Genomic DNA, 144,179 nt, shown 5'->3' on the forward strand with positions numbered 1-144,179 from the left:
TAGATAAAAAATAATAATAATAATTTGAATGTCACACCAGCAAGATCTGAAATAATAATTTATCAAATGTTAAAGTCTCTTTAAGTTAAGCTAACAGTTCGTCCACAGCTAGCTAGCTAGCTAGCGAGCCCCAATTTACAGTTGACAGTTTTTCTAATGTTTGAATAACACAGTAGATAGTTTTAAAGTACTTACCGCTACTCTGAATGTATTTTCAACATCCCCAGAGACTCTTCTAACCGTCTGGATAATACACATATAGTCCGCCACATGACAAAAAAGATTTTTAACTGTTTTCCCAAGTTGCGATTCTGTTTTCTGTCCAGGTAGCTAGCGGGCCGCCATCTTTGTTTTGATTCCTTAACAGAGGAGCCACCTGGGAATCCGATAAAAGTCTTCAATAAAAATAATAAATGTAAAGAAAACAAACGGGCTAGGTAATTTGATAACGATAGCAGATGCCTCTTCACATTATTGCAATTAACAAGGCTATGGATGTATTGATAAGCCTTAAATGCATCAATGTTAAAATTGTCTTGCTTACAATGTAGGTGAGGCATCTTCCACAGTTAAGTATAGTATAGCCGATAAAAAGCATAACTGATAAAATGGGAATTGATCCCTATTATCCCTAAAATATTTGTCGAATAAATAATGACAGAGAGAGAGAGAGAGAGAGAGAGAGAGAGTACAGTGTATTATTACTATCTTTGTACAGTGTATATTCAGCCCATAGTCTAATTATGATGCTATCTTTAGTCTATATTCTAGTTTTTATTTATTTATTCATTTTACATTTCATTTAGTCTATCTAGTTATTGATGTATAGCATCTATGCATAAGGATATGTTTTGTCAGCACACAGAAATGAAAAGTTTCCAAAACACAAATTTAATGATCAAATAAATACATTTAATCCCAAAGTTTGATAAATCATACATGAACATAATCAAAGTGAGTGATATACAGTACAGTCAGGTCACTAAAAACCTCTACATTTTTATTTAAAAAATAAGCAACCATTACAGTACATGGGGATAATTACTACTTGGATAAAGTCAGAGTTTGGAGGAGATATTGAAAACTTTTGGACATGCAGCCTCAAAGTAAAAATACCAGAGATTCAGTTCAGTTTTAGCATACTGTACATGCACATACAAATACAGAGACTGTGTCTCTGTACAACACACTCACTTAATACTCCTCCACTCGCATATTGCAGAGAACAAATACACTTCATTTTGCATCTTCTTGTGATTTGTCTCATCAAAGCAGTAGAATTGGATAAAGATATTAGCTGCATATCAGTTCTCATAATGTAGTTTAGTAGATTTTTAAGAGAAAAAGGTAACGGCCTTGAGCTGAATTATCATTGTTGGGTCAGAAGCCTCTATTGCTTTTAAGCCTGTTTGTGTATGAAAAATATGCATACTAAACATTTAAATCAAATAAAAACGTGATAGACACAAAACAACCTTCTTTTTTTTATTGATCCTGATAAGGATTCTTGATCTTCATGTGTATGTATACACTTCTTATTTCTACCAAGTCCATGCATAATAGGTTTCCAGTTTCAGTTTACAAATTGTCCACTGGGTGGCAGCACTTCATCTGTGATGGCTAATAAGTCCTGCCATCCACCCTCTGAGCTCCCAGGGAGACAGTTAGGGAAAACACTGCATGGCATTGCAGCCACACTGATGAAGGTCACACCTCCACTTTGTCAAGTAGTGTTGTTGAAACATGGATTTGAATCTGATATTTTTTTTCTTGCATTTGTCCTATTAACAGTTAAAATGGTGAAAAGCTGAGTTCATCTGCTGTCAGCACAAAATGTTGTGATTGAATCTCTCATAAATGGTCCTCCTGAGGAATACTTTTTCAATTATCATATTTTCATCTCATGCATGCTGCCACTCCCCTGGTACCTTGGGATCACTGTAATCGTTCAACCTGTTTTACTCTTGAACCAGTAGCACCAGATTCACTGACTGAGGCTAAAAACTACTATCAGCTCCTATATGCATGGAGGTGAGTGTACAGTCCTTGATCCTTCTACTTCCAGAGTAGAAGGAGTCTCGGGATCCACATGGAGAATAACACCACCAGAAGACTGAAGTTTTATTCTGTGTGTTTTCATCTGCTTAAAGTACAGAATGTCTGAATGTTACCATGTAAGACATGAGTGCTGTCAAGTTAAGTTAATATTATGGTAAACAGTTGCTCCTATGGACTGTATGTACCCTGAAATCTGACTACGCTGCAACTTCACTTCTGCAGTTTTTTCTCAGAAAAACACTGAGTCAAAGTAAAATACCTCAAAGGTCATTATTCACCAAGGCAACCAAATCTATTGTTGCTTCACAAATCATGCATGTAGGAAAGAACTGAGCAGCAAATTCCTGTTACTTGTTACATCAGGCGATATGTGAGGGTTTCCTCATTAAATAATCACTGAAAGTTGCTGCATATTTCTTGCTGTTTGTTTCACACTTGACAAATACTGTAATCCAAATAAACCTGTTGATCATACGCTCTCGAGGACACGTTCACCACTTCAGGTGCTCGTCATTCAGTCGTTACATTTAAGTATTGCTGTCGCACTTACAGTGTAAGAGGAAATTCAACGGTATTTTATCAATGAATAAACACTTTTTTGATTGTGAGAGTTTCCTTTCATACCAGATGATCGAAAAAAAAAAAAAATCTCTCACAGATAATTTGTGTAAATTCACAGGAATGACTATTGACTTCGAGGGAATGAGAATTAAAAAATGAGGCTTGCATGTCTGAGACGACATTAAAGCACATGAAATGGACGCGGACAGTGAGTTATGAAAAAGATTTCTGAAAAACAGAAAGTCACCCTGCTATTATGATGAATGGACTGCATTTATTTAGTGCCTTACAGTGGCTGATATTAACCTACACACACCCATTCATACATCAATAGCAGAGAAGCTGCCATGCACGGCCGTGACCTGCTCACCAGGAGCAGTTTGGGGTTCAGCGTCTTGCTCAAGGACACTTCGACACGATATCAGGAGAAAACCGGGAATCAACAGTGATAACAAGTCGCCTGGCTATACCTCCTGAGCTCCTGTCGTCCCCCACACACAAGCAGCAGACTAATTCAAGTGAGACGCACAGTATGACTGCTGATTGAGCTCAGTAAAAAATGTGTATTATATTGGAAGACAACTTTTTTTCATGCATTTTTTTCCAGGCATTGTGGGTATTCACTAACTGCAGAGAACATTCATCATGATGTAAGCTGACACATTGCTTCAGGGTGGACATGTTCTTAAAGAGCCTTTCGTAGCTACATTACTACAGTACTTTGAATAATACTAAAGGACAGTATGTACATTTTAAAAAGGACATGTTACAAATGCAGCTACTTTTTTATTATGTTCTATGCAGCAAGCATTATGCTTTCAGATAGACTGATGTGCCCTTGAAACACAAATATAAGTTGTTTTTGTTCCGCCTCACAGCGATAACACAAATCTTTGCAACAGCTGTTTGTTTTTATCCCGAGTTCTTTGCAGTCTATGGGACAGCAGGGCCTGAAGATGTAGTCCTGGTCATTTAAGACCCTGATCTCCTTAAGGTCAACCCCACATGGAAATGGGAGGGTGCGTAATGAGATGCAGCAAACACAGCAGCATGGAGATATTGCGCCTCTGTTGACAGTAGAGGACACAGTGGGTGATATGGGCGTTTTGAGCCCTAGTTAGGTTTTGTTTTCTGGCTGTTCTGATACTCTGTACACCTCTGCACACCAACCCAGTCTACGTAGCTGTCTGTTGACTTAACCCCATACAGTTAATGGGGAGGACTGCTTATGAAAGTGGCTGAGGAGGGCAGGAGAGGTGTAGCAGAGCGATTGGGCTGGTTTCAGACTGTGTTCTTCCTTCATTATACCTTGGTTCATTCCCCTTTAAGATAGCCGTTAGAATCATTTCCCATCCCTCTACTCCTCTCTCTCCTCCTCCCACCCCCCAATGTTCCTCCTGCCCCTCCTCCGCCCCCAGCATCCAACCGATGTTTTGACCAACCATCCTCAGGCCCCTCATGGAAGCGCAGCCGCAGCGTTTTGCGGATGACCAGGCGCTCTACGATGAAGGAGGCGCAGAACCAGGGCACAGCGTACTCAGCCGTAATCAATCCCATGAAGTTGTAGCGGAATTCGGAGTAGTCCCAGGGGCAGGCGTTGAACTGTCGCAGCAGTAGCCCCGTGCCGAACTCCCACAGGTACGTCCATAAAGTGTATATGATGCAGCGCAGCAGCACGGGGCAGCAGCCTCGCAGCTTCAGGTACATCTGCTCCACAATGAGGATGCAGGTGCCGTAGATGAAGAGCGCCCACACGCTGGTCACGCCTGGGAATTTCCAGTTGCAGTTCACCACAAACTCCCAGGCGGCGGTGAACATGACCTCACAGAAGTAGCCATGGATTGCGTAGAGGTACCAGCGTGACAGCGCCGTCAGAGGCACAGGAGCCTCTGGGGTTTCCAAGGTCACCATCTTTCCTCCTCTCTCTTTCACTCAAATGTTCTGTCTCTGCTAATGGGATGCAGGTCTAAGGGGAAGAAAGACAAAGAAAGGTGTAAGAAAGTGACATAAAGGCAACACACTATAATGTATCAACTCCATGTTTATGCTTTGACATTTTTCTGCTAGAGCCATTTAATCTATTTACAAAGTAGGGTTCAAAATTTCTGCACAAGGGATTCACTGGAAACTATGCATGCATGTAATCCAGCATAATTTTATCTCATTGATAACAGCCTCAACATTAACTGTTTACTCTCTACACATCATGTCAGAGCTGTCATCAAAAACGCATCTACAAAACAAGACAGTCATTTTTCCATCAGATCAGTTTTAAATATTGCACAGAATAATGGATTTAAAAAGGCAGCTACAGTGAGCGGTTGACAGGCCTCACACCTCCAACTTTTCACAAGGAAACCAGCTCCTTTTACTGTGCGCTGCTGTTGTATAGAAGACTGATTGTGCTGTGCACAGCATGAAATCGTCAGGGTTACTCATGACTGAATGGAAAAAAAAACTGATTACTGAATGATTCTTTATTAAAAACATTTTTTGTCTGTTTGGCTGCACTGTAACAAGAGGTACTGTACCAGTCAGGGACATGTGGCATTAAACCGCACTTGCTGTTATCTCCAGTAACCACTGTGTTGCCAAATCTTAAAAGATTACAACTTTAATTGCAAATGGTGCCAAGCCGAAGTTCAATTAAGGACAAGGCAACGAAACACTCGATTTACATCATGAAGATTAAATTAGAGACTGCAGGGCTACGCAGCACTTAAACTCTCCGGCCTTCCCTCAGTTGATGCTATTTACTGACTGACTGAGGGGGCTTCTTATGTAAGATATAGCTTTATCATCTGACTGCCTACATCATGTGCTCTTTTTCCAAATCCCGCAGCTTGACGCACACAGTCTTTGTATCAGGTGTCAGGAGGCCCACGCAGGGTTGGATCCTTCCTCTACTCTATTTATCACAGCGCATGTCCAATAAAAAACACTGAAGGCAAACAGCATCATACCGAGGAGTTCAACGACCACATAGCTGAGAAGACCACTGAGTGTATATCATCTACTATTCAATGCCTCCAGAGGAAACTGTGTCATAACAGCAACCATTACACAATGGATCATAACCGCTGTGTAAAATACAAGCTCAGAGAGGTTAGGAGCACAAAAGCTTGTCTGAAGAACAAAAGCCAATTTTTTTTTGGCTCTTTTTTTGTCTTCAAAGGCTGGCTGAGGCCCAGAGTGGGCCCATGGGGATTAGCACATTTCCAAACAAGGAATAAGGGTTTCATGTGAGGAACTGGGCCACAGCGATGGGCCAACTGACCTCCCTAAACCCTTATACCATCTTTTTACTGCCCGCCTGGGAAACTCTCCCTTTCTCTTCTCATTTATCCAAGCAAACCTGGGTAAAACAGTATTTTGCAAAAGATTGTAAACTTGTTGGTTTACGTTGTTCAAGAGAATTAGATGCTATAAATGAGTTTTATTATATCAGATCATCTAAGTTGCCCAACTTTAAGGGAATGGGACAAAATTTTGGGAAATACGCTGAGTTAAGACAGACAGGCACTATAAGGACTGATCACAATTTCAGCCCTGAACTCGTGGCTACTGACTATGCTTACACTCAGTGTGAGCACCAATGGCGATGATGGTCAACTGATTTTTACTGTGCGAGCATAAAAAAAAAAAAAAAAATGAAGTGTACAGCATGAGTTAATATAACATACAAAATAGATAAAAATGCATCTCTACGAAGCTTTAGATGGGAAGACTGATGCCTCTCAGATGTATCCGGTAATATTGGTAAGGTTAGCTCGGCATTCAGGACTGGTAAGAGGGGGAAATTCATCTTCAAGAGCCTCTAAAGTTCACTAACTCACAAGCTATATGTTTCATTTGTTTAATTCATACAAAAACTGGGGGAAAGATATATAACATATATACATCCTGTACACCTGAAATGTTTAATTTTTCCATTTTTTGTACAGATTAAACAAAGGAGATGCAATGTGTTCATCTGTGAGCTTTCAAGGTACTGATAGGTGGAGTTTAATATTATTTGTTCTGTGTCAAAGCACTGCTGTCAGCAATCCAAGCTCCCTCACTCTGTTTGCCACCTTGTGTTTTTTTTTTGTTTCCTCTCATCTCATCTCTCACCCGAGGATCACATGCCTTCACCCCCCCCCATCACACACTTTTCTCTCCCTCTTTCACAATTCAGTTCCCCCTGCTCTCTTTCCACTCACGTCTCTTTCTCCACCGCCTGCACAGACACCATTTGTTCAGCACTCACATGCCCACTAAGCCGCTAATGATGAAAAATTTGGAATGCAATATTCAGCCGTGTAACACTCAATCTCCTGCCAAACGGCCTATATATATACTCATAAAGGTGGGAGAAGAGTTAAGAATACTGGCAAGGTACAGACTCATTCACTGTACTGAAAACTCTACATTTCATCAAATCTTAACGTGTTTTGTATATTTAAAAATATGCCTGGATGATAGTTCTTTCTTCTTTGATGTACAAACATAGTGAATAGATTTCAGGAGAGGTAAAACCAGGTCAACTTGAACTTTTAGATACTTTAGAAATAATTTCACGCCGCAAGTTTTGACAAAGTGTGGGAGATTTCTTTATCTCCTACACACCTGTATTATTTATTTTTTGGTTTGTAAAGGTTTCAAATATCGATCAATAAGTGTCTCATGTCCTCAGTGCCTCTTGTTTGTACTGTATATCAATGATATCAGGATTTTCGTCACGACTTCTTAAGCAGTTTGGCAGCATCTCTTGTTCTTTACAATGCTATTTATGAACACACAGTTCACCGGAAATCTCAGATTGTTTATTGTGCAAAGGCTGGTTTGTTTATACTATGAAACAGGAAGAGATATTTGTACCGCACTTATTGTTCTGATAAAGTGAAAACTGGGAACCTGAAACCAAAGATCCAACATCCTCTGCTAGAGAAATGAATGAAAATGCGATCTTATAGCACAAAAACAATGAATGAAACTAGGTTGAAACAGAACCTATTAAAAATTTCAATCTCAATCTCATTTATGAAAATTATACACTGTAATGTGTTCATCTGTGAACACTGTTACCAGAATTGATGTTACCATGATATATTGATGTTAAAACAGATGCAATCTGATTTTGTGTTTTGACATGTTACTTATTCTTGCTTAAACTCGATTTTAGACAGTCTGGTGTTTATGTTACTCAGTTTTACAGGTGGAATTTACTTCAAAGTAAAACTTTACATCATCTTTTGAAATGTTAAATCCCCTAGCATTGTTGGTCTGTTTAAGTTTACAGTTAATTTTAAGAGATACGGGTTATAGTTGCTACTTGGCTGGCCAAGCTGCTAATTGCTAGTGACAGTCACAATAGTTGCTAAGGCAAGCACAGCTATGCTTGTAACATCACAATGGTTGCTAAATAACTTGCAAAACTGCTAACTAATTGTGACATCAGGCCTCTAATTATCTAGCATAATGTAGCTGCTAAGTGGACAGTGAAAAGCCAGTAATAGTCACAAAAAAAGTTAAGCAGCAGTTAGCTATGTCTATGGTTGCTAAATGGCTAGCATAGTTGCTAACTCTGGTGTGATGCTCACAAGGAGTTAGGGGGCCAGGGTAGATGATAACTGTTTGTGACAGAATGGTTAAGTACCTAGAATAGCCGCTAACTTAGCAACACTGACAAGCTACTCACAGTCGGCAGTGACAGTTAACAACTATGGCTATGGTTTCTATGTGGCTAGCATAGATGCTAACTGCTAGTGAATGTGACAAAATAGTGACAGTAACAAGCATTTTCCTTTGAATAATGCCAATGAGAATGGCTGTGTGGAAATTTTGCAACCTGTTTGTTGACATGTGTGTAGTTTGTTTCACCGAGGTGATACAAAAACAAAGTGCTTTTCTGTAAAATATGATGTGAACTCAGAATCTGTTTTAGCCCTGGTTGGACTATAAAAGTCATTAAGTTGAGCGTTAACATTGAACTCTTCAGATAAGTTATTACCGAACTTGTCTGATGCTTACCAGCTTTTTAAGTATTCTGGGGCATTTTTGCCTTTTTATCAACTGTAGGAAACTGACATGAAATTAGATGAGACAGATTGGGGACGGCATATAACAAAGGTCCCTGGCTGGACTAACTGCGGCTGCTGTGATTACATGGTCAGCGTCTTAAAACCCTCAGCTTCTAGGACACCCCCGCTTGCCCTTTCTGTGTGTATTTTGGCATATCTATTGACTTGTTGCCTCAGCATGACACAGTTCACACACTGGGTGCTATTTGATTCCACTGCTGTTGTTGTTGTTGCAGCTGTTGTAGGATATCGCCCACCAACCCACCACCCCACTGTCTCTCTCATCGGCCCAACGTATTGATCGGCAAGGTTCCTGCCAGCGCTTGCTGCGGCAACCCGCTTCGCCATTGCACTCTATTGAACCCCACTACGGGACATCACAGTGTGATGATGATCAGAATGGCAGATGTGATAGAGCTGCCTGCTTTGTAGACCTCATGATGACCAGTGGGAGACACAACACAGGTGGGGTGCTGTCTGAACTGAAAAGGGAGGGGAGTGTAACCACGCAGTGCCAGGGGTTTGTCTGAGGACACAGAGGGAAGACACCAACTGAGTGTATGTACGCTTTCAAATGAAACAAAAAGGGAAGAACAAGATAGCGAAAGGGAGTGTGTGAGAATAAGCTTTCAACTGAAAGTTCAGGCTGTTCAAGGCTGACAGGTCTGTCAGTAAGACACTCCTCTGACAGCAGGTAAACAATGAAACAATGACAAGCATGAAGAAAACACACTGATATGGGAGTCAGACAAGGTTGAATGAAAAAAAAAAACAACACATGCAAAAACAAGAGGACGCCGTGACTGTGCCGACAGCATGCTGACAGCTGTGAACTCTGACACCGAAATTTAATCAGAAACCTAACACATTGCTGACCTTGCATCACAATATAATCCCCGTTCATGTACTGTAGCTCTCTGGCTTTGGCTGTGGCACAGATCCCAGGCCTATGCAGACTTAGGGAAGGTCACTTTGGGAGGCTGCAGTGTAGCGTATAGAAACCAGCAGTATCCAATGCTGTTAAGGGCCAGTGACCAAGGTGACCTAGCCACCGCTTCATCGCCGTTGATGGAAACAGCAGAGACACATGCCCTTGTAGTTGCATCATGAAAATACAGTACATTTAAAGCTATCAAGCTATCAAACAAAAATGCTAAACAATTTTTAAGATGACCATTTTCTGCTTTTCTCTGTCCTATAATATTATAAACGGGCACTTAATATGACAGAACTAACAATATGAAGACATCACCATCAATTATTTGAAAAAAGAATCTACAGATTACCAATAATTGGAACAATATAGCGGCTTTGCAGTTAAAGCTGCAACGGTTAGTCAATTAATTGATTAGTTGATCAAAAGAAAGTTACTGACAATTTTGATAATAAGTCAATCGTTTCAGTCAGTTTAACTGCCAGATTGATCGATAATGAAAATAATTGTGAGTTGCAACCCTACTTGTAGTTCTACTAACCTGAAAGCTGACTGCTGCCCATACAGTAAGACAGGTCTACGGCTTCTTAAGTCACCACTAATTTATCCTGATCAAATTCGCTTCTTCCTGTGCGTGATGAGCAAGTGATTGAGTGAGTGAGTGACGAGAGGTGAGTGTCAAGTGAGGAGGAGAGTAAGAAAGATGGACAGGACGAGGGTTGGGGGGGGGTGTGGGAGAAACTTCTGAGGCAGCACAAAATAAACTGATCCCAATCAATTGCAAAGGCAGGTCAATTAGCCCTGAAACAGCAAGCTGGCTCTCTAAAGAGCATCACGCGTCTCCCTTGTCCACCCAGAGCAAGTCTTAGGTAAATAGGGGTTGTAATACTCTTAAAGGCTACGGTATGCTTGGAATTTAGTACATAGTGTCATCTAGAGCTGAAAAGATTAAATCGAGGAGAAAAAATAATCTACTATTGAATGCAACTATTTCGATAACCAATTTTCAAGTAAAACTAGTAATAAAAAGGCCAGACATTCTCTGATTGCAGCTTCTCAAATGAGGATTTACTGCTTTTCTATGTCTTATTTTGTAGTAAACTGCATCTCTTTGAGTATTGGATTGTTGTTGGAAAAAACACAAGACATCTGAAGGGGTTTCCTTCAGTTCTGAAGTTGTGAGGGGCATTTATTCACAGTTTCTTTTTGATCTTTCATAGATTAAACGATTAACAATGTCTAAGGACAAAAATGTTCAGAGCTGTTCTCAGCCGCCGCATCTGAAGGTGGGGGGAAAAAGCCAGACATCACAGAGAAGGGTAAGCCACGATAAATATTTACATATGGTGATAACGACGCACTTTTTCCAGACAGTCTCTCCTCCCAGGTGTCCATGGTGTTTGGTGAAGGACACACAGAAAGTGACAGAAGTAGATGTGTAAAGAATGAAAACAGAGAGCTAGACAGAGAAGTTCAGATTCTGCCCACTCTCTCACTTCTGCACAACTGGCCAATCACTGTGTGAAGTGCTTGGCGGACTGTCAGTTTTGGACCAACACGCGAACCAACATGCACTTTCTCCCCTTCAACATCACCCTCCCTCCTTAATCCAGAGATTCCTCCAAAGACATACTATGTATCTGAGTATCACAAACAAGTTTGGCTTCTGATAGAGCTGGAGAGACTAAAAGCCTAGACGCAGCACAGCCAATAGAGGCTCATATAACTTCATAGAAGGCATCCTTTCTATATCTGCAAGGTGAAAGCCTGAACATTACAGGCAGAGTGGTGGGGGGAGGAGGGCTCTCTGTAAACAGAGTGCTGGGAGCTGCACTCTGAGGGGTTCGTATCCAAAAGACTCTGTTGACTGGGAAGAAATAAAATCTGAGGTTCATAACTTTTTGTCTCTAAGATAGTATAGAAGGTGCGACTGTAAAAGTTTTTTATATTACCTGATAACCTCTCAAAAGAGCTGTCACGTCACTTTTTAGTGACGCACCATCCAATACTGGATCACCATCGGGATACTAACTAGACAGTTTGTTCACTCACTGAAGAAAATTGAAAAAATAATTTAATTTAATGTTGATACACTGATTCAAAGATTCAAGATCTCCTGAGATTTAGTTATAATATCATGATATATGTTAAATTTTGTCTTTACCAGGTCTTTAAAGCTGTGATGAAATATTTTCGCCTTATCAAAATTTTCTTGCTTGCGTATTGAGTAAATATCACAATATTTGACCTAAATGTTGCCCAGTGCTAATTATCATGTGGTTATTTTATCTATAAATGTTTTTTTAATTGGATTTTTAGAAAATGTTCTATACTGAGATATACTGTATCGCTATTGTGATATACAGTTAAATAAACCACGATAGAAGATTTTATCCATAGGTTTTATAAACCTTTTAGAACCACACAATTAATATGACATTACATTACACAGCCTAAAAACACTGTTTTGAGTTTCAGGTTATATTTTGTCATTTAAACTATAAAAATATTGTTGAATTTAAATATCGTTTCTCTCTGCACCGAGGTATAAAAACCGACTGATGATTGAAACTGATGATTGATCAGTTCCACACAGGGCACAGTACACAAAGAAAAAAAGTGTTTGGCATTGGATTGGTATCCTGACTATACTGGAAAAGGAGGAAAAAGTGTGATTGGTGCATCTCGAAAACTCTTTTGTAACTCTGCTGATGGCGGCCATCAAATGTTGGAGCAATACATCTCTTGGTCACCTCAACCGTCACATAAAGCATACTGATGTTATGTGTGGAGTCTGTTCAGTCTTCAGTATGCTTGGACTGGGAGCACACCAGAGTTTCAATCTACTCTGACTTCTAATCTATTCTTTTGAGTTATCCAAGAGGCTTAAGTCTGAATCCCCCAATAAATATCCCTAAAATTACCTTGAAACACACTGACCTTTACGGTTCAAAATTCCCTTAAAGTATCTTCTCTGCTCCCTCTCATTCCCCTCACCCATTCTCCCCCACATACTCGTTACAACATGTGAGCTCTTTGCAGTTTAATGACAGACCGTAAGACATGGGAGCTAAGCCCTCTGTCCTGAATAGCATGTGGGTCATGCCCGGTAGATTAGAAATCTTGGAGCAGCTACAGAGAAAGCAGGAGATTTACTGGTCATCATGGTGCTGTGGAGAGTAATGCCTCTAATGGAGGGATGCATGCGCATGTTAATCTGTGCAGACAAAGAAGCTTTATAATCAATCGTTGAAAATGCATAATTGATGCTGGCTGCGGTGCAAAGTTTTATGGCCAAAGTTTTTTGAAAAACAAAAAGGTTTGGAGCTAAACTGGCACCTGCTTTCAACAAATAGTTATCATGCTATTTAGTGTTTCTGTTTGTGCGTAAAATGAGTTCATGTGGGTTTTTGTTAATATCTAAAAAGGTGCACTTAGGGGCCTAAATCACATAAACACACACACAAACATAAAACTCACTTATACACACTTGGTTAAACTAATAGCCTGACTGATACTGGATTTTTGTAGCCATATATTGTTTAAATTTTGATAGTAAAGAAACTTGACCACAATACACTCTGAGTAGGATGATTTAATGGCATCACTGTCTCCAAATTACTTCAAACTTATTTGCATTTCTGTAAATTCATGGTAATTATCAGCCAACACATATGCCAATACAGAGGTACTGTATCTGTGATAAGGTAATATTGTCTGACCTCCCATTTTTTTCCCCTGTGATTTGAAGCAATTAAGCTGTGTCTTGTGTAGCTTGTAGGCTAGTTTTCCCAATATGTTGTGCATCTTGAATGTATCTGTCTGTACATGTGTGTTCTTATTCTTTTAATTGTGGAGCATTTTGTACATGTGCAGGAACAGTGCTATAGTACAGAAATAAAGTTTTGTCATAATTGTTACTAGGATCAATATCTTCGACCAAGGACCCTCTTCACTTACTCCACAATAAATTGGAAATGCCTTAACTCCAAGTGAATATAAATCACAACCGTCTTTTTGTTGATCACTGGCACAAAATCCAAATCAAATCTACTTTAATTCAGTGTTTTAGGAGTAAAACTTGAGGACTTGAAAAGAGGGTGAATGCTTTTTACAGGCACTGTGCTGTGTGTGTGTGTTGTGTTATAATATAAGCTAAAGAACTTGCATAAATGCATCATGAAAGACATGAAAGGCCCATTTGTACACAATACTACAATGATTTGTCCAAGCAGCTGAGGTGGGCTGAAATGCTATTTTAACCAAAGTCTCTGTCATGCCTCATTTTGGGATTCCTTGCTGTGAAGGCTGCTGCATGGATTATAAATAGGTCCAAACTGTCAATACAGTCAGTGTAAGGCTGAGGGGGGATATAGGCTATGGAGGCAGCAGCAGGGATTATCTCACCCCAAATGATAGTGAACTGCAGGCCTTATATGGAATAAATCAATGAGGGATTTTAGAAATCCAAACCCCCTGTCCCCGTATTATTCAATTTTTCTGCAAAAGAAAGCATCAATAAACGTGAACATGTTGAAAAAGTGACATAAAAACAGCAATGAATTGATTTGATACTTTCTATGCGATGTAATTACGCTAGATGGCCAAAGTCATCTTATTTTGTCCCTGGAAACTACGGGCCAGTGCGCAGGCTCGGCTGCTGGGACTCTGATGCAGCATCACGCCTCCTTCCCGCTGAGCAGTGCGGTACGTTTATCCTCTACAAATACAATTAAAAAAAAAAAAAAATTGACGTAGTGGACTTGAAAACCACTTCAAACCTCTCATAAAGCATCAATGAAACCCACTGGACTGAATGAGATACACAGGCTACTGCAACTGTCCTCATCAAGGATTACATCGCAAGTTATCCATATTTTAACAGGTGTAACAGCCCAACTGTGTACAAGAACATGCCGAATGAAGAGGAATTCACCCTGATTTTAAACAACATGTCCAGCTGTTTTCTTTGCATAAGTTACTGTGCATTAAATATGGAACATGGTTAAATAAAACACGCTTGCACAGCTGCCAACTTGCGAGCAAACACTCATTAAGGATAACCGAACGCAATTCCCTATCAAAAGCCGGGTAAATGAAGAAAACCTACAAAATCGAAGCACTCAAAGGCTTCACGGACACATAACATTGGTATCATGAACAGACATGCTTCCTTTAAGCCTAACATGTTGAATACATGTCGCGGAGCGTCGGCTCTTGCAGACGGACATGAATCATCCTCAGTGCAGTTTTTCTTTCTTTACCTTCAGACAGGGCTCTGGGGTGTCGCTCTCAGCACACAGGCCAGCCGATCAAACTCAACACCGGGTCAAATTATCCAGGATGTGTCGGTGTCCGTCAGCTGCTCGTGTGTTGTCCCCGGCTTCTCCTCCACGGTGTCTCTGCCCTCGGATTGAAATTGACCATTTTACTTCACTGCAGCAGCAGCAGCAGCAGCAGCAGCACATGCTCAGACAGACTCGGCAGGTCTTGCATTTTTGGTTAACCATTTCTTCACCGCAGCTCAGAGTCCAGACCTCTAGGCTGATAGTGACTGAGGGGGGAGTCTCCTCAGTCAGCCTGTGTGGATCCGCAGGATGTAAACAGCATTAGTTACATACTGTTAAGTTTAGTACAGTAACATGAAAATTATGAGTACACCTGACACAGAAATAACTATATCGCATGACTATACATGATATTTGTCTGACAGGAAAATTGTCAGTTCAACATAACTTTTTTGTGCTAGCACGTGCTAGGCTAAGCTACTAGATGCAGTTTCTGCTCTGCATCACACAGATAGCAGTTCTTATTCAGTGTCTGTGTAACCTCACCACTCACCAGTGGCATCGTTTTTTGAGATTTTAATATCACACCATCTTTTTTTTTGTCAAATACAAATCTTTTCGCTACAAGCACATTTTTTAACATGCACAAAACTTGAATTTCTCCTGCAGATTTATTTTCCAGGAATGATTGATTTACAACTTCAAACTTGAGAATTGTCTTTAAACATCACTTTACAAGCTCAAAATCATTAGGACCATAATTTAAGCCTATATGGGACTATGTTTTATAGAATACACATTTACACACGGGTTGTCAATCTGTTCACACAAATAATATTGAGACAAATCTTACAAACTAAACTCAAAACAAGACTTACCTCCAGTGTCGGGCAGTTGATGTCTTCCTGCAAAGAGTTTGTTTGGAGACCGGCGTGATGAAGACGCCGATCTCAAACTACAAACTAAAGGAGGATTCGGTTCACTGTGGCCATCGTGTCTTTTATCATCCGTATTTAAAGAGGAAGAAAAAGGCGGGTTTCTCAGCCTGAACTGTCTAATCCCAGTATCTGGTCCGTCTGTAAACAGGTACTTGTGCTCCGCTCCTGTTTTTCCTTGCACTCCCCGTTTCCTGTTTACCTGACTTCCGAACGCGTCCTAGGTATGAACGTTTCTTTGTTCCCCAGTTTATTTCTCTTTTGCTGTTGCTATTCATATTATGCTAGCCACATTATGCTAGCAAAGACTCGGCCGAGGCCTGACTGGTGGCCCGAGTCGAACAACCCACAACCAAGCCTGAAGTACACCACACGTGCCAGACTCGGCCCAAAGTCAGTTCATGTAAACCTAACGTTAATACACTCTTCCTTATAGAAAACAGTGAACTATCATGCTTAAACTTTTACTTTTACTAAAAGTAGATAACAAACCCTTCAATATAAAAAAAAAATCGGTTGGGAAATATAAACATTATAGAGCATTTTATCCAGAAAAACTGCGCCCACTAGCTCTTGTTTACAGGGCATACTTGCCCGGTCCAATATGGCGGCGACGTTGACGTACGATCCAGCGGCCAATGCGGCGTCTACGTGCTCACTTCCGGTTCTAGCGGTGGGCCAGAACGGCTGTTAGCTTAAGGCCGTGAAGCTAGCATGACTCTGTACAAAAGTAGCAAAACGTTGTTTAAAATTTAGTCTTATTACTCTTATTCTGTTTGAAAAACTAAAGTGATATATTCCTCAGGAAATATATTCTGAACATGATGTTTGAACGTCTGATATGAAGGTGGTTTAACTTGTAATTCTTTTTCCAAACCCCGAGGTGCATAGTAACAATAGTTTTACCAAGATCTGAGCAGCCGCTTCTGACAATGAAGATTATCCATTTGGAGGATGTGGGCCGATTTAGTCTGATTGTTAGAAACCATTTGAAACCACAGTGTTTCTTTTTCCATTTTATATTTTTGCCAAAATGTTTTGTCACAGTTTGTGTTATAAAAGGTGTCAGTTTTGTCCACTCCCAAAACATTTTTAAAGCCCTGTGATCAGTCAATTTTCCAGACTTTCCAGAGAAGTGTAGAAACTTTACTGACATGTAGCATCGATTATCTGAATATTTTTTGGTTTACATTTCATTTTAGACGAGGCTGGTGCTTTTTCCAAATGAGGTGTATATATTACAACTTGAAAGTCCTCAGTTTATTGGCTATTGTGACAATGAATATACTTAAGATTAGCCTTTGTAATGCAACTTTTTTTATGCCAAATAATAATGTCTATTTTTCATAATAGGTGCCGCTCCTCTGATGTAGGCTACATCCTGGTAGCTGGAGAAGTACCCCCCCTGCACATACTTGGGAAACCTTAACCGAAGGGTAAGACAAATAGTTCACTGTCCAAGGACCATCAGCTGTGCACATTTTTTTTTTTTTTTCAAAATAAAGGAAGTCATAATATTAAAGCTTGGTAACAGAGCTGTAATGGTTTCAGTGCAGTTAGAGATACTTCACTGGTGCATGGCTGCTTCATGGTGGATTTCCGGTAACAATAGCACTGCCTGTTCTAATAAAGTGTGGAGGAGTAAAAGGCATATTGTGTAAAATCATTAAATTGGATGATATATGATAATGTAACAGTGGATGTAACTCAGATAGACTCTAATAACTGCATCCATTCTTTCTAGTTTTAAATGGTCTCCTAAAGGGAAATGTCCACAAGACATGAATGGTTAATCAGTGATTTGAAGAGCATTGTAATACTGTTATCTGTCTGCTCAGGCCATATCACAAACAAGATATGATTTCAATTGGACATTAATGTCAGATACTAAAATACCACACAGACGCCACTTTCCACAAGGCCTCGTAAAGACGAGAAGGGTGCTCACTCAAAATCATAAAGTTGGTCATCAGCATCAACCTCGTCTCACAGATGAGTGGACTGGAACGGACCATTCCTCTATGATAGGTAGGAGTTGAACTTGCAGATACGATAAATATTGAGTTTCTCCAATGCACAAATAACCTCAGACAGAAGTGAAGAGCACAATGACCCCAAAGCTCCCTGTAAGATAACACTGGAGTGGCTTCAAGGAGAGATCAAACTGTAATTCAAGCCTCGACTAGAACCCTATTGAAAATCTAAACAGACATGCAGGACGCAGTTGATTCTTTGCATCACTCATGATAATGGTTCATCTTTATGAGTGTGTTAGATGAACGTGTATCTTCCAATACGTGTATCTTCATTAATGTAATTTATCAGTGTGACTGCTGTAGCAATTAACATGTTTGTTCCTCTCTATTATTCCTATACCTATTATACATTAAATATGTGCATATACTATGTATTACATTTTCATTATTAAAATGTATCTTTTTATCTGTGCTGTAATTTCTTTGTTATTTTACTATTGTGTATTCACTGTAGTACTTTACTATATAGGGTATTATATACGATTTTGTCTCACCGTTTCACTTGGAAATAAGCTTGGGAACATGAGGAAACGGCACTACTGTTTCAATTGAATTTAAGTTTTTTTGCACAAATATTATACTAATGCACATAAACATTTATGCACTTATTGCACAGTGTATAATGTTCTAATCTCAATTTATTTTAGTCTGTCTTCTTCTTATTGTATCTGTATATAGCTTCATAAGATGTATTGGGCCTGTTTTGTGTGCCATACTCTTAAGAAGAATAAAATACTACTTTACTCTTTACTTTGCAACTTGCTGACTGCTGCAGGGAATCTGGTGTTCATACCCGTTGTGACAATGATAGAGAACTACATACATATACTCAGAATTCCACTCTAAATGTCCTATAGAGATGAAAATGTAACCTTGAATTTGTTTAATTAGATAATTAAAACAATGTATGACTTACAAAATGTCACTCTGGCCCTCAGCCTCCACCAAAGCACCATCATGACAGTTGAAGTTGGCTGATCTCACACCAACATAAATTTCTGCATTTACAAGACAGGCGAATGGTATTAGGCTGATGTAGGAAACTAACTCTGGCTGACCCAGATGTTAGAACAGCTGCCTCTTGACCAAAGGCCAACATCCTGCTTCATGAAGAACACCACTGCAGCTAGTGTCTAAAGTTTTTAAATTTATTAAAACAAAGTTTTCTTGAGTAAATTAATTTGTTTTTTCTACTTTTTAGATGTAATTGTTTTGTTTTTTGTATCTTACCCTTTTTTTTTTTTGATTCTCTGTACCATAATAGCCTGATCATATTGAATTTATTGTGCTGAATTGATTCAACCTTATTTTCTCATGTAAAACATTTTGTAACTGTTTTGTAAAATATTTTATAGATCATTATTATTATAACTTCTATTTCCAAGGTTAACAACAAACTCGTCATCTACATCATCTAAATCTACAATATCTGAATAGATGAATAAAACAAAAATAACTGTCGGCAGCAGATGTGTTGGATATTCGTATATTTTCTCATAAAAACTGATGGATCCACTGTGACCGATGTTTTTATCAGTCATGCAACTGAAGAGTTGTGTGCCAGAGACAAAGCTACTCGTGAACATAAAATAAAGAGAAACACATTGACAAAATGACTGGACATGAAAGCAGAGTACATTCCTGCTTTTCAGCTGTTTGTAGACTTTTGCTTACAAAACATGTTTCCGTTTGTGCATTAAATCTTTTCTAATATTGATTTTTTTAGGCACAAAGTATATAAATCAATAAGGAATGAAAGTCTTAAGTCGTTTTGCATATACCCTGTTTGCATACCTGTGTGAGTCAGAAAAACTTGTAAATACCAGTTTGAAAAACAACACTGAGTGCAAGTTTTGACTCCGCTGATCTCCATGCACAGACACCAAAAGAAGAGGGAAAATCAATTGTCTTTTTTAATTACATTATCGAAGCATAGATGCATTACTTGTGAAAAAGGTAGAAAAAACAGCAAGTCTTTCTCAATAAGTTAAACCTCTCTGGCCAAAGAGCAGGGCCGGCTCACAAAACAGAAGATTTCCCGTAAAGCATTCAAATTCATTGAAACAAAAGACAAGGAGTTAACTCGTGTCGCTGAAATAAAAGTGCGTCTCCTTGTTGAATTTAACTTGTTAAAAAAAAACAAAAACAAAAAAAAAAACACAGAAGATGCAAGTGGCTTATGTTACAGTCCTTCCACCCTTTTCCACAGGGTTTTGCAAGCATTTTTTATGAAACTTCACAAGTTCCATCGTTTGATCGACAAACAATAAGCTGAGTTATAGTTGGTAAAAAAAAAATTATAATAACAATAACAATAATTACAATGACAGTAATAACAAGAAATGTAAGTAATAAACACAGTCCTGTACAGTCAGTCTTCTGATTGACCACAGCCAAACTGATCGATAATCGATTGGTCTTCAGCAGTCTGACAGACCCCGTACTGACTGATGAAAGGTGGCCAATTTTGTCGTCTCCTTTCAGCTTCTACCTCCCTCAGCTGCCCACGGCTATGGTTTATTGGAAAACGCCTTTTCCATTTCATCCCCCTCTGCTGTGAAAAAGACACAAAGGACAGTGATTATGAACACGTCAAGCTCCTGTTAACCTTAATAATATACACAGTTATATCCAATTCACCATCACATCATTACATGTCTTGTTTTTGTTTGACCAAAACTCAAAAATATTCACTTTAATTTGAGGTAAGACAAAAGATTTTCTGATAGTAATAGAGCTGAAATGATTAGACTGTTGATCAATCAACAGAAAATGAATCAGCATTAATTATTTCCTGATCTTCTAATGTGATTATTTGCTGTTTTCTCTGTTTTACATCATTGTACATTAAATTTTATTTTTAGGTTTTGGACAATTGGTCAAACAAAACAAGCAATTAGTAAATAACAGTAGGTCAATAAATAATAAAAACAAACATGTCTTACTTTGTAAAATATACTTAAATTTGTGAAAAAAGTGACATAAAACCATCAGAAGGAAATCAGTTTCATATTTATCAAACATTTTAGAAACCTTAGAGCACAGCTGACAGTTCGGCAGTCACGGTCAGGAGTGTGAAACAACATCAACCTTGCATGAAAAACGAAAACAACAACTGCTGCCAAGTAAACACGTCTTACAAACATCATCTTCATACAGCTCAGCAGTGGTATAAGTCTCACCTCACTGGGGTTTGCAGTAGAGGTGGCTCCCACAGAGCGTTCAGTCCAGTTCATGTACCTCGTCCTGCAGGGAGGCCGAGGGCCGGGCCGCCTCGCTCATCCGTTTGGCCATGATGTCCCACTGTGGAGCCAGGGCTTTGGATTTAGAGCCTACAGAGGAGGAAGAGCACAAGATATGTTGATTTGGAAAACACACACAGCCTCAGTCCACCGCTACTGCCAAATACTGTATATTAAGGTTAAAATCTTCTGCCCTCTAGTGGCTCTATTAAATACTTTTATAGCACTAATAGATCTGCCTTGTTCTACACATCTTCTCAAACTCTCCCTTAGCACAGGTGCCATCAGGTTTCATGTTTCTGAGCACATTTAAATTGACAGCACCACTTCTTTTTTCCTTTTTTTTTTTTATGAACAGAAATAAGTACAACTTTAAGTGACGTAAAATCTGTCTAGTAACTTTCAACCTATTCCCACACTCCCCTCAATGGCATGTTATCAACAGTTAAAGCAGTGAATACACTCTCCTCTTCTGCTTTCTATAGAAACAAACAGCAGCCTGTATTTGTCAAACATCACTTTACAATAAAATATTCAGCAAACAATCATTAGAATTATTCATCATCAGGTTGTTGACAATCAGACTCAGACTGAGTCAGAATTCTAACGATTCAGCGATCGGCCACAAAGCTTGTTTGACAACAACGAATGTACTTAAAGCAACATTTCTCTGTTGTGTAAACTACGGCTTTGCCACAACGAGTTCGAGGCGTCATATAAAGATTCATGAATAGCTGACAAGCGTCCAAACCAAGAGAAAACAGATGATCTACATTTGAAAAATTACAGCGAAACAGTGATTGAACGCTCCACAGCCACACTGAAGCCAAATCCTCCATATAAAGGTAAAGTTCAACATTTAAAAAAATGACGAAATACTTAGAAACACAAAATTCACCTGAAAACCAAAAAACTTTGTTTTTATATTTCTGTGTTGAACAGATTAAAACAGACATGATGCAACGTGTTAATTAGTAAACTTTAGAGTCACTAGCAGGTCCTTTTAACAGTTTCCCTCTGTTCCCAGTTTATTCCCAGTCTGGGCAAAGCTAATTGCCTCTAGCTCCACACTTGCAATACAAGAGAGTGTTATCAGTCTTTACGTCACTCTCACAGAAAGTGCGTAAGCTTCCAGAGTTCATATAAAAAGATCAATCAAACCCTAAATGAATAAGAAAAGGAAAAAGGAGACCAACACTGATAAAGAGGAATGCACTCTTATACTTAACCAACATAAAATAAATCCGCAACTATTTTGATAATTGTAAATTTTCAAGTAAAAACGGCAAAAGCATTTGATGTTCCAGGCTCTGAAATGGGAGAGCTGCCTTGTAAACCGAATATTTTTGGATTTTGGACTGTTGCTTGGACAAATCACGACTTTTGATAACATCATCTTGAGCTCTGGAACATTTCTCAATTGCACTCTCAGGCATTTTTCTGCATTTTCTGATGTTTCATGACCAAACAATTAGTCAATTAATTGAGAAAATACTAACTAAATAATCGTCAGTTGCAGCCCTGCGCAGCTTGTTGAAACGACAATGTAACATCTCCTGATTTAACAACTAAAACAAAAGAAATATTGCAAGATTGTTATGATTAACAGTTTAAGAATAATAAATATATAAAACACGCTTGCAGCAACCTCTTCATTCTCTGTCACATTACCATAATATGAATGACTGTGTCGATAAGTTTGTGTTAAAATAAAAAATTAAAACTAATCCCTAATCCTGGAGCCTGGCTCATTTCCAACCCAAATCTCCTCCCGGTGCGTTATCCAAGCCTGGGCCTGAGGTGGGCTCACAGACCAGTGGAGATGCTCTCCCTCAGGATACACTTACTGAGCCCTCCTCCTCCTCCTCCTCTTCCTCCTCTTCACTGTTACCATGACAACATAGACTGTAGCCTCCAGCTAAAGCAGCAAGGCCGATCCCCTCTCTCCCTCTCTGTCTTTCTCTGGCATACTCTCACTGTCTTGATCTCTCAGTCTGTCTCTTCCCCTCTCGTTTCACAGGGGAGAGGGAAAGTGGGACATAACCCAAAAAACAAAATAAGAGCCCCACACAAACTCTGAACCCTTCGGCAGTGGGTCTTAACTGGTGGTGTAGCCACGGAGCTCAGATGTGCGTTTACACTCTCCTTAAATATTCAAATTACCCATGTTTAGCAGAGATAAAAGCTTTAACATGTACGTGTAATGAAATACATTTTAGTTTGTGTAACAGCCACATTTGCACATAAACCAACGCAAAAAAAAAACAAAAAAAAAACGGAGGTGGTGTGAATTCAAGTTATTTCCTTCATATAATTTCACATCTCACTGAAAGTCTCATGTTAATTAGAACGTTTGATTAGGTGATCATGATTATCACATTTGAGGAGAAAAAAAACCTGGAAAATGATCTTGTGTCATCCTCATTTTCAACTACGGCACAAATTTAATCAAGTTTAATGTTTTAGAGTGTGCTGGTATTTGCAATGATATACAAGGTGATACCGGCTAAAAAGCTCCAATATCATAATGCAAATAATATGGTGTTTTAGAGGGGTAGTCTAGAAATGTAGCACTGCTCTTTAATACAGTTTAGAGACTCCGGGCGGGTTCAATAATGGGTCAAAACCCTGGTTCCTACATTTCCAATAATGCAGCTGCACTGCACACCTTTGAGAAAATATCCTCCTTACGACAAAACCACAACAGCATCCTCAGTTTACTTTGGAAAGCTTCCTCCAGAGCCACAGGGAACATCGTTCAACTGTTTTCACAGACTGAGTATTTCTTCTCATGAAGACGACATTGAACAAACACACAAACACTGTCCTGTATGTCTGCTGCTGTCTGCTTAAGCTCACTCACCATCCAGTCCATTGTGCTGTTCATAGGTGCGTTTGCCCAGGATGGTGGGTGAGCCATTGTTGAGGATGGGAGAGGCTTTTATGGGCGTCAGGCTGCCTGTAGAGATGGACGCTCCACGAATTGGTGGGTCGGGCTTGGCTGGACAGGGATGTGCTTCTGAAACATGAAGGGAGAGATGGGGAGAGAAGACAAGAGGCAGAAACAGACTGTTAAGAAGAGAGGACAACAATTCACAAACAAGTGACACATTATTTTCAACTGCTGACCTGAAACATGAGGTCAGACTCATGTTGTTATTGTACTGAGGCCTGATTCAGCAAATTTATATCATGCAAAGCTTTGATTTATGACATGAAATGATTTCCTCTGATGCCACTTCTGACTTGTTTTACTAATTAAAACAATTGCTCCATTTGCAACCGTGTATGAGCGTCCGAGAGTCCTGCAGGATCCACAAATTTATCTGCAATTCACAAGTGACAGACATTTATAAAATGTGATGCTTCAGCATTTGTGATCTTCGTCAGCAGTGCTTGCAAATCACTTTTTTAAAGCAGGCCTCAAGTCCAAGGGAGTAATATTAAGACTGAGATGTCAAACATAAATCAAAGTGATGATTCCAAAATGAACAAAAGATTTTTTACACTTGCGTACATGTTTCTGAAGGTGCTAAACATAGCTTTACTTCTTTTAAGGGAAAAACATGATCTTTTTTTTCTGAAAACTAATGTGTTCATTTTAGGATCTAAGTGTCACAATATAAAACTGACTGAGAACAGAAACTCAAATGAGAGCTCAGTTCCAGATGCAGCGGGTGAGCGGCTTCTTCTCACCTAAATACCGAACCACAGACTCCAGAGGTTTACGTTCCACAGGTTTCATAGGCAAAGGCTTTTTCGGCCTATCTGGCAACCGCAAGGCACCTGTAGAAATTCATTGCAAGAATATTGTCAATAAAAGCTTAATGGATGACACAGTGAAGCTGCAAGGAAAAAGGAAAAACCTGTGCTCTTTAATAAAACATCTGTCATGTCATAAAAACAGGCATTGCTTCCCTTTCATACAACTTAAACACAGAAGTCAAACAGACGCAGAACGATCAACGTGTGTGATATTAACATAAAGAGTTTTAAGGGGGATTGGCTCCTCACATTCTGCCTTGATGGCTGCTGTGTTGACAGGGAGGTAGGGGTGCCTGGCCAGATATCGCGGCCTGATGATGTCCATGCAGAGGCGGCGAGTGATCCGTGTCAGGCCGTTGGTCTGCAGGTAAAACGCCTGTCGCGTCTTCACTGCAAACTTGGGGCTGCCGCTGTGTCGAAGGGGCAGGCCGTGGGGGCTCTGGTGGTACGAGCAGAACAACAACATCTGTGTTAGACCCCATGATGTTGGTGTCTATTAACAGCTGACACTTGATCTAATGAAATTATCACCTGACCGATGGCAAAGAAAACATCTGGACTAAATCGTTACCTGAAACTTAGTGATTAATCACTGTAATTTACTGATGCTGATTGGCAAAATGGAGCTGATTGGAACGCTTCCCAAAATGTAAATGTACCATTTATTTAACACACTGGTTGTCTGCATTGGCCGGGGTCAATCATTTAATAGCTAATAATTTACTTGAGTTCACTGCGGAACAATATATAGGTATATGTGGCACTAAATTTGATTTACTGATACAACACACAGATATACACACACGTTCACAGTATTTGGACAAATACATTTACTTGAGGAGACAGTTTGACAAAGTCGTAAAATTGAGATAGAGTCAAGATCAATTAGAAAGTACATTTTTGAAACAGTTACAGTCAGGGAATATGGTGTGGTTTCAGTGTTACCCTCCATCAAATATTGTATTTCTGACAGATTGAGCGTTTGTCTAAGGAATATTTGAATTATCCTTTTTAAAAGGTGTCTAAATCCGTGATGTACTTTTTTTTTTTTTTAAATTTAGCACAAAAGTTACAAATTGTCAGATTGTTTCAAAGGATGCTAAAATGAATATGTGCCAGCTAACCACCTGTATGTTAAATGTATATTAGAGCTGAAACAATTATTGAATTAATTGACACCTGCTTTGATGATCAGACCTAGTAAAACCAAAAAACTGAAAATCTTTGGGTTTTCAACAGTTTCAGGAAGTCGTCTCGGGCTCTGAGAAAGTCTATTGGGTATTTTGCTATTTTGATACATGTATGATAAGAGTGAGTAGAAGGGGATAGGATGAACTGTTCCTTTAAGGGCAGGATAAGGCTTTAAGGAAAACAGTGAGGCTGTTGTTTGTGATTTGCAGAATAAGTCAATGTCCTGTGACGTATTCGCAATGGTGTGTGTTTCTGTGTGTTAGTGTGTACCATGTTGTTGCGGTTGGGTCCAGGCCTCTCTCCATCCAGTCTCGTGGGCATCTTCAGCCCCCCGTACTTCTTCCAGTATGTCCAGCATGAGGCGCACAGGCGACACTGCATGTTGGGAGGTCCCCACGAGTACCACTGGTAGGAGCTGCTGGCTACACCCACACAGAGACACACGATCGCACAGAAAGTGAGTGCCGAGCACCAGAGAGCAGCACAACACTCATACGTTACAGAACGTGCACACCATGATTCATAATCCACATATAATCATGAATCCGTTCTCATGTGCATGCAGGCGAGAGCAAAACCTTTAATCATTCATCACTGAATTAACTACAACCACTAAAATAACTTGAACAATCCGCTGCTGCAGGGCACATAACGCTATTCTCTCTCCTCTCCATTTTGTAAGTCCAATAAGCTCAAATGTGAGCCACATGCAGACCGCAGAGTTGATTTGAGCTCTTTAAATAAGTTAGTGGTCTATTGCTGAGATTTGTTGATGAAAACACAGATTTTTAAGATTTACTGAGGAACAGAAGTTGGATGTACAGTTCAGTAAAATGCAAAATACAAAAGGCTTCTGTAATAATCTATACTTAATCACAAATACACACAGCACTGAAGCACTAAGCCTGTTTTATTCTTATTTGCACAATTAATGATGTAAACGAGCTTTTAACAACAGCAGATCATCACATTAGTAGCTGAGCGGTCAAGGAAGGTTTAGAGTTGTTTCAGCCCTTCATATGAACTAAACTGGCGATTTTCTCATGCAAATACTACGCATTTCCAAAAATGGTTTCCAGAGTGGATAAATATGGCTTAGTGGCTTTGTGTTTTAGTGTGTACATGGGAAACTGAACTATTGCCAAAGTATGAAATAAGCCTGCCCAGTCACAGTTGGGGACTGTGTGTAAATTTAAGAGCACAACCCCTTGTTGACTATCAATACAGCCGATCCCTCAGCACCCTCCTGTCTTTAACCTGTCGTTAACATTTATGCTATGTTTTGTCAAATGTATTTGAGACAAAGGGAATTTCAGAGGCAGAATGACTGCAAGTCAAACAGGAGGATGCGGAGAGAAGTGAGGTCGTCTGGGGTGTTGCAAATTGATGTTAAGACGGGTCTGCATAAGGTGAAAATGTTTCAACTTCATCCAATAATTCACATTTATGCTGGGACTTTATCAATCTGCTTCATATACATGAAGAGACGAGAGGAAAAGGGAGAGAAAGAATGGAGGGAAATAATAGAATAATACAGTTGATAGAGTAAACCGGCTGGTTGGCACAAATAAACTCAAACAGTTCAGTGGTAAAATGTGACAAGGCGAAAAGTCACTTTTTTCTTTTCTTCCTTAAGATTATTTTTTGTGCATGTTGCTTTTATTGAACAGTTGACCATCTGGAGAGGCATTAGACATGATAGAAAGATCCTCTGGCTGGGAGTTGAACCGTGGACAATGTAGTTATGTGGTATGTGATGCCCCCAAAGTCCCTGTGTTTTCTGTCTGAACACACCTTCAGATCTTAGATTGTGTCTCAGAGTCAAGAGCAGGCTTGGGAAATGATACACTGATCTATGAAGTGACCGAAAGACGCTTTTAAAAGTATAACTTTTTAAGAGTCTGTTTTTCATTCAAGTCAAAAACGAGTTAAACATGAAACACCCCTCTTGAAAGCCAAAGCAATTTATAAATTCATCACGTACAATTTAGCAAGACTTGCTGGAGTCTTCTTAAATCAGGCCAATACTAGATGATTCCTTGCTTCAAGAAGCAAAGAAACAGCAGCTGTTGTTGTTACATGATAGCTGTATTACACGTATGAATGACTTACTGTAGCAGCTTTCACAGGCTCTGCCCAGCCCGGGGGTCTGCGCCGAGCCTGGAGGTCCTGGGACCCCTGCACCCGCTGCTCCATTCATCAGAGCTGGCTTTACATTGTTGCTCAGCTGGTTGGGGTTTGGCTTGTTACTGTTGGGGCAGAGAAACAGAGACCGGGTCAGACCAGCTGAAGATAAGACAGGCCTACTCAGTGTACAGTCACTAAGAGAATAGATAACATTCATCCGGCACAGACGCTGATACTGTACTGAGAGCTGTCATGAATACTTATAGAGAGAAAGAAGGGTCTGTGCTCTGACAACAGTAGCACATGTCCAACTTTGAAACACCAGAGATGTTGCTAAGAAGGTCAGAACTACTCTAAACTTTTCTTTACATCTCCATGTAGTCAGATGAAAGAGTGCTGCACAAATGACCTCTGACGAATATGATTAAACCCAATATTCCACACAGAAACTTGCATCAAAGTACTCACTAGTTAGGGATGTAGACCTGCTTCAACTTGCTTTCTGCCTCAGCTGCTTTTAATCGTTTCTGGAGCGGAGACATTAGAGGTAGAGGAGCAAGGAGAAAGGAAAAGTTATCAACCTTGAGTTTAAGACACCACTAAACTACTTCATTTGAAAAAGGAGCAAGGAACAAGACTGATATATTGATAGTTGACTCATTTCTAAAGAAGAATAAATAGGTTTATTATTCTTTTGTTTACGTTTTTTTATTTCAAAATAGCCATATTCTTTGAAAATGAATGTAGATGCATGCTTTAAGGTATATGTAAAGTGGTAATCAATCAATGAAGATCAAAACTATTTTTATATAATATCATTTCATAATATTTTTTTTTACTCAGAATGTACCGTAAATCACATCAGGCTTTCATAAATTAGTTATTGGGCTGGAAATTAATTAATTAATTAATTAATTAAAAGGAAATTAATATCATCATGAAAAAATATAACCAGTTATAAATTACTCCAAGAAAGTTTTTCTAAAATTCCTCATGTATAATTTTTTACCTGCTGTACATATCTGTCTGTGGTCTTCCACATGTAGTAATACTCAATAATACTTGTCAGGGACTTCCAGGGCAACTACAGAAGGAGAGAAAAGGATAAAATAATGAATATTTCAGTCTAATGGTTATCAAAGTGGTGGCAGCAGACGTCACTGACAGGTGGCTGGCAAAACAAAACAAAAAAAAAATCTGGATGAAGGAAGTGAGCATGAAATATTTTGTCAAGAGCTGTAGCAGTAACACTTTAAAACCTCCATTTCATAACCAAATGTTTTGTGAACTTAGCAGAATTTCGCACAAATGTATTTATCTCACTACCCATCTGTGACTAAAATACACCAAGAGAACGTATTTAGTTCAAAATTATTACAAAGAAACATGGACATTAACAGACAATTAAACAAATGAATATGTCAATGAATAATAATAAAAAATAATGACAATAAAATAAAATAATCATCGAGATCACACAGAAAGGCTCTCCCACAATCCCAGAACGCAATAAGCATTATCTGCACAAGACTAACAAGAAATAAAATAAATTAGTACCGCCAGACTAAATAACATGAAGTTAACAGCACTGAGTCGACCTATAAACTAAAGATGAAGGTAAATACAGTAAAAAACAAGAACAAGTATATTTGAGGTAAATAAGCAAAGAGGTCTTCAGGAGAAGTAATAGATGTGAGTGAGTTAGGCAAATTGTTCCAGTCTGTTGGTGCTTTAGACGTCTCTAGAAATTATAGGCACAAAAAAGATTCTTTGTATAAATGACAAAAACAACAAACTGGCCACAGATTCTGTTTGAGCTACACTGAAGTTGCTCTGTAAACTTCCCTCTAAGAAGTTTGAAAGGAAAACGAGCTGTCAAGTAGTGGCCCCACCCATAATGGTGGTGTAGTCCCTGTTGTTTGAGGGAAGGCCTGGGTGGAAACGAGAGTGAGCAGCACCGACGGCAGCCAGCCACCAGGTGGTGGAGTGATGCACACAGTGAGAGCCGACCACAATGTGGAGTAGAAAGGTCCACAGACGGCAGCACCATTCTTCTCAAGCTCAAAGCACAGAGGACGGCGAGGAGCTACAGCACAAACGGCAGCTTTCTCCTGGTTTTTAACTGACACTTACTTTTCTCAAAATTAATTCTTTGGTATGCTTTTAGGGGTGAATGGTCATTGTTCTGAGCTTTAGCATTTTCACTCTTTAGTACGAGCTGGCTGCCGCATTAGCTTCCAAGACTACTATTGTGCTTGTGCTTATAAAAGCTAAATCAGCTAAACGGCTAAATAAGCATAAATGTCTTCTGCAGAAGTTCAGCTCTCTTTCTGTGGTATGGACTCGTAAGCAGCACTTATGGATGCACTGAATACTTACTGTACACATCTCTAAATTAGATTTGGGCATCCAACATACAAGCAGGCTGGCTGATGAGCAGCGTACCACGTGCTCAGTATGTCTTCCATGCACATCTACGCTATAATATTCCATTAAGCAGAAATGCCTTTGAAAAAGTGTTTAGAAAGACCCCCACCACACACATATATGCAACAGCATATATAAATCATTTCATTTTATTAAATTAAAATGTTTGTTGTAGTCACAAATGGACATAATATAAAATATAAAAATCTGCAATGAGAGGCTAATGTTCCCCCGTGTCTAATCTTTATGCTAAGCTAACTGTCCCCTGGCAAACAGACAGAAAGAGTGGCATCAACCTTCTCATCTAACTCACAACAAATAAACCAAATAAGCATATTTCCCAATAAATACGTTTTTTTGTTTTCGTTTGTTTTTTTACAGGTTTGTTACTCACAAAATCCTGCTGGATATCGGTGAAATCTTTGCCGTATTTCTCTAGCGCCTCCTCGAACAAGTTGGCCTCCGAGGCGCTCCACTCCTCCATTTCATCCCTGCAGAGGACGGGCCCGCCCTGAGGCACCAGTGCTGCGATGGCTCGAGTCATGTCATAGCCCGTGGCGTGGAGGGTGTCCATGGCGTGAAACTGAACACAAAATAGGAATATGTGATGTTGTCGTGTTGTTTGGAACATTTATGCAATGAAATTCTACAATATTCTGCTGACTTCTTGGCATGACATATTTATATTTACTCAATCCATGGTGTTTATGTGCAGCCCCTTGTGCAAGGCTTTGGGCTCTGTGTGTGTGTGTGTGTGTGTGTGTGTGTGTGTGTGTGTGTGTGTGTGTGTGTGTGTGTGTAGCTTGAAGGCCTCTCATCTATGTTTTTTACATGAGGATAAGATCTAGGGCAGAATAAAGCAGCACCAGGCTTCTGGGGCCAAGTGCTTGTTAGGGATAACCAGACACAGGCCTCAACAATCACTAACAGACACACAAACACACACATATACACACAAACACACATGTACACACCAGGCATTTTCTTTGATTAACAGCCCTGTTTTTCTCCTACACTTTTCACCTATAGTGTGATGCTGATTTTCCCAAAGGCCACTTTCATGTGTGTGAACGTATGTGTATATCTCACCAAGGTGATGTCTCGGGAGGCTGCAGCAGCACTCATGTGAAGGCTGGGCTGCCGGACAGAACTACTGCAGTCCAAGGCTCTGGCAAATGTACCTACTGACCTATGGGACACGAACATGACGTAAAAGACGAAGAGATAGGAAACAAACTTTGGGTTTTACTTTCACCATCGTTTGACGTAGTTCCATCTGGTCTTTTTCTGAACTATTTATGCTCAAAAATGTTGAAAGACAAATTGGCAAAAGTTCCAAATCTGGTGCATCATGATAAAATATTCGGTAATGTTGCCCTGTCATGATACACCTCTAACCAAATCCATTTTTCTTTTGTTGCATTATTTGTATGTTTTTGCTCTTCTGTGTTGACTTACCGAGCTACTACTAAGAACTGGTCAATCTGTTTCTCCGTCAGTGAGCTGTTGGGGTCCCAGACCTTCTCCTCTAGTTTCTCCAACTCTCTGCCATCGTCCTCACCTACATGGACACAGAAGACACACAGGTACAGACAGTTCGTTTTCTTAAGTCCAAATCTGGTTCCCAATAACACACATAAGTATAACCAGAGTTTGTAAAAATCCACAATCAAATTTCCTTTTTTTCCTTTTTTAAAATGACTCCCTTGTCTAAAGTGTTAATGAATCCCAGAGCTGTAGAGGTGCGGCCTGCCTGCCTGCAGCCAACCAGCCAACCTGCCTGAGCTTCTAACACATGTAAAAGAATTTCATTAACATGGGTTTAATTAGAGAGCTTAGCTACCCACAGTGTCCTAATTGGAATTTCAGAGGTTTTCCCACCTGCTAAGAATAAAAATCTGGCAAAACACTGAACGATAAATCTGGCAGAAGAGTAGTCACGTTTGCACTGAGTACTGGCACAAAATATCACCACAAAATGTTTGGGAAATATGGTTCATTGTGCTCAAATTAAAATAATTATGGATTTTTAATATTTTAGATACATTTCAAAGTCAAAAACTACTTTTGAAAAGTATAATGTTAAAGCTGCCATTAATTAAGTTTGAAGGACAAGTTTCATATTTGTCTTATTGTTGACAAATCCCATTAAAAACAATTGATCCCATAACAAGTTTTGTCTGTGAAGTCAAAGTCTGATACATCTTAATCCTCTGGGCGACAGACCTCCACTAATGTCCAAAAACCATTAAAAACAAGTCAGTGAGCCACATGGTTGCACTGGGTGACATGTTCCTACATTACGATCCACCTGGGCATAACAGTTTATTTTGACTCCGACATGCACGGTCCCGCTGCCCTGAATACTAACTACAGCAACATATGCATAATAGCACAACTGAAAATAGTTTCCAACAAATACACTATTTACTCCCGTATGAGACATTTGCTAAAAACTACAGGGCCCAGCTGTTTTAGGAAAATATTTAGTCTTTTTTAAAAAGTGAAACTATCTATCTGTGACCCAATTTTAAAGGTTTCTGTCTTCACTAGGAAAGGGCTCGGTGCTGAGCGCCATGGACAGAGCAGGGGAGTCTGAAAGTATTGAGAGATGAACTATCACATTGTTGGATTTGGTCTTTTTTTTTAATTGAATTTGCTGAAAATGAGGAAGAATAATGCCAGCTTTATCCTTCAAAATAAAGGCCACATTTCTAATCATCTTTGTATGTGAAACACAGTAGGAGTAGTTGCATCTTCACACTTTGGAAAGAAACTAAACAACTGTCATGTGTTAAGCTCCAGATATTCATACACATGGCACACATGCTTACAATATTTTTGTACAGGTGACATTATATTCAGTTGCTCAAATTACTGCCTGTGTATGACTTTACACTCACGCTGAGATTTAAGAAACGGGAAGCTTCCTTGTCATGCCATGCTGTGAACATGTCCGTCACCAATAAAGCAGTTGTGAAGTAACTTTAAAACCATCTTCTTGTCAGGTAACATGCATCCCATCCTTTACAAACTCTCTGGGTGAGATCATCACTTGTGCACAACATAGACAGTAATTTGTTATTCTAAATGCTTTGATTATGTATAATCATGCTGCCACACTGCGATTGCCATGGAAACTTGGGTTAGTTGCTTTTTCTTTTTTTTTTTTTCTACCAACTTTACTTTAAAAAACAGAAGTAACCGCTGGCTTGGGGCAGAAAAAGCCTGCTCAAAGTTCACAAAGTCTTTCGGTAGAATTGAGCAGTTACAAAACCATGAGAAGTTGAGTAGTTTATTATGGCTCAGTCTGCCCCATTAATGCTGAAAAACTTCTTTAAAAAGAAAAAAAAAAATCTCAGTACACAGCAGGGTAAGAAGTCCCCTGAAGGAAAACGTTAATGTGCTGCTCTTAGAATAAACTTCTCTTGACAACTGTGTCAATTAAAACAAGATTTAAATGCGATGTACCTTCGTTCAGGAGGTCGGTGATGTCCGCCTGGTACTTGTTCCCAACGCGGATCTCCCCCTTATCAGCCAGCAGGGTTTTTTGCTGGGGGTCATACACCAGCGAGTAGAAGAAGGCATCCTGGGAAATACAGATGGCAGGAAGGCGTGAGGATGCAATGAAAGGAACAGGAAGTGAGACGGGCAAACGGAGAGGCGAAAGAGGAGTGTATCTGTCTCTGCATGTGTGTGTGTGTGTGTGTGTGTGGGTCTATTTCACCTCTGCTAGTCTCTCGTCTCCTCATTACTGTATGTGAAAAGAACATTCTGGGTCAACACGCTGAATAATTCATCTGGAAACAAGAATCTCTAAGTCGTAAGTCTCTTACACATTGTCTTTGATACGTACTGAAGTCTAACACACCTAATCGCAGTTTAGGAGACAACATCATGCTGGACATCGAGAGCTCGCATACATACCTCTCTGTCCAGGTAGGACTTCAGAGCTTCTGTCTCGTTCAGCAGTGTCACACAGCACTTCCCCCTGGAGTCCAGCAAACAAATAAATAAAAAAAAAGAGGAAAGGGCAAAGAGTGAAGTGGCAAGAAAGGACAGAGAGGACAAATGATTGATAAGCAGAAGATAAGGAAGAAAAGACAAGTGGGAGAGGCATAGGGGAGGCGAATATTTAACGTGAAACGCAGAATCAAGTCCACGGGATAACTGGTTACATAAGCGCAAGATGAAAGCTGCCAGCCTTGACCAAACTCCCCTCTGCAACAGAAACTGTCTAAGAGGATACTTTGATGTGAATGCATCTCAAAATCTGCAACGATGATATTGATTTAGTCCCAGTTGGCACAGCCTGTTATTTGACAAATCATGGTCCAGCACTCCTCTCCGTCCTTTAACTGAATTAAAATTATTTACCAGCTAATTACTTGTATCTCCCTAGTACAAAGCAAATACAAGTTGGCAGTGTGAGAAACACCTCGTGTAACCTCACAGCACACTGTCGTCAAGTTAGAAAACTTCATCCAGCTTGAATGTGCACTAAACAAACGGTTCATCAGAGTATTTTTATTGGAGCAGATGTCGGTTTCCTCTTCCTGCGACTCTTCAGAAATGTCAAGTAATAATGTGGTAATGATTAGGTGGGTTTGCCTGGAGCTTACTGATGAGCAAAGGTTGTTCTATATGTAGAAACAGATTTCTGTTGACATTCAGTGCTCAAAGTGCACACCGAATATAGGCGGATTATTGTGCGTCTGAGTTTATTAGAACCAATTGAAAGCTGATGACGATGGCTGCTTCAAACCCTCTTTCAACCATCGTAAATAATCACATTGTCATCATTCACTACAGTCAGTAGGCTAGTTTTTAAAGCCCCAAGATAAAAACACTCAGAACAGCATGAAACCATACTACATAACTGGAGCAGCCCCGGTTTAAAATCCAGTCACCTTTGTTACACGTCATATCCCCCCCTCACCCCTTTTTTCCAGTTTGCCCCAATTCTCTCTGAAGAGAATGCCATTAAGTAAAGGCAAAACAACTTTCTAAAAATTATTCATTTATAATCATATATATAAACAAGTGGATTTTTTTTTTTAATTATTTAAAAATGTATTTATTATTTAAAAAATTATCTATTCATAACCTGAGAAATAGTCAAAATAGTCCAGTGAGTACAAAATCCTTGGTGGAAAGACATGCGCAAAAAAAGAAAAGCTGAAATAAAAAGAACTAAAAACTACAACACATCATTTGGTGGCATGATACCAGTGAGGTGTACGGCAGCGTACCTGATGTGTGTGGCGGGTAAAGACTCCAGTTGGCGGGACAAGAAGAGCTCTCTGTGTCTGAGCTGGTGTTTCTGTTTCTCGGGGAGGTCGGCCATCTCTGGATTCTCCATCTCCTCCTCCAGCTCCCCTGGGTGGAGGAAACAGGGGGGCAAAGGTCAAACGTACGCACATCAGATGAGGCAGAACAATGGCATCCACAGGGAAAACTAGCAAATGCATTAGCTGCAGCCACACACACACACATAACCACACACACACACACACACACACACACACACACACACACATAACCACACATACACACACATAACCACACACACACACACACACACACACACACACACACACACACACAACCACTCTCAGGTGCACAACAAGCAGACATAAAGCATAAGGATGGACACTTGATGAGCCAGAACAATGAGGTCCCCAGGGAGAAGGAGACTTGTGTATAACACACAGGTATTTTACATAAAATCTCACTGATTATTCTACCCTTCCAATTCTGTGTTTCAACCCTTATAAGTATCATGGTGGTTCACTCTTTGTCCCCTCTGGATTCTCCATCATTTCAATGCTCTCCACAAGTGTTTAAGACATCATTATTATTACGATTTGAGTAACATCCTGTATTTTAAGCAAAAAACCAGAATGGGATGTAAGAAGACACCAATATAGTTTAGAGCTAAAGCGACTGGTCGTGTAGTCAAGTAATAAATTAATTTCAGTCCGTCCCCGAATGTCTTTGGATGTTGGATTGTTGGTTGGACAAAAAAAAAAAAAAAAGAAAAGACATTTGAGGTTGTTAACTTTGGCTGTAGGAAACTGTAATACGTATTTTTCATTATTTTTGGACATTTTATGGACAAAAACAACTAAGTGGTTAATGAAGAAAAAATATTTGCAGATTAATCTATAATGAAAATAATCTTTAGCTGCAGCTGGGACACAGATTCTTCAATAATTTTCTTTCTTTTAATCCAACGTCAAACCTTGAGGGCACCTGGTGCCTTGGAATAAAAAGGAAAATCTTGGAGAATCCCTGTACCACACACACACACACACAACGTCCAGAAAAGGCAAGAATCAAAAGCACTGGGTGAAAAACAGTCGAAGAATGAATGGACAGAGCAACTGTTGAAGGGCTATCAGCTCATTTGAGTAGGTCATGTGCCTGAGTCATTCTATAAGAATAGATTTAGCTGCTGCTGGTAGGCAACATCTCCACTCCACATACTCTTCCTCATCTGTGGATAAGGACAGAAACAGAGGTGGGAAATATAGGAGGAGAGGAGGTGAGACGGACAGGAAAACAGATAAACAGAGAGACAGATAAAATAGGCAAGAAGAGCACAGAGAGTGGAAAGTGTGACAAAAGTGATAAAGAGCAAGGGAGCATGAGATGAAGACAGAGAGACGTAAAGACAGCGAGGAGGAGAGAGGGAGAGGAGAAAGGGGAGCAATAGAGAAATCAGCAGGGAGAGCAGGAGAAAGAGAGACAAGTATGAGCAGAGAGAGAGAAAGAGAGAGAGAAAGTGGTAGAGAGAGTGAAGAGGAACATGAGAAAACAGAAGTTAAACGGGCAGAGAGAGAGAGAGAGAGAGAGAGAGAGAGAGAGAGAGAGAGAGCAGTCAGTACGTGCTCCAATTCATTTGGAGTTTCATTAGAGGAAGCGAGACAGAAAGAGGGAGACGGGGAGCAGAACAAAAGCAATCAAGGGATTTTCAGGAGAAGAGATGTGTGGCCAAAATCAATAAGTACTCCTTCACTCCCTCACTCTGCCCAGCACTCAGCACCCAGCAGACACACTATCAGTGCCCAGGCAGCACGCACACACATGCACATGCACGCACACATGCACGCACACGCACAGCATGGGCCTCATTCCATCTTCTGCCATGTAAAACCAACAAAATATAGACCGAAATTATTAATAAAAGAAAAACAAGATTAAAGGGAATAAAAAAACATGGTGGAAAGTTGTAGGAGGGTAAGTGAGGAGACAAAATGTGTGTGAAGATCAAGTGTGTGTGTGTGTGTGTTAGAGAGGTATCAAATATACCATGCATGTGTAACATATCTAAAACATGTGTTTTGTAGGTGCCTCATTCTTACATCATGTGAACTTACATATGTTTTACATTTACTTTACATTTTAAGGCGTTTACTGACGTTCCAGTCGTTATCCAGCCAGGCAGCTCATAATGAGCTCAAAACTGGTAGTGCTGGTAGTGTTTCCCCATCAAGGCGCTGCATTAGCATAAAAATGTATAACGAAGCAATACTGAATCAAATTGAAATTGCACAACGAGAGAATTAATTATTGGCAAAAACCTGTTGGTGCCGTACACAGGACTCACTGTAGAACAAAACTTCATCTAAACCAAGATGTGTATGCTTTATTTTTCTGGGGGGTTTTTCCACAGCAGCTTGGTTGAAATGATAAAAGACAGACAATGAACTTCAAGAAAAATGAACGACAGCAACATTTAAGTTATGCAGGAGAGGAATTACCTCAGAAGAACTGCTTTAGAAGAACATCTTGACACAGGTTCTTTACGTACCGCAACAAAGAAAAGATACTGAGATCGACCCTTTTCAGAGTTAAAGTCAACTTGTAAGTGCTCTCTGCTGGACAAACTGTCCTGGTGACACTGTTTCTAAATTACCTCAAATCAGATTAATCGATACATCATTCTGGTCGATTTATCTGCATAGCTCTAGTAACAACACAGAAGCTGAGGCCATTCAAGCAAACTGGATAGTCACTTATACAACTGTAGGGTGAACAAACCTCATTCAGGGTTTCCTCCAGGAAACTGGTTTTGCAGAAAGTGCAAGTGCTGCCCACTTTTTCTCACACGTCAGCACCTGATCGGGCCTGATTAGACTGTTTGTTTCTACATGTCACTGCTTTTACAAATTCAGAAGGTTTTTTTACCCCCTGACATTGCACCATGCTGCTCTGATTAATCAGTCAATGTACAATGTCTCCTTGGGTTGCAACTAATCAACTCTTATTTTCCTTATTGATTAATCTGCCAATTATCTCAATTAATCAAGATCAGTTTAGTCTTTTGATGCGTTTAGTCTTTCATTCACTCTATGAAATGTCAACAAGTAGTTAAAAACACCCACTGAAACTTCTCACAGCTCAAGGCGATTGATTTGTCCGTCTATTAGTCCAAGACTCAAAGATATTCCATGAACCATCATATCTCAAAGAAAAGCAGCAGCACTCTCACATTCATGAAGCAACAGCCAGCAAATGTTTGACATTTTTGCTTGAAAATTGGCTGAAATAATAAATCCATGATCAACATAACTGCCCGTGAATTTTCTTTCCATTCACTAATGCAGCGCTAATGTGATCAATCAGTCACTTATCTGCTGAGCTGAATCGGACAGATACCGACACGTCTCATCTCATTATTTACATAGTTACGATACTTTACATGAAAGGAGAGATGAAATGCCCCCCCCCCCATGAAAAGAAAACAGTCAATAGTAAAGATTTGACAGGAAATGACAACAAAGACCAGATGAAAGCTCAAACAACTGGCTCCCTAATTAAATATGTGGCCTTTGGTGTGTGATGTAGCCCCTCTGCTCATTGTACCTAAAGCCTAATATTAGATTTCATAAAAATGTAATATGGTGCACTTTTCTTTTTTTTTTCAGGCAATGCAGAGTGCCTCCACTTTATAACACTGCAGGAAACCTGGTCATCAGAGCAACAGTCCGAGCAAAAATATACATACGAGCCCCTGAATGACCATATGAGTGAGGTGTTCTTGCATAAAACAAGACAAATGGAAGCTTAAGAGATGAAGGGATATTATTTTAACTTCCAGAAAAGACCTCATTAGAGAGCAAGGTGATGAAAAATATAAGATAGGAGACGTGATTCAAGTGCAGCAGTTGCTCTCTCTCCAAGAAAGTTTTTAGCCACCAAAAAAAAAAAAAAATAACATAACAAGGTACATGTTCCTTTAAATACTGTTATTTCTGTCAACTCTACATATATGACAGCTATTGCATGTGTATTCATCCTGGCAACACACACATGCGCAGACGCACACACACACACACGCTTAAGCAGGATTATGTAGTGGTCCATCAGCAAGCTGGCTCTTCCAACCGGCCCCTGGCTGTGTGTCCTTGAGTAGCAAGTCAACTCCCCAACCTCAGTCCTTCTCCTTTCCTCCTCCGAGCCAATCTCCTGGCAGTGCACCCACACCATACTCTCGACAAATTGCCTCTCCATCTCACCTGTCCCTGCCAATTATCAATTATTGATGAATGGGTCGCCTTACTGGGCTGAAAGACAGCGAGGGGAGGGAAAGCAGTGGAGAGAGCGGGCCTGAGGGCGACGAGAGGAAGTGAGGAGAACGCAGCAGACCGTTATTGCCATAACAAACTGACTACACCTCTATGATACAGTGTGTGTGTTTATGTGGTGGTGGAGGGGCAGGAGACAGAAGCAGACAGCTACAGACATGTAGCTTCTTCTTAAAAATCCATGGTCAAAACTGTTTTTACTCACTAAAGAGGGGAGATCAATCATTATAAAATCAATACTTTGATGTGAGTTTGGTAATATTATAGCATAATTTAAACAGTCTTAACCTGGTCTTAAAGACTGCATTACAGTGAAGTCATGCGCAATTTTCTGAGCTCATCTAACGGTCGTGTCCATTAGTAATGTTTTTTTCTTCTCAGTGACTAAATTATTCACCCCTATAAAAAATAAATGAATGGAATTACCCATAGTAATACCCAAAACATCACCACATAACCAATGTTGAGATAACAGTTTTGTCAATACTGCCGAGCTCCAGCTCCCATATTAAATAAGGTGATTGTGTCTTCAGGTCTGCAGGCTAGACTACATGTTTGCCCAGTCAAGGACAAGTTTGAAAAAAACAAAACACAAAAACTATTTCAATTTTAATGTCATTCCACCTCACACAAGTGCATCATGGACGTTCTTCTTCATTCTCAGCACATTCCAAACAAGAGTAAGAACAAGGCCAGCATAGTCAGTAGAAAACAACAACAGTTCGTCAGGACAATGTAGTGCTGTGGTGCTGATCATTTTTCGTGTCTGTTCAAATGGGACAATGGGACTTCAGGTCTAGTATACATTCACTGAAGATTTGCATCAGGGATTTGTCCTGGAGCTGGAACTGCAGAGCTACCCAGTGTGTCGTTCAGTTATCGAACTGGTGATATAAAGGTTAACCTTAAGATAAAACCTTGTAAGGGAAGTGTAAGCTTCAAAGCCTCTGCAGTATATTAGTAGCTGCACAATCAGAGGCATAATAAGAAAAAACATCAAGTATTTCTGCATTAACAGGAGCACATTGTTTGGGATAATGTGGTTTGATTGATCTTTTTTGGCTCTTTAAGTTAATATAAATTAGCAGTAAAATGCCTTCCCAGTCACAAAATAAATCATTGTCAAAAACAGATTCAAGCACTGATTAAAAATGTGGACTGAAGCTGTGGCTAATTATGCATACCCTTCACTTGATACAAAAATTATAAACTTTATGAACAATTTACACGTCTTTATTTGAGTTACATGTACTGTTTGAATTAGTTGTATAGTGTTCTCAGGGAATGCGCTTTCCTCTACACGGATGGATTATTACACTCACATATACAGTGCTGTGCAAACATTTAGGCACTTTACATGTTTAGATTCTTATTCATCATCAGTACCATCAGGAAGGCATCTGATTGGTCCAAAATTAATTCTGCAGGATGAGAACGAGTCCAAACATACAACCAGACCCATGAAGAACTATCTCCACCTGCAACAAATGGTCTGACCCCCACAGAGCCTTAATCTCAACATCATGGAGTCAGTCTGGGATCACATGAAGAGACAGAAAACAACGAGTCAACCTGAATCCACAAAGGAAGACGCTTGGAACGATCTACCTGCTGAGTCTCGTGAAAAACTGTGTACAGGTGTACTGAGGAGAACTTGTGCTTTATTTAAGGCAAATAGTGGTTACAATAACTTTTGTTTTAGTGTTTTTTTTTTGTTTTTTTTTTTACTGCACTCTGTATGAAGTTAATTGATATATAAAATCTATTCATGGCTTTATTTCTGAAAGATTTCTCACTTTACGGTTTGTCTAAAACCTTTGCACAGTGCAGTATGTCAGTTTAAATGCACTTACAAGAGTACTTCAGCGATTGAGTACTGCACTTACATAAGACTGAGGGACTCACAAATTTTTTTTTTATTTTTTTTTTTTAAATGATCCAAGTCATATGAGTCAAGCTGCAAAATGATGAGTCCTATACATCCTATGATGCAATTCAGTTCTGTCTTTTCATCAGATGCCCCCAGTCTGGCTAAAGCCCAAGTCTTTCAAACTCCAAACTTTTACTTTGTAACGTAGCCTTCATTAAAAATTTGTGGTCTACAGTCTCAAGCTGAGATAACTCTGTTGACATGACAAGAGATATTTTTTTTTCACACATAAAAAAAGACTTCCCATTAAGAAACTGGAGCCTTTCTTATAATGTAAACAAGAAACCAAATATCTCTAATGTGGGGTCTTTTATTATGTTTACACCTAACCTGGTTTCTAAAGGAGTTGATGTGGCTCACAAAGACCCTGGATATTACATTACACAGCCACTAAGGAGCAAGAGATATCATTCAAAATTGGGAATATGTAAAATAAAAAAACTAAAAAGCTTGTACAGTGCTACATTATAAGTGCTTAGATATGCCATTTCATTGAGGTATTTAACATATGCTGGCCTGTGTTGAAAGATGTGTTAGAAATCTGCTTAGCATAGAACTGCATGTAAACAACGAGTGTTAGAGTACAGAATAAGAGTCACTGATTTCTCCCACTAACCTGTCTTCTGAAGTACATGTAATCATAGTTCAAACCATAAGAAACGCAGCTAGTCATTAAAAGCAACAGCGGTTTAGTTTACAAGCAGAAAGGTAAAAACTGCCAAAACTGCTTAATTGCTGAACACACTGTATGTACACACAGGGGTACATTTTAGCATAATTTTCTGCAGCACACAAAGGTATTTTTTGGAATAACTTCCCCTTCCTCCCTCACAAATATAGCATACTTGATTCAATTTTCCGAAAGCTAAAAAGTAATCAGTTAGCTGCTTAACATTTATTTACTGCAACATGAAATCTCCATGTGCTCCACGACAGACACAACAACAACACGAGGCGACATGAAGCCACATGCTGTGAGGATGCTGTTGTTACACTGCAGCTTATAAGGCAGTAGTTCATAAAGCTCTGCAGACTGGGATGTAAATTAGAACTGTATTCTCTCACTGTAGGACCTAGTCCCATTACTAAATAATATCATGACTCCCGTCAAATAGAGAGAGGTTGTGTAGCTCAAGTGGTAAAACAAGGCACCACTACTGGCAGGGTGAGGGGTTGTTTCCATGTTGGGACTCCTGTGCTGCGAATGAATTCACTTATAGAACGATAATCTGGGGAAAAAAAGGGATGTGACAGAGGTTTATGACCCACTTTGGCTGCAATAAACTAGTACTTGACCCCCAATCAGCTGGACTTCAGTTCAACTGGGTCCACTTCTGTGCATCAGTTCACTGACAACCATTGTTGTCTATTGTTTCTGGAGAGCTAGGAGCCGCACTTCAAAAATAGAAAAAGGTTTGAGTCATGGCAAATTCAAACGTCTGAAGGGAGGGGTCAGGGAGGTAAAATGCCAAGTTCACCACAGCAGCTGACCACTCAGAAGGCTGCTACGCTCACAGGGGAGGGGCTAATGCTGAAGTTGGAGGCCCCATTGAGGGAGTGCTCAGATTCTCTGCAAGCAAAATATTTGATCAATGACTCACAGCAGACACACATAAAGACACACAGGCTCATACTCACTCACACACACGACTGCCATTCTCCACTGATCCATAACGAAACTGAATTAAATGTACCCCTCCAGCAATTCCTGTGACAGGACCCAGAGCTAAGAACTCAAGTCCATCATGCATATAGGAACACATCTACACACACACACACACACACACACACACACACACACACACACACACACACAGAAAGGCACATACAGTGAGGCTGCAGCTACAGAAACGTAGACAGGATACAGCCCACACCCATGCGGTGTGCAGCCATTCCTGCCATGCATTTTTTACATATTGCAAATGTCTGGAAGCCCCTTACCAAACTGCAGCTGGCAGAGCAGAGCCAAAAACTAAGAAGCCTGCATAGGAACAGCCGATACAAACATTAGTCCAGGTTCAGAAACAATGCCCTGCTACATCTACCACTTTGCCAGTACTTTTATGACGCTGCTCCGTTTGTTGTATCTGCTTTTGTCTGACCAAAAATGCAACAAAAAGATTTGGTTTTGCTTGGTTACAACTGAAATATTCATGTTTAATTGGCGATTACCATGCAACAAGAAGAAGGAAGAAGGACACACACCAAAACAAAAACATTCAAGAGTGTTTTCTCTCTTAATTTGGGTAGATGATTGGACCTTTAAAAAAGTCATAATGCTTCATCATTCTTTTAGCAGACACACCAAAGGAGTACATCTTCAGCAGAATAACCAAAAATCATGTAAGAAAAAAAAAGAAAAAGTCCTGTGCAGATGAAACAGCATGTGTATGAACGCACACAAACACTGTTCAAAAATAATCACAGACTTTCTTAAAGGGACACACACACACACCGGGGAACTGATGCTGTGTGGTCCAACAGAACAAACAATCCCCTCCTGCCACGGATACCCCCCCCAGCCCACCTCTGCGGACTCTGCAGTTAAAAGTCACACTCACACACACGCACGTACACACACATACGCACACGCACACACACTTTCACACCCAAAGAGCCAACATTTAGCCTGCCACACCCAGTCAAAGTTTAGTGGCTGCGTTTGCTAGCCTGGACTATACGATGGCAGCGTTTGTACTTTTAGTATGACAACACTGCTGGTATGACTGCTGGAGTGAGCTACATCAGAGCGTGTTAAAATGAACCACTTTTTTTTGTTGTTGTTTTTTTTTTTTTTTTTTTTTTTTTTTTTTACACTGATTTGATTAATTTTATTAAGCCAATCCGTGTTTATTTGCTTTTAAGTTTGTCTGTATGGTTCAAGTTAATTTCAAGTTCAAGTATCAAGTACTGGGTCTACTCCTGACAGCACGTGCTCAGGTAGGAGAGCGTGATTACATACAATTTCAGTAAGTGCCCTTTAAGCCTACATAACCATAAAGTGTGCCTGCCACTGCTGTTGACATTACTCATGCTGCACCACAAAGAGACATACAGGTCATCTGAGACCAGATGTGGAACATACACAGTCCACTCGGCCGTGTCACTGTGTACTCAAATTAGTGTGTTTTTACACAAAGGCCTTGGCCTTTTTTCCCTTGCATGTGTGGTCTTTTGACACTTTTTAAAACCAACAATCTGACAATCACGCCCACTATACACAGTGACTGGCCAGGTGTGCAGTAAAAAGGTAATGCAGGGTTTAAATTGCTCTCAAGTTCTCTTTTTTTCATTTACTACACAGCTACTTATGCCACTTTTTGTGTGTACAGTTCAGTGCAACACCATAAATGCCTTTCAGGAGAGACTGTTTGAAAGTGAGCTCCATTATTCGCAATTGTACTATTCACTGCGTCTTGCCCTTCTCCATGATGGCACTTATCTTCAAACCACCTCAAAATGTGGCCATTCAGAACAGCTGTAAAACACTTTTGGCTTCAGACGTGGTCAAAAGACACTTCATTCAAACTACTTGTGTGAATGAATATGATACAGATGTAAATAATAATAATGTAAATATAAATACTGCAGCCTTCAGACTCCAAAAATATCTTTACAATGTATACAACACAATATCTAAACAAACCTATACAATCCTTTAGTCTTGAACAGACTCGTGTTTTGCAGATTTTTCCACTTGCTTTAAGGGAAGTGATCTGAAAACGTTCTGTGCCCACCACCAGAGTTTTTCCCGGCACAAAATGAGGCAGTCATATTCTATTCTTCGGCTGAATCCTGAGGGTTTTCCAAAAGGATAATTATAATAAACTATAACAATTTGCAATATGTCACCTTGTACATTTTTCACATTGTCGTGACCTTTTAAAGAGTAGATTGAATGATTAACTGAAAAAAAGAAACTTCAATAGATTAATTAACAACGAAAATCTTCTTTTTGCTGCCTTTGTGTCACATTTACACATTCACTGATAGTGTTTGTAATTTTTTTTATATATGTACCAGAAAAACATTTTTCATTGATATTTGACTGAAATTTTTTGTTAACTATCTTTTGTTTACGCTTTTGTCCATCTTCCAAATTTTTCATTATTTTACAGTCTGGAAAGACAAACAATGCCCCAGTGTCCACAACAAAGGACTTAGTTTTTTCTGCTGTGGCCTTTATCTTAAAATATCTTTGGTTAAAATGAATAAACGCGACATTAAAACGTCAGCTTTGTATTATTTCCCTCCTAATGACTTGCCACCTGAAGACCCTCACCTTGACTTCTCGTCCTGTCCTGCACTCTGATCCTCTCCATCACCCGTTGTGCTCGACTTTTAGACCCGACAAATGTACCGCATCTCGTCGGACACATGGATTATTACTTATTGACAGTCTGTTATAATCAGGTCTGCACTGTTCCACCTGACCTTGTGATTCTCCTCCTCACAAAATTGCCTTAAAGTACTCGCTGATTGGGACGTAACATCAATTTAGGAAACCTTTTTAAGAAACTGGACGTGCTTGGATACAAAAATAATATTCTCTGTTTGAGCAACCATGAAATATCAGGGGACCATAGCCTGACACACTCCTGCTGTGGGAAATAAACACACTCTGCGGAGGAAATTCCTTAAGGAAAGTTGTGGCTCTTTTCTTCTATGGTAGTTTTGGCAGAGCGTTTCTCTGTGCACTGTGCCGATTATGATACAGCGCCACCGCATCTGCGTAATGCTGCAACTACAGTTACAAAAGACAGGAAGCCACTGAGAACAACGCTTGTTAGAAAATAATCCGTCAGAATCTTATCGAGACATAACATTTTCAGGCAGGCACTTCCTACTTCTCTATGGAGGAAAAACCCTGAACACAGGTAAGAGGTCGTTGAACACATTTAAATACACCCGTTAGTCATTATTGTTAGTCCTACATGTTCACACAAGAGTCTGCGAAGAGTGGAAATCATGAAGCATTATAAAATACTCAGGACAGGATTCACTCAAGGGTGGTTATCTTTTCTCTCCTCTTCCTTTTTTGTGTTTGAAGATAATAATTAAAAAAAAAAACAAATTAAATGTGACTGGTAAGGATGACTAAATTAATCTGCCAGCATGTGTGTAGTGGGTGGTGGTATTTTCCCACTAAGATTATACTAAGGATGGAGCAGAGTGTAGACAACCAATAGTTAAACCACACAAACGAATTCCGCCTACAGTCAGGTCTTAAATCCTCAACTGAAGCACATTCATTTCAGAATCTTTATCAACATCTAGTGAACGTGTGTTTAGCAGACAAGATTTACAATCTTTTCATTTGAACAAAAATTCAGATGAGAAGAATAAAGAAGCCAGGGACAAAGACATTCTTAAAATGGTCAAAGAGGCAACTTCTTGTCATGTTCAATAAAAAGTACATTTCCTACAGAGAGAATAAATCACAACATCCCTCTCTGCTTCTTTAGTCTTTGAATTCAGGCACTCTGGAGCAGTGGCCTGAAGGCATCATTTCCAACTGACCACTGGGGAGGCGACCCGGACAGACAAGAATGGCTCTGGCCTTTAAGTGACACACTTTGTTTACCAGCAAATCAGTCTTCTTCCATCCTCTTTCTTTTACTACTAACCACCTTCAACTGACCATCTCAGTCCCTCCCGGCCTCTGTCTTTCGCTTTCTTTCTTTCCAATCACCATTATTTTTAACCATTGTTTCACTGCCTTTCTCCCTGAAAAACATCCTGGTACCCGGGACATTAAAAGGCCACACAATGCTGCTTGAGCCCATTCAAAGTCTGCCAGCTGTTCCAGATACTACAGGGCTTGCTCCAAGCTCTTGAGAACAGCACCACATTCAAGTAAACGCTACACACCCACACTTAAACAGGAAGAGCACACGTGCATAGACACATGCAGGTGGCGTCATATAGATACATCCAGCAGATCGAATGCTGTCTGAAATCAGACCCACCAGAGGAGGGGCTGCAGTCTGGACTGTTTCTCTCAGCTCAGTAACAGCTCACGAACTCAATTCAATTTTGTATCGCCCCTTGATAAAATCTTGTGCGCAAACAAGCCTCACAATCAAACCTCATAACAAATAGAGTTGTATTTTCCAGTTCAGGGGAATCTTCTTCGATTGGATGTGAAGGCACTACAACTTTGCAGTGGAAAATAACTGCAGAGTGTTGCCAAAAAGAACAGTTTTTTGGCGTGTTTTTTCATGCCTCATGTTTGCTGGGTGGGTTATGGTCGGTCACTCACTTGCATGTTTGTCTGCCAGGGCGATGAGTGTGCTGGAGATGTCCCTACGTCGGTAAAAACACACCACTTTGGCCTCCACGTTCCCATTGGCTGTCTGCAAACCAGAGACAATCGGCGTTACCACGGCAACAAGTGGTGCCGCACACAGAGCACCCACACACGCACGCACGCATGCGCATACACACACACACACGCGCATACACACACACACACACACACACACACACACACACACACACACACACACACACACACACACACACACACACACACACACACACACACACACAGCTGAGGCTAGTTTTTTAAGTTTGGCTGAAAACGCAGTGTGAGACTACAGCAGTTCAACAAAATCACATAAAGTGTTGCAGTTATCAGGACAGGAAAGGCGTGTTTTGGGTTGTCTATGCAATCCTAACATTCGTTTCTTCCCATTAACACTACATTGGTATGTTGTTGCAACACTGTTTATAAATTAGGAGCTGCATGACAATGTTTTATCAAATACCACCTGAAAAAGGAAAAACGACCACTCTGGGTAAAATAACTTGAAGTTCGAAAGCAATAAGGCTCATTTAGAAATTGATTTTTAGCTTTTACTTCTTTTTAACCCCATACACATAAAGGAAAATGGAATAACAGAGTATAAATTACAATATTGATAAACTCTGATTCTTTAAAGTGTTAAATATCATTGACAATCACATTTGTAGCATATTACAGGCCGAGCATATTGGATTAGGGACTCTGTCATGAATCCTTCCAGTGAGGTATAATGCGAGAGGAAGATGGATGTAGAGATGATGGAGAAAAAGCAAACACAGTGGACACATCCTATTTCTTTACATTCTGTATACATTTATTTCAGGCTTGCTACTGCGCCAATTATCAAATAATTGAAATCCAATTTTCCAGTTTCATATATGACGAAAAAGAAAAAGAAAGAAAAAAAAGGTAGTTTGCTCATTTATGATTGTTTTAGAGCAAACTATATCACTCTTCTTTATAAATGAAGAATGTTTTTAATGAAATGTGGAGGACTTCCACTGTGTTGTCCTGTGTTCCCAATTTTTGTTTACATTTTGTTTTTTAGTGGCACGACACTCATTTTCGGACAAGTACAGATGCAACCGCAGCTAAAATTAAGTAAAATTCTCTTAAGCATTTCCTTGTGCGTACAAGTTTAACCTGTAAACCCTACTTGCTCTACAGGTTAAGCGAAGCAGAACATAACACAGAATAATAAGAAAGGAAGTGACAAGGGTAAACAGACTTACAGTCAGCACTATGACATAAATATGGGACATGTATATCTGCACTACCAGGTTTCTGCTGCGTCTTCATCGTTAAATTTAAGAACTATTCATTACCAGATTGAATATCAATGGAAACTAATAGGGATGATAAGGCTTAAAATTAACACCGACATTTATATCACATTTTTGCCAGTATGTCCCAGAAGTGTGTAACAGTAATACCTAATAATATCATTAATTAAACACGACCTAGACCTGAATAATCAGCAGAAAATGGATGGATTGATAGATGGATGAACCAATTAAAAATAACTATTTAAAGGTCCACATATGAATTTTACATAAGGTCAGAGTTCTGGAATAATAGTACTGGAGCTTTTCCAGTTTTCACATAAGTTTGTGTGTGTGTGTGTGTGTGTGTGTGTGTGTGTGTGTGTGTGTGTGTGTGTGTGTGTGTGTGTGTGTGTGTGACCCGATTAGTCAACATTAGCAACACTCGCAACCCAATATGACTGAGTTTACTCACACTCATTTTTGACCGTTTTCAGATGGTCTTACTTTTAGACTAGTCACATATTCTAAATTTAAATTTGTTTAATCAACAGGGAAATTGGTCATTAGGAACATCCCTAGTCAGAAAATCAACATGTTGGTAGGCGTCGCAGCTGCTGTGATACCATCATAAGATGGTCTGCTTTTTACAACCTCCCTCAGCCTGAAGATACTCCGACTACCGCTGCTGATTCTGATTGCATTTTAATAAGTTAATGTCACACCATTTCCACGATTCCTTCACATTTCAGTGAAAACACATGGCAAATCTGACAAACTAAGGCAGAATTAAGATTGATTCCCTTTGGCATTACAAGTTCAGCGATATTTATATGTTCATCCAAGTTAAAACTGTTACCTAAACAGAACAGAGGATAATAAGAGAGAAACTGGAAAGGACAAAAAAAAAAAAAAAAAAAACATGCAGGCAGGAGGATGACATGAGTATGATGTAAGAAAAACAAAGAAAAGGTAAAGGCATATGTGGTATGATCACAGGGATATATCAAGGTGTAGTGCACTGTAAGCATGTGGCAGTTAAGCAGTAAGGTTGATGAATTTTCGATGAGCAACACTTATATCCGAGTCACTGTTATATAATTTAGACTACTTAGCATTACATACACAGGCTATTACGCACAGTCAATTCAGCCAAAGTTTTAATTTTCTGTCTCTCAATAGTTTTGAGCAGCTGCTGGTTGTCAAGATTTCTCCCCACACTGTTCTATATTTTCTAGACATGTATCTGAAACCTTATGGAAGAGAAACTCAAAGATCCCTGAGGAGCAGAGAGACTGACAGTGACAGGCAGAATAGAGGGCTCACTCTGAGCTTTGTGTCAATCACATTAAACAGCCTCCATATTATCCGGCACAGGCCTGGGACAGACGACAGACATCAGGCACCTGTAACTAGTCTACAGGGACAGGACTCTTTTTCTGCTTCTTTGACTGAACAATGTAGGTGATGGCAGGCTGGGATTTAGCCAATCACCCTCCACTGCAACATTATCATCATACTTTTGACATGATAATACAATACTGTATTTACTGCTTTAAGAGCAATCAACATATATTATTTGAGCCAGACATTTAACATATTTAAAATGGGATATTTTCATTATCCTTTATGTATTTTTCCATTATAAAATACTGGTTTTATAATGACTTTAACTCATAAAAAAAAGTAGAAGAATTTTCTGTCTTACACAAATAATAATCTTGATGTATATGTTCCTCACAAAATATTTCTTAAAGACAAATGTGACACTTTCAATTTGTTTTGTCAAATTGTTTTGTTTTGTTTCTTTGGCAGTCAGACAAACTGTCTAAAACCTATTGATGTCCCATTTACTGTCATATACGACAAAGAGCAGCTAGAACACAGAAGGTATGGTATTTTTGCTTGAAAAATGTCTAACAATTAATCGATTATCAAAACAGTTGCAGGCTAAGTTCATTACATCTCTAATTGTTTCCTGGTGACATCTTCAAATGTCTGTTTTGTCCGACTAATAGTCCAAATCAAATTTACAATGATCTAAAACAGAGGAAAACTACAAATCCTCACAAAAGTTGGACACAGTTTTGGCAATAATGACACATAAAGGCAAATTTATAGTTTCCAAAACTGCAACTAATGAGTTTCATTAGTTCAATTTATTATTTTGTCCATAAAATGTCAGAAAATACTAAGAAATCCCTGTTATAATTTCCAACAGCCCAAACTGATGTCAAATGTTTTGGCCAACAGTCTAAAACCCAAAGATATTCACTTTACTGTTTGGTGTTTTTGTTGAGAAATTATTTAAATGATTAAATGGAAAGAGACATGAAATCTGATGTGCAGCGGTCATGATCTGTGCTGCATTCAAGGGTACAAATTCAACCACACACTCACCTTGTTCAACTCCTCTATCCTCCTGATCAGCAGTGGGTTACTGGACGAGTTCTCAAAATAAACATAATCTGCAGAGGAACAGCAAGGAGGAGGAGGAGGAAGAGAAGGAGCGAGGGGAGAATGGAAAGAGAAAGGAAAATAAATGTCAGTCAAGCATTGCAAGGTCATCCAAATATTCAGGTTGATTTCCAGTTGGACCACGCTATGACAACTTAATTAGTCAACAGGAAAAGTGCAATACAGACATACACAAAATGTTGAATTAACTCAATTAGACACAGGAGATCCAGCCGTAGTTGGGAGGTCTCTCTCTCTCTCTCTCATCTCAACACCCAACCACCACACACCACAACACACACACACACCACACACACACACCACACACACACACACACACCACACACACACACCACACACACACACACACACACACAGGCTCTCCAGTCCTTCCTTCAGACTGCAGCCTTGTATTTCCTCAGCCCTCATGCTTTCTTTGTCTTATTTTATTTCTGTGCTTGCCCCCCACCCCCACCCCCACCCCCCACACACACACACATGTGTTTATTGCATGCACGGAGTGTTTGAATTTCTGTGGGTGTGTATGAGAGACTGCACATGCTTTAACACGCATGTGTGGCTTTACTATGCGTGTGCGTGTTTGTGTGTGTGTGTGTGTCCTGGCACTGCTCCAGGCCCATTGGAGGCTTAGCTCTCACCAGGATATCCCCACAGGCCCCAGTCTTGGTAGGGTGCCTGGTCTTAGCCCTGCATGTGTCTTGGCTGAGTGCTGTCAGATTATACCCCACACTTGGTAGGCTGCCTGGAGCCGGAGCTATCCTCCCTTCACCGCGAACCCCCCCCAATCCCCCACACTCCCCCAGGCCCCCATCTTCTTGACCGACTAAGCCAGAGATCGGCCGAAATTCCACCAGCATAACCATGATACACACTGACTCATGTTTATTTCCTGAACCTCCTGTGTCCAGCACTAACTGGTTTAGGCACGTACCCATCATGTTAGCACACCCAGGATCAGCACGGACATCCGAATCTATACTGCATTTCTATCACTGCCGGTTAAAGGAAAAATCCACCTACAAACACTTTGTTAAACATTGCTAAAACATCTATCAGACACGTATCTTGTATTTTCAATCCTCACAATGGAGACATTGGACCCAGAGAACAGTTAGCACAATCCTTGAAAACTGACCGTAACTCTTCATTGATTATTAAAGTAATGATTATTTACTGTTGATCAACAAATCAATTTATCGACAAATCATTTCATCTTTAGTCTCAATTTCGGTCTCAAGACATTTCTACCTCAGACTCACGAGTCAAATAATAACAAATTCAGTCTCTCTGGGACAGAAGAGGCAGAAACACTAATCTCTCCACCCGCAGTGATCTCAAACAGATCATAATGCAAAGCAGCCACAAGATTTGGTGGTGAGTAAGGGGCACACCTTTGACTTCTACTGAAAAACAGGTTCACACCCCTTCTCTAGAGCTTTCTAAAGGACACTGCACAAGTAAATATCAAGATTCAGGATTTCTGCAGTGTTCACCAAGTTAAATTTAAGACCTTCTGAACACTAGATAGACTGACATTTAAAACCTGTTTCACGTTTAAACCAGTGGGGACAGTGAGATTTACAGTATCAAATTTTTGTCAGTACTTCTCAGGTGTATATGACCATAATTCTTAGTAATATGATTAATTCATTAATTAACATAACCTGGAACCAGATAAGTGGCACAAAATTATATATATAATTTTTTTTTTGTTTTTGCTAAAATAACACTTGCCAATTATAAGTTGATGATCTCCTTAGTTAATGTGACAAGCAGCAATAATAACATTAATAATAATAATAATAACTTATATAATAATAACAACAATAACGACAAAACACATTATAACTCCTCTAACTCCCACAGGCAGAATCCAGATTACTTATTTTAATCTCCCGACAGCCACTAAACAGACATAGAAAAAGTTATAACTAATGTGACTGTCTACAGCAGGCAAGAAAAACTATTCAAGGCCTTTGTAAATAAAATTCAATACTTTCTAATATCTTCTAAGGCCCTAAATTCAGTGCTTTTTAAGATTTTAAAGACCTGAACATGTCCCACTGGTAGAATTAGCTAAGTAAGCAGTGGCACAGGATAAAGTAAATTCAATGAATATATTCCTAAATATTTTGTATGCAGTGAATGATCTGTGTATAAAGATGCAAGAACTTCACACCTCCTCTTGTGGGTTAACCAAAGCAGCAGCAGCAGCAGTTCAGAAAGCATGTACAGTGTAATTTGTATGACAGCTTCTTCTGGCAACCGCAGTAACACATTCTCTACTCTACATCGCTACGAGATGAGGAGAGATCGTCACATCGTGCCTATCCGCTCGTCACCCCGTAACAGCTTGTTACTAGACTCCACTGCAACTGTGACATCTTCGTCCTTCTGCTGAATATCAAATAGGCCAACTTGAAATTGAGCCGCGCTGAGACAGAAAATGAAGATAAGACATCTGACTTGCTCGTTTTCTAACACGCAAGGGAGGAGGCAGCAGCCTGGGGGTCAGGGGTCAGAGGAACAGGCTTGTGACTAGTTGTGATCACCAGACTGGCTGTGTGTGGACTGAAGTGTGGTATGGGAAAGTGAATTAGACCCTATCATTTTATTAAGGATGGTTGAGGCATCCTCAAGCAACAAACTTGATTAGAGCTAAACAATTAGTCGATCAATCAATTACTCAATCATGAGATAATTAATCTGCAAATTTTTCTCCTTGTTTTTCCTAAAACAGACACAATGCAAGGATGTCATTGGACAGCTAATAAGCACAAATGATCCAACAAATCAATAAATTGTTTTTAAGCAATAACATCAAACTATTGATGCTTTTCAACATGAGGATCTGCTGTTTTTCTTCATCGGAAATGCAAAGTACATTGAGTATCTTTGGGTTTGGGATTGTTGTCTTACAGAAAAAGCAATTTGAAAAAGTCACCTGGGCTTTCATCCTTTGGAAATAATCACCTAAGAAGTTTCCTGAAAAGGGCCATATAGTTTGATACTAATTATACGTAAAATGAAGGAGTGATCAGTTGGTAAAGTTGGTTCCAATTATATTTCTACATCCTAAGATAGCACAACTTTAAGACTTTGGTTCAGAGGACAGAATGTGACAGCAGGTGAACTGCACATGCAAAATATGAAGTATGTCCTCAAACAAACCAAAAATGTGGCATAAATGAAGATTAAAGTTTGCAATAATAAATGAATGAATAATGAGTAAGGTTTTGGGGCAATTCCTTAATGGAAATTCACCTGGAAGTCAATAATAAACTCAGCAATTATTTGAAGTAACTAAAATCACCTAAATAAAATAGTCCTGCATGGTTCTTTCAAGTAAAGTAAATAGGAAATAACAGGCTTGTAAAATAGAGCATTGCCAACATTTCTTTGAATGTAAGTAATAATTGAGGCCACAACATGCCTGTGACGAGTTCCCAGAGGTCAAGTTGTCTTCAAGTTGTTCGTTTTGTCTGGCCAAATGTCCAAAATCCAAATAAATTCAAGATACATTGATATAAAAACAATGAATGGCAAATTGTTATATTTGAGAAGCTGGAACCAGTGCAATATCCGCAAGAGAAATGACTCAAATGATTACTCGATTATAAAAATAGTTTGGGTTAATTCAACATTAACGGGACCGCATGTTCTGAACCTAGGATGGCTGCTAAAAGAAAAAAACATTCCCTGGAGACGTAAAGGTAAATAAAGCTGTCAACATTCAGAAGAACCCTGATCAAAAAGCTCAAAAACAGGGACAGGTCTCATGACAAACCACGGAGAGACATGTTGACGCTGAACTGCGGCCTTCAACGGTTGCCAGTTCTGAGGGACCCATTAATCGGGAGCCAAAATGCGTCATGACTGTTTCAAACCGAAGCTGAACCACATGTCGAACATTCAGTTTTGGTGTGGTGTCGGGTGTGAATTGCCGCCGCTCATTAGGACACTTTTTTTGGGCGCTGGTGACGACACGTCTCCCAGTGCATTTAGAATCACTGTGAAGGTGGGATATTGGGCACAGATCACCGTCTTCCTTTTTCCTGGCATCGGGAACTGAAATTACCAAGAATGGAATCACTTTAACGTTCAACCCGTGTCCCCTCCGGCAAGAAAAAGCGGGAGGAAAACGGTTAAGTGACAGTCAAGAATGGGATGTTTGAGTGTTGGAGTTTCCACCATGTGAGGAGCCGAAGCCTGGTAGAGAGCGAGCTGGAGAGGAACTCAAAATGAGAGCAACAGAGAGAGAGGAGAGGGCCTGTAGGCACTGAGCAGCGTCACTCAGTCTCTCCATTTCCCATCAGCCCTCCCGCCGCCTCAACCCGCGTATAACCCCCCCTCCCACCCACCCACCCACCCTCATGCTCTCCATCCCCCGCTCTCCCAGCGTCAACCAATCACATGGCTCCGGCGCCTATGATGTCACAGTGCAGTCGAATTTAGTGCGAGCCAATCAAGGCATGTTACTGAGCCCCAAAAGAGAGAGTCTGCTGGGCTGATTCAAACCAGGCCAGAGAGAGACAGACAGTCAGGGAGACGCAGTGATGAGAGAGGGAAAACATGAGTTAACTGATGGAGTCTGGGTATGGACAGAGAGAGGGAGACTGGAGGGTATCAGACACACACATAAGTGCACAGCCTAATAGAGATGGAAATGGGCGAATGAATAAGACACTTAAAATAAAGGCAAAAATCTGAAATGAATTAAAAAAAAAAAAAAGGTATAATAATCAGCATCGAAGTGTGGACTAATTGGTAAATCAGACCAACCAGAAAATTAATCTGCAACTATTTTGATAATTGATTAGTCATTTTAAAAGCACGAGTTCCAAACGTGTGCCGGTTAAAGCTTCTCAAATGTGACAATTCGCTGCTTTTCTTTGTCATGGATGATTGTGAACAGAGTATTTTTGAGTTTTGGAGAAATTATAGCAGCCACTTTTCACCATTTTCTAACATTTTACGGACAAAATCAAGAAGATAATCAGGGGTTGTCATAGACATACCCTCCTCATGGATACCCATCTTAACCACTCAGCTTGTCAGCAAAACAGGCCTGGTTCATACGTTGGTTAGTTTGTCATGATGTTATCTGTGTTGACGTCTCAATTTAGGGTAATCTGAGTTGTCAATAGTTCATAAAAATGTTTAAAAATTATCAACATAACACAGACTAAACCTGACAAAAAACCAGACCAGTGTTTTGCCACAGTCTTTATATTCAGCACAGAAAACAATACGTGTCACCTGCGCCTACCTGAAAAACTGCAAAGGCTGTGAAAAACACACATCTTTGTATGTCTCAGCACAGAAAAAGTATTGTCACTGTCAAAACTTGCAAGTTGTCTAAAGATGAATTTAAAATCTGGACTGAACAATTCACTGCCTGACAGATGTTGGTTTAACACGTTAAACATCCTCATACTGATCTTTACATTAATCTACTGCACCTTGGTACAGCAGTTCCTAAACTAGCGGTCAGGACCGGATTGTTTATTTTTTTTTCTTACTTTTCTCAAAGCTATCTCTCCATGACTCTCAAAAACTATTCAAATAAAAAAAGAATTTGAGAGGGGAACATCACTTTTTGGATGTCAAACTGTTCACAGCTCACAGACATTTGCAACCTGTGATGAAGGGTTTAGAGCAGGCACTGTCAAACTAAAAACTCTGAGAACTTGCGTAATAGTGTACTATATCTTACACAGAAAATTTGTTAGTACCTGATAATGAAAATAATCGGTATTTGCAGCCCTGCAGTATATCCTCTGCTACAGCATTCTGTCACACTATCTACCAACATTTTCTTATCACCTGATAGAGAATCAACAGTTTCTGCTGCTGGCTTCAGTAAAGCAGTTTTCTGCCCTCGCTGCCATGCAATATACAGTGTGCCAGCAGCGAAGCCTAATGGGAGTACACCTAGTGCCAAAGACGTGTAGCATCACTAGCAGAATCAACCTAAGAATGGGTCATGGTTTGGAGCCATATAGCTGGCAATATAATACCTGAATTTTGTTACTAGTACAGAAACATTTTCAGGATGCCTCATTTTGGTGAGAAAAGCACTTTTTGTAACAAAAACCTCAACAAATTAAGCACAAACCTCCAGTATTTAAAGATATCTTTAAACAAACAATCAAAATACAGGAAGTTAAACCAAAATAAAATACCGTATTACGCTACAGAATTTAAATTCCAATTAGAATTTTCAATTTTATGCACCTGATAATATTCAATACACGGACACAGTTAATTTGGGATTCAAAAACCACTAAAGCTCCTTACGCACCCGTAGTAGGTACAGAGGTGGTGTCTATAAACAGTACATTATATATGACAGTAATGAAAAGGACTGGGCTCGAGGAACGAGAGGGACAGAGAGGCAGGATACAGAGAACGTGAACATCCGCCCACGCTTGTCCACGTGCACATACCCCCTCAACAGCCATCCAATGCTTACTCATAGACACACACACGCACACACACTGAGAGGTGTGTCTGTCATCCTGAGCAGCAAGCATGGAATAGATTATGGCTCAGATGGAGGTTTTCTATAGTAAAAGGCAGGTAATTTAATCTTCTGAATCAATCTGCACCTCTTTTTCACACTTTAATATAACTTACTTTCCCTGATCGAACCTGGACACAGCTGCTCACATCTGTAGAGTGAGACTTAACCATTTATCTATCCATCCATCCTACAAATTCCTGTTGTTACCCCTGCATGATGAAAGTGAGCATGTACTTTTCAGACACTTACTGCTCTGCAACTCTCTTCTCTCTTCTGACCTGAGAGATAATCCACATTCAACACTAGAATGTAAAACATTAATTAATGTGAGCGTTTGCTCTGTTTAATATTATGTTTAATGATGTTTAAGCAGAGAGGGATTTGATCTAATAAAAAGTATTAGCATTTTAACTCCCATCACGCATCTATCCTGCAACTTTCGCTGCAGCAATTACTGCAGCTTGTTCTTGTTTAAATGTGATTAATCAGCAAACATGTGCAGGTTTTATTCAAAACTATTTTAGGGTAGTTTAGATGACCACATCTTGAATTTAATTAACTGTGGTCCCACAAAGATGCTACAAGGCAGCTAGCCCATAGCAAATCCTGTTTAATTTGATGGATGTATGTGCACTGTGCAGTTTGGCCTCTAAACAAATATGATGATAGGGACACTCTGTTGAAATAATCTAATAGCTGTCGTGTATCTGTTCAACTGACCATCCTGTATTTGGCAGGATGGCAGCGAAACAAGCCTCAGATCCTCACTCTGCGAGTACACCCACCAGATCTGCGAGAGAGGCAACTGCCAGCGTGGGCAATTAACACCAGCCACCAGCCAAGCAATGTGTGGGCACTGTCAAAGTTTGTAAGTTAGTCAGTTTGTAGAGTAGTAAACACAACAACACCTTTAGGCAGGTTCTGAATCATAACTGGCAGCATGGGGAAAATCCTCACCAGTCACCAGCCAAAAGAAATGCAGGTCCTGACACCAAAGTTTGTCACTTTTTAAGTTAGTAAACACTACAGCACATTTAGTACATTCTGCACAAGAGTTTTCACACTCCAACAGCCTCAGTGCAAGTATTAATTTAAAGGACAGGTGCATACATTTTCAGGCAAGTCTTAAAACATGCTTGCCGTAGTCATTGTTCCGATCTATACTAGTTATCAGGGATGTCACGATACCAGAAATTTGGTAGTCAGTACCATTACCAATGAAATTCCACCATTCTCAATACCACAGCAAAAAACAGAAAACAGAGGGTGCTGCACAGTCTGCTACCACATGCACATGCGCACACATTCATACAGTCAGTGTGCAAGCAGCAGTTTAAATTGACTAACAAGGTGACAGACTGGTGGTGTGAAAACAGTCAGTGTTAAATTCTGACTGACTGAACGGTAATGAGCCTTTGAGGACGTTGTGTGTGGAGCATTGCTGCAATAGATGTCAGCTGTGGCAATTCGCAAACAATAATGGTAACATTTCAGGACGTGAACATTCGTTTACTGTGCCTGCCTTCTTCTTCTTCTTCTTCTTCTTTTCAGGGTTTGCCAGTATAAAAAGGGCTTTAATATACATGGTCCCGGTCAGTCCTGGAAGATCACATCTCCAGTACCTACAACATCTATGTTACTTTAGAAAAACAAGTATTGTTGACTTGGTACCAAAGCATTGGTTCTCATGACATACCTACTGGGTATTGAGATATCCTTTCCTGATGTGCTTTCAATGTCAGTGATGGGGAAGAAAATCCACAGTCCTTGTTCTGTGCAAAACTACATTAGAAAGTTTGAAGCTCAAGCTAAAAGCAGGCTTTAACAGTCTTTCAAAAGTAGATCTTCCACAGTTACAGTCTTTTTAATAAAAAAAATCCCTCCACTGTCCTCCACTGCAGCTCAATTGCTCAGCAAAGAAGCGCTGTTTGGGAAACACAAAGGGAATTTTCTACTAAAAACCTTTTACTGTGGAAGATATCCATTTGATCTGTCGAACTAAGGGCATTCCTTTGAATGGGGGCAGGCCACTGGTGCAGCTGAGGTGCCAATACAGGGGGCTCTGACAAAAAATAAATAAAAAAAAAAGCAGGGTCATCCAGCAAAAAAGTTGAACCTAGCTTAACTCTTGCTGCAACGCAAGGTAACATAACGTCATCCAGCGAGGCGTTGCGTTGGCCAAACATATACACACGTGAATGCTTTATTTTTCTCAATTTACCCAGTGATCATCCTCACGAAAGTTATCATGCCGTCGTGATAACTTTCCAGTTTGTAAAATCCTGTCTTACAGTACCATAAACTTCTGTGCAGTGTTTTGGCATCTGAGATGCCTTAGAATTCACATTATCTGGTACTCTGGACTTCTATGAATCACTGGTACGTGAAGCAACACACCCCCACCTACGCAGCACCCTGAACACAGGACTGACTTCAGTCTGAATGCCTGCTAAAGCCTCATAATGGCTTCAGAAAAACTTAGGAATACATTTTTGCACAAACAATGACCATGGATTTTGTCCTTAGATCACTTACATTGGAAGTGCATTAGGATGGGATCTTTTAATGACTAGTGTGAACAGGAGGAATGACTGCAGCATGCAAAAACCCGTTTCAATATTCATATGGGCACAAGACTGTAGTTTGAAGACAGACTTGAAACATTGTGAACCTATCCTTTAAAGTGTTCAATTCCCAGATCTCAAGAAAACTATTTATTTTCTCATTGTCTCATGAGAGACTCATTTTTGTCAGAGCAATAAATCTGCAGCAGGTCTTAGTGACTCTCTGCAGGTTTAGACTTTTAAACTTCTGTGGCCTGTTCACATAAGACTCTGGGCTAGATTCTCTTCCCTTCCCTCCCCAAGATGATAAGACATATGTTTTAGCCTATACTTAGTCACAAACACTTTCCTGTGAATGGGGTAAAGTACGAGGAAGAAGCACTGCGGGCAACGGAAGAGTGGCTTGTGGCCTGCACGGTAAAAACAAAGACATCAAGGCCTACAAAGCCGGCTTTTGTCCAGGGTTCATTCACAAGGGAAGTCATTGCTTTTCTAAGATGATCCTGCATTGTCTTGCAAAGTAGTGGCCATCTTTCCAAGGGTTGGTGTTAGGAGAAGATTCAGTCAATTATGGTGCCTACTTTAGGCCTACATTGTGCTTGTTTTCAATCTAAATTATTTTTCTGACTGTGGAAAAACAGTTCAACAGTATGTTTATTCAGTAGTATGATTTTTATCTGTTTTCATATTGGTTTATGTTATTACATGTTATTCACTTATTCTTATTGTTCTGAAAGCATACAAGTTTTCTAGAGACAAGACAAACGAGTTAAGTTGGTTGGTATCTCAGTTTAAGAGTCTAACAGACTGAAGAGACATACCAAATTCAGCAACATTTGGCTGGTGAAGTGTTAACTTTCAGCCCTGCTCTGGACATAATCCTGTGCTCACTCAGGTAGGCCTTGTTTCATTTGACCAAATAAGAGGGCAGTGACGTTCACTACAGGCTATTTTTGATGCAGGTACCGAGCCAAGGAGAGTGGCAGCATTCCTATTACGCTAGACAATTGTCAGTCATGGCATGCAAATATATCCTCAACATGTAATCAATCACTTTCACTTTCCCTCCCTGTCTACTTGACACACATATGCTTGGATAGAGTAAAACAGAAGTAAAAATTAGGCTACCCGACCATTACAGGGAGAACAACAGACTACAATCATGTAAAAAGAAAGATTAATGAAAAACTCTGGTTGATGGAAAACCAGACTGACCAGCTCACACAGGAAAAGGAAATCGTCCTATCCAAGCTACACCTGTCATCAACAGTATACCTGTCAGGGAGCACCAAACATGGCGTTTTTCTGACACTTTTTGACAGTGAAATTTGTAGTGACCATTTTAGCAGTAACCTCACACTGAGTAAAAATTTTCCAGTACTGATATTTTTCTGCACTGGGCATCCAAGTCTTTTTTTTTCATATCCAGTGATCCAGGGAAACAAGCCCCCCCCCCCATTAAAAAAAAGTAGCAACTACTTTAATTAAGCTATGTTGTACAGTAAATTTCATATGACTATTTAACACAGTACCTATAGGATGTAAATCAGAGCAATATAAGCAGAAAATGAGTGGGAGGGGAACGGGAATCTTAATTAGGTATTAACTGGAGTTGCCTGCACAAAAAACGACACCAAAAAAATATTGGTTAAAGATGTAAAAAAAATAATAATTTTTTTTTAAACATCTTTAAGCATTTTTTTGTTGCTTAAATGCTTATTGCTATATTTCTCATCTCAGCTCTCGTAAGTAGGAAGTATCCTTTAACTTTTTTTTTTTTTTTTATCCCTGGACTTACTCTGCGAAAGCATCCACTCCTTGCTGCTTCCCTGTAAGTCTTAAGGGGTTTCTGCAGGTTAAGTGAAATACTAATAACGTTACTTACTATTATGAAAGACACGACCGGGCCGTAGTTGAATGGTACGCAAAACTTTTTAGTATTTGTCCGCCGTGTTACCTTAAATATACCTAAACACAATGCACGCTACTTTAGATGCATCTTTACATTGAAATAGTTGTTTGGGTTTATGCTAAGTTACAAAAAAACACAAAAGAAACGTGCAAAACCGGGGGCAGTTCGGTAAGCGAACCACTACTCTTCATCACCATCCTCCTCTTCACTCAGTCACCATCATCATCTGTGAAGCACAAGGCTGTTTAGCTTTAGGGAAATAAAAGAAGGGAAGGAAAAGACGGACCACGCTCTGTAAATACATAAAAGACCCGCGGCGAATCATGGCGAGTCCGCCATAAAAAAAAAATACGGGAAGCTCCTAAAATGTTGTCCCCGCCGCCACCTTACCTCCAACCCGGTACATGTTCGCTGCCATGACTGCCCCCGGTCCCTGGCTTCCTCTCCAGGTAGAGGGGAGGCTCTCTTCTCTCTCTCGCTGCCGGAGCTGTGTTAGCACTGCCGCCGCTGTGTGTTGGAAAATGGTGGATTGATCAATACGAAACAGACCAGCCGAGAGACCTTAAAGAGACAGTACACTTTATGTCTACACTCGAAATTTGGCGGCAGTATCTAAAAACTAAAGTCGTGTAACAAATTACTACTTGAATTATGCTAATGTCGTGACCGTTAACTACTAACAACCGTTTCTAAAATCTAACGACGCCATTATTCTTCTTCTAACGGCTAAACCAACGGTTATATCATCGATTTTCTCAGTGAACATTACCTGATCAGTTGGTTAGTTAGTTGTTTTTCTTTCTCTAGTTTAGATGATAAATGAAGAAAAAATAGTTTCTTGAAAGTATGCATGGTCCTACTTAAACTGACCTGGTGTAGCTCAGAAACCAATGGTGGAATATATACATATCATATAATTATAATTGATTAATTGCAAATTTGTTTGCAATTTCCATCTTGTAGGCTTGTTGTTGAGGGACTTTATTTTAAAATCTAGTTTTAAGACCTTAACTATTATGGTTTATATTGAGGTCACGTGTTGTTTTGTTTATGATGCTCTAATTTCTTCAGTGTGTCAAGGAATTATGAACTCATACCAAAGAAGTACAGCTTGTTAAATTAGGCTAATAAATATTTTTAATAATTGATTGATTGTTTAGACTATACAATGTTTAAAAATAGTGGTAAAGGTCCTTAATTTGTCTGACCAACAATGAAAGATCAATCAGTTATCAAAATTGTTGACAATTTTCTGTTGATCGACTTAACAATTAATCAACTAATCATTTCAGCTCTAGAGTACAGGTTGGTTAGGTGCCTGGGGAAATATCAATAGGGGCCCCCTAGGTGTTGTCAGCTATGTAGCCTAGATTTATTCAGGTTGGAGTTATGCTTGGATTCATGGGAGCTCACCAGTAAGAATGATAAAGCTGTAACTTGTCCTGCAACAAAACTATCAGTCTCTAAAGTCCTGAAATATATATATATATATTTAACCTTGTTGCACAACATAATAATTTGTCTACATAAAATATGAACTTGCGCACATGACAATGAAAAAAATTCTTTCAAGCCCTTGGCAGCTCCAAGGGGCTTTTATTTTTTTGCAACGATGAGTACCTTTACTTTAGAAATTGCATAGAAATTACATCTTGCTGATAATATCTCTACTTTTACTCAAGTAAAATTTTGAATGTATCACTTGTACTTATATTTTAATAGTATTTTTTTTACATTGTGGCATTGCTAGTTTTACTTCAGTAAAGGATGTTAGTACTTCTCCCAGTACTGTCAGAAACTAAAAGCTACAGTAATAGTCACCATTAAAGTCTCATGACCCTCGTTTGAAAAATAAAAATACAGTGATATTTTCAGGTGAAACCCCAGTTGTGCACCTTTTAAGAGTCAGCTAATGAAACATTTAGAGTAAGGATGTTTGAAACTGGTGTTTTCAACGAGCAGAATCTATTTGGGCCTGTCTTAACCACTGAATCTCCCACAATGACAGAGACATATCCTTTTAAAACAACTTACCTGGAACTTGATGCATCAGAAAACTTAGCGTTCCTGTTCCATCTCTAAAGCCAATGCTGTGATCCTAAATCCCTTGGCTCACTGGTGTTAGTTGAGGTCTGTGGATTAGATCTATGGGCAGGGCCCCATGGGGGTTTGTTCCAAAACGGAATAGGCTCATTTAAATTGAATTAATGTGTGCAAGAACGGTGACAGTAATAACCAGATAGATGTAAAAGATAATGTCATGTTAATTGTTAGGGTGTTTATCTAGTATGTTGTTGGTACTGAAATTATGTATCCTGGTTTATCTAGGCTACTTCATTCAGGGATGCGCACATAGGAATGCAGATTAATTAATTAATTAATTAATTAATCCATCAGACTTGGTCTCAGTATACAACATTGGATGCACCAACATTATCTTGACCGTGTGCAATGAGGGCAGACCCAGTGACTGATGGTATGATATTACAGGATTCACAGGGGTCTGGTAACATGACAGGAAAGGTTTAGGACAATCAAGCTTATTACAACATTACAGCAACCCACTTAGTTCATTGTAGGAACCTGCTTGCATGTGGGCAAATAGAAAGTGGGCAGAATATTGTAGTAAACAAACAAGATATTTTGTACTGCAACAAAGACCAGCAGCAGAATTTTCTTCTATAACACCTACCACGCATACAGCTATTCTCCCTGAATTATATTTCCAGTATATCAAAATGAAAACACAATGGCTTCTAAAAATAAAAAAACAAACATAAAAGTACAGCTTTTGATATGAGTAAAAAGAGTGTTAAGCAGAAGGTGTCTTCTGTATAACAAGAGAGGGCAGGAATAGTATAGCCTGCCAGTGATAGTTGATTAGCTCAGTTTTCACTGTGGAAACAGGAGTACTGTAGAGCCTCGATGCAGAAGGAATGCTGTGGTGAAGGCTATATCTGATCTATACCATATGGAAGCCTCAATTACTGTGGCCTAACACAGGGGACTACAGTCTGCAGTCACATGACCGTTATAAGCCAATCGTGTGTACTTACAATATGCACTCCTGCTCAAGTGTGCAGTCTCAATGTTGGAACTGTGCTGCATAGGAGGGACACTGTATTGTGTCTCAGGGCTCTTTTATGGAAAAGAACGAGACACAGATAGTGTGCGTGTGTTTGTATGAGGGTGTGCACAACCATTTATGTCATTTAGACTAAAATATAGTGGATTTGAGAATGTTTTTCAATGGTAATGTGCAACGTGGGAGCAAAACTAAGAAGTGTTTTGACGTGGGCTATAATTTTGTGTTAAAGAAACAAAAAGCATTATTACCCAATGGATATTCTTTCATTCTGTATATTTATTGCCCAATATACAGCATGCTGCTATGTGCAACATAAAGTGCATTTCTGTATAAAATACAGTCATTACCCAACTGAAAAGTGCTGCCTTTTCTTGAGAACATTGCTCACAGTAGTGCACTTTATTTCAAATGCCTACTTTGCTAATCAGCTTTCCCTTCCCTGCAATACTATAGAATAAAAATGTACAGTCTATTACAGAAAATCCCAGCACAATTTGTGTGTTATATATCATACAACAGTCGACACAAGTGAGCTGTCTTTTAAGCCGTTGTAATGTTACCCAATAAGCTGGGAGGAAAACTGTGCCAATACATAATGTGGTCTTAATTAAAGGAAAATAGGTGGTCAACAATGTAGCCTTGTATTTGGGAACTGTGACTACTTTCATTAGAACTGTTTGTTTACTTGGCTGCTTGGTGCTGTGCAGATGTTCTTTTTGAATCCACTTGCTCCTCTGCCAGATGTTGCTGCAGTCAGGAAGACAGGCAGGCGAGCATGCAGGCAGAGCTCCACACAGCACAGCACAGTGCAGGTGTTCTCCCCGATGAATCTCAGTCTGCGGAGATGGATCGGCCGAAGACACAGTGTCTGCAGAAACTCCCCAAAGTTAGAGTGGCTGCAGTCCTGGAGGATGACCTCTGACGGCCTCTCTCTCTGTCTCCTGCTTTCTCCTCCTCCCTTATCCGCTTTCTTTCCTCCACTCCTCCATGTAGCAGCTAAATGCACAGGAGAGACAAAGACACAGAGGAAATCAATTAGCCCCGTTTCCTGGCACAAACCATTCCATATCTTTGATTGTGGTTCCTCATTTGTTCTCTCACTGGGGGTTGAGCTTGGATCTAGAGACACTATGGGAGGTATAGCAATAAAGAGTCTACTGTTACAGCACTATCTCCTCTGCACCTAACAGTCAAACACTGCATGGGTGTATTTCTGTATCAACAGTGGAAAAACACACAGGTTTTACCCAATTATCTTTATTAAAAAAAAAAAAAAACTACCTGAGTGTTCTCAGATGTTGGAACACTGAAAGTGGTCAGCCAGGTTCAGTCTTTGTCTGGTAACAACAAGCCATGCACCTCTTGCTTTGACTCATGCTGTAGGTACAAAGTATGGTAAGTATTACTGAGCTCCAGTTTATCAACAGCGATCCAAAGTGACCCCAGAGGTTTTGTGAATGCATACACAAAACCGCTTGGAAAATATCCAAGAATGCTATCACACAAGTATAATTTTTGATTGTCTGACAAGTCCTGAACGTGACAGTTCTCTGTTGCAGACTTCCATAGTGACTTGCCATTTTGTCACTGCTCTGAAAGCTTTGACACTAGGCAGCACTGACTCTTTTAATTGGGAATCTCTGCTGTAGGGGATCTGTCAGGCAGATTTCACAGCTAAAAATATCAGTAACTGAAGATATTTACTCCCTCCCAGGGAATCTTGCCGAGGACATACAGCTTGTAATTATGTCCATCTAACGACAGGGGGAGCTATTGTACTTCTTTTGACAAAATGAGCAGTTGTTTCAAAGGGACAGATGCTTTGAGACCATGCAAAGTTGGATATAGTCTTATCTTAATCTTTATCTTATGTGAAATGCACATTTAAGCTCCAAAATCACTGACGAAACATCAGGATAGCCTAATGCCAACTGAAAACATGGTCATGGTCTAAGACGCAGTTACCTCAGTCCACCAGAGGGGGTCATCACTCACACAGCCTTTTCTTTTGTCCTCAGTTGCTCCCTGAAAAGCATCATGCAGAGGGAGAGGAAAGAAAGGCCAGCGATGCAGCCATCCCTAACAGAGGAAATGACACTTCAGTGACTACCATCAGGGCATCATGTAGACCTCAAGCATAACATAAATCAAACTTTGTCATTAGGTCCTCGTTATTGTCTCTCTGGTGGCGTGTTAGAAGGCTGCTTTACCGTGTGCTTTGCTTCTGTCTGTCATCTGTTACTGCAGACATGGGTCAGATGGAAACACTCAGCTTTACTTTGAAAGCCTCACAAGAAATCTTGGCCCTAATCCAAAACGGATTAACCATATTGCACTTGTGGGTTATTGATACTGTGACCTTCACAGAATGAAAGAGGAATGACTGTGCTACTGAGAAGAAAGACTGTGCCAGATATGGATGCAGACAGAAGGATATGTGGCACTGGAAAAGACGCCTTTGGAAGGTCCCAGGCCCCACCTTGCAAGGGAATCCTGCGGCTGAGTGTTCACCCTCTTCCATAGGATCATGTGCCAAAATGCCAGGCACTGCCAGACGGGTGGTTTTTTTTTTTGTCAAACAGCTGGTGATCCTCCAAATGTGTCTCCATCTTCAGACACTGGCAGTTGGTGAGAGGATGGTGTCGCGTGGGGAAAACCCACAACCGTCCAACATAAAAAAAAAGAAAAAAGGAATCACTGGAATGGCAAATGGCTTCTAGAAGTCACGTATTGAATTTCAATCTCTATCCAGAAAGAATGCTTGTCATTTTATAGGTCGACACCATCAAGCCAGAGCTGCACCACTCCTACTTCATGTCAATTTGAACATTACTGGATAGATGTGCCCAGCATGGATAATTGCTTGGTCATTTGTTTGTAGGCTGTTAACCAGAGGGGCTGTTTACTATTAGTGTTGTTGCGTCTTTTGACACACAATAAGTAGATTATTATATCCAATAAGTACTGATGCTTAGATTTATGGTTAGTCAATTCAATAAAATAAAGTTTAAAGGCATCTCTGTCTCCAGGATACAAAAATATATCTACTGATCTCCACAATTTTGCTTCAAGTTGCAACAATAAGCAGCTATCAGTCATTTTTGTAAGAAACTATGCCAAATTTCTTTGGTTCCAGCTTCCTCTGTTTGAATTTTTGTTGGTTTCATTATTTTCCGACAATTATTAACTAAATATCTTGACTGAGTTTTGGAAAAAAAAAAAAAAAATATCTGAAGACATTACCTCTGACTCTGGGAAACTTCAGAGAACATTTGTATTATTTCCTAACATCTTAAGAAACGGTTAATGAAGAAAATAATCGGCAGCTTTATCTATAATAAAAATAATGGTCAGTTCCTACTTTTATTTATTGCTATTGGAATCGATTCTATGATAACTCTCAGACAGTGTGTTATTCTGCTTGTCTATTGTTTTTGTGTGTAGGCCAGACTTCCAGGGGATAAGGTGGCTGGAAATTTGGTGCTTTGAAATTTTATGTAAATATAAAAAAAACCCCATAAAAACACTTGAATATGAAGATTGTTTCTACTTTGTCTGGCTAGCCTGATACTATTAGTCCCTTCCCTGGTATTTCTTCCTTGGACCCCATGATGGCATCAGAGGTCATTACAGCAAGATTTATGTCATACCTGGAAAGCCTCTTCAGGGGGATCAATAACCCTATAATGTATTAGTACTTTATGAGGTGAGTGCATATGGCGGGGAGATTGACACATCGTGTACTCCCACCTTTGATTGACGTGGAAATCTATTACACACATTGGATATGCTTACCATTCATTACACAACGGTGCCTTTTGCTTCACACTGAGTGATATCAATGAGAAGAGAGAGGCGTCGCCCGCTTCTTTCATCCTGCAGAGAACACGGTGAGGGAAAGAATGGAGGCTTGTCTCTTAAAGACCCTTACAAACACCTGAAACAGGATGGGACCTGGTAGAGCCTGCTTTGTTTTCCACCGCAGCACCACCCATGATGAGAGGGGTCTAATTATACACCACAAGAGCTCGACTCAGAGTACGCAGCAGGTTTCTTTACATCAAGTGGAACAAAATGTTTTATAGTCAGTTTGACTTGGACCAAAGCTGCGTAGGGCAGTTACATCTAAAATGTCCCTGGCTGTGTGGACCAAACAGACAGGCTTTGTTTAATGCTGAGGTAAAGAAAAATTTTACAGTGCTGAGCTTTTTATTATGAACTTTGGGCTCGAGAGAGGCCAAGCAGGCAAGACCCTGTCACAGAGGGCGATATTGTTTGTGGACAGACTTGCACTGAAGCGCCTGACAGATAAAAGACGTGAAGTTCTTCAGGGGCTTTCCAGCAAGTATCATTTCAAATATTTCTGACCTCAAGTTTTCATAATAACTTGGAAGAGCTAATGTTGAGGAAAAAAATACCATGAAATAGTTGTTATTGCCAAGAATATAAAACTTATTCTCTGAAACTACCAGTATGCTGGAAGCTGGTGCCAAAACAATTATTTTCATGAGTAAGTGTTGTTATTTTGCCAAATGCTGTACTGTACTGCTTAATGTGCATCTCTGGTAGAAACTAGAACTACCAACAAGCCAACACGCCAACAAGCCAAGTTCCAGGAAATATGGTCACAATCTCCCGTGAGTTACACCATGAGTGTTTTTGCAGGACATTATGACGTCACAGTGAAGATGACCTTTGACCATTTGGATATAAAATGTCATCACTCCATTTTATCCTTATTGACATTTGAGTTAAACTGTGTCATAATTAGTACATGAATTTGTGAGTTATGGCCAAAAACTTGTTTTGTGAGGTCACTGTGACATTGACCTTTGACCATCAAATTCTAATCAGTTCATCATTGAGTCCAAATGAATGTTTGTGCCAAATTTGAAGAAGTTCCCTGAAGGTTTTACTTAGATATCGTGTTCACAAGAATGAGACAGAAGGACGGACAACCTGAAAACATAATGCTTTCAGCCCTGGCTGTAGCCGGCGGGGAGGCATAAGAAGAAAACAGAAACGAAAGTGGTCTAATTCTCGACAGGAAACTGAATACAATTCCTCCACTATTAGTGTGGAACTCTTACACTGACTGATAGCTGACCAGTTGTCTGTGGCTGTATTGAATGACTCGGTTGCTGATTAATGGTTGATGAATGAAGCTCACACAGCACAATCACCACTGATATATCCGCTGAGTAAGATGGAGTCTTTAGAACGTATTGATTCTTAATCAGTTACACTTAACAGGCTGCTGCAGAAACACAAACATCTAAATTAGTCAGACAAACTGGATCTTCAGTGTGATTTCACAAAGGTCAGGAATGTAGAAAACCAAAATCTACTGCTATCTTGAATATAGGTTTAAATGGCAGCAGTGGTTCAGTTATCTTCAAGTAGGTATTTCATCAGTTAATATTCGTCCTAATATAATATTTTAATTAAAAGCTAATGCAAACATGAGGACAGAAGGTTCTTTGTATTTAAAGTTTAACTCCTATGTGCACCAATAGAGAGATCCCCTCGGAAATGACAGGGAGCTGTGTGAGAGGGAGGATCAGAGGACATGTAGATAGCGAGATCAAAACCTCCAAGAAACTCATGCCAGCTGCCTCTACCACACCCTCCCTCCACAGGGACCCTCGCTGGGATTCATCATGGGTGCCGCGCCTCTATTACACCCCCTTAGGAACAGCAGAGCACATGTGCCCCATCTCTTCATGCTGTAAACAAACAGAGGGTAGAAAATTAAATGAAATGACAGATTTATTGAATATATGCAGTACGCATCAGCTAAAAATAGGCTATTTAGATTAGACAAGGGAGCAGTGAAAGTGCATGCAGTGGAACCAGTGACCAGTAAAGTCGTTTGCCAAGTACAACAATACACCCACATCCCTAAAAATGGCATTCAGTGGAATTTAAACCCTTCACAGTCCCAGTGGGGGTAAAATACTTCAAAATTGACTGTCCATGGCTTAAGAAAACGCAGGGGCACTCACCCATCTGCTCTTAGAAATATTGTAACGGAGCCACAAACAAATGTGTGTTTTGTCTGTAAAAGCCCCCCAGGGGCATGGTCAAAAGGCCCACTGTGTACGTATGTGATGGGTCAGGGTTAATGAGTCAACGTGATGTGCAGACCTGAGGGGGAACTTTAACAAACAAGAGCCCCGATTTCACCAGATAGCTGATGAATATCAGGATAAATAATGTTGAAACAGTCTCCTAACCTTTATTTGTAATGAATGGTCTCCAGCTGGTGTGGCTGCAAGACGACCTTATAACAAACCCAAAGAAACTGTATTCAATGAATGACGCTGAGAAGTTCTAGTACATCATAAAGGCTGGATTACCCACCTGGAAAAGGGGGCTAACGCAAACACTGCATAAAATTAAAAGAACAGTTTGATTTTTTGGGGAAATACACGTTAGATTTCCTGCCCAGACCAAAACAGACCCCAAAAGTTCCAATTTTACAGCATATCAACAAATTTGTACAATATCAACTAAGGCAGGTTGTGCATTATAACCTGATCTTAGCCCTGCCTTATTGAGAGGTCTTGTGTCAAAAACTATTTTTAAGACCTCTACATTTGCTATTTATATTCTGCTCACATGGTGTATATTACTAAATAAAGTTATATTTATTCAAATTGCAAGAAATTAGAAGTTCAGTTGTATTCCAGCATTTAGAAGTCCTCGCAAACAAGGCATTATGTTCACCTGGGCTTCAGGGAATAACGATGGACCTTTTTCACGATTTTCTTTATATACTTAACAGTAAATCAGTTATTAAAAAAATAATCATCAAACTTATAGATAATGAAAATAATTGTGATGATGATGATGGAATAATACTACCTTGCCAAGGTTTTCTGTGTATCAATTACTCGAACAGAAAAATGAAAGCAACCCTCATTCACACCATCATTATAAAAAACTCTCTAGCCAGGACAAATCTATTCAAAAAAATCATTTATACCAACCTCCATTAACATAATAAAGAAGCGCTTACACAGGGCCATACAAGAGTAGGGAAAGGTCCATCACATAATTAGACACAGAGAAAAGGGGGCAGATAAAACTGTCCTTCAGTCTTATCCACAAGATACAGTATCTGTCCATTAAAATCTCACCGACCACTCAGTCTCTTAGTCTGTCTGTCACCCAACATATACTGTAGCTTATCATCTGCAGAGAATGTTTAATCGTACCCCCGTCTCCTAGCAGAGCTAAACATAGGCTGCTGTTTCTAAAATAATCGCCACTCTGGACTGGGTGTTATGGGAACATTTCAATAATTAATTCAGCCTCTTTTTTTTTCTCTCTCTCTCTCTTACTCAAAGACACGCACATTCTCCGCCAACAGACCACGTGTCGTCCATGCAAACACTGTGTTCTTACATTTTCAGAAATTCCACAGCTGTCTGAGGACTTTTAAATGATGTGCTTGTGCGCCTTAAATAGAGGCCTCAGAACCCCTGAATCTGACCTAAATCATCTGGTTGCCTCTCTCTTGCACTTGTGCCCGTTTGCTGAAAGAAGCAGCCTGCTGTGGTCTTGGGCTGGGCTCAGGCTGACCGTTATGTGGGCTCCTCAAAGCAAACGAAATGTCACGTGGCTCGTGTGGATTATGCTGCATTTACATCTGTGGAGCCTGAATGTGTGAGTTTGTGTACGGGGGTGAGACAGACAGGAAGCAAAAAGGAAGGAACTGAAGGCAGGGACACTGGATTGATACTGTCTGGGGCCAAAGGCGGCTCAGGCACCTGTTTGGCCTTGGGACACGGGGCTTATGTAATGTGTTAGGGTGAATAGTGTTTAGGACAGGTGTTGCAGCTAGAATCTATAAACATCCCTCTGCTGTTGGCTGGGTCGCAGCTCAGGCCTGGTGGGCCTGCAGGCCAAATGGTTCAGCACTAACACTGTTATTTGTTTATTGAGTTAAATTCCTACTGGATCTATTCTACTGATGCAGAGAAATATAAAAGGCCCTAAAAACATATTTACTTAGTCAGCGTCTTACTATGAGCGATGTTCCGGACATAAACAGACACTATTTTCTGCCCAGAACATTTTTGGTGATATTACTTGATTTGTTTGTACTATATTTGCCTTTTTTCTCTGCTGTGAATAGGACATTTTTCTTTTCCCCAATCAGAATTTGGCAACGCTTGAATCACAATCTGATGAAGGCTGTAGAAAGTTAAGTTGGCAGCACTGTCAATCAAACCTAATCAAGTCCCACCAACATATTTCTGATGAAAACAAGTGATTGAATGTGAGGCTAAATAATACACACAGATCATTATTTTCCCGAACGTTAACTTTGTTTGAGGTGGTATTTTCAAAGAGTCTCTTACAAATAAGACGACCATGTTTCCAGTGAGTTGTCATAACTGTATTTAAGTAGATTTAACTTATACTTGTCTGAGTGCATTTCAAAATCTGTAATTCTGTGTTCATGTGTATGGCATTCACCTACTATTGAAATGGCAAGATTGGAGAACACAATTATGCTATTTCAGAAAAACTAGGAGGATATTCCTATATTATCTTAAAGAGGGGTTCAGATTCATGCAACAATGGCTGAGATATGTCCATAGTAGGGTAAAGCTCCAAAAACACTGGATCCCACAATTCCCATAATGCCTTATCTCAGTATTCTCTTTCATTAGACCCTTGCTGCCTAGTAAATGCCCACAAATTTCAAACTCCAGATATTTCCTCAGACTTTCAATCTTCCAGAGCCTGACATCATAAACCTGTCTTCACAAGCTATGTGGTGAAGAAAAAAAACTGTTCTTCATGTGTAAAATTGGTGAAGTGTCCCTTTAAGAATGTGTTTTGTTAAAACAAAGATTAGGATGTGTCACATTGTCTTGTATTTTTCCACCCTTGTTTGCTTTATCCTAAGTCTATAAAAGCAAAGTACTAACATGCTTTGAGGCCCTGAGGACCACCTCACCCTTCTCCCTCCAACCCTTTTCTGTCTATTCCTGTCTTTACCCGTGGGGCTGGATGCTTGATCTGCTCTGCAGAAACAGTGTAGGTTTGAACCAAGCAGCAGATCAGAAACAAGTTAAAAGTAAAACTAGTGGCCTGGATATGTCCACTTCAGGCTCCCCGGGATTACCCACTCCTCAGAAACGTCAAATCATAATGCCTCAGAGAACAAGCCTGTCAGGGGCATCTCCTCCTATACTTATCATTCAGTTTGCTCCATATAGTATTTACAACCTTGAAATGACTGAAATTAAATTTTTAAACAATTTTTCAAGATTTGCTTCTGTTCTGTTCTATTCTATTTTTCATCCTCACTTTCAGTAAATGTTTTATACTACAGAAAAGGGGAATACTATACCATTCCTTTTTATCTTTATCGCATGTGTTCAGTAAGCCGAGGAATTCAGAGAGCATTGGCTCTTCGGTTTCAGTCTCCTACCTCCTCTTTGTCTCCATTTTGCTCTGTAGTATATTTGACCTCCTCTCCTCTCAGCAGGTTTGAGGCTGATTGTGCGCCGCAGCTGAACTGGCAACAAACCTGCAACCACAGCAAACGACTGGAGGTGAACGGTAATGAACTCGTGTCCTCTGTTAAACACACCATGAATGCTGCAGCATGAAGACTGTCTATTCTAACTGTACAGCGGGTGGGAAATAGTGTGAAACATTTCTTTGGGTAATTTAACCAAGGCTGGATTATCAAATGGGCGAAGTGGCCAACTTGCCCAGAGGAGCCCCAAAAAGCCTGAGGTTCTCTCCATATCATTTGGGTTTTCAGAATGTGATTAATTGTACATTTCTCCATCCGCCTCTTGTCTCGTAGAAGAACCCTGTATCAAAATCTAGTTTTAAAACCTAAATTGTTTGAGTTTATATTGAGTTTCTTTATTTTCAAGTTGTACTTTATCAAATTACTTCCATTTTTTTTCTGTTGTCAACTAATTAACACAGAGAAAATCTCAAGCAAGGTAGTATTATAACATCATACGATTAGCTGGCCCATCACAATTCCCATAAACCCAAGAGAACATATTCAATTTGCTTTTGTCATCTGAGCACCAGTCAAAAAAACAAAGAACAAGAGAAAGAAGCAAGTACCAGTGAATTTGTGACAAAAAAAGACTTAAAACAATTAAACACTTATCAATACTATTGTCCTTAGGGGCCCAACAACAAATTTCTGCCCCAGGGTCCCTAAGGAGGTTAATTTGACCATGACTGTAACTGATCAGGAATGCCCCACAATCTGCCCAGAGTACAGTTTTCTATACCTTTAAGAGGCCGTTGGGTCTCCAGCTGACTGTTCTTTTTAAAACAGTGAACTCAGAGATAAGGAGGAACCGGTTACAGGCATGCTGACGGGTGCTAATCAGCCGGGACACAGATGTGGGAAATATCAGAATGTCTGTTCCTGGCCCAGGACCTGCACTGTGTCACCAGGCAGACAGACCAGACAGCACTGATGTGTGAAAGAGATGAACTCAGTCACTCTCAAGAGGCCGGAGTGGAAAGAGACAGAGACTTCTAGAAGAACTGATAATCTCCAGTCAATGAGTCTTTTAATTAGTCATCATGAGTAAATGCAACAACTACATGTCATCTGGGATTGTGAGAAATTCAGAAGCTGTTCTTTTTTTTTTGTTTTTGCTCTGCCTGTCTCCCTCAGTAGGCCCAATTTGTCATGAAGCCAGCAACCCTTCTTCAGGGAAAGCTGATCCACCCGAGCCACGTTTCAGCGTCTTCCTTTGCCTAACAAATTCCTACGAGTCACTCACTCTGAAAGACTGCATTGTGATTCAACCAAACACTGCCTACTCCTCTTGTGGAAAAGGGGAAAAGGGAAATGGGAGTGCATGTGCCCCTGTGGACTGCTCCACCACTTGCCCACAAGCTTTCCCGCCTGCCCTGGGCTGACAGTGAAATCCACAGTCTGGCCATAGAAAAAGGAATGCTGCCTTCAAGTGCTGCTCGTAAAACTTACAACTTCGAGTACATCTATGAAGATTCTAAAGGCCACAGTATGCTTGAAACAAATTTGGTCATCCAACAGGTATTGCAACCAAGTGTAAAGATTAGAGTGATTATAAAGTGGTCTGAATGACCACACTTGAAGGCGCGAGAAGCCTGTGCTCATAGGAAAAACATGATAAATTTTACATTAGAGTATACTTTTGTACAGTATCTCCTCTAAAGAATTCATTACGTTGTGCTTGGATGTACACAAGAAAATTGTCAGGAATATTTGTGTGAATATTAATGATTTGACAAGGAGTTTGAATAATAATGAGAAATGAAGTTGTGTTTTGATAATTCTTCAGCCATGGGTCTGACTCTGAAAACATTTTTCAGGGAACAAACTTGATACAAAAAGCTGCCCCAAAGATTTAGAAAAAAAGAAATTGAATTTGGGAGTTGTAACCTTCGTCTAATCATCAGATAACACAGGAAACTAAGGAAATATTTAAAGCTAGCTACATACTTTACTAAAGAGCTAATGTATCTCCCAATAGTTTGTTCAGTAGTATTTTGAGGAATAGCCTATTGTCACGACGAAATGTGCTGGGGAGGCAGAATGAAGAGAAAACACAGTTAACTAACGCCCAAACATTAACAGAGCAAAAGAAAATCAAATCAAATAGAATCAAACAGTTCTTCTTACCATGTTGTTATCTCACCAACAGCTGTTAAAAGTTGCGACAATTCCCACAACACATGAAGTACACGCGGGGGGCGTGGCGGCGGGGCGGGACTATGTTAATGAGCAGTCGTTGACTGAATAGATGCTCCCAGCTTCTGAGAGGGAAGCAGGACACTTGCCGTGGGAGAGAGAGCAACCAGAGGACGGAGAGAGAGTGGACGCCGCACCGGACAAACAAAACAGATCACTTTCACTCGACACACAACGTCCCAACATGGCTTCAAAGTGTCCCAAGTGTGATAAGACGGTGTATTTCGGTAAGTGATGCCCGCTTTTTTATGGTCCTGGTTGTTGAAATTACTTTTGGCTCATGATGGTAATCCCGCTCGTTTGCCAAAGGATACTCCTGACAGGGGAGCGATCGTTTTTGGGGGCAACTTGTTTTACATTTTTTTTGTAATGCAATAGTTCTTTAAATCACAAATACCATAAATAGTGTTTCTAATCGGATATAAATCAGTTGATGCCCATTCATTGAAAAAAAAAATAAAAAATACGTTTAACACACATACAATTAACCTATGTTGAGTTACAGAATTTACATAAACTAAAATTACCTACCTAAATCAAGCTCTGAATGTGCACATACACATACACTCTGCTACTGTGTGTTTTGAACAATTTCTAAATAGAGTACAGAGGGATATTAAAAGTATTTTTGTGGTGTATGTTTGACAGTAGCCTAATATTGGATCCATAATGCTCAATACTGCTTTAGGCTTTTTGTCCAGTGGTGGGAAAATTTTTATACCCTTTCTACGTTTTCCAAATGAGCTTCTCACATAAATAAAGTGTACAGCATTTCTTAGATAAGGACACTATTTTAGGAAAAGACTGTGCTAGAAATGTAAATGATTCACAGAGACAAACCAAAAGCTGGAGAGGCAAAGGAATCAGTGTAAACAAACCCCACATCATCAAATGTTTAAACAAATTTACACTTTTTAAAACCCATAAAAAGCTTTTATCTAATGTGAGAGAAAACATGTCCTCTCTGCACCGTATTCACAAAACTGAATGAATGATTTATCTTATTTTGACACTGATCTGTGCCATTTTTAATTTGTTGTCTTTGGTAAACATCCAAGCCTGGCAGTTGGCTTTGGAGGGTTGCTGATGGAGGCCATTGCCAAGAGTGCAGAAATGCCATATGCTGAGATTGCCCACTCACGGAGGAGCACAGCAACATCATGCTGTGTCAGTGGGATGAAAACCTGTAAACACGTTTCTTTTGCATCCTTGTATACAAAGGTGGGAAAACAAAACACCCACTTGGGCAAAGAGCTTTGACTCACACTCAGTCGCAGCGAGGAAGACGGCATCTCACATCTCCTTTAACAGATGTTCACAGTGAAAGAAATACACACAGACAAGAGCAAAGCAGCAGATTAAAGGGGCTTAGATTGTGAAAATAAACAAAAATTTACATCGCTGCTTCTGAATCCGAAGGCTGCAAATGATGTGCGCCCTGTTCAGTTTATTTTTAGGGAACATGCTGCTGTCCTGTTGAACCTCGAGTAATCCTGTGGTTGTGTTTGGCCACGTGCTGGGGACAGAAAAATTCATTCCTCGGTGCTGATCTTTTCTACACTTCGCAGCACACAATCGGGGCTGTCACGGGGGTCAAAATCAATTATGTGAGTGGATGGAAGTCCTCTTACGTAACGGGAGTGGCAGCGAACATCACAGCTGCTGCTCATCCTATGGGTCCCGAGAGCCATTGCCATGGAATGATATCTGCACAAATAAGATTTATTTGTCTCCAATACAGATTTTGATCATGTCTGGAGTATTCATTTGCACTGTAGCTTTAATTCGCTGCAGCAAGTGAGTCACAGTTCCCGGGTGATGTATGTTATTTTTTTTATGTAACATACTGAGATTCAGCCTCGTGGAGTTATTTTTGGTCGGGTGTGTCTTGTTGGGTGGAGAGCGCTACTATAAAGATGAGGAGGAGGAGGGTGATGATGATGATGATGATGAACTGCTACTGGAAACCAGCATGGGTGGAATCAGCTGCACACATCAAACCAGGGAGGATGTAGAAAGTGAAGGGAGGTGTTAATAATATTGTTCACAATATTGAAGTCATTACAAGGGAGGCAGGGAAACGTATGACAAGACATGGGAGAGGTCAGGGAGGGAGAAAAGTTCAGCCTGCGCTGCTGCCCACAGCCTGAAGCATCAACATGACGTCAGTGATGAATCCCAGATATTGTAGAATGAGCTCCACCTACGTACATCCTCCCCTCAGCCACTTGACTCTCCAGAGAGGTAAGATATCCAGTTGTTGAGGTGAAATTTCAAGTCTGCAGAACAGTGAAAAGTGAGAAAACGGGCATGGATACACTGCTTCTGATCTACACCAGGACATGTGTTATTGATAGAGAAAATTGTCTGTTTCCCGTCCCATTTTGCTCCCATTTTTCCTCCTTGTGGTGGTGGCTCGTGGTGTGCAATATACAGTGGTGATTGGCCCACCCTGCAGTTACCCACCTGGTCCTACAGCTGGTGTTGCCCAATATTTGATTTTGCAGGCAATGTCTTCAACACTTGACTTATCTCTTCGTTACTTCAGCACAAAAACGTCATGAAGTGGCAGCGGTGAGCCGCAGTCTCGGGTGGAAAATCTTTTGCTTTCATCATTTTCCGTCTGTTACTTTAACAGGCAGCTGTTTTATAGTGGTGACGTTTCAATTTCATCACCACTGAAGGCAAATGTTGACTGTTGCTGCCATTTCCCTTTGACTTCCAAGTGTCTAAGGTGTTGTTAAATGTTATATTCAGACCCCCCCCCCCCCAAAAAAAGGGAAACCTCTGCTTGTTGCTGGTGTTGTGAACATGTTAATTGTAGGGTTGAATTCAAATTCCAAGCGTCCACGTTGCGGCCTCGCATCTGTTAGTTCCTACGCTCATAATACACTAGGGACCATTGGCAGACATGTGACCAGGCCCAGTGGAAATACATTGTTAGCGTGTGAGAGAGTCCATGCAGAACACAACACAGCATGGCTCACTAAATCTCCCAACTCCAGACCCAAATTCAGCTGAGCGATCCAACTCTTGTTCATGACAAATTGGAGCAATGCATCTTTGTGCAGCTAAGTGAATGAACAAGAACTTAATGGGAGCTAATGGTACTCCGCTGTGAGTTTCTCTTTCATTCACCGATTCCTCTCACTCTGGCTCTCTTTCCTCTTCTTCAATCACTTGGTGCTGCCTCAGGCCCTGAATTCCTCTTCCCCTGATTTTTTTTATTTATTTTTTTTCAACTGCAAGGACTGGGGGAAATGGGGTGAGATGGCTCGCCTTTATTTAAACGGATACTCTCAAAGCGCCTCATGCATTATAATGAGAAACGACATCTCTATTCACACAAGGCTCTTTCTGTCTCTTTGCACGTTTGTCGTCCCAGTGAGGCAGAATACCTTCGTCCTCTCAGCCTGACAATACGGAGCGGGGCACTGATTCCCACACACCTCTTTTTCTTTTCTTTTTTATCCCGCATTTACCCCAAACATCCACACAATACCCTTTTTTCTTCTCTCCCCCCTTTTCTGTCAACACTAGAGTACCCTGTTTTCCACTTGGCTGCCCAGTAGGCTGTGTGAATGTGCCTTGTCAGTTACGTAACATCATTTCTTGAGTCGTTGCCTCCTGTTCAGTGCCATTGCATAACATGCCAGATACTGTGCACCAGTCAATGAAGGTACTTTCTCTCTGCCTTTTTGAGGCACAAATATGATCCCCTAATGGAGAGGGCATTAAGCTTGGCGCTGAAAGTCAGACTGCCTCCGCCCCTCCCCTCCCAACACAGGTGAAACCATTCCACCTTCCAACAATATGACCTGTTAGATAACAGCACAGAGGAACAATGGTGGCTGTGTACAGTTAATCCAAATGATTTAGACTTTAAAGTTATAACCCTTAACATTTACATATTAAAAACCACATATTTTATATTTATAATGTAGTCTTCTGTTGTTGTACAGCTATGCAGCAAGCAAGACACATTTCCCTTAAAGGCTGAAGATCAGTCTTTAAAGGGCCTATTTGTAAGTTTTCTCTGCTGCCGAACATGGTTTCTTGCCGGGAGCTGGTGGTGGTGAACGTCGCTTGACAAGAGCTTCGGCCATCGTTGCATTTACAAGACAAAGAGGTTATAAATCGCCCTCTGAGCAGCGCTACGTCTTCAGGGCAGAGTGGAGGCTACAGTGAGTTGCTATCAGAAAGTAATGAGACGGGGCCTGGGCTAGCTGGTTAGCATGCTAACTTAAGTAAAAGAAAATAAGTTATAGAGATAAGAGTTAACACTGGAGAAAGCTCTTGACAATTGAAGGCTGCTCAATGGAAGTTTGATACTGAACTCACAACGTTTCTACTAGACAGCTGTTAATGCTAATGTTAGCTTTGTAGCAATAGCAAAATGCACAAATAGCTACTTCTTACTAGAAGTTTGTTGGATAAACAGAGCAAATTCCATGATAGAGACATTATAAATCAGAGAGAGAGATGATACAGAATGAGACCAAACGTTTTGTTAAAAGAAAAAGTGGAAACAAACTATAGATGATAGTACTATGGTCACTCCACAGGAGCAAGAGCAAACTGTTTGTGCGAGGTGGAGTGTAGACTCCAGATCAGCACATAATCTTAAATTGCAATTGCTTAGGATGCAATGTACGAAATTGTTAAGAGTCACAATATTAATCTTTCAGCCTGGTATCATTCTGTGATCATTTCTGCTATGCTTGAGGTTTTTGAGCTTGAGTAGAGTTGAATAACTACACAAAGAGGTTGAATGTAAAGTCAATTTAAAGTCAGTGTGAAGACATAAATTCACCCAGGGTGCAAACTGCGGCGAGTTGAAAATGTTTTAACTTGAGCGTAAAATTAGCGCTTATCCGGTGGAGGGAAATGAAGGAAGACTGGGGGAAAACTGTGATTAGAAACAGATGAATTTACTTTTTGACAGGCCTTACCCTCGCACAAGGGATCTGCAGAAAACAATGCATGCTCGTACTGGAAGTGATGCAGAAAACCAAAGCCAATACATGCATGCATTTCATGTGATGTGACAGACAACATTAGAGTTCATTAGCTCAGTATTTGTGTCCGGTCTGACCAAATTAGACCGTGTCTTCTTTAGTCGTCCTCCCCCTTATTAAAACAATGTGACAGCACATGGTTTGTTTGGATGCGCTGTAAACAGATACACAAGTCACTCTTCTTTTGTTGTGTTTCCAACAGTAGTGGTTCATACAGGTGTCATTTTGATGTATTGTATCGTTAAAAAGCATGTACCAATACCACCACAGGTGTTGCCAGATCAGCAGGACTGAAATTAAGACGTAAGATGTATAATTTTAAGTCTTTAACTTTACTTTGCTTCAACATTTTCAAAGGGAACTATTCCACTGCACCATGCTCTCACGTAGACAGTCAATTTTATTAGGCGCCTTTATGAGACTCAGATGATTTCACTCAAAGGAATTTAAGCACTGCTACATTTTATGCCTCCATCATATGATGTCTGCCCTTCTTCAGGGGCTGATTATCCACTTATAGGCTAGATCTGAAGGTGAAATTCAACTGATACAGGCCTTCTTCCTCTTGTGAAGACATGGTCCACTACTCTGTAAGCAAGTCATGCACACTAGATCTTTTTTGAAGTCCCTGTAGCTGGGACACGGTGTCCTCACCGGTTAGAGAAGAGATGTGGTGTAAGCAGGCTCAGGGGTTTAGGGGAGGGCAAGCAAGTCACCCAGGCAGGGACTGCGGAGAAGCACTTTGCCTGCGGCTCCTCTGACCAGCGCAGACAGGATGCGAGTTAGCTGCAGCCCATTTACGTCAGCCAGCAGGATTCACAAGGTCGGCCTCTTTTATTCACAGAGGGAGGAGGGGGAGAGAGAGGGAGAGAGCCTGGGGAGGAAACCTCGCCTTGGCCGAGGCGACAGACGACCTCCAGAGCTAAGTTTTGCCACAGGGTTGCATCAGCCACAGGGAGAGACGGATCCAAATGCATGTTTCCTAGAGGCTCTTTAGCATCGGTCTCCAGCCAGCACAGTCAGTGTGAGCTCCACAGGGAGCTGCATGCACACATTGACCCAGAACAAATCAATTCTAATGTTCAACAACACACCACTGCCAGGGTCAACCCACTTTTAGTTTACACAGAGCTAGCAGAGGATGGTCTTTTAAACCTCCAAAACTTCCTTCTCACAAATTTCACTAGTTTCTTTAAACATTCTTCATTCAATCTATCACATTCAATCTATCACGTATGGATTGATTATTAATCATGTGCAATTGTGTTAAAGCTTGCACTTCATACACTTACTGTATACTATTGCTGAAATGATTAGTCAGTTGACAAAAATAAGGTCAAACAGAATGCATGTTTCTGGCTTTTCCAATTTGAGGCTTTAGTTCTTTCCTCTGTTTTATATCATTGTAAATACAGTATCTTTAGGGTTTGGGCTGTTGATCAGACAAAACAAGACATTTAAATATGTTCAGAAGTTATAATGGGTACTTCATAAACAAAAACATTAATCAGTTCATCGAGAAAATAATTGGAAGTCACAGCTAAAGTCATTTATGGAACAAAAATGTTTCTACTGTCGGCTTCAGGAACTCCAATGTGAGAAATTCACTGCTTTTTAATATCTCATACATCATTATGAATCAAATTAGAGAGATTCAGATACATCAAAGAAATAATCAATATCTCAATCAACAAATGTTTACAGTTTTAGTCTAGCCTCACAATTTAGGCATATTGGCCTCTAAATGTCTCATTTCTTTGACTCTTAGACTTGAAACTCAAAAATGGTGAAGCTATTGACATGAAAAGGACAAATAAATAAATAAAGCTGCTCCCCGAACCATCACTACTAATCATTTTAGTCACCGTAGCTAGCGGAATAATTGGGATTATCACTTTAGGTGTGATTATGTAAAGCTGTTATATGTCACGATCCTGTGAACTGAGCAGCAACTGACCTCACAATAACGCTCAATAAACTGTTGCATGGGTTGCAGTATGCGATGAATGAGTTTGTCTAATGCAGAGTTTAAAACCTCAGCTGAAAATTCACTTAAACTCACTTCCCTTGGTGAAGTTGAATTCCTCTGTGCGCCCGACTGAATGGCCATTGTCTTTAAGTTAAAGCAAAAGGTCACTAATCCTTGAGGGTGTTTGTGCTCCAGAGAGCAGAATAGTGAGAGGATGCAGAGAAGGAAACACAGGCTGCTTGTTTTTTCCTTTCTTACATTTCTCCTAAGTGTGAACCGGGCTTTTCACTGAATGCACCTCCTCATGTTCGATTCCTGCTCTGCCTTTGGGGGCCCTCCAGTCAGTCAGTCCGTCAGTGAGTCAGGAGTACGGTGTTTATTAGGACGTGCAGTTATCACACTGCTGTGACCAAAAAAAAAAAAAAAACCCAAACAGCAAAACACCCGCGTGGACTCAGCTGTCACTGATGGATGAAGGGAATGAGAAAGAGGGTGGTGAGAAAGCGGTGTGTATGTATGTGTGTGTGTGTGTGTGTGTGTGTGTGTGTTTTTATTGTAGGAAAAGCTGAACAGATGGGTCCACATTACCAGAGGGTGCAACAGAACAGAATCCAGCCAAGCGAGATTTAGAAATATTTACAATAACATTGGTTACATCACGAACACGACTTGCGCAAAAATGTTCCTAAGCCAGAGATGTGATATACGAGTGAGTGTTTGATGATCATATTTAACCTCATGTTCATGTACGCTTCTCTTACAGCTGCTAAACACCCAGAAACAGGAGCCTGTGCAGTTGCTGCTGATTTTATCTGGTTGTAGACACGAGCAGCGGCACTGTTGTCATCCCCTTTATCAAACGCATTAGACACCCCCCATCCTCACCAACCCCCCCACCCCACCCCACCCCCCACCCCCCTCCTCGTTGCACCCTGATCGAATTATTGAGTGATAAGAGAGCACCCATATGAGATTTCAGAGCCCAACCCCTCCCTGCCACGTTGCATTTTGGGAGTTCAGCTGTTCAGTAACTTGTAACCACTGCGTGTTTATCCGTTCCGACTTCGAGTAAGACGGAGGACAAATTTCCTCCTGACCTGGGGTGAAACTCAGTCCACAGTCTGCTGTGGGGTTTTCGATGCTGCTGCCCTGTCACTGCTGACAATTAGGCAAACTGCATTCGAGTCGTTTGGAGAAATGGGCCCGTAATGTTTTCCCTCTGAAGAACCCCTTGTTAAAGTTCTGTTGCTCAATGTTCCGTCCAATTACGGTGTGTTCGTAGACCGTTTGCTGCAGGCCAGCTCCCTGTACAGGCAGAGCGAGTCTTTCTGAGGCGTAATTGGTTTCGCTCTTAACACGATTTGAAGTTTAAGTGCATCATGTAACAGAGGAAACAAAAATAAATCAAATCACAGCCCGCTTGAAGTTCTCTGATGTCCTTCTATCGTTGGATAGGATTCTCTTACTTGCTGCAATATCACATGAGTAATTTGTTTTTAAAGATGCTGAATCTATCTGATGTTGAATTTGTTGTTGTTACCCTTTGCATTAGATGTCGTATGACTCCAACTTCCCAGGAAAAAAAAAGGTTAACCTCGATTAATGACTTCTCTTCATAGACCATGACCATAAGCTAATGGTTTAGCTCCTGAAAAACCTGGATAACATGTTACTGGAACAGTAGAAAAGACTAAATTTAACTAAAGCTCCTTCATCAGTTATGGTCTGTTACGTCTGTTTGTAGCTGTGAAATGGATCGCGGTTGTGTAAAGTGTAAATATGTCTTACCATATGAAATCTGAACCATCAGCCAATCACAGTTTCCATGTTTTTCCCAGTTAGTGACATAAAAAGCACCTAAATCACTTCCTCGTGCTTTTGGATTTGAATACACACAGAGTGCTGTGTGTATAAGAGATGTTGACTCTTAATTTCATGCCCATGCAAGGCTAACAGTAGTGCTGCTAACGTAATGCCATTTTCATTGGGCGATAAGTCAATTTTTTTTTTTGCACTTGAGCCTGTTTGGTAATTCCCTGGCTGCAAATCAACTTAACTTATGCTGAAGTGGGTGGTGTGTAAAAGTGTATAAATATATGTGGCTTAAGTTGACTGACACGCACACAGAGGCTCTTCACAATCACAAAGCACTGGCAAGTGTGTTCGGTATTGTCTGCTTTACTTTGATTAATGGCCAGTAACATCAGTGAAACCAAGCAATTGTAAACACTGAGGCTAGATGGGTGAGAAGAGGAGTCAGCAGCCGGCTCTCTCACTGATTTAAACCACACTGACAGTGCAGTCAGAGGAGTCGACCGCAGACCAAAGAGCTTAGACCAGGAATTTCCAAATGAAGTTAAGCAGCTTACAGTGGTGCAGGTATCATATGGTTATGGTGATGACCTCTGACCAGCGCTATGTTTCAATTTTTTTTGTTCTCTCGCCTTTAGCTCAGTGTTCCTGCAGTAGCATAATCTGTCTGTCAATCAGTACTTCATGTAAATAGTGACTGAACTATCTTCACTTTTATTCACTATTTGATAGAGGCACAATGTAGCATTATTTTATTTTTGATATCCCATGAAGTCAGAGCTTTTCTGAACACGTGCAGTGAATAAATTTCATGGATGAATATTTTAAGATAAAGTAAATTTTGGACTGTACGATTTTATATTTGGAACATTACTGGAGCAGCAAGCACCACAGGCTATGTGGTTTCAGATCTTTCTGTATTAAGTTTTTCTAAGTATAACATTAAATATTAATTTATAAATGAGCAACAATAAAGGTTTAAGTGTGGGAGAAAACATGCTCTGTTATTATTAAATAAGAGTTAGGTGGTTTTCTCTGACTTGATTTGGCAATGTAAGGAAACCCTACAACTGTCATCAGATTCAGACTCAAATATCTAAATACATAAATCCTGACTGGCGTTTATCTGCCAAGTCTAACCCATATCAAATCAGTGAAATGAGCACAGACGAAAACTCAAATACACAAATAACCAAAACTGTTCTAACCTTGGCAGAAAATTGTGTGTTCACGTAGGAACCCATCACTCTTTGTAAGAGGCTGATTCAGAAACCAGTTTTTCAGGGCCTTTAAACCCATTTAGATTTTTTTTTAAAGCTATAGTACCTCTAATATTCAGTGGGATATTTTTATATACTTATTCCTTAAAAAGGTGTCATGTTTGGTTTCCTCCAAACATGACGCTTAGAATTGAGGCCAAAGACTTAAATCTCGGTTTCATCAGACCAGAGAATCTTGTTCCTCACAGTCTGAGAGTCCTTTAGGTGCTTTTTTGTCCCGTCTCTGAGGCAGATTCTTCCTCCTTGTGGCTTTACCACAGTTAAACTCAAATCAAGGTGTAGAAACATCTCACAGATGATCAAGAGAAATTGGAGGCAGGTGAGCTGACTCTCAAGTCCCATACCAAAGTGTCTGAATTCTTATGTCAATGTGTTATTTTAGTTTCTCCTTTTTGATAAATTTGTTAAAATGTCTGAAATTCTGTTTTCAAGAAGGCGGCAGAATAACAAAATGTGAGAAAAACCTAAGGCATCCGAACACTTTCTGAATGCACTGTGTTTATATATAAACATAGTAGGTTTATAGCAAAAACAGACATGAATCTCTGGTGAGATGTACTAAAACTCTTCAACAGTGAGGTCCACATTGAATCAAAGGGGAATCCTTTGTTGTTGCTTTTCAGTGAGACTGTCACGGGAGAAAACGGCTTGGATAAAAGGATTTGGCACATCCTCATCGATGTTGACAATGTAAATGTGAATTTCCGGAGAGACTTCCCTGTGAACAGGAGCTTGTTTGTTTACACAAGTGGGCGCATTTACCCTCACGTTGTTGCTCTAACGAGGTAGAGGGAGACGGGGTGGCATTTCAGTCACTTTGTTTGTGCCCACGTGTGCTATTTTGGGATACCGAGAACTGACTGTCTATCATTATGTAATTTTTATTTTTTAATTTAGATTTCTCTTTCTGTTTGTATCCGTGCAAAATTTCAACCCAAATGCATATTTTCTGGATTAATTTCAGCAGTCGGGGCTATATGAAGGATAATGAGCACAGAGGCTGGCTGAGAGCTAGAGGTATAAACATCTGGGCCAGATGCAGATCCCCCCCTCCTCCCCCACTCTATAACTCCCACAACACATAATACAGACAGACAGGCTCACCCCTCTTACAATAACAACTGCCCTTTAAAACAGGGAGCTGTTAAACAGTGGACTTTGTGGACACGGTCATATACAGAGGAATGAGGACACACTGGTGAGGCTCTGACGTCTGTCTCCATTCATACACTGACTTCTCAGATCTGTCTGGAGGTGTGCCTACATTCGTGAGTCAGTCAATGATAGATACACACACACACACACAAACACACTGAATACTCAACATTGAGGCAACACTGGCAGGGTTCCTGTGGTCCGTTTATGCAGCCTGTTTTTAACACTGTCGAGGTGTCAGGAGGTTTATGGTTATTCTCAGATTTAGGAGGAAATAAATCACACACACACTCACACTCAGAGCAGACAGGTTAAGCTCCTGCTGCTTCCTCTCTGTCTTTAAACATCGGCTGAAGGTGTTTAAAGGACTGTGACGATTCTCTAATGTAAGAGAAACTTTAAGAGAAGCTAATTTTACAGAAGAAAACTGACATTGAAGTTTGCATGCACAAACACAAAACGTTAAATCTTGGCATGGTGAAATATTGTATGACAGTTGCAGGTCTGAAAGGGTTTGAGGTGTCTGTTGAGAAGAGCTGTAGCGTGAGCAGCAGCATCAGCAGCCTCAGGATGCGTTCAAGTGCAGTATTGAGTGTAGGTCACCCATGTTTTGGCAGCACTCAAGGCCCAACACACAATCAGGTTCAGGTTTACTGTCATATGCTTGACATCCTGCACACAATGCCATTCCTCGTGGACCTCAGTACGTGACATATTGAATTTCAAGTCTATAAAGTTGCTTGATGAATGATGTCACCAGCCGTGATGAAAATCCATTGGGGTGTCCTGTTTGATGGTTGCTGAGACCAGGAGTGGTGAATTCTCCCAGCTGATAGTGCGACCAGTTCTTCATGATTGTACACTCCACCAGTGGACAATAGTCTTTGGACACTGGATTTCGTCCACCGCCTCGGGTCCCACCCGGCAGCGATGATTCCCTGTCGTTTCAGTAGAGAGTTAGCATTTCCTTTTAACTCTAGTGGTGTGTGGAGGTTATGCCTCTATCCCTTGATTGACAAGCAGATTATTGATTCACAGAGTAATTTATTACAGGCTTTTTACTCTGAATAACAGCATCTTTAAGAGTGATATCCCTTTTCCGGCAGTGTCTTCTGGGCAAGTCAGCATTCCTCTGCTCTCAAGTGTTGATTGGCAGCCCCCCACCCTTCACCCCTCACCCCTCACCTCATCCTCAGCTATTCCCCAGGGTCTTGTTGTTGGCCATTTGTCTCAGTGTCGTAATTGACATGGAGAACTGAAAGTGAAACTGACCTACAGAACTGCTGATAAGCATTTTCCACGTAATAAAAAAAAATCAAAAAATCAAATCCAAAGAGGAAAGTGCATTTGGTCAAAGGTTTTAAGTGTCCAGTCCATTTCCAGTCTGTTTGAATATGTTACTTGACAGTTGGCCTCTTTTCTAATTGTTTTTTAAGCTCTCAAATCCATGTTATCCTTTTTGTGACATCCATATTTAGTTATAGATTTTCTTCCAGTTTTGTTTTTCTTATTTTTTTCTCGTGTTTTTGGACTCCATGCTGTTCAGAAACAGACTCCCAAATCTCTGATGTCTGATTCAATTTGCTTCCTGACATGAAGCTGAGACAGGAATTTGACATTACTTTAACAGGTTAGGGTACATGCAGAAAAGCGATGTAAAGAGAGGAAGAACAGGAGGAAGCAATAGTCTGTATGTGTGCATATCTGTCTGCACGTATGTTTGTGTGTGTTTTTGACTGAAGGTATGTAGGAAACCGACTCCAGTATCCGGCTATTTGTGCCCTTCCCTGATAAGAGAAGGTGTTTCCTCTGCTGCCTGCACAACTCCTTAGGGCCCATTGTGTGAAAGCAGCAGAGATTTATTATTGGAAAGGGTATAATTAGGGTCCTTTGCTTGTCTGGAGGGGCGGTCGGCGGTCTGGAGAAAAAGGCGACGGAAATGGGGTTGAGGGACCGTGTGCAGAAGGAGGGGTATACTGTAAACTGGGGGATGGGTCTGTGTATGTTTGGAGGGGTAACACAAAGGATCTGGGCTGGATGTGGGCACCCCCCGCTGCTCCAGCTGGACTGGGACTCACGCCACTGTCTGTCTATACCGCAGTGACATCATGACAGCATCCTGTGTGGTACACAGGCTTTCCCAGTATCCCCATCCCCACCCGCCCAGAAAACAATCACCCAGTTGACACGATGACAGGATTTCCATCGGGGCACAGCGGCTCAGAGACACGGCACACAAGCTGATCATTATTGTGGAGAGTGAAGCGATGAGGGGACGTCATGCAACTCTGCGATGAGCGACTGAACGACACATTATAACACATACAAAGCGTGGCGCAACTGATGGGAGAAAATAGCGACCGTTGTTCAGAGTAATGTATATAAATGCTGCTTTATGTGAATGTTTACACTCAACTCTGTTCTTCTGTCTCGTCTTTTGTCTTTCATGTGCAGCTGAAAAGGTGTCATCACTGGGGAAAGACTGGCACAAGTTGTGTCTCAAGTGCGACCGCTGCAACAAGCTTCTTAATGCGGGAGGCCACGCTGAGGTCAGTACACAGTACACACCTAGCAACAGTACAGCACTGAAATTACACACGTCTGACAATATTTTTCTATAGTTCTGCAAGATAACATTTTTTCATCATAAATGAATCGATGCATGTTCTTTCTATAAAGTGTTAGAAAATGGTGATTAATGGAATCGTGGAAAGAAAAAGATCCTGATCCTTTTTTTATTCGAACCTGTATGGCAATGTTATAGGAGTGAAATGCTGAACTGGGAGAGTGCGTAGGAAGAAAACATCCTAACAAGGCAGAATATCACATTCCTGCTTGACAAAATTATGTTTGTTATTCAGACTGTAATGTCTACTTTTACTAGATAATTTGACAGCTTTATGTTCCCTCATCGTGTCCAGATACAGTTAAAATCTTTGGTTGAAAATGCCAACCGCAATAACACTTAAACACAGCTGATCCAATCTGTGATGAGAAGTTCCAACAAGACAAAGCTTTGTTTTAAAGTGTCACAGGCCAAAAAGGGTGGAAACTACTGACTGAAATGATTTATTAAACTGTCAATTAGTTTTTGACTATTCAACTTATATCTTCAGCACTATGTGTCACAAGCTATTGACCAAAGAAATTAGAAGTCCAAAGGGTCCAGCCTGCAGCCTAAAACCACTTCAACTTTAAATAAAAGTACGGTAGTGTTGATCCCACAGGGTCAAAGGCCAACAAACTCTTGCCATAGTTCATTGACTGTTATTGTGAAATCTAACAAGGGGAAGCCAGTGCTGCCTGGTTATGTATTAACTTTTTGACAGACTTTATCAATAGTGAATCCTCAATGAAGAATGTCAACAGTTCGGCAGATGTTGTGGCTTTTCAGAAACATTACAATGCTCCGGTTCCAGTGTTTTAACATAAGGAAAATTATAGTTTATTACACAATGATAGTGTTTAACTGTCAGACAGGAAACACAGTATTACAGTGGGAGAGCATCTTTTCAAATTCAAGCATTTTTCAGTTGGTTATTTCATTTCACAGACCATGTGCATTTCTACAGGAAATTGCTGAGTGAATGTCCTTTTTCCTGCCTGGTAAGATCCGTCAATATGGTTTGTCCTTGTGGGAATTTTAACCCCCTTAGTGCTACAGGCTGGGTTGCTTTCAGATCCCTTTTCCTCTCTCCGTTACATAATCAAACTGCAGTGTCACGTCTCAACACAGATTCCCCCGACTGTGACCCTCGAACGAGCCTGCTCACTATCTGGTGCTGTCACCCTGGGGATTTTCTTATCATGCCCCTTTTATTTTGACTTCTATGACCCAGCCAACGGTTCAATTCTCACCCTCTCTTTCTCTTCTTTCTCTCTAACGGCACATGGGTGAATATCCCTCGTGCACTTTTCAGAGTCTCCCGCCTCTTTTTTTTCTCTGTGCAAGGAGGATGTGATCTTAGCCTTTTTGTACACAAAAGCGATGTCCCTGCAGACCCCAAAGGATGCTGCTTCTGCTGTTTAATCTCTGCATGATTACAGTAATGTAGTCACACAATCTCTCTGAGGCCCGCACTCTCTATGCACCACCATCCGTCCCCCCCCCCCACTTCTATCCTCTCTCTCCATGGACAGTATCCAAATCCCGCCCTGGGCTGCAGCACCGTGCCACGAGCCTGACTTTAGTAGGAAAAACTCGATGCCCAATAATCGTCATGGAAACAGAGTGAGGCTGAGAGAGATATTACATATAAAAAAATGAAAGCAACTGTTGGATTGTCTGGGAGGGTGTTTGATGTCATCTCAAGCCTGGTATGCAGAAGGTTATGAATCTCAGAGCAGTAACGGCTGCAGGTGGGGGTGGGGGTGGGGTGCGGGGTGAGGATGAAGCCCAGTGTGGCTTGTCGTCTGTCGGCTAAGGGAGAGCAGCAGCTTCCGGCGGCTGGTGGCAGAGAGCCAGGCTGGAAAGGACAAGGCGACAAGTCTCCACTGTTGACCCTAAATGATCATGGCTGTATTAACTCTTATCACTTAGTGAGCACGGTTTGCATCAAAAACCACATACCGTCTTTTCTGAGTCCAAACAACAACATTTATGGAACTATAATTGATGGCATCTGTGAAAAGCCAAACCTATTCCTAAAATAACTAACAGCTAAGACATGTGGACTTCGCCATACGTCTGTAAATCAAGGAAGTGAAAACAGAATAAAAACAGCAAGGGCCACAACAGATGTTATATGCTTGAAAGCTCCAGAGCAGCTAATAAATGGACCTTGAGGTCAGACTCCCTTATCAGTGGCTGTTTCTAGGGTCAAGCTTGAACTCTGAAGCTTAATCCATAAATTCCCTGAGAAATCATAACTTAAAATATTGCCAAATATTTAGACTGTTTTTTGGGGGGGGGGTTTGTATCAGAGGTTATCTGCTTTATGTCCCGTACGTCCTCCCGTGGTCAACCGTGGAAACGAGAACTGCTACTGGCTAATGTAGAACAACTTTGCATTGTGCAGTAAACAATTTTAAGTATATAAGAAAAAAACATTGTAAACACACTATGATGTGTAAAATCAGAGGAATTCAGCATTAAGAAAAATATATTTGTTACTTTTCCAGCTTTTCTCAAATATTTGTAAAATACAGTTTGAAAACTCTACATATAAAGCATAAATCTCACCTTTGTGTTGCTCTCGACTTTGTTTTTGTCTGTGGAATGGGCTCACTGTTTCCACTAGTGGCCGTTGGGGTAAAAAACCACCCAAAACAGCAGTAGTTTTTGCAGCAGGCCTCTGGTTCTCAAGGGGCAGTAATGAGCCCACAATGAGACAAAAACATCACACTAGAAAGGTGAGATTTATACTTTATCTGAAGTGTTTTCACGCCATATTTTTCGGTTTTACAAGAGAAAGGACTTCAGTAAGGACTTTAGTAAGGACTGGCTGGTTTTGCAAATGTAGTTCTGGTTAACTTCCCCACTTCCGTTAAAGTGCAGGGAGTTTCCAAATTGGGCTTGATCATGAGTAGATATTGTTTTTGTTTTAAAGGGTAAGAAGCCAAAAAAAAAAGAACATTTACAGGACCACAGACTGGTGCTAAATGCTAAATGGTGACATCTCTGAAAAGCCTAACTTATTCCTAAAATAACTAAGAGCTAAGACATGTAATGACTTTGCCATAAGTCTGTAAATAAAGGAAGTGAGAAGCAGAACAAAAACAGTTGAGGGTTCAAAGTAAATCCACCTTCATTCCGGTCTTGAATTCTAGCAAAGCCGTGGGTAGAGGCTGAAGCAAAGGGGCACAGAGCTTAAAAGGAGGGTGAGGAAGCGGAGCAGGTTAGGAAAGGAAAGAAGAATAGATGGAGAATACATATTTCAGTGTCAGGACGTGGGAAGTTAACTGCTGGGAAGAGAGTGGGCTGTGCAGCAGCAATGGATAATCCATTTTTAGGGTCTCTCTGCCTCTTCGTGTTTCACAGCCAGTGCCACAGCAATACTGTACAGCAGGCTGTTAACAGACCAATTCAGTTCACTCGACAATGAAGGCCTGTGTGTCCTGTCCTGAGAAAGTCATCAGGGCTTGGCGTCTGCCACCAAACCTTCACGGATCTCATAAATGTCAAACAGGAAGTGTGAGAGGGGTGCGTGGCTGCTTTAACAGTAGCTGATCCTGTCACGGTTAATGCATTATTAAAGGTGAGAGAACAATCCTTTTCACTGCTGCACCGTCTTCTCAGGAAAAGGAGCTCATGGGGCAAAAGCAGAAGAGTCCTTTGTTTTTCGCCCGTAAGGGGAAAACCCTCACCACCCAGGGCCTGGCATCTTGCCTGTTGCAATTGCTTGGTTCCTCTCATGTATGGGCATTGGGCTCTGGACCAGTGGCCACCCTGGCCCTCAGCCCTGATCCCCTACCCAAGCTGGTCACATGCTCCTGCAATGACCGCCACATTCCCAGCATGCATCAGCAACAGGCCATCTATGTCTGAGCCTGAGTGCCGCCCCCCCCCCCCCCCCTTTCAAGTGACAGACGGTCATGTAGGCTGCACTGAAGTGTGGCGATGAATTCATCAACACAGACCTGTTTCTTGGATACGGCCGGTGTCATTATAATGTGTTGAAGCAACCTGTGACAGTGACATCATCACGAGGCAGCCGTGAGCTGGAAAAAAAAATGAACTTGTTTCCGTTTTTGGACACATTTTCTCCATCTCCTCTTCTTTCAAAACCAAAATATATGATGTCAGAAAAATGTGTGAAAAATATGACTTCTCATAAATGTCACGGGTCAGTTTTCTCATCTGCGTCATCAGGTTTGGTTTTTATCCTTAAAAGTCTATGGAGTTTGTTTTATCTGTATTTCATGGTGTTTTTCTGTGTCTCCCACAGCATGATGGAAGGCCCTACTGCCACAAACCGTGCTATGCTGCCCTCTTTGGGCCAAAAGGTAAAGTACATGTCATTTTGTTCAACAAATACTGTCTCACATTTGTCATTGTTGAACTCAACATACAGTGTGTCATGTTAAGGATTAACAATGAGTTATGCATCAATCAATAAATCTACATTATTTATTCATGCATTTCTACATTTCATATATTTATTCTGTATCTGTTACAGGGACACCTGCTACTGATGTTAGCTATTAGCTATCTATCTTCATTTTGAGATTAATTAAGAATATTTTTATTTCATTATGTATTTAATATTTATTTAGGCATGCATTTTTTAAATAACAATTTTAGGTTACCTTTGTATTTATTTCAGAATTTATTCATATATTCATCGAATTATTTAATTTGCAATGCAGATTTTTCCCTGTCTTCTGTCTTTTAGGTGTGAACATTGGTGGAGCAGGCTCTTATGTGTATGACACTCCAGCCAACAGCAATGCTACTGGTGTGGATTCAGCCAGCAAGGCTGAGGAGAAGCGTGTGTACGCACCGAAGGCACCTTCGAAAGGTAAATAAGAAACGTGCGCATGTATTCGTACTGTATGTACTGTACATCGTGGCTCTAGCAACAAGTGTTGATTTGAAAAAGCTGCTCAAAATACAAGGAGGGTTTTTTTTCCAGTACGATTTGGGTGTTTTCAACAAGCTGTTGTAGGTCAGAAGGAAAGCTGCTTCTGACTCAGTGATAAGACCATCGATACACAAAGTCCCCCGAGACGTGAGGGGGGTTTTCTCAGACGTGTTAGATAGGGATTTCCCAGGAACACACACTCTGTCAGCAGCAACAAAATAATTTTAACGTTTTTCTTGAGCGTGAATTCATCTCAGTTAGTGGCTGCTTCCACAGACTTGGTTGTTGAAACCAGAAAACTCATTTAATTTAATTTAATTTAATTTAATTTTTTTTTAACCTTTCTGCCGCTAAATTATTTCAGCGTGTTTGGGCTCAAATCTGGAACATCTTACCAGATGAAAAGAGATTTTTGAGATCTATTACAAACATTTTATTCATTTAAATGGAAATCAGACAAACAAGTGAATGAATGTCTTTAGTATTCTAGTGCAAGTCGTATGAAACGAAAAAAGGTACCTACTATGATTAAATCTGTATGTTTCAGGAGAACAGCTGTCTGTGTTGTCACGATCTTTAATTTTATGCATAAAGCTGTATTTGTTTTATGTGCTGTTTATTGTTTTGTGTTTCTGCTTGTCCACATTTTATGTTGGCTTGAGTCTCTATGTTTCTATGTAGAAAAGTATCTTGTGTATGAGGTTTATGCCATGATAAAAACAAACTAAACCAGTCTTTACCTTTTGGCACCATCTGCAGTTCCCAGCACAGCACTACATGTAATCAAACATCCATCGGCTGCCATGATTGGCTGCTGTAAGAAGGAGTGAGAGAAGTGTTTTAACTTGGCAACCAGAATTTACCTTTTTACTCAGTAATTCCCTCTTGAAACATATAAAGGTTGTTTAGTACCTGGCTCAGCTTTAAATTTTATTCCTCCACATTATTGGTACACCGGATTTCACACCCAACTGGAAAGATCAGTGGTAGTTTAGAGAACCACTTTCCTTTGCTACCTCCAGCTTTTCCAATATTGTAATGTGTGTGTAATGTGTCGGCAGCTGGCAGCATCACCACTTTTTCCGGAGAGGCCAACCTGTGTCCCCGCTGCAACAAGAAGGTGTATTTTGGTAAGTAGTGCCACACTTCCAGGGTGAGGGAAAAAAAAGTTGCAGTGATATAGGTGTGGACCTGCAAAGTGGTTGCCATGGTGTCTCACATGTTGTGTTTATGTGTGTGTGTGCCACAATAGCTGAGAAGGTGACATCACTGGGCAAGGACTGGCATCGACCCTGTCTGCGCTGTGAGAGGTGCAGCAAGACTCTATCTGCTGGCAGCCACGCAGAGGTGAGAAAGAGAGGCGTTTATGAGGAGGAGAAATAAAACCGACAGAAGTGAAGAGTTGGAAATTCTGAAAAGAAGAAAGGACAAAAAATGTGCAGGGAAGAAAGGACGGGAATATATGGAGAGAGTCAAATATAAATATGTATAAAATGAATATGAAAACATAAATATGAATAAGTTCTTTTCAAATCAAATCATACAAAATATATGCAACATATGCAAAGTAAATCAATTAAAACTCAACAAAACAAAAGGAATGATTGGCATTTAAGTTACAGACTTTCCCTTTATGTTTCAGCCTCTCACCACCTTTTTACCAGGTTACAGATTACTCCAGTGACCGTCATGTAGCCACTTTAATAAAAGGCTTTTATAACTCTTCCACCTCGACTTTTACAGGGACAGAAAAAAAAAATGCTCTTATTGTGTTAATGTTTGCAATCTTTTTTTATTCCAGCATGACGGCCAGCCCTACTGCCACAAGCCCTGCTATGCCGTTCTCTTCGGGCCCAAAGGTAACCGCTAGGGGGTGCTGTCATCCCACCACTTATCAGCTACACTTGAAACAGAATGTCATTATGTCTGAGCACTTGATGCAAAACTGCACACGTTGCACAAAATAAGTGTTTCTCAACAGTCATTTCATCATAACATTTGTCTGCAGCTTCTTGGGCCTGAGGGGTAACCATTACAGGACATGTTTTACAGCCTCTCCTGCTCATGTTGCACCATCTCTTGCCCTCTCTCTTAACCCCTGACTACCCTCTGCTGTCCCTGTGGTTTTTCCAGGCGTGAACACTGGTGGTGTGGGCAGCTACATCTATGACAAGGAGCCCAGTGCAGTGACCCAGCCTTGAACCTTTGTCCCCTCAGCCTCATCCCTCTTCTCTGCACAACACTGACCATCAACCACAGTATTATTATTTGTAGTCTTTTTTTTTTCTTCTTCTTCTTTTCCCCACCTGTGTGTTCATACCTGAGACGACCAGCCTTCTGCTCCAGACCCCCACCCCCACCCCCCACCCCATCTATGCTGACCCGCTCCCAGCAGCCCTGGCTCAGATGAAATCATTGATTACAGATGCTGCCTAGACATGTGATGTATACTGTATATATTTGCTCCAGGACGTCCCTCCCACATGATCGACTCTATTCGTTAAAGAATTTCAACTATTTGTTTGTAAGTCAACACTTTAAGTGTCACTACAGTAAAACATTAAGGTCTTATAATTCAATTTTGCACCTAGAGAACAGTGAGAGGATGTTTTGACATATTGTATGTTAAAAAAAAAAAAAATCAGATGGAAAGTGAATCTCAGGTTTGGAAAGGTGCGTTGTGCGGATAGCCAGAGGAATTTCACCTCGGAGGCTGCTGCATGCACAGGTGGTGCTCAGGAGGACCGTGTTGCCAATACTAAAAGAGAAAATAATAATAATCTGCTGCCTGACAACAGTCCTTATATGAAAAAAGTGAGATTTTGTTTTTAAAAAAAAAGAAAAAAAAGAAGTCAGAACATATTGTATAAAAAGGTGAGAACGTGGATCTCTGAGGCGACTGTTACATGATTTTCAACATCCATGAGGCTGTATTGAGACTTTGTACTTTTGAGCATATATTAATAACCAGTTTTATGGCAGAATCTGGATTATAAAATATGTTGCGCTAATAAATAACATTTTGTCCCAGTTGTTTTATACAGTACAATACTATTTTTGAAGCATGGCAGAATGTGGGTGAAGTTTTGGGAAGGTTGGGCTGTGATTTGTCAGGGGGAGAAACATGTATTTATTACTTCAAATCAAGTCCTTTAAATTTCATTAGCCACTGTACTACTACCCTTTACGGGACTGATTATGAAGGAGGTCAAATAAGGTGATGTAAGCTGTATAATTCTCTATGATCAAGATTTTTATTATTTTCTAATAAATAACCCTGCTGTTATTTTCCAAGAGATGATGCGCTATTCGAAGTATTATATTTTTTTGCCATTAGCAGAAACAGTAGCTTAGCTTGTAGAAAGAGACGAGACACTGCAGACAAGTCATTCTGTAAGAATGTGCATTCTAGTATTATTGTATGATTGTTACTGTGTTTGTTCATTACCTGTCGTACATGGTAGGGCCTTGTAGACACTCCAGGGCTCACTGTTTGTAGAACTGAGACGCTGCACTTCAGCCCTGCTGTATTCGTCTTTTTAATCCCTCGAATAAATATTTCACCAACTTTTCTTCTGTTACACTACGATTATTGTTTGACAGATTATGAACTCCTCTCTCTGTTTATGAATTGCAATAAACAAACATTACATGTGGTGTGAGTTTGTGGTTCTGTTGTCTAATAATCAATTTTCTGCTTTGATCCGACTTGATTAAAAGTAAAAGTACTTCATAATTGGTAGCAACAGAGCTACAATGAAGTATCTCTATGAGCATGGTCCTGTATTTACTCTCAGTCTGACCTATGCACGCAAACAGACACACACACACTACAAGCTATGTCAAATAATGACGCTTGTTTAAACATTACATTCTTGTGAATGGGAGGCCCATCAGCAAAAACAGGAAATGATGGTGTCACTCTCCTTGCACAAATTATACCATCAAGCTAAAAAGTACACGTGAATATGTGAAGCAGTGACCACTAAACATTACAAAAGCAGAATAAGCATGTTCAGCAAGCTCTCCCTGAATGACTAACTGGGTTAAGTGAAGTCATTTATCTTAGGTCATGTTTAACTACCACAATGGAAACACAGTGGTTTGTAATGCAGAGAAAAACCCTTAAGTGGACTTAGCCCTATTTAGTGGTATACAAACATGTAATAGCTGTGCACTGACTAAAAACACTTGCCAGCTACACTAAAAGTGAGGCAACACTAAAGCTCAGTTTCTCACTTCACACTTCTATCCAAACACAATGACTGACAGCATGAAGAATAGCTTTACCCTGCTGCACGGTTTCACTCTTACATCACTTTTTAAAAAGTTTCACTCCACTACAGGTATGGTAGCATTGCTGGTGCATGCACACACACTCATGCAGGCTGCACAGTTGCACACTATGTCATCATTTTAGTCACTAAATCGCAATGTGAGCTACCGCGTTTCCCACATTTGGTCACATTCAATAAGACTATGGAAACATCATTTTACCGTTGAACTGGACCGCGCCCGGGAAACTGTACTGTATGTGTTTTGCCTGGATACCAAACAGATGTCATCATATGGAGCCACAGGGCCGCCTACATGTGAATTCTTTATTGTTTTCAGATCAGTGACGACAGACCTACACGCACCTCGGACCGACTGTGTCCTTGTGATGGAGACAGCCAAGTCAAACCATCTGTTTCAGATAAAATTAGACACACAGGACTTAACAGTGAATACAGTTTGTCTCCACCTGCAGGTGTTGGTCCCAGGATTAAAGCGTTTACAGTTTCAGCCAGGTCAAGTTAGTTTCTAGTTTCTACACTGAAAGCGGAAAGATCATCTCCTATATTGTTTATCAAGTCATTTCTACCCTTTCAATTCTTTCAATTTTTGATCTACTGCTAAAACTAATGATTATTTTCCTTACTTGGTTACTTGGTTGCTTATCTTACTTGGTTTGCAGTTGTAAAACAGTGAGGAAATATTCTCATCTGGGGAACTGGAACCAAAGAATGTTGATATTTTTTCTTTAAAGAAATTACTAAAATGATTAATCAGTTATCCAAATTGTTGCGGATTAATTTCCAATTGACTCAGTAATCAATTACTCAACAAAATTGTATTTACACAGCTTTGTTAGCATTCCACACAACATTAGCGTGCCAGTGGCTAAAGAAGGCTAACACAAAGCTTGTTTTTTCTTGGTTAAGATGACAAGGTGTTGAATTTGTATTATGCTGTCCAGTAGTAGGTACACATTTAGGTTATAATATGGACAAAAAAATGCATGAAAAATGTAACAGGTTTTTAGAAATACTGGTTTACAGAAGCTGAAAGCAAGGAAGGAGAGAAGTGGGATCTAGGCTATCTTTCTTCATGGGGCTGGTGCGATGCCATGTTGTCCTTCAGGACAGTAAGCTAGGAAGTGAGACTCCACAAGGGCTCTCAAGAAAGTAAAACAATACTTATGTTACACGTAATTTTAATCATTTCTGACTTACTCCCTACGTGATGTAGCTACTTTGGCCCAGACAGAAATAGTTTGATAAATACTGGATGGATTCACATGAAAAGTTGTACAGACGTTTATATTTCCCACAGGACAACTTGTAATAACTTTGGTAATACCCTGACTTCTTGTGTGGCGCCATCATCAGATCAAATTTCCTGTATGTCTAAATACTTTAGTTGTTATTTGGGCCTAAACTAATTGCAGTCCCATCAGCCTCAGGTATACTTTTATTAGTGCTAATTAGCACATGCTAGTATGCCTAAATGCTAAACTAAGATGGTGGCCATGGTAAACGGCTGCTAAATGTTCGCATATTGTCACTATGAGCATGTTAGCATGTTAAGACATTTGCATTCTTGCTAAAATCAGACTGCGCTCGCTATGAAAGATCAAAAGTTTGAGTCTGGCGCATAGAGCTTCTCAGAAAAACCAATGTTAAAGCTAACACTAGAAGAACAGGTCGAGCCTCAGATTCAGTCCTCTGTGACACTCAGCGAATAAAATGATTCTGCATCAGTGGTGTCAGGTATGGGAATATCTGCTTTTCATGTTATGTTTTTCATAACTGCGTTTCCAGTGAGGGGGATATCGATATCAATTCCTCTCCAGGTCTCTCTTACCCTCTGGACCATTCCCTCTTCATTCAGGGGAGCGAGACTTTGTCTCACATCATAAAACAATATTTCCACCATCTACAGTTATTCCCTAAATAGATCTTACATACTGACGCTGTGAACGTTCCATGGACTCAACCCATCAAACAGATGTCCGAACGCTTCAGTAAAGTGACCAAAACAGCAGCGCTGGAAGAGAGGGAGTGTAGGGCTCATTTTAATGGAATCGGGACAAGTCTCTGGGGATGCCTTTGTCACTTTCCCTGGCAGTCTGATCCCGTAAACATAAAGCAGCAGTGTCCCGTGACCAAAAGTGGTTTGCTTTCAAGTTTGGCTTTTTTTGTGAAGATAAAAAAGCTAAGATATAGCAGAAACTACAAAGGAACACTTAAGGGTTCATTTTGCAGAGTTGAGGTGCTACCTTAAAGCCCCGAATCATTTCAAATATTAAATCCATATCTCTAGATATTCTTAAATATTCATGACTAAATATGCAGCAATTAAAGTTAGAGTTTGGTGGGAAAAACATCCCCCGGTATTATTTACTCAAAGTCCACATCATATCAGGTGGATGGTAGAAAGATTCCCATGATGATTTGCGAATGATCAAGAAGAAGTATGATAATAGAGTTGGTTGTCTGAGGATTAAAATACGTGCACTGACAATATAACTCCATATACATTACAATTGGGTTAAATTATTACAGTGAAAAACGGTCTCTGGCTGATGTGAGATGAGCATATTTGTTTTTAGGCACTTCTATATCAGAGTTTCTCATTTGTAAATAGTGTCAGGAGGTTCAACTGTTATGTTGCATTAGTATTCCTGGGTCCGGACCTCAAAATGTACCTAGTTTATCAAGTATTGATACTCTGCTATGTATGTTGTTTCAAGACAGGAGCAGAAATAAGTAACCTGGGAAAATAAAAGTATTTAAATCAAAACGTATAACAGCAGGAATCAGGATCTACAGGCTACTTCTGGTACATGAACAAATCTGATGAGCCCCAAAGTACCCAAGCGGCATTTTCAGCACTCTTCAGTGAACGGGCTGCAGTTCGGTGTGGACAGGAAGTGTCAATGGCAGCGTGTCTGCGTGAGAGCTGGTATCAGCAGCAGCCAAATCGAGTATACAGGTTTGTATGGATTTTGGCCTCAGTAACGAGCAGCCACAGCAAGCAGAGAGGAAAACTTCAAAGCAAGTTAAACTTTAATAACACAGTACTCAAATGAGTTTTTATACACTATTTAAGGTTGTAATGCTTCCATTTATATGGCTGGCAGTTAGTTTGGTAACATATAAAAAGGACTTTTAAGTGCCAGCTTGTGTGGCTCTTTCTTTTTAGAGTGCCAGCATGTGCCATTGCAGGCCCAGTACATATCGAACTAGCATTATAATTAATATAACATTTGAAATGACACGAACGCAGCATGTCACACAAAAACTCAGGACTGTGTTTGATCAGATTTGAGTGACAGCAGCCTGGCAACACGAGCAACATTACATTTGTCATTACATTTTGATTTAGATATTGCTGAATCCCGATTGCTGCATAGAAATACATGGCGTCACCTTTTTTGAAATTTACTTTCCTGCACAGACAGATCTGTCAAAGAAAATCACCACAACTGTTCCAGCTTGAAAATATTGTGTTTGTGAGAGATCCCATCTCTTATTGCAAGGAGCTGATATATTCTCTATCAGCAATCTATTAATTGTGCAACTATGCTACAAGGCATCGGGTGTGGTACATCATAACATTTTTATAACATCTAATTCCTCAGGTGTCAGTCTGATCATGATGCTGTAAAGCAGCTGTAACAGAGCTCTGTGTACTCTGGATCTCACCCATGTTAGATTAACTTCAGCCCAGTCAGGTGGGTGACAGATTGCCTGAGAATCACTGCTTTGTTTCCCAGTCAGTTCAGCAGGCTGTATAAATTACTGAGGCGCCTTTTGGTAATTAGACTTCATCTGCAGTGATTATATTAGACTAGGTAATCATAGGAAATTTGAATGGGAGTTATGGTTATGGTTTTTCCAATAGCCTTCGATCCAGCCAAGTGTCTAATTCAGCAACAATATCTGATGGGGAGGTGCCCGCTTAATAACTCAAGTCACACATGTGCCTGGTTATCGCATAAGGACTCAATATGGTTTAACAGTACAGTTACATCAGATCCTGCACATTAGTAAAAAGCGTCAGGGGCTTTACAAGCATTGTCCTCCTCGTCACACTGACAATGCCATCTGTATCCACATCCTTCCACTGTGCCTGATGGTTTTCCAAACCCACAGATGTCGTCTCACTACAAAAATGTAACTTTTCTACTTGTCTTATGTGGTAGTTATCTGTATAGAGAGTCTGTGATATTATCAGAGAAGAAGCAGATGTGAGAGTTTAATCACAGCCAGTCAGCCTCTCCCTCCTGCTGCTCATAACATCCTCCCTGCGGCTGCAACGGCTCGGGGCCCGCCTCAACACAACACGGCCAGATAGACTCGCATTTGAAATGTGACGAGGATGTTGCAGCTCTTTTTAAAACCCTCCTTTTTTGAACCCCAGAACCTCCCTGCTACCCCGATGGCCCAAACTCTTGCTCCTCTTGCTACCCCACATGAACAATCACTCAACACAGGTGGGCTGTCTGCTGTTTCACATTGACAAGAGCAGCAGCGGAGAGACATGAAAACTATGGCAAGCTGCCGCTGTCCAGGCCCGACGCCAAGACCTTCCACCCCTCCCTCTCGTCTCCTACGCTCTGATTCCTCTGTATTCCTCTCTCCCACAGGTCCCTCAGGGCCTGCCCGCCCCACAATGAAGGGATTTTTATCATGCTTTTGGTAAAGGGAGCTAGACTTTGCAGAGATATTGGTAAGACACGAGCTGCCGTTCCAGGTTATCTTGCACCTACAGTTTCTGCGACGCAGCATAGAAGGGGTTAATTGGAGGTTAGCAGCAAAAACAATGAGGATAAGCTTTGTTTTTGGCTCAGCCTTGGTTGATGTAGCTAAATCATATCATAGATAAGTTAACAAGGTATAAAAAGATGGCCTCTTTGGTGGCAAATCTGCACGGCTTTTATGGTGCCATTTATCTGGTCATTGAAACGGTGAGGAGAAAAAAAAGGCAGATAAAACTAAAAGCGAGATTGCAAAAACATGAGAAAAAGTTTGTCAGGATGTCAGAAGGATGCTTTTGAAGCTCTGGCTGAAGTTACATGTCATCCTTGCCAGAAGCTCATGTAACACTCCCCTATTTGACCTTCCTGTCTGCCCTCTCTGCAATGTCTAAAGCAAAGAGAAGCACTAAAGCCATGTGAATAGCCCATTCTCCCTTCTGAAAATGTGATTTTGTGTGTTTACTGATGTCAGATCGGTTACATAATGCTCAGCCACACCCTTCAGACGGCCGGGAAGCAGCTGTTAAACTGATCACATGGAACAGTAGGTTCCTCATTATCACGTCTCTTTTCCCTCTTGTCACCCTTTCCTGTTTTTCTGCTCCTTATTTGCAGGTTTGCCCTGTGCGCTCTTAAAAATCAGAATGCATATCTACAGGATTTATAGGAGAGTTATTCAACGTCAGAGCCACAGATCAATGGTGGTAATAATAAAAGAACACAGAATTAATATGGAAATTTTAGTGGCCTCTGTTGCCATGTTTTTAAAAAGGAAAGTTGGCAGTCCATTCAACTTTTAGCGTTTTTTTTTCTGATTCTGTAAAGCCAGTTGGAAAGCTGAGACAGTGCCGGAGCAGAGGAGAGACGGGACAGAAAGTTCGGGTGGGATTTAATCCAAGGGTTGTAGGTGGGCTGCTGCACTCAGATCCGTTTGTGCGTCATCCTTTTATGAAATGTTCATTGAAAAGGGAATGGGCTGAGCAACGGGGAAGAAAATATGTCTGCTTTCATCAAGACAACTGCAAGCTCTAAAAATCCTACCTGCTCAGCACCAACAACAACTAGTACACAGCAACTAGTTAGTGAACATTTAGCACCAACAATTAGCAGCTGAAACACCTAATATTTCCCTTGGGAAAACTCAGCTAAAAGGAGAGTGAATATTAGACTAAAGTGAACACAAACACAACTCCACATTAACTCTAATGTTGCAGACATGTGATCGCGTGCACCAAACTGATGATGAATATGATGCGACTGCAATAAACAGTTCTACCTTTGATCCACAAAACACCAGACGATGACTTTCAACCTTTGTAAACTGATGAGAAACTGTCCATTTGGTGAGAAAGACGTCCATTAAGTAATCCTGAAATATGCATGATTGAATGTCTGTGAATGCAGCAGCAGCTATGAGTAACTCCATCTAATTCTTATCTTTAATTGAGCTCAGATATAAAAAACAATGACCTAATACTGGGCATGGAGCCACTGTGCACACAAACGTGCTTAGAAAATGGTAATCAGATGCACCAGAGGGACAAGAAGGCCAACAAGTAGCTGTTAAAGTGTTGAATTTACTTTTAGTTTCTCTGGTAGTTCCTAGACTTCCCTTACATTTCATATTTTCAGTCTACATGTCTTTCATTCATACGGTAGGACTCCTATATGTCAGTCAGTGAGGCTGTTTGCTTGCACACAAGGCCGCACCCGTTGAGGTCACAGCAGCTTCCCTCATTGTCGAGTATCCGGTAAAGTTTACAATGGAGCCAGTGTGCACGCTGCCAGGCTGAGATGGAAAACGAGCGAGGAGGGGCACCGAGCTAAAGCCCTGCGAGGAGTTTTGTAGTCACTTGTGGAGGAGGATGAGCGATGACTGGAATGTCAATGAGCGGAGATGATAGGTAGAGAGACAATAATGACAAAGGACAAGAAAAAAAAAAATGTTACAAAGGTTGACGAACGGGGCGTCGTATGGCGTAGTGGTCTAAGCAGGTGCCCCATGTGTAGAGGCTACAGTCCTCGCTGCAGTTGGCCCCGGTTCGAGTCCCGCATCGGACGGCCCCTGCTGCACGTCATTCCCCCTCTCTCTGCCTCCCCATTTCCTGTCTCTCTCTACTGCACTATCAATAAAGGCATAAAAAGCCCCAAAAAATATACTTAAAAAAAAAAAAAGGTTGACGAACGCTCAAGCTAGACTCCTGTCTCTCGACACAAGAGCGGTATTGTTCTGAAAGTCGAACGCAAATTTTTCTACCGTAATTGAAGCCCCGACATAAGTGATCTTTAGGAGCTGTGAATTTTTGGCTCCGGCTGACGAAGTTGGTTCTGTAGTTTGATTGATCCAACAGACAGATTTTGTTAGTCATTACTTTTTGCTGTTGTCTTCGATTTGAGCGCTCTGTACGTTTCTCCTTAGTGCTGAGGTTACAGGACTATCCATTGCTGTAAGTTTTCACAGTGTTGTTTTCTGGATTTACAACGAAAGCTGGACACGGCACCAGCACTCAACCTTACTTCTTATTTGTCCCAGTGGCCATTCACAGTACTGCAACAGAAACAGCACTTTCCCCATAGACCACCACCATCTGTAAACCTTCTGACGGAACCCCTCAAACAGCATTATAACTTTTTGTATACCGAAATTCTCAGAGCTTAGAAAATACATTTTAAAGTGTGTGATGTCGCCTAATGTAAAGTCTATGGGCAATGCTGACAAGATAGAAAACTTTTTTTGGCTTTTGCATGAGCAATTTTCATTCAACTAAATGGGCGCCATTTTGGAGTCTGGTATCCAGTAATACATCCATGAACTCAACTGGACCCATGAAAGAGAGACAGCTGATGCTGGCTAGCGCCCCGCCTTTCTTTCTGTTGACGTGTGTCTGAGTGACGTCATCACTGAGATGCGTGTGCAGAGACGGGGGTAAAGAACAATCTAAAATGACAGAGCTTATCAGGAGATCAACATGAAAAGTTGTTTTTGTACCCAAAACTGTATTTCAAAAGTAATGAATGGAAAATGTTCATCATATTACTATTATATTAAACCTGTCTGTTAGCTCAGAGAGCAGAATTAGCCATTTGCTCCAGTGATCTGATCAGAGCTCTGGATTTTATGAAACCTGTAGATGTTTTTACACTGAAGCTGCAAGAATAAACAACAATTTTAAGATCAGACTGTTACTGTGTGTTTAAGGCTGTTTGGTGAATACTGCTAAAACTTGTTAAACATGCATGTTGAGTTTCAGTTTGGGACTCTGATAGAGGAGCAGACTGATAGCTTTGGATTGGATTTCCGGAGAAAAAAAATAATTAAACAGGCATACACTTTTCATGATCCTGCGTGGCTGATCAATAATACTGATTAAATCCCACACTGGCACAGTTTGTCGCGAGGGAAGTTTGAATTTCTAACAGCAACAGCTGTTGATACCGATTTGTCTTAGAATACGGAAAGTAAACTCTAAGAAATGAAATAAATGAAAGATTGCATTGATTTACAGAAACTTAAATATGTCCGCTTTTATATTATTTTATATTCAGACTCTAAGTTGAACTTAGACTTTGGAAGTCTGCTTTTTTACATCTGCACACTGTGCCAGGCTAACTGCAAATACAAGACACTCGATGGAACATAAACCAGAGCAAATCTCTAAAAAGCAGACACTGACAGGATCTGAATTCTGCACACTTAGCCTGCAAAGACCCCAGCTGTTGCTCTGATATTATTTCACAGACTTCTTCAGCGGTCACAGAGTGTTCCCACATAGTGAAAGCCCACCACAGGGACCCTCCAGAGCCTATCACTTGGGAAAACATTTTCTCTGCGTTTGCCTTTTATTTGGCTGGCGGGGGAATCGAAGCCTGTTTGTGTTATGGGGAGGCGGTAGCCAAGGAGACCTGGGTTTCTCAGACGAGCTGCATTCCAGATTATTCTTAACACAACTTTTTGTATGACTTGGAGAGCGTCCTCAATGTTAAACCATATCTTCAGGCGGAAATTAGAATTTCAAAATATCAGACACAAATGCATCCTGCTCCAGATCCAAACATGTCTGAAGAATCATACATCTTATAGAAAAAAACATGTTATTAGTGCTTGATGATTCACTGGTCTGCGGTTGGACAAGCTCGGTAGTATTGCCAGAAATGTGGCTGAAAAATCCCCCTGCCACAGGAACCTTTATTTGATTTGGTCCAAGAAGAAATGTATCAAGTAAAACCACTAGATTTTAATGATTACATCCAACTGGAAAGAAAGTGGTTTGCCCGAAAAAAAAGAGGTCTTTTAGAGATGAGCGCGGCTCATCAGTTCCCCTTAAATTGTCAGATTATATATTTGCATGTTTTATATGTTGTTTACTGTGTGTTGTAGCTGGGAAACAGCATGACATTTTCAAGGCTGCCAAGCTTTGGTTTTTCTCTACATGCTGAGGTGTGGGAAGTGAAGTGCTGTAGTAAAATAGCAAAATAGAACTTGGTACATATTGAATTTAGAGAGTGGTGTCTTTATTTTTAGCCTTAACAAACCAAAATTACGACGTCAAAGTGGGAAGGAATGGATTACCATACATATAATTACTAGCACTAACCAGCTCTACACTGCAATACAAAACCAAAGCTGTTCGCTTACTCATAAGTCTTCTACACGGATCAACAACTGATGAGGATGCTGACGCTGTGCCTGGGCAAATGCAGCTTTAGCCATCGAGGCTAAATATAAGACACCTTTTTTCAGGCATCTTGAGTTAGGAGAAGTTACCCCTAATGGAAAGCTTGAAGTTGTAGAAACTGTAACTAATGGGAGCTGTGATGTTATCATGTTACAATACTTGTGCGCTTTGTAAGCTGTTTCGTTTTAACAGGGACGAAAACTGCAACCTACAAGTGGCCAACTCTGAGAGTGGCCAGTAAGTCCCAATTCTCACTGGAAACACTGGACAGGAAAATGACAACAATACTAAACAATGTGCCCTTAAGCAAGGCATTGTGTCACCAATCCCTCCACTGCAGCAGCTCAAGATAAAAAAAGAGCACCCACATGCGAGTATGTACGATTATGTCATGACACAACGACAAACTTCCCCTGGACAATTAAAGGTCAAAAACACACCACAGCGGATCCATTTGCATGTTAAGCTTTGTCAGAATCCATTTACATCAACACACACACACTTCAAAAACACATCTCGGTATCTGGTGTTCCGCTCAATGCAATGTCCAGATCCCTCGGTGAGAGATAGCTCACAGGAGAGCCTCGCTGAGCTGCCAGAAGTGGACCACATCACACACGGTAATCACAAAATCTACAGCACCAGTTTATTGAGATGGAGCTGAATGAAGTCGAGTCACAGGAGGGAACGGTTTCCTGGTTTTTTGGAGGTGAGCCTCGCTGGTCTGCGTACGCACTGAAAGCTGCAGATGTGAGCCTTCATGCCAAAGTAAACAGAGACGGTGTTTGATGTAGAACTTTGTACATAAAACTATGATCCTTTTCAAGTTACTGCATTAAAATCACGCGATTTATATTACAGAAGACAGTAAAGGGGGCCACCTGCCAAATTTAGGGAATTAAATGTCAGCAGAAACAGCAAACAAGGTTAGAGCGTCCATAAAAGTTTCCATAAATTCTTTGAAACTGCGCAGTTCATTGGGATTACAGTTACATTAAAAACTGCCACATTAGGTGCACAGGGGACAATTAAAGCAAATCTGAAGGTCATATTTTTGTATAATGCAAAGCTTTACCCTGCATTTGGACAGTCACATACCTCCAGCATTTGCCAGCAGTCTACAGTCCAATATTTCTCAGTTGCTGAACAAACTTCATGGAAAGACAGACAAACAGACATGCGCACCGGTTGATTAATGGCTCTCTGACTGCAATTCGACGTTCACTGGCATTCACCGATTCTGTCCGAGGGAAAGGCTAATTGGTTTTCCAGCAACACTGAGGCATAAATATCATGAGATCTGTTTGTTTTTTTTGTCCCATTCACTCAATGAACTCTCCAGTTGCAGAGAGCATACTGTACAGTGGTTATTTTCCAAATACCGGCATTCAGTCATTTTGCCCCACTAATACTCTAAAAATGACACATGGGAAAGTGTGACAGAGCGGATAATAGGCCTGTTAGACACGTCAAACATGAGAATTTAGAAAATCTACTAAGCATTCCTTCAGGGTGAAAGTTTTCAGTGTCATTAGCAGCTTTAATAATGTGTGTTTCTGCACACACAGCTGGCTCATTAGATTCATGCTGCTTCAAATTTCTTCTGACTATCAGAGTCAAAACAAAAAGATTCATGACATCGACTTTATCTCGATGGTTATAAATACATCCATCCTACTGAATGTTACGTAAACTGTATTTCCACAACACTCAGAACTTAACAAAGCATAACACTGTAACTTTTTTATCATCCAAACTACCTTGGTTATTGATCGACCACAACGTGAGTCCGGCTAAAATCTATGGTCTGTCATTGGTCACCGTTCCCGCCGCCTCTCTTTAACATGACTTACGAGGAGAAGGAGAGCACAAGCATGTAATTTCAGGCACTTCGTGAATCATTAGTCCGGTGATTGATCTGAAGTGGGGTTTATGTGGCATTTAGAGGATAAAAATAGCCATTCAAAGCAGTTCGGTCCATGATTACTTGCAGTATTCAAGTGCAGTTTCAGCTGAGATTGAAACCAGGCATGAAGCTTTTAAAAGAATCAAAAAAAAAAAGAAAGAAAAAGAAAACCGCCGTGTGATGAAAATTGCCTGTTGGGAGTGGTGGATGAGGAAAGCCGCTTGGATTGGTGGGTTTCTGCAAGAGCAAGTTCCAGACCTACTCTGGAGATCTGCGTGTGTGGTTATTCCTGCTTACAGTGAAGTAAACCATTACTTTCTCCAGTTCTCACCTACCCCTGAGAAACTCCGCTAATTAGACATTTTGGGAAACACTTGTGATAAAAGAACGGACAAACCAGGACAAAGAATGGACAGACCACATAGACTGTTTCCTTTTCACTCACCAGATTTTAGTATTTGACGGTCAGATCCTTACAACTGAGTAAATACACCAGACAACACACTGAATGACTGGTCATTATCGAACGGAGTTCTGACAGTAGACAACCCCACAAATCTCCTGTGAGAATGACAATTGTTGGTTGTTCTCGTACCAAAACAAACATGGACAGCAACCAGCAGCTTGCATGGTTTGCAGAAAGTCAAATTCATGTTGTCAGGTCCAGACCAGCCTCTGTTTCACTAGCTTCTGTAACTCAATGCAGTCTCACATTTAGCATTTCCTTTATCCTTCTTACTGAAAAAAAAATAAAAAATAAAAAATAAGTGTGTTCCCGGAGATCAGCATACACTACAGCTGTTGCTATAAGAAATTGAAACCTATGTGATTAAAAAAAAAATGTACACACTAACATTTATCTTGTGCACACCAAAAAAAACTACATGCACAGCAGCTACTTGTTTCATTATAACTTGGTTTCCCTCATATCCATTAAACTAACCAACCCTCTCTTCTAGTTTTCTAACTCTTCAACTTTTTCGCTGTTATCTCTGCTGTGTAAAAATGTCGAGGAACTATTTGTTGCCCTCAGTCCTGCTCTTTTTACTGACATATCTGAACTAATCACGACTCCTCACTCACTCATGGACTCACAAGCCGTGACGTTTAGCCTGTGAATATCTAGGACATATGGGAAACTGTTCATGAAAGGCCACTAAAAGCATAAATATTTAATAAACGATAATACTAGATAGTTAGTATTTTTTTTTTTTTTTTTTTAAACAACTGTCCTTATCTAAACAAATGCAGAAATCCAACAACATACTGTTGAGAAAAGCTCTATTCCAAGGCTGGATTTTCAGTCATTTGTGGAGTGACAAATGTCAATGGGATTTTGAATGAAGTTTCCTACTTCGGGAACAGAATGCAGTGCAGTTTAAGCTGAATAGGCCACTATAAAAAACAAAGATTGGTACAACGTGCAGAGTTTGGGTGAGATCCCTGTGGAGCAACTTCAGGTAAATCTGTTTATTTACTGGTACGTCTCCCACTGACTACACGACCTCATCGGTCACTGCTGTCAGTTGCAAATATCAAACGTGTTTATGAAAACAACTTGCATCGACTGGCATAAGATCATAAAATCAATCCAGTATAATGAAAGCTTGTAACAAGTAAACAAGCTGTGGTTAAACCCTGTGCCACACAGCAAAACTAAAGTTTGTTCCAAGTTTGTTGAATGTCAGTAATAAATACACAACGTCACATAAAAGGAAGTCAATACAAGCAAAATTGCAGTGGCCTACAATATGAGCAGAGTAAAGTTGGCGTACCTAATATCCACATAAATTCAATAGGAGGCATTTAACCCATTGCTGGTATCCTGCAGTAGAGATTTAAAAAGAAAATACCTTAAAAAAACATGAAGCTAAAATATGTCAAACTCACATAAAACCACAATATACCTCCCTCTGGCCACTCATCTGTCTAGCAACACCAGAGCTGACTGCCTGTGCTTTCTCTTCCCTGTAGACTACACTAATTAGAGGAGTACTTGCAGGTGAGGCAGCAACGGGGTGTCGTTCGAGAACGTTCAGTCCATCACAGTAGGCATATAATTTAGCAAATAATTTCCCCAGAACTATCCATTTAAATGCAGAGAGCCTGGATAGCCAAGATCTTTCACAGTCGACAGAAAACCTACAACACAAACCAACAAAAACCTTGAGGACAGCAGTCATTTAAACAGAAGCCTGATGTCCTCCTATAAATATTATTAAGCTGCTTTGGTCACCATGGCAGAAGCATCCAAAAATCAGACTTTTCTCCACAGAGTCCTGAATTCCAGCCTTGGAGGCCAATTTGGCATCGTAACAGATCTTGGACGAAGAAATTGTGTCGCACAAAGCGGATTTATGAGCCATCCTTTGTCCAAGTCAAGCCTGGTGATGTAGTGAACCATGTGGCCATCTACTGTAAATTTTAAAAAGGCCAAGAAATAGAAAAGAAAGCAGGCTTGTAGCCGCACAGTGGGACATGCTTTTTAGACTTGTGATTGTTCTGACTGTTTGCCAAGTCTACAATGAGGTGACACGAGGCCCACTGAGTTCCTAAAAACTGACAAATGAGTCCTGATCTAGCAACTGCAAATCCCATGTTTGTATTAATGTGTTGCCATTTATGTTCCAAAAAAATATAAAAATCTCTCTGTGCACCTTCTCTTACCTCTAATGGTCCCAATGGTGCTGAAATAAAGCAGTGTGGGTTGGCATCACAGCCAAAAATTAGGCTCTAATGAGCAGAAATCTTAACACATTCAGAGTTTTGGAGGTACCAGAGGGGAAGTCATGAACAACTGAGAGCCTGTCAGCAGGTGCTAAATTATAGGGCTGTGGTCAAGAGATATTTGACACCTTTCAGTGAAAAGTGGTTTGATCTGAGAAGAGGATGGAGGTTTTTGGAGGAAGGCTGTTCTGGCTTCAGTGAATGGGAGACGCTTTTAAGGCTGCAGAGAAGAGAACTTGATTTACTGATTGTAGCCAGTAGAAGTTGTGGAGGCCAGTGAACAAAGAAGGGATTGTGTATTTTGATCACTTATTGAAATAGAGGAGGAAACTATTCGAAGCCAAACAAAATGTAAATATTTAAACAACAATGCTGGACATATTTCTGCTATTTGCTTATTCATTAATCATTCATTTGCACTTAGAAAAGCATTGCACTGAGTTGCAATCAGAAAAGTAGTAACAAAAAGAAAAAGAAAAAAGAATTAAATAAATAAATAAAATAAAAAGAGAAAGGCATGTTAAGTAAGCAGTTTGCAGAATTCAGCAGGAAACACTTAGAATCAGTGCTGCAAAAACAAGAATACCACTGAAAGCCATTAAAACATGTGGGTCTTAATCAGCCTCAACTGATCTCTGTTGTGCTTTAATTCAAAATAAAATCCCACCTTCAGTCCCGGCACTGTTTTATATAAAGTAATAGTCTGATTGTGGAAAATTGTAGTCATGCTTTTTTAGAAAAACAAAACACTCCTTAATTTGATCCAGCATGCCTTTCTGCGAGTTGCCATTCATTTAATGAGTTCCAGCAAAGCTGCTTTTGACAGTAAATAGGCGATATTGTAAAAGTGTGGTTCTAAAATGAGAGAAAAGAAACAGGTTTGGAGTTGTTGTTGTTGTAGTACCTTGAGTGAAGACCAGGTGATGTGTCTCGTGACAGGTGGGGATCTGTCACCACAGCTCTCACAGCTGAAGCATCGCAAACTGTTCCAGGTTGACACGAGCACGTTGACAAGGAGCATCATCACCGGGACCTGTATATCAACGAGCAGAATATCAGACTGTGTGAGAGAGACCTAAACATGGAGCTGCTATTGCTGCAAACCAGAAAACACACTTGCATAGTTATGGGTGAAATATGACGTTTCTCTCTCTGTCAGAAAACAAATTATGTGAAGCAGGTTACAGTGCAATGAATAGGCAAGTATGTGCAACAAATCTTAAGGCACAGAATGAGACTCAGGGGGAAACTGTGAGGCTAACTACTGCACTGTCAAAACCAGATGTTGATGATATACAAGCACTCCTGGGTAAAATACATTATCTGATGCATCCAAGCAGCAGGCTACTTGTTTTATTTGAGCACACATCCAAATTTTAATTCATGGATTTATGGCAGATAATATTTCCTGTCAAACTATTTTGCATTTTCACTTGCATTTCATTCAGAGCCTGGATTTAGTCTGGATGCCGTGTTAATAAATTCTCTATTCAGTAAGCCCTGTCCCTCTGTTGTTATGCCTGTCAAGCTTTTCAATTCATAACTGCACAGATACAGTTTACAGAGATAAAAATTTCAAATTTACCACTTCAAATTCTTAGTGATGTTTTGGTGGGTCCTTGATTTCAGACAGAAATCGACAAAATCAGGCTTATCTGTAACTGGCAACCATCAGGTTTGTCTTCCCGAGATGTCAACTGTTGCTAGCAGAATGTAGCTAGCTAGCTAATTAAGGTAGCGCTTGCTCTGCTGCTGTCTCTCAAATCGGATACTTCAGTCAGTACACACGTGGTACACAGAATGCTCCCTGACGTAGTGCGTGAATTCACTACAGGGAAGTGTTGTCCCTAATCAAACGATCTTATTGGAGCTCCTTTATTAATAACCTTAATTGGAAAAAAATTTGGAATTTGTCAGCTAAATATTTGATAAACAATAAAGCAAAAGAAGTATCCTTTAAATTGATTCATAGATTTTACCCAACAAAAATTTTTCTACAACGATTCAAAAGAGATATTGATGTTAATTGCTCTTTTTGTGAAAGACACCCTGAGGATATTTTTCATTTATTCTGGTCTTGCCCCTTTTCCACCAAATTATGGATGGATATTTGTGATTTAATTTCTACTTGCATTTTACCACACTTTTCCTTTTGCTTTGAACATGTATTGTTTGGCTTCATTGACTATCCACCAACAAAAAAAGGACATTTTTATGTAATTAATCTGATCATATATTTGGCAAAATGGCATATCCATAAGTGCAGATACACTGCCCAAAAACCACTCTTTTCTATTTTTAACAATGAGGTCAAACAATGTATAAAAACCATTAATTACTCCACTAATAAGAAAGCTATTAAAACTATTTCCATGTGTGCTCTCTTTGATATATTTTTGTAATACCTCTGTAATATTCTATTTCTTTTATATGTTTGTAACCCCCTGGAGATTTTCATTGCACTATTCTTTTGTATTGTTCTGTATGTATCAATAAATGTATTAAAAAAGAAAAAAAAAAAAAAAAAAAACGCTGTCGCTGGGCACTCACCGGAAATGACGATCACCTGTTGCCCTCCTCCGACATATCTGCCGGCTGCTGTGCTAGCTTGACTTCAAAATTAATGTTTTACTTTCCTGTGTGTTCCCCCTGTGTCATGCGACATGGAAATTAGGCTGACGGATGCCGTGTTTTCCTTCTTCTAGCACCTTTTTCACAAGTTTGAAAATAGCCAAGATGGCGACCGTTAAGGATGAAAAGTATTCGTCGTTTTACACTCTACTGTTAGGCCAGTGCACCATCCGGGTACTTATGGTGCACTACATGTTGCCAGACTTGTCAATATGGAGTTTGCGAATTGAGACACATGAATGTGAGTTTGTTGAATCATAGTTATGGTTGCTAAGATATGATTGGACAATTGCTGTTTGGGAGAGTTATTCAACAAATGGTCAGTTCATGAAAAAAAGAAAAGAAAAGCAATTTGAATTCCATACCATGTCCCAATACATGGTGACACTTTGCTTTAAACCCCCCTATCTAGCATTTAGAAATACTATGCAAACATTTGATTATTAACATATAACATTTGCAACATAATATTATTAATGTATATTATTTATCAACAATTTCCTCTCCTATGCAGAAGTTATGCCATATTTACCTATCAATGAGTAGAAAACATGTGATGTTTGCTCTTAACATCACAAGTAAGTAAGTTACAAGTGACTCAAGGGTGAATTTTCTTTCATATCTTTAAAAGGAAATGATCACATTGTATCCTCAGAAACATGCAGCCTCTTCATTTCCTGTTATTGAGGAACTCAGTGTTGCTATAGCAGCGGACACAACCCTCCCAACAAACAATTACCAGTTGCCAAGGAAATTACAGCTTACCACAGTGTTTATTTGTTTGACCTTTCTTTTCCTACTAAATACTTGAGCTTCTGCCAGGTCGCAGCATTAAATGTGCCTTAATGACAATGGTTTACTGTAGCCCAGTAGGTTTAAATGACCGTTTTGATTTTGTACAATCTGACTGGTTTTTCGTGGGATCCTTTTTATGAAAAACGTGTGCAGCCATGTTTTACTCTTGATGATGCCCAAATCCACCCCTGACATTTCCCATGAAGATTCAAATCCCTGTCCCGGACTTACCCCTGCCAACAGTGTTTGCACATGCATCGTGTAAGTGTGTGTGTGTGTGTTTGTGTGTGTGTGTGTGTGCGTGTACGTAAGTGTAATTGTTTTGATTGAGGGGCCACAACTGAAAGCCACCCAAGCCAAACACTGGTTTGACTTGTCTGCCATCTCTGATTTCTTGCATAGAGGCGCTGGAATATTTAGGTGACATTTTGCAACCATGGGAATAAAGGACACTGGGCATGCCGCTGGGCGCAAAAAAATGACTGGAGGGTTGCTGGTTCAAATATGGGACACAGAAGACTAACAGACAAACAGAAGACTAAAACATACAGTGCAGTTACAGTGTGCATGTTTTGTTTTCACCCTAGCAAAGAAACCAGACCTGTACTTGATGTTCTTAGGAGTCTGGATCATTCATAATGTAGCAGCAGATCAGAAATGTATTTACACCTTACAGTATTTAATGAACCAACAGTAATATTTTAAAAACCAGCTCTATGACACACAGGAAAGTGCAAAGACCTGAGAGATGGACTGTAGCACTCTAGCAACAGCTTTTTAGCCAGACCAGCAGCATTTCAACAGTTGGAAAGCTCAGAAAATCTTCCTGCCAGTCATTATGACATCACTCCCTATCACACCACTCACACACAGCATTCACTCATCTCGTCCAAGTACCATCATGCAAGAAGCCAAGCAGGTGTGTTTGCAATTGGCTGCACATGTAGTAGTACGCATGTTCAAACAAGCTTAGTATAACTCAGCAGATGACAACAACATGATGAAAGAGAGACAGCGCCTACAAGATGATGTGATGCAAGGTAAATGACTTCACTAGCATGTCAGTGAATTGAGTGATGGTGATGTTCAGGGCGACTGAGGGAAATGATGAAGCATGAAAGCGTACATTGTTGTCATATGAACTACATATGCAATTTGTTACTTGTATGTCATATCCTGTGAAAAAGCAGGACATAGGGAAAAGGCACCCGTCTTTTAAAGAATCATTTCAGGTATGATGTGACCTTCATGATATCTAATTTTAGGTCAAAACACAACATAGTTTGCATCAACATGGCAAGGATCATCAAGTCTTCCTGATTACGAATGTATTACTGAAGTCCTGATTGAGAGCAAAGCTACTTACAGTGTAGGACCAAACAAAACTTCTACCTCTGATGTGGGGATAAAGAATTAATCCACAGACGATTAATCACCCCCGGCAACCACAACAAAGCGCAGATGCTCCGATGTTTCCCCGTTTGACTCAGATCTCAGGAAACTTGTATGGAGCATGACGTAATGGGAGCATCAAAGGCAAGCAGAGATAAAGGGTGCAGGCGGTGACCCTGGAAAAACCTGGGTGTCTGAGAGAGAAAAGAAAGAGAGAAGCGTGTGAATCTGTGTGACTCAAAACTTTTACCAAAAAGATTCCACTGTGCTATTGTTACAAGGAAACAAGTTTGTATGTTCAAATGATGCCTACTCACATTTTGCAATCATGTGAGCCATTGTTAATATAAAAGGACTGATATAGCCACTTTAAGCAGTTTGTGAGTAAATGTACTTGGTTACTCTCAGTTCGGCTGTAAACCTACTGCTGCTGCTATCTTTTGAATTAACAATCTCCCATGTGTTTTTATCTGAATGTACAGTATATGCATGCATACTGGATGCAGTGAGCTGAAACTCACTACATCTATGTGTGCATCAGAATTTTGCAAGTTTCTAAGTGTGTGAAACCAAAGCATTTCCCTCCATGACTCAGCCGCTCTGACAGCATGTGCTCCACTGAATGGACACAGTGTCCTCCTCCAACAGGCTGTGGTGCTTATTGGGCCTCATGTTCTTCCCAGCCTCATCTCCCTCCTCTGGATCTCCATCTGACAGATCTGGCGGAGTGATGGCCGCAAAACCCTGCTACATTTTGTATTACTTCACTTCCTGATTTCCCTAAAAACAGATCATGTTTGCTTGTGTGTTTGCTCTGCGTGGCCCCTGATCCATCACTGTGTATAATTACAATGCTGCTCCTATAAATTCAACAAAACCCAGAAAATATTTGGTACAATTAAAACAAGCAGAGCCAGGGGTTATTTTCAGATCCATGACAGGAAATTTGGTTTCATTTAATAGCTCTGCAAGTAATTTTGAACTTTCTTCCATTAATCTTCCAGTAAATTGAGAAGCCAATCCAATTTTCCTTTTAATTTCCTGATTAATACACATACATTTTAACCATCAAATTCAATTTTCTTGATTCTTGGATGATGAACCACTTTTACAGAGAGCAAACCTCACAACAAGCAATTATGGATGTAGCTGGCTGTGATTTCATGCTACAAAACTTATGGGCTCTCAAAGGTAAAAATATTCTTTATTTGACAGTAGCTCACAGTAGCTGCTCTGTGTTCGGTCAATTTGAGCCAAGGGGTCACACTGAGCACCGCTTTTTGTCAGGCCTGTTTGGATCATATGAATTCACTGGTCAGAGGTCACCGCACAGTCTCCATGTGTTTTAATGATGTGAATGGAACGTGAAATAGTACTGTGACTATTCCCTCAGAGGAAAACATGACATAATCATTAAGTCCAAATATTGGAAACCAAATCTAACCCATGTTTTCACTCGTAAAATTAATAAGGTTTTGAACTGACTGCTTTACAAGATCTGACTGTGCAGTACTGTAGGTAGTTTTCCAAGGTTGTATTCTCATGGTTTTGAAGCTGAAATTCAATGCAAAGTTCATGAAAAACTAGAGCCAGCCTAGCATGCAAGCACTTTTGAGATAAAAATTTGGTGAATTGCCAATTTGCACCTTCTCTGCATAAACTTATGCTAAGAATGTATTTAGGTATTTAAAGGAAAACACAGGAGGTGACAATTCAAAACGTAATGGAATATAATGCAGTAAGGCTCCCAAATTCAAATGTACCACGCTGTCAACAAATCACATGCTGCTGTTCCTTTTATTGTCTTTGGGCAGATGCTCTGCAGCTAATGCTGGATTAGCTTGTCTGCTGCTATCTTAGCTAGCAAGCGAACATTTATGGGCAGGCAACGTTACCTTAAGATTAGTTAGCAATTTAGCAAACAACACCCCTAAAAGGAAACTTTAAAACATTACCTAGTGGTTCACAACTTACTTGGTTTTGAGACTTTTTCAGAAAAAATGTCCTTTCATGGCGCCAGAAGAGAGGGTGCCACAGTCACTGCTGATCAAGATCACAACATTGTGTGTGTGTGTGTGTGTGTGTGTGTGTGGGGGGGTATTTACATTTGCCACAAAATATTATGTGGCTATAAAATCTCATGATTCATATTCATATTTTGGGAGCAAAGAAGACCTAGTGCTGAAGAAGAAGACCCGTCCCTGTCAGAGGCTTTGTTGCATCTATGAGTAACGTTACAGCGGTTTTTATTTGGGGGAGATCTATCCCTGGATTCCCCCCTGAAATCTATGCCTATTCTGTACTTGATTAGTGATGTAGAACATGAAAGCCCCATGTTAGTCTTGTCTAATTTGAAGGAGGAGGGCTGATCACTGAGAGATGTAATTACAAGGCAGTGAGAGAGACACATAAGAGGCACATCGACCTCAGAGGCTGGATGAGAGCCCAGTAGACCCCGAGGCAGAGTGCAGGCTGCTGAGGTATGACCTTCAGCTACCTGGGTGGCTGGGGGAGATTAGCTCTGATTAATCTTCAGAGGGGCAGAGCTTCTGCCTGGCATCCCTGATTTAATGGAAACCATCCCAAGAAGAAAATTACAAGGCAAACTTCTCAACCTGAGGACTTAGGAGGTTACCCCCAATCAACAAACCCTGCAGGTAAATTTGTCACTGTAAAGCAGCGCTGAAAAGAATTTGATGATATATCATTAATGCCAAATTTTGGTCATTGAACTTTGAACTTTCCTGCAAGGTGCCAGCCTAATATTTCACTCACGCTGCCAGTGTGGCTAATAAGGCTTTTAAAAACAAGTTAGAGCAGTTCTTTCTCTGTTTGAGTATGTAAGCTATTGCTGTTAACTAACATTTCTTCTTCCACATTTGCTGATCCCAGGAAAATAACTATGTTATCTCTCTAGGTTTCCTGCCTGATGCCAGGTGTTACGCCAGAATATGGCGTAAATTATATGTGTTTATTGTGGTTCATCTTTAATCCAACCTCAGTCAAAGGTTGATAGAGACTAGAGAAACGGAAATTTACCTCTATCAAAGTGTCATCTTGATTGGCTCGAGCAGTGAGCACCTGGAAAATGTCCCAACCGAGGAAAAAAAAAGTACCAATGGTCTGTGTTACAGTCACCCTGACAACATTAGTTTTTTGTTTGGTTGCCATGGCGCTTTGATGACAAGGATCCTCAGGGGGTTTGATCACACAACTATGGCAGAAGTTAGACATAAACACACTTTGCTCTAAAGGTGTGTCTGTATGGGTAGCATGTGAAGATACCACATAAAAGTAAGCATAACAACATAACAACCCCCATATAAACACACAAATACTGTACACTGTGCACACACACACACACACACACACACACACACACACACACACACACACACACACACACACACACACACACACACACACACACACACACACACACACACACACACACAAATGACAACAATATTTCAACCCAACAGATCAGGTCACAAATTGCCCTGGAGTTGGGTGTGATCTGCTTGTGTTGTAATGAATACACTCAGGACTCTGAGCTCAATGTCAAAACAGAGTCACACCAAAGAGACATTATGGTGCAATCACGAGCAAATAACCTACAACACTGTGTTACCTCAGCTGTGCAGCTACTAGTCTGCTAGTCCAACACCACCTGCCATATTCAAAATGTGTTCATTTGAACTGATTAAAGATAATTAAAAACTATTAACAATATAAAAGTGGATATTTTTACACAATTTTTTATACAGTTCAACTATCAATATTTACGTTGGTTTGGTTAAGTTTGCATTGGCAGTTTGGATTGGGATGCAGTGGCAGAATTGGCAAACTATATCAACTGTTAATTACTTTTATCTATGTCAACAATTTATCCATTACTTTTAGCCATTTTAACCATTTATCCATTACTTTTATCAACTATTAATGACACCTTTAGCTAACTAAGTCAATTATTTATCAGTTACCCCTATGTATTTCAACCATTTATTACTTTAGCTTTACTTTTAACTGTTTTTCCATTATTCCATTTCACCATTTAAACAGTGCTTATTTCTACTGTAGCACTTAGCTATTTTGACCACGTTTAGCTTCTCCTTTAGCTATCTATTAACTGCTGATTATCTAGCTATCTATATTGTTTATTTGTTACTTTCAGCTAAGTATTTAAGCTTTAATTCATTACTTAGCTATCATTCAAACCATTTATCCACTATTGTTAGCTTTTTCACTACATACATTATCCTTAGCTATCTATACGTTTAAGCTAGCAATCTGAACTGTTCCATTACCTTTAAATGTTTAAAATGCTGTGTTATTATAAATATACATATTTAGGTATTGTACTGCTGACTCCACAAAGGTGTGTGTGTTTGTCCAAAGTCACCTGACTTGGATTATTCATCAGGGTGGGTTATCTTGCCATTCAGCACTGAATAGACCGGTGGAGTCACATATCACGTTGATAATGACAGAGTAGCAGGGACTTGACTTTGACTAGGCTAAGACTAGGATAACTTGACTAAGTTGGAACAGTTTTATAGGAGAATGGCTACACAATAGGTTCATGTTGTTTAATCTATGGTTTAATTTTATTATGGCTATTAATTTCCAAAGTTCTGTAATCAGCATTGCTTGATTTGGATGGGAGCACTGTAATTACCATAATTTAAAGGTGCCATAAAATGAAGCGTGAACATATATTCCTACTTTGTATATTTTGATTTTTAGGCACATTTGATTTTAAAACTGAAGCACTGGCCCCTTGAGAGGAACCACCTGTCTTACAAAGGATATCAGTGTGACGTACAACAAACATCCCTCTATCATTTACATTACAAAAGGTTCAGAGCTTCAAACGATCACCTCATGTGACCCCATGATTATGTATGGTAGTGGTTATGCTAAATCTTATCATGACTGCTCACACAGTTCTGCAGCAGCTCTCTCTGTTGAACTCTGAGAAGGTGTGAAATAACTTTGGCAAAAGGAAACAGGGCCTGAATAGAAGAACAAAAGAAATGTTTTTATACAGTACATTAATAATTCATTGTTTGGTCCACTGAGACATGCAGAATAAGTTAGCAAACTATAGCCTAAAATCCCACAGACACTTATCAGGTCCAGGTGTTGGCATGCAGACTCTGAACTGTGGTCACAGTGATGAAACATAACTTGTAAATGCCAAAAAAAGATTGGATTTCCTATTTTATTGTACAGTAGCCGAGGTTTACATTTAAATCACTTTAAGATCCTTGGAAACGGTGGGGTTTCAGTGCTCATTCATCTTGTATGCAAACTTTTTAACTGGTGACCTGTTTTATATGCTTTGTGCACTATAAGCCACGAGTGAGTTTAACCTATACAGGCTATTGCTTATGTTGGTTTTTGCTTGTGTGGTGTGTTTTATAAGCCTGAATAGGGAGGCCTATCCAGTATTTCATATGAAAATGTAAAGATAAAAGAAATGTCTTTTTCATCCTTTCTAAACTGTTAATCATCTTGTGACCCTTCACATCTAATCCGTCCATCCAAAGGCTGTAAAAAAAATCAAATGTATAAATAAATCATATCTGAGAAAACTGTATTGTAGGGCCAATTAAAAACGCATTTATCCATTTGGAGTACTGTAAATTCAACAGTAAAGGAGGGCTTTATTCGCAGTAGCCTAATTCTTTGTGATGTTTTCTGCACGCACACTCTCACAGACTCATCACAAGCCTCTCCCCCTGTTAGAAAAAAACAGAAAAGTTTCAGTTGAACTATTTCCTCGGCGCTATAAATACAGGACGGAGCGCACATCTGCACTTCACAGCGAGGCGTGGTCAGTCAGAGCTGACAGGTAGAACCGCAGGATACCTATTCTTCTTTCTCTACGGCAGATCAGCACTAGCTCCAACAAAATGCCAAAGTGCCCAAAGTGCCAGAAGGAAGTTTACTTCGGTAAGATTGACATCTTTATATTGATTCTCCTCTAAGTGATTCTCATTTTACTTGCAGAGATAATATCCTCTTTTGCATAAGAACATTTCCTGGTTATTGAAAACTAGCGGCTTTTCTGCACAAATGAGGAAACAGGAAACTGAGAGTGACGAGACTTCAAGCATGTTTTCAAGCATGGACTTTCAACGTATATATTATAAAAACAAATGTACATTTTTTTTTCATCCACTCCTTTACAAATTGAAATCCTGCATGCACAATTTAACTTATGTACAAATGCATAAGTATTATCAGCAAAATGTACAGATAGCATCTGAACTAAAAGTACTGACTGTGCAGAATGGCTCCTGTCAGTGTTATATTATTACATATTTGTCATTATTATTGGTGGTTAATCTACAAGCAGTACTTTAATACTGTAGTTGGTTAAGGTGGAAATAATTTGAACTACTTTACTGTATGTACTTAGGGTAGATTCATCTATAACTGCATAAAAGTGAAGGCAGTGCAGTAAAAAAGTACAATAGTTACTACTGAAATGTCAGATATAGGAGTAGAAAGAAGCAGAAGATGGAAATACTAAAATACAATTACCTCTAAATTAGTACATGAGTAAATGTACTTAGTTACATTCCATCGCTGGCAGGGGCTGTGCTGCACAATATACTTGAACTTTTGATAATTAAAGTACATTTTATACTTTTTCTTAAGTAAAAATTTGAATGCATTACTTTGACTTGCAATGGAGTATTTTTACATCGTGGTACTGCTACCTTTACTTAAGTAAATGATCTGAATGCTTCTTCCAGTCCTGAATATTACAGATGCATCAGCATGTAAGCTTTTACTTTTATGTTGCAGTACGTTAAAGGTGGAGCTTCATTTAACTGCTCTAATTACTTTTGGCCACTAGTATCATCTATAATGTATTACATAGTTTAAACATGCATGCATGTAAAATCTTAATCTGAGAAGTAACATTTAGCTGTGAAATACTAAAGCAAAGTACTGTACTTGAGTACATGTACTCAGCTACTTCTCATCAATGGAGTTTTAATCACAACCTTATTTGCTAACTTGCTCATTTTCTTTAGCTGTCAATGCAGCATCCGAGCTGTGCACATTTACTCTTTATATCTGCCTGTATGTTTGCATTTTGCAGATTGATGCCTCGTAGTCTCAGAGGGTCACTGCACTCTGCAAGCTGTCTTGTTATCACGTTACTTAGGAGTTTAAAGTCTGCGCTCCCTGCAGGAATTGAGTTGTCTTTCTTTGTGATTCATGAGCTAGATGAATAATGACTGGATGGAGCACAGGAAGCAGGTTTCTTCTCTGCTGACATCTTTGCGATACAGTAGGTCGGTCTCGTGAGGACACTATCAAAGCAGGGACCTATTACTCCATCTGGGGGAGGAAAGGGACAGCTCCATTTTATTTGCGTCTTAATCCATTTACCACATTGTCTCCGGCTCAGTAGTGCGACAGAGTAAATCTTCTCCGGAGAGATGCGCAGAGGCTGAGGCCAATGCAGAGTCTTTGGAGTGTCAGTCAGATGAATTGATCCAGAGACTGGGGAGACATCCTTTCCATTCTCCCTTTTTATGGACAAACCTTCTCCTTCTGGCCAAAACAAGCAAACCAATTTGTTTTGGCCAGAACGCGCCAACCTATCGTTTTTTTTTTTTCCCCCGAGCAGGAGAATAAGAAAATGCTGAAATAGAGCTGAGGGATAAGTAGCCTGAAACAAAGCTTTTTGTTCTTTTTGTGGATGTCTTGTCATTGCCCTGAACTGTCTGCATCAAATTCCCACCGAAACCTCCTCTGTTTCTAAAACTTGCTTAATGTCTCAGTCTGTGATTGTCTCCCATCACACCTCCCTGCTCCACTCCACCCCCCTCACCCTCCCCTCTCTCTCCGTCCGTCTCTTTTGCTGCTCATCTGTCTTACCGTTATGAAGCTCTCAGATGGAAACAATCAGGCTACTGCTGCTTCACTAAATGATGGAGGGGGGGGGGGGGGGGGGGGGGATCTGTCCCAACTCCAAAAAAAAAAAAAAAGAAAAAAAGAATAATTTGTTCTTCCTGGAAACTTTGCAGATGATCATGCTTTCCAATGCAGGATCACTGACTTAACAAAAAAGTGTTGGAGGCTAACATGTAGTGTAGGTAACGTCATGCTGTATTTATGCAGAGATTGTGCACAAATGCATCAATGAAATTTTTAGAATTATTGACACGACATCATGATAAATATCTTTAACATCTAAAAAACCTCAAGTTCATCAACCTTAAAAGAATAGTTTGACATTTTTTGCTCCCTTGCACAAAGTTAGATGAGAAGATTGACGCCTCACCCTTATTTGCCTGTTAAATTTAAGGCCACAATTAGCAGCACGTTGGCTTAGCATAGGTAAAAGCCTGGAAACGGGGAATAAAAACTAGCCTTGCTCTGTCCATTGGTAACAAAATCTGCCTACTGCCTCCTCTAAGTTAACTGTCCGCTTGCTGAGGCTTCAGCCTACGGTCATGAGAGTGGCACCAATTTTGTGCACTGAGAAATGAGCCAAAATCATTTGAAGTGATTCTTTAGTTCATCAGCCGTAAAAAGTTTCATAGTTAGTTAAAGAGTTTGACTTCATTTAAGGTCGTTCACATAACTCTAAATGCTTGACAAAGCATTAAACAACCTCCCCGTGAATCTTTTTTGGGATGGAATGAAGCGAATAGTTGAACAGCCTCCCCTCACAGTGTGTTTTTCCATTCAGATTTATGTGATTGTTTGTACTGGACTGCCTCCATAATGCTCCCAGTCGGTGTGAGCTGATGGAGAGGGCAGATTGGATTATTCTTCTGTCTGTCACACCCCATTTCTCGTTCATATCATCAGGTAAAATAAATAACCCGTGTACAAAAGGGAGCTTTATCAGCTCCATATAAAATCGAGAGAAAAGCAGCATTCACGGGCGTCACCCCGACTGATAGGGATGGACTCAGAGCTCTGCTTTTTTAACTGCGAGACCCCCTCTCCATTGCTGCTCAGACAGGCAAGAATCCACTGTTTGCTCAGTCCACTGCTTTGGTATTTGAAGTTAAGTACAGTAATTACTTTGGGTCAGACCCGCGTTCCAAGTCCCGCCACATTTTGCTGAAATGTTTTCATGGAGCTGGCCTGAGCGGCTGACCCCACCCTGGAGCACTTTCTCTGTTTCCACTGACTGTTGCATAATCTCATGCCACATCGGGCTATTTTTAGAGAGGAAATATGTCATATCCTAATATTGTGGGAAGGTTTTGAGGCTCGTGGCCTCACCTGAACCCAGAGTTATTTACACTGGCTGTACCTTCCTGACTTTTTGTCATGTTTCCAGATGCAGCTGTTGATCATGCCTTGTGCTGCACAGTTACGACATATGTTTGAAGAGATGGCCTCAGATCACGATAACACTTCTACATTTTCAACATTTCCTGTGCTTGGTCTCGGCTGTCATCCTCCCTTAGCTAAGCGGCTTCGTATCTGTCTTTGCATCGAGATTCTTTGTCTCTCTTGTAACCGTGTGACCAGTCTCAAAAGGCATCTGAATCCTTGTCCATCTCCTTCAATAAAGATTCGGGTTCTTCCCTTCTTTTACAATCCTCCTGAGGGGTGTTTGCACAGATCAGCCCTGCAGATAAAGACGGTCTTTATTGGAGTTTATGAGGCGAGATGAGGATGGATTCATCAGGGACACTCAGTCCTCTTTTTCACCATCAGGCACCACACCCAGACAATGTTCTCAAACTTATCTGCGGAGAGTACATCTCGTTGGTCTAAAACTGCTAAATTCACAGCACTATGAGCTCATTAATTTAGTCTGAGACTCATTAACTGACCAGCAGACCATGTGTTAACCCTGTGACGCCTGCCTCTCCTCCACAGATGACAGTAGCTCTCTTTGGGATGGAAGTTCGAGGATGTGATTATTAATTTTTGCCTTTTGATGTGTTTGGCAGCTGAGAGGGTGACGTCACTGGGTAAGGACTGGCACAGGCCCTGTCTGAAGTGTGAGAAGTGCAACAAGACACTCTCAGCAGGCTCACATGCAGAGGTGAGAGATCTGAATAACATGACACACTAATAATGTATATCCTGTAACTTTGAGTTCAGTGTTGAATCTGCAGCCTGATCTGCAGTATTTAGGTTCATCTTTCAACAAGTTTAAACGACAAAAGTGATAAATAACTTAATATTTAATAACTGAAAATCGCAGACTGAAATTCACATAGATTATATAGTTGTTGCTGACAATGCAATCACACCACCAGGCCTGTTTGGTAGCTGTTCATAAGCTTTTGATCATATCACACTACAAGTGACCCTCCTGCAATGATATTTTAATTTTGAAATGTTTTCTTGACCTTGGAATTGAAACATTAACACTTATGTATGTATCACTTTAATATTTAAAACAAGTGTAAATTCTACTCTTCCCCCTCTTACAGCATGATGGCAAGCCATACTGTAACAACCCCTGCTACAGTGCATTGTTTGGACCTAAAGGTAAGCACATTCTCCGCACATTATCTTTTTTTTTTTTTTTTTTTTTTAACACAGTGAATGAACTCACTCTGACCTCCTGACACCGTAATCACAACATCTACACTTTGGAATACTATTAATAAAAAACAGGAATAAAACACAGTGATCCTGGTAGCTGTGAAGGCTCAGTCACCTTTGGTCAAGAGACTTTTTCTCATCCAGAAACGCCCATTGTGTTGTTTATGCGTTAGTGCTGAGGCTGTAAATGGTCCCATCAAAGCACACACTGTCACCTGATATCAACCGCTCGTTACATAATTAGTGGCATCTCTTTAAACTCCAGAGGAAAACAGTTCGGATTTGGTGTCAGATTTCTCTTTTTCCTCCAATGTTTGGCCACACTTTTTTTTTTTTTTTTTTTCCCCAGTTACTTTCATTATTCCTGATGTGAATGTTAATTCCTCTTCATCTTTCCTCTCAGGATTTGGGCGCGGTGGAGCCGAGAGCCACTCATATAAATAGACAGGTATCGTGCACACATGCATCCTTCATCCACCCATTCATCAACTCTCACATTTGCATGCATTTGTTCCTGTCGTACATTTTCATGGTATTTGTTAAGACAAACACCGACATTAGCCACAAGCAAATCCGTCCTTGTACTTTGCACTGTCTGATGTGTGTTTTTTCTGCTTCTCGTCGTCAGGTTCAGGCCTCGCAGTAAAAAAAATGTTGCTTGGAAACTAGATCGAAGAAGCCAGCATGCTCACGAGTCCCAATGAAAACCAGCAAACAAACTGTGCTCTGATTTAGAGAAATCATTTTGAGTGCATGGATTTTTATTTTTTCATGTTTGTTTTTTTTTTTTGTTCCGTTTTCTGAAGATGATTGTGTATTCCCATGATGTAGTCATGAAGTGGTTGTCCTCTGGTCCTCTTTATCATTCTGATTAAACACTTTTTAAAATTTGTGTCATTTTTATTTAAATTTTTTATCTCCCAATGAAAAAACAAAGATAAAGTAGAGCTCCTCCTTCATTTGCCAGTGTGTTTTGTCACTCTATGTAATTGAATCTACGCTCCCTGATCCATTTAAACCCATAACACATGAGAATGTTCAGCATTTTGTTTACTAGAATTACTCAATGGCTCAATGAAATCCTTGAGCCCTGTATTATTTAGTAACATCCCTTTTATGCTTTAATCAAATAAGTTAAAATGCCCTTAATAATAACGATTATTTTATTATAACTAACTTCTCAAGATATAGAGAAAACTCTGTTTATATGGTCACCATCATGTATTTTTATATGTTTCAAAAAGACCTCAACAGACATGAAACTTTTCTAACTCATAAAAGTCACAAGATTTTCATCTGACCATAAGCAGCACACAGTCGTAGTTATTGGTAAAATAATCTCAACATAAGGTCTAGGTTCTGGAGCTTTCAGTCATGTCTCATGGTCTTCCTCAGCAGATGGATTCCCTGCTGTCATGCATTTTAAGCGCTGCAGATATTTACTAATGATTATTTACAAACAAAACGTGGCTCATAAAACTCATAAAAACTGGCTAATATTAAGGGTCGAAGTCCATTCTTGATAGTGAGAACAGGAGTTGACAAAATAATCTGATTTGAAGGTCCATTTAGTAACTGTTCTCAGAGCTTTTGAACACATCTCACAGTCTTCACCTGCAGATGAAGTTTGTTCAGTTCTCAGGTTCAGGTATAGACAGTCAAGTCTCCATTTTTCTGAGCACTTTAAGGATTTGGTCTTAAAAACTGGGATTGAAGTCTAAGCCTTTGGAAACAGAAGACGACATAGCAATCACCTCATGATCAATTTAGTAGCTGTTCTCTCCACTTTAAAACCAACATAGAAATGTACTCGCTGCTTTTAATATGATTTACAGATCTCCTAAAACAAACCAATCCGAGGGATAAAGTGAGTTAAAGTGAGAATACTTAATTTGCAGCATGGTCCTAAGATTTTACAATCATGAAACTGAACAACAGAATCCATCAGTACAAATTAAAGTAACAAATAAATCACATCTGTGCATTTAAATACAACAACAGATGAAGAGTGCAAGTATAATTTCCCAAGATGCACTGTTAAATCACAGTTATAACATACATGGTATTGTGACAACTGGACAAACGCCGTCTGCTGAGGAAGATTGTGTCGTACAGTTGAAAGCTCCTGAACAACTACTAAATGGACCTTGTGGTAAGACTGTTCCCAAACTCAAGAATCCACTTTCATTCTCAGTTTAAGTCATGTTTCATTTGGCGGGTGAATATATTCTAACAATGCACAGGTTTAGAGGATTTAAAACCTGAACCCGGCTCATGCTGGTGCATTGTGGGTAGCAGCTGGAGCAGCTGAGGCCAGCCTGAGTCTATGCAGATCCACCAGATGCTTCCTCTCTGGTTCTTTTTCAGCTCGGCTGCCAAAACTTTGCTCTGCTCGGCCGCCCTCAGAGTCCATGAATCACGTAGCAGCCGCCACTTCCACCAAGCCTCTGCCATCGCAGCCTGACAGTTGCTATGGCAACAGACACAAACAAGCCCCAACAGACAGCCAGTGTGCCCGTCCGTCTGGCTGTCACCCTTCTCTCTGCAACAAAGACGCTCAGTGTCACAGGAAAATCTCGACCGAGGCCACAGACACTGAGGCAACTGATGAAAACATGCAGGGGATGTTTGGCAGAAAAGCATATTTCAGCTTCTTCTCAAAACTGACTGCGAAATGCAAAACAAAAACAGCTTGTTCATACATTTTGTAAACTTTGTGTTGTCAGAGAGGTCGGCTTTACAAGTGATGGCTTCAGCCTACACATCTTCAGTCTTAGCTATAAAGTGTTTTTGACATTTTTTATATGATGAACAAATGCATTTTTAAAACAAACAAAAAGATCCATCTATTTTACACCGTCTTAATCCCAGTGTGTGTTGTAGTGGGCATGAAAAAATATAATAAAGAAAGAAGTTGATAAATAAAGTAAGATCCAGCCTCATATCTGCATGAGAGAAGGGTAAGAATGCACTGGGTTTTTAAGGGGAGCAGCTACTGCTCCCTGCGTCTGAATAGTCAGTGTTTTGACATGGTCTGGTGGAGTGTGTTGAGATTCCTCCTCGGATAATTATAGTTCTCATTTTGGTATTCAAATATCTCTCTCAATACTGCATCTCTGTAGTCATGGCAACACATCCAGATGTTTGTGTGAAACCTGCGGTATTTGTCAAGTGTTCTCAAGGAGTCCCGGTGCTTAAGATGTGACCGTTATTATAGTGATCACACCGTAAATGCACCAGAAATGTTTCAGTTAAAACACAACAAACACAAGAAGAAGGAGCAGACACGGTCTCAGAGGACACACTCCATTCATGGTGTTGAAGCCTTATGCATTAAACTGAGGATCGTTTCCTGTCGCGATCATAATGAAAGCATCATGCAGGCGGTAAGCACATGTATAAAGCACTTATGTTGACGTACACTGCAATCAAAGTGAAGTGTTGCCAGTGTTTTGGTTTTTTTTCCTGTCGAGCAGGAGGAGAGGGAAGCCAGAGTAATTTGCCAGTGAAGACCTGCTGTGTCAGCATGAATCAGAGGCCCTCAGTCATGAAGCTGTAAAATTACACTCATAAACCTATTAAGGGCTGGAAAATAAGTGTAGAAGCATCCGACGGCTTTCATAACTCATGCATACATGCAGACATGGGTGGGCATGACTCCTCAAGTCAGGTTATAAATCAATTATCTGGAATAGAGAGGAAGGGTGTGCCCGTTAGGTTGTAAATAGTGCAGATTAGTGGACAGGGTGTGAGGGGAAATATAATCAATCCCAAGTAAAGAGTGGCTAAGCAAACCAATAAAAATAATTTGCCATTTTAATATTACAAATCACATTAATCAGACAAAAAACAAATAAAATATAAACTGATTTCAAAGAATAAACAGGCTTAAACTTCCAAAATTTCCATAAAACAACTACTTTTTTTTTTAGAGCTCCTGCTGTATGTGTAGGGTCGGCAGCTTTCTGACTTTGGTGTCTCCTAGTGGTGGTATAACAAAAGACACTGTAGTGGAGAACAATGTGAACACTGCATCACCTCCCAGTCCGCACTGAGATGAACGGGCTGGAAACAATACATATCACCCTGTTGTCATGAACTGGGCTCAAACTCCCACGAATGTGTGTGACAGCTGTAACGCAATCCAGGCGCAATGTGCAAACAATTCACATCGTCATCCTCACAATTACAATGTGAATATATCAATAACACTAATAGAAGTTGTAGGTATGTTTATGATTAGCACTAAACAACTAGTACGTCAGAGGCTGATGGGGATTATTATGTTATTAGTTTGGCAGGTGTTTGATCATAAACCAGAGTGCTGGTGCTAGTCACTGGGATTCATCATCTGGGGGAAATGAATGTATTTAATGTCATTGGCAATCCATTTAGCAGTTGTTCAGATATTTCAGGACCAACGTGAGCAACGCCTCTAGCAGGACTGAAAAATCCCCAGTAAGGATCCAGTATTCAGATCTTTTACTAAAATAAAAGTAGCAATACCAGACTGACTTCCAGACATTTGATGCATTGATTTGTGGGAAATGTTTTACTGCTCTAGTCAAGATTTTACCCAGTGACTCTAATTTGTACTTAAGTAAATGTATTTTCACCACTGCTTATACTTGAGATGTCACAGTTTTGAGGCAGCAGATTCATGACGTCTTGTAAAAGATCTCACTCTCACTACCACCGCACGTCTGGCCTTCCTGATCTTCTTTTATTACAGGATATTTCTCATGCTCCTCTCAGTGAAACAGACAATAAGCGAGAGAACACAACACAACTGGAGAAATAGGAAAGAGTATTTCATAGCCTTTAGTGTGACCATGAAGACTGGAAAACTGTATCAGATGTGTGAAGCCGTGAAAGTCATAAAAATCAGGCCTGTCGGTTTTAATATGGACACACACGCATGCCTCTGCTATTACTGAACATCTGTCTTCCCTACAAGATTGGACTTTTCATAGTAGACCACTTAAAAATTATGAAGTGTGTTTGAGAAAATAATCTTTAGTCTGTGCCGTTTCCACTCTTCTCTTCGAGCTCTTTAACCTGTTAGTGTGATTTCAGAGCGTGAAAGAGAGACACGGACAGGAAATGAACCGTTTACTTTGTTTACGTTCACTCACTTAAAACAAAAACAGTCTTTAATATGGTTCAATAAATAATCATTACTAATTCTTAATAGAAATGTCGGACAAGTTTTTTTTGTTGCTTTAAATAGGCAGTAATGGTCTGTATAATTCTTCCGCAGCTCAAGTTGTATAATGAAATAAGCCAGCTTAGGGGTATTGCCTAGTTTCATTGTCCTACTTGTGCTAAGTGCAAATGTATGTTGACGTTTGTGGGCTGATGCCGATGCTGCACCCTGAACGCTGTTAACGCTTTGCATATGTTGTTGTCCCATTGAATGGAGACGTGCAAGACGTTACAGTACTTGGTTGTGGTTTAAGTGGTATTTACTGGTGCCGATGAAAACGAGAGCCTATTTCACCGTACGCCTAATTCTAGCTGGCACCGTTTAGTGGCAAATACAACCTCACTAAAAACAGTTAATTTAGTTGTAGTTTCCAGTCCAATCTCAAAGCAGAGTCCAATCAGAGGGCAAGGTGGTTCTGTTGCCTTCATCAGCAGATCCTGCTTGTGCTTTTCTTGTTGATTCACTTGTCCAATCAGATCCAGGTTTTAATGTTACACCTGTGTGGGAACTTTGAGCACTGGGTTTTCTGCTGTGTTGACAAAAGCACTTCTTTCACAGTCTATGTAATATTTTACCTCACCACCGAAATATGACTTGGTTCACGCGACAACAAAAATTCAGTTCAATTTATTTGGTGTCTCAACTTTGTGCTGAGTAAAACTTTTCCCAAACAATCAGTGTTTCAGTTCCACTCGACTCATTGTTTACCCTGTGATTTCACCATAGCAGTGAGACATCTTCCCCATCAAATACGATCTCTGAGAGTAAACTTTAAAACTGTGGGACTTACCTCCGGTACCAGGTAGTTGATTTCTTTCTTCTTTTTTTTTTGCAAACAGGATGTAAGGAGACGCGGGTTCCTGGAGACTGGTGTGATGAAGAGGAGGCGATCCGAGTATTTTATTTACTGACCGCGGACTGCACACTGAGCCATGAGTGGTTCACTGACGCCATCATGTTTTTTTCTTTCGTCGTCCGTATTTAAACCCGAAATGGCGCCAACACTGACCAATCCCCGCATGAGGGCAGAGTACAAAGAGTAGAGACCTCACCTCTTCTCGGTGTTTCCCCCTCCCCTTCCTGTTCAACCGTCTGGTACAGGTGTCTGTTTGTTCCCCACTTAAACCTAATATGTCTTGCAGTAGGCCTACATCCATGGTTGCACAGTTTACTTTTCTTATGCTGTTATTCACATGACTCGGCTGAGACTGGGCCGACAATCCCGGTTTCGCGACTAGTTTTGCCTCTTTGTCTCATGGACACACAGGAAAGGAAAGAGTGAACCAGCAAACATGAAGTTCAGCTGCAAGTGACACAAAATCCATAAAGGAACATTCAAAGTTCATAACCTGCAGCTAAAACCCATGAACTGCAGCGGGAAGTGAAGGTAAAAGTCCAACAGCAGCTGTGCATGAAGTTCAAGATACTAATAAATAATAATCACAACATTCATAAACATACAGTTCATTCATTTGAAAGCAATTTTGAGTAAATAAAAGGCTTAAATGTTACATATGTTATTCCTGTGCCCAAGGACAGTAAAGTCTATATGATCTGTCCTGAAATCACAGATTCCTCAAATCCTCCACAGACGACACAAGGGCACTGACTTTGTTCTGTGTCAACATGTGTATTCCATTAAAATAGTAATTAAATGTCATAAGTGACTAATGAAAATGTTGAATGCACTTTTTAATTGAACCCCCCACATTAAGAGCTAATGAGTGCAAATGATGAACTAATACAGTAGAAAAACAGACTCTTATAGACTTACAAATGTCACATTATAAAAAAGCCAAAGGCTTGTTTTCATCAGTCAGGCTACTGAAGTTATAAAGCTGAAATTACTTTGAGCCACTGGGAGAAATGCGTCACTAACCCCTTAATCTACAGTAGTCCATATTTTAAATTGGACATAAGGTTTAAGATATAAAAGACTCATTTTGGTGTAAGAAACTACACAACCATTTAATGGTCTCACAGCATCAAAGCCCCATTCACTGTTACAGGGCAAACTGGGATGACATTACACATTTTAAGGCTCTCCCTTTGGTTTCTTACTTTAGAGGAGAGTGCCGCATGTTCACAAATATTCACCAATCTGTTCTGGGGCACATGAATAAGAAATGTGAATTCTTAAAAAGGGTTGGGTTCTCCTTTAAATGCACAATCCACGATTATGATAGTGTTCCATCCTCAAAGCATCTGTTGCAGAAAAACAACAGGCTAAAACTATTAATATTAAAGTCATTGTGGAAGCCTACTGGGGATCTTATTCAAATGATCTTGTAAACTTGAAAATGAAAATGTAATTTTCCACACGTATGTGTTCCAGGATTACACTGGACTTGACTTGATGAAATGAGCAAAGCGGGAGAAGCAGTCAGCAGGTTCCATTTCAAAGTATTTAATCTTTTGCTTGCGCTCGGTCAGGTGTGAGTAGTTACAGCTGAGTGGTTATACAGGTCAAATTTTATCATATTATCTTGACTAAAGCAACAACAATGCACAATTCTGAATCAAAAATCAGTACATCAATACATTCTCATTTTGTATACATAATCATGTGAGAATGAACCAAAGAGATAAGATGTACTATAACAACAAAATAAACATGAGGTGAGAAAATATAATGAAATAAACGCACTCAGGAACAAAGGTGAACTGACAGAGGGAGCAGCTCAGCTAAAGGGCACAGAACAAAGAACATCCAAGGCACCTGTGTGAGCTGCCCAGTTAGCACACCTGTTGTCCTGCTGCTCTCCAGCCCAGCAGTCATGTGACCCCACCTCCAACACTACACGTTATTATTATAGTAAAAATATATATTTTTTAAAAAATGCCCAAAGTAACAGATAAAGTAACCTGAACGTTTCAATCCAGAGGCTCCAGCAGAGTTTCATTTGTGCTGGATGACCATTCAGGCGTCGGAGGGATGAGAACTGTAATGGTTACTGAGCAGAATCTGGTCCTCATTTCCATCACTGAATATGCATGGCTGCCTCGATACTCCCTCAGTTCACAATCCCTCCCTGTTCCACTCCTTGATTCCTTCCCACCCCTACTCTCTCCTTTCCTTTACCTGCCGCCTCCCTTGTTTTTGTCTTTCCACCCTCCATAAATCCCCCCTCATCCTACTTCCCCCTTTACATTACCTCCTACCTCCTTCTACCCTCCCTCTCATCTCATTCACCAGGATTGTTCTGCAGTTGATTAGAGCTGCTGGATGTATCTGTTTCCACTGCAGCGCCCCATCTCAGCAGATGTGTATAAATAGGCCCTCTGGCGTTGTAATTGCTAATATGGAGCCAGTGTGTGTGTGTGTGTGTGTGTGTGTGTGTGTGTGTGTGTGTGTGTGTGTGTGTGTGTGTGTGTGTGTGTGTGTGTGTGTGTGTGTTTGTGCAGAAAAGAGGAGCTGCTGCCATGAACATTTGTATGGCAGCCAGCTCCCTGTAAACACACACAGAGTGGGGATTCATCAGCAACTCCAAGCCCAGGAGGAAGCCTCTGTGCTGGGGTAGATAATGAGGTAGCCAGGCCTTAGAGCCTCAGCCTGGGTCTCCAAAAAAAAAAAAAAAAAAAAAAAAAAAAAAAAAAGACAGAAAAAAAAAACATTTCGGTGCATCAATCATGTTTTTTCCCCAGTTTGAGCCAAAGGCTAAGAATCTGGCAAACATGCCTCACTTCTAATTAGGCTTCTAGCAGCTTCAATAACAAGGGCCTCCCTATTAGAGTGCAATTAAACTGTGAACATCAACATTAGTTTAGTCTGTTTCACATACTTTGTACCCTCCTCCCCCTGTGTCTGAAAGAAACGTGTATAACTCCGGTATTTCTGAGTTGGAACTTGCGTTGAAGCAATTGGTGGATCATTAGAAAATTAATCAGCAACTATTTCAAAGGTTTACTCTGTTAATTCTGTTTTAAATAACGATTTTAAAACGGGATAAGTAGCAACAATCGTTTTGAAAGTGTCTAAAACCAGTATTTAATTTGGAACTAATTGTTTTCTAATTACAAAATCACTCCAGTGTCTGGGAATCAGCTTAGAAAACAAGATATCCTCAGTGAAACCAATGGAAAATGTCCAAGGTATTGTTCACTATTTTCTGACATTTAAAATATATAAAATGCTCAATAAATTACCCAGAGAGAGTCCTTAGTTTTAGCCTTACCGTAGCTGGAAACATCTTACAGATTTTAGCTGCTATATTTCACAGACATCTCACACTTGCTATGGCAGATCCATCCAGGCTTTGGCAGGATATTGGCCACAGGCTCCTGCTGGCTCAACTCTGATGGCCAGGAACATACAGTATCATACTGGGCTTGAGCATAATGATGGAACTGATGAGTGTTTGAGAGTAAGGGCAAAAAAAAAAAGAAAAAAAGAAAAATCCCCCCATTAATTTCCTCTCTCTAACTCCCACACAAACAGCGGGAGAGCACCTGGCCACGTTCGCCAGGCTCTCTTTGGACATGTGCAAAGCCTAGAGGGGGAACTGGAGACAGTCTGATTGCATGAGGGACATGATAAATAACCTGTGGTCTCTCTGTGACTATTTGGTGGATGCTCTGCAATACCAGCGCACATATAAGTTATCATTAATTTGGAGGAATTTCTCAAGAGTGTGTTTTTAAATGTAAAAGATAAATACAGTTTTTCCAAAGTCAAACGACACTGAGATGGATGTGAATGAGCTTTCGTGCAATTTCGTGATTGAGTGTTTCCCACTGATGTCTTCTAATCCCTCACTCTGATCTCTAATTTTCTCCAGCTGTAAGATAGTCAGATAAAGTTAAGATGCCTTTTTCCTCCCATCTTCGACTCTCATCCCTCCTATTTGTCTTCCTCCTCCTCCCTCCTCTCCTCCTCCCCCTCCTCCTCCTCCTCCTCCTCCTCCTCCTCCCACGGGTTGGAACAGGCAAAAAGAGTACACAAGGACACATCTGAGCCGCATGCTGTTCTTGTTTGCCTTTCCCGGACTGCCCTGCTGCTCGCCCTGGTGCTAGCTAGTGGGAGTTGGCAATTCCCCTCATCTTTTTATCTTCAGTGTCAGATCCTAACCATCCTACACGGTCACAGTCATATACGCTAAGACATGGCTCCTGTATCTTGCCTGTAGCCTGTATCTTTACATTTTTCTGCTGTTTCTTGTTTAGCAAGGAAGCAAAAACACACCAGGGAGAACAACAACAGGTCTGAATAAAAAGAGAACAGACGCAATAAACTGAATAATGTTCGGAAGAGATTATCCTATGAAGAACAATAACAATGCAGAGCATCATGTGAGGCAGAAATTAACATTAAATTGCATTCAGGTACACTATAAGCTAAAGAAACAGGCTGGTTTGTGATTGAGGTGAGAGTTTTCTTGTTTGTAATATGATCATTTAAGGGCTATACTTCTGTTGCTAAAATGTCCTTCATTCTTCTGGATGAATGATTATAAAAAACCTTTTTTTGTGGCAGATTTTAATTGTAGAACCTCGACAGAAGACAAAGTTCTTTACTGCATATACCATAATAAAACATAAAATCCCATTAAATAGCCAACTTTACGTTCAGTAACCTGTGTTTTAAACTCAACTCATCATGCAAAACAAAAACTTCAATTTTTTTATTTCAACTACAACCTGCTTGTTGCTGCAGAGCGGTAACATGATGTGATTATATCTTCATGATACAGCTCCACTGAAAGTCAATAAATCATAATGTTGAAGTATCACCCAGTTATACAATACATGCACCTGATGAGGAACTTGTTTTGGACAAAAAAGAGCAAAGTTACAGGGTCTCAACCAGGGAACATGATGTACTTTTCTCTGTTGCAGCTCCAGTTTGCGATGTAATCCAATATAATGGGTGTATAATAACCCTACTTTACTTTAGCTAACTCTTATCTGTAGCCGTTTTTTCCATCTTTATTGTTATTGTTGATCTTTTGCCAGCAGTACTGTCTAAAAGGTCGCGACATACGTACAACAAAGACAGAAAAAGAAAATTAGCTGGCTGGCTAACAGTGGCACAACAGAAATTTTGATTATTGTTTTATTAACATTGTGAACTTAAATATTACAGAAAGGATAAAAAAGTACAGTAACAGAGAGACTCAAAAGGATGTTGTACAGCCTGTGAAGCTCTCTGAGACAATCTTGTGATTTTTGTACTGAATTAATAAATTTCACTTGACACCTTTGACACATCAAACCACTGTATGAATACCAGACTTAGATGAGGTCTCCATTAAACAAACCACATCTGAATATGAAGCTGTCAGAACCATGAGACACTTCCATGCAGCAGAGCACATCACAGCTTGGTGGGTGTTGCAACAGCGCCCCCCCTCTGCTCTTTGTAGGTACTCCACTGCATGAATAGCTGCAACAATGCTGCCCCCTTGTGCAGCTTGAACGAGCCCTGCGCTGAAATGGCATCAACAACAACACTGTCAATTTCATTCATGTTTGGAATGGAGTTGGATCACAGAAAGGAAGAAAATGACACATTTAAAAGTTTGCTGAATATTTTAAAACTTTAATATACAGTGCTTCATGAATCATTACTAAAAACACAGGTGGTAAAAATCAAATCGAAACAAATAAGTTACACTGTAGTAAAAAGCACTTGAGATTCCTTTCTGTTTTCATTAGTGTGAATCCCATATGAAAATAGCATAAAAAGTATGCAAACATAGAATTTCATTCATATATATTTTCTAATCTTTAGCTAAATAAACCTTTTTACCCCCAAAATTCCTTTAACCAACTGGATGAAATGAGGAAAGTTTACAGCTGTGTGTGAGTCGTGGCCTCGGTGTCAACCATAATTCTGCTTTTTAAAACAGCTTGAAAACCCTTTTTCATGACAACTTCCCCTCAAGAGAACCTCAAGAAAAGCCCAAATAAAAAGGAAATATAAATTAACATACCAAACATGTGAACAGTCTGCAAATCTTGTTTTTTTTTTTGTTTTTTTTCCATTGACTGGCATACAGTTAAACATTAGATCTCAAAGCACTCATCCACACACACACTTTAAACAGTATGTCCACTCACCAAAACACACACACTTACACATACACACAGTCTGTGCATAGACCCAGGTTTAACTTGTGGAGTAACTGGTAATTGGAGCTGTTTCTCCCCCAACTCCCCACTGTGGTTTGTCCTTTAAAGGAAAATAACCCTTTAACCCATTTGTTGCTACGGCAACAGAAGCTGGCTCTGGGCCGAAGGGCTTAACATAGAGATATGTAGAGAGAGATAGATCAAAACATGCTGTTTCCATAGTCCAATTCAGTGCCTGCTATCAGCAACAAGGTAAACAGAACAAAAGGCAACCATAGATACACATTGTACGGTTAGACTGATGATAATATGGAGCTGATATTGGCCTTTAATAACAGCCGAGAACTTTTGATACTATGAATTCTTTCCAAACCACCACCATACTTTGGCAGACAAATCAAATTTAACATTTCAATGTTACTAATTGCACATTTTCTCATTCAATTATTCTATAGTTTCCCTTACTCATACATGAGCTGTGTCAGGCAGCCCTTCAGTAACTGGTGACCCACAAAGTCAAGGTTTCAACGGAGTGTGTCAGTGTCACAACGACCTAAAGGCAGTTTCAGACACTCTTGCATGCCGGCAAAAGAGAAAATCAATATCATTCATCTCTCTGGCTTAAAGGATCTCAATTTAAGAGACACCAAGCAAATTAATCTGATAATGGAAGAATCTGTATAAAAAAAATAAATAAAAAAAATAAAAAAAAGCTGAGTAAGTATGGTTTGCAGAAAAGAATGATCCTGCCTCTTAACGTCTGTTTGTTAATGACAGTAAATAATAACTGACAAAGATTTACACTTTGTGGCAAGTATACAAAGTAAACTCAACTGATCACATTTTATATGTTGATATCTGATTCTAAAAGCAAAGAAAAAATTTAAGTCTCATGTCCCATTCAGAATCCCATAGAAAAACCAGTCAAATCTGGGTTATGTATGGTTTACAGTAAAGTTTCTCTTAGTGCCTGTTTGTAACGGTAATTTTTTTTTTTATTTGTATTTTTATTTTTTTTACAATTAATAACAGTCTGTGGTTAAAGTGTAAATCTCGGACTGAAAGGACCAAATGTAAGTTCAAAACCTCCTGTAAAAACTTTGAATTCCCTGTTAAAAACAGGGAAATTTGAGTTAAGTGTGGTTTGCAGTAAAGAATGCTTCTTCCTCTCTCAATCCCTGTTTGTTGATGATCAATAATTTACAGTCTGAGGTAAATCTGAAATAGTAAACAAAGAAAATACCAGTCTAAGAGGAGTAAATGGGAAATGGGAATGTAAGTTCAAAACCTCCTGTAAAAACTAGAAAAATTTGAGTTGAATTTGTTTTGCATTGAACAATGTTTTTGCATTTCTTAATGCCAGTTTGTATCAGTAATTTATTATCAAGAAAAAAAAAGTCAACTCTGGCCCTGGCT

At 40.2% G+C, this 144,179-nt stretch overlaps 4 protein-coding genes across 5 annotated transcripts; 2 read left to right on the forward strand and 2 right to left on the reverse strand.

Annotated features, from left to right (window-relative positions):
• Positions 1-3,452: 3,452 nt before the first annotated feature.
• Positions 3,453-4,567, reverse strand: LOC111225858 (transmembrane protein 229b-like). The gene has a single exon (XM_022750897.1). The coding sequence runs from the start codon at positions 4,528-4,530 to the stop codon at positions 3,934-3,936; it is 597 nt and encodes a 198-aa protein (XP_022606618.1). The 5' UTR covers positions 4,531-4,567; the 3' UTR covers positions 3,453-3,933.
• Positions 4,568-19,401: 14,834 nt separating this feature from the next.
• On the reverse strand, positions 19,402-63,708 carry mta1 (metastasis associated 1). 2 transcript variants are annotated; one of them, XM_022750862.1, is made up of 18 exons: positions 63,589-63,708; positions 52,119-52,186; positions 48,412-48,505; positions 35,879-36,005; positions 34,554-34,617; positions 34,098-34,215; positions 32,085-32,187; positions 31,716-31,815; positions 31,021-31,209; positions 29,209-29,283; positions 28,668-28,726; positions 28,185-28,321; positions 26,343-26,494; positions 25,131-25,320; positions 24,813-24,902; positions 23,980-24,135; positions 21,057-21,206; positions 19,402-20,425 (listed from the first exon to the last, which is right to left on the reverse strand). In XM_022750862.1, exons 1-17 carry the CDS (start codon positions 63,614-63,616, stop codon positions 21,097-21,099), a joined length of 1,860 nt encoding a protein of 619 aa, XP_022606583.1. In that variant the 5' UTR covers positions 63,617-63,708; the 3' UTR covers positions 19,402-20,425; positions 21,057-21,096. The 2 variants fall into 2 exon arrangements, with proteins under 2 accessions (XP_022606583.1, XP_022606582.1); XM_022750861.1 differs by having other exon boundaries at positions 19,404-20,428.
• A 14,386-nt stretch (positions 63,709-78,094) lies between these two features.
• LOC111225554 (cysteine-rich protein 2-like) lies at positions 78,095-100,440 on the forward strand. The gene is made up of 8 exons (XM_022750503.1): positions 78,095-78,253; positions 91,715-91,809; positions 96,148-96,205; positions 96,595-96,720; positions 97,845-97,913; positions 98,036-98,130; positions 98,585-98,642; positions 98,917-100,440. The coding sequence occupies exons 1-8, from the start codon at positions 78,211-78,213 to the stop codon at positions 98,982-98,984; spliced, it is 612 nt and encodes a 203-aa protein (XP_022606224.1). The 5' UTR covers positions 78,095-78,210; the 3' UTR covers positions 98,985-100,440.
• A 25,306-nt stretch (positions 100,441-125,746) lies between these two features.
• Positions 125,747-131,378, forward strand: crip1 (cysteine rich protein 1). The gene is made up of 5 exons (XM_022750549.1): positions 125,747-125,893; positions 129,883-129,977; positions 130,372-130,429; positions 130,890-130,934; positions 131,115-131,378. The coding sequence occupies exons 1-4, from the start codon at positions 125,854-125,856 to the stop codon at positions 130,928-130,930; spliced, it is 234 nt and encodes a 77-aa protein (XP_022606270.1). The 5' UTR covers positions 125,747-125,853; the 3' UTR covers positions 130,931-130,934; positions 131,115-131,378.
• Positions 131,379-144,179: the final 12,801 nt, after the last annotated feature.

The sequence above is a fragment of the Seriola dumerili genome, unplaced genomic scaffold, assembly GCF_002260705.1.
Source record: "Seriola dumerili isolate Sdu_G_001 unplaced genomic scaffold, Sdu_1.0 BDQW01000149.1, whole genome shotgun sequence".
Classification (NCBI taxonomy): Eukaryota; Metazoa; Chordata; class Actinopteri; order Carangiformes; family Carangidae; genus Seriola; species Seriola dumerili.

Excerpts from the sequence above, each read along its gene's own strand:
- mta1 (XM_022750862.1), bottom strand. The coding sequence starts at position 63,616 with ATGGCAGCGAACATGTACCGGGTTGGAG. Across the intron at positions 34,618-35,878 it reads TTACCCGCCACACACATCAG|GGGGAAGTGCTGTGTGACAC; the intron begins GTACGCTGCCGT and ends GCTGGACTCCAG. Across the intron at positions 24,136-24,812 it reads GTCTGTGGTTCGGTATTTAG|AAGCACATCCCTGTCCAGCC; the intron begins GTGAGAAGAAGC and ends TTCATGTTTCAG.
- crip1 (XM_022750549.1), top strand. The coding sequence starts at position 125,854 with ATGCCAAAGTGCCCAAAGTGCCAGAAGGAAGTTTACTTCG. Across the intron at positions 125,894-129,882 it reads CCAGAAGGAAGTTTACTTCG|CTGAGAGGGTGACGTCACTG; the intron begins GTAAGATTGACA and ends TGTGTTTGGCAG. Across the intron at positions 129,978-130,371 it reads CAGCAGGCTCACATGCAGAG|CATGATGGCAAGCCATACTG; the intron begins GTGAGAGATCTG and ends CCCCTCTTACAG.
- LOC111225554 (XM_022750503.1), top strand. The coding sequence starts at position 78,211 with ATGGCTTCAAAGTGTCCCAAGTGTGATAAGACGGTGTATTTCG. Across the intron at positions 96,721-97,844 it reads ACCGAAGGCACCTTCGAAAG|CTGGCAGCATCACCACTTTT; the intron begins GTAAATAAGAAA and ends ATGTGTCGGCAG. Across the intron at positions 98,643-98,916 it reads CGTTCTCTTCGGGCCCAAAG|GCGTGAACACTGGTGGTGTG; the intron begins GTAACCGCTAGG and ends TGGTTTTTCCAG.
- LOC111225858 (XM_022750897.1), bottom strand. The coding sequence starts at position 4,530 with ATGGTGACCTTGGAAACCCCAGAGGCTCCTGTGCCTCTGACGGCGCTG.